The sequence below is a fragment of the Amblyomma americanum genome, chromosome 6 (assembly GCF_052857255.1).
Source record: "Amblyomma americanum isolate KBUSLIRL-KWMA chromosome 6, ASM5285725v1, whole genome shotgun sequence".
Lineage (NCBI taxonomy): Eukaryota > Metazoa > Arthropoda > Arachnida > Ixodida > Ixodidae > Amblyomma > Amblyomma americanum.
The window spans coordinates 112,845,546-112,989,724 of NC_135502.1; the positions used below are offsets into that span (position 1 = coordinate 112,845,546).

At 48.7% G+C, this 144,179-nt stretch overlaps 5 protein-coding genes across 13 annotated transcripts in view; 1 reads left to right on the top strand and 4 right to left on the bottom strand.

Moving 5' to 3' along the window:
- fra (neogenin protein frazzled) overlaps positions 1 to 14,283 on the bottom strand; it is a 503,762-nt gene extending 489,479 nt beyond the window's left edge. For 5 of the 9 annotated variants that reach the window (XM_077627837.1, XM_077627840.1, XM_077627839.1 and 2 more), the window contains exon 1: positions 13,945 to 14,178. In XM_077627837.1, coding sequence (XP_077483963.1) covers positions 13,945 to 14,035 — 91 coding nt within the window. In that variant the 5' untranslated portion in view covers positions 14,036 to 14,178. Of the gene's footprint in view, positions 1 to 13,944 lie in introns of all 9 variants that reach the window. The other 4 variants (XM_077627838.1, XM_077627841.1, XM_077627836.1 and 1 more) reach the window with 3 other exon arrangements.
- LOC144094930 (E3 SUMO-protein ligase PIAS1-like) lies at positions 3,945 to 4,786 on the bottom strand. The gene has a single exon (XM_077628799.1). The coding sequence runs from the start codon at positions 4,762 to 4,764 to the stop codon at positions 4,045 to 4,047; it is 720 nt and encodes a 239-aa protein (XP_077484925.1). The 5' UTR covers positions 4,765 to 4,786; the 3' UTR covers positions 3,945 to 4,044.
- Positions 14,284 to 29,491: 15,208 nt separating the features above from the next.
- On the top strand, positions 29,492 to 30,748 carry LOC144095459 (uncharacterized). The gene has a single exon (XM_077629191.1). The coding sequence runs from the start codon at positions 29,492 to 29,494 to the stop codon at positions 30,746 to 30,748; it is 1,257 nt and encodes a 418-aa protein (XP_077485317.1).
- Positions 30,749 to 44,337: 13,589 nt separating this feature from the next.
- Positions 44,338 to 47,222, bottom strand: LOC144094008 (uncharacterized). Its single transcript, XM_077627843.1, has one exon. The coding sequence runs from the start codon at positions 45,201 to 45,203 to the stop codon at positions 44,607 to 44,609; it is 597 nt and encodes a 198-aa protein (XP_077483969.1). The 5' UTR covers positions 45,204 to 47,222; the 3' UTR covers positions 44,338 to 44,606.
- Positions 47,223 to 47,351: 129 nt separating this feature from the next.
- Rnmt (RNA guanine-7 methyltransferase) lies at positions 47,352 to 83,336 on the bottom strand. Its single transcript, XM_077627842.1, has 10 exons — positions 83,149 to 83,336; positions 82,786 to 82,912; positions 81,148 to 81,279; positions 79,020 to 79,144; positions 66,378 to 66,559; positions 65,622 to 65,789; positions 61,939 to 62,056; positions 60,789 to 60,911; positions 53,393 to 53,426; positions 47,352 to 49,994 (listed from the first exon to the last, which is right to left on the bottom strand). The coding sequence occupies exons 1-10, from the start codon at positions 83,188 to 83,190 to the stop codon at positions 49,960 to 49,962; spliced, it is 1,086 nt and encodes a 361-aa protein (XP_077483968.1). The 5' UTR covers positions 83,191 to 83,336; the 3' UTR covers positions 47,352 to 49,959.
- Positions 83,337 to 144,179: the final 60,843 nt, after the last annotated feature.

Sequence of the window (144,179 nt, forward strand, 5' to 3'; positions counted from 1 at the left end):
CTATTCAGTCACTCGAGCGACTCGCTCAACAAAATCCGCCTTGTGGGTCCCACTTACAGTGTGCACGACCCTCCCACGGTTTTCGTGTGCAGGGTAAAGGTAAACGGGTGAACTTTACCAACATCATGCAGTGGCAGCAGGATGTTCTCCTCGCGGGGAATTCAGATGACGCAAGCCATCCTTTTAGAACGGCCCTTAGACAGACTTAACTGAAACACGTTCCAGGCCACGGCGGCAGCGTTTCGATAGCGGCAGAACGCAAAAGGCTGTTGTGCGAGAGAGAGAGAGAGCGCTAAAGGAGCTCAGTAGGTCACATTGATCCGGAGCCCTCCAGTATGGCGTCCCTCATAGACAGCACATGCGTCGCTTCAGGACACCAACCCCATTTTTTTTTTTTTTTACTGAGCGTTCTCGACTGGCCCTCCTGTTCACGCACTACCAAAACACGATTTCCAACCCCCGCGTAAACCACTGAATGCCACAAGAGCGGTACTCTAAGCGGAGGTGCCCCTGACAAGCTGCAGATCATTATCGGCGAGGCATCTCCCAGCATGGTCAGGGCGAAAGTTGTACACGGAACAAACGAGGCTGCCTGCTTCCCCTCCGGCTCGCTCTGCCCATCCCATCCTTCGCCGCCGCCAGCAACCCCTGTCAGCCCGAGGGAGGTTCGGTGGCTTCGCGAAGGCAGAAAAATACGCCGCCGCTGCTGCGATGCAAAAAGCAAAGTTGGCGCGGGAGCAACAGGGAAGATGACCCCGCTGCTGATGGCTTCCCCGAAGAAAGCGCCGGCTATGTCCGCCGCCTCGGCGGTGCAACGCCCCTCCTCGGGGTTTCAGCGCTGCAAGGGGAACTGCGGGCAGCGTCGCGGTGCGGGCAAGGGCATGGCACAGGAGGAGGGGAGGGGAGGATGGAACAGTGAGTTGAGGTGATCGCAGGGGAGGTGTGCGGCTGTGCTACGAACTGAAACACCACCGGTTCAAGAGAGGGGCGAAACAGCCTTCCCGTCTCACCGTTCGCCGCCGCCATTTTCCTGCCGGGCCCCGCCGACCCGCCGGTAACAGGAGACGGCTCTGAAGCACCACTTCTCAACCCACCGCGGAGGGAACGGACTCCCCGAAAGCTGACCTCCCGCCTCCCATCGGTGGTGAACCGGCGGCGGAGAAAGCCGGCGCGCCACTTCGCCCCCTCCCCTTTCCCCTGTTATTATTTGTTCTTCTTTGCCTCCCACCACCGGTGTTGTCTCGTACCCTCCCTGCCCTGTCTGTTTTCATCAATCGCTAGCAGCAGGGCTGTCGGCCATCCAGCCGGTCAGGGCGGGCGGCCGCTCTTCCGTCGGCGCCGCCTGTCGCCCCCCTCTCGAACTACGGCTCGGCCGCGCGTGAAAGCTCGCACACGGCAGGGACGACAGCCTGTCAATGTCCGCAGGACCCTGTCCCCGCCGATTGCCTGCAGCGCCGGGAAGGCCGTTGAGAGAGAGAGGCGATCCGGAGACACCGGTCTGGACGGAGCTTCAAGTTTGCCGCGGAGCTCGTCCGACTATAAATAGTTACAGCATATCGCTGACTTGTTTACGTTAGCGTTTAGCGGGGTGGGCTTTGGATTAATCGGCCTGGCTGCTTAGCGCGGTAAACGGCAAATATGGTAACTGTTATATCTGCAGAGCAGGGGCCGACACGGGTTTATTTAGAGAACATGGGAATGCTGCCCGTTTCCTGGAATTGCCGTGCTGGCACACAAGAGCAACACAAATTAAGAGCACATTTCTTCGTCGTCCACAGGCGCCAAAGACGCCACCTGGCGGGATAAAGCAGTAAAGATAAGCTATAATTCTCTAACGCCAATGAGGCCTCTAGGCGAGCCCGAAACGGTGCTGCGTGACAAAACGCGACGTATGTGTGACCATATATCCTCGACATGCATAATTGAAGACAAACGTTTTAAAGCGTCAGCTGTCGCTAGCTCTTAACCCGATATTATGGCGCCATTGCCGTCTACACTGCAAGCAGCACAGATCACTAATTTGCCCTGCTCATTGGTCAGTACACAGCAATGTCACATGTGACGTCACTACAAGTCGTATGTTCGTCAAGGCAACGGGGCAACACTCCAGCTACTTCGCCCAAAATAACCAGCACTTTCTGAAATTCCTCAATTCTCTTGCGCCAATTAACGCAGCGTGACGGTCTCCACCCGCCTTGAGGATTTTTTTTTCTTCAACGAGGCGGACTGCGGCACACAGGTGACAGATGCCCAGGAAAGACCAACAGCTCACTGACAAACTGCACACCTGCACAAATCAAAGTGCTCGGTGTACAAGGGAACCTCGTCCTTAGGTGCAGAAAGGACGCGTTGGTTGTTCCTGCGGGTGCCGCGCCGATTTTTACGACAGGGAAAAGCGTCATCGCTTCCACTGAGGGTGGACGCAGAGATCTGCGTTTAGCCTTCAGAGAGCCGCATTAAACCTATAACTCACTGTATAGCATGCGTAGAGACGGCAGCTGAACTTTCTAAAGCGTTTGAACAAGTACGGAATCGCAGTTTCAGCCAACAAGTCCACAACCGTCGCAAAGAGAACGTAATATATTCACAGTAGTGTGGACAAGTTATTTCGAAATTGAACGCACTGTACACAAAAAGGCAAGGGTTAGAGCGAAAAAAAAAAACGCGCAGTCTTCCTGTTACGTCTTCGAAAGCTCAAGTCGGATACAACTGGGGAACGCAACGCCAAATACCCCTCAAGGAGTCCTTCTGTGTGTACCTTCTTTTACTCAGTCGTTTGTTCGCACTGTTGAATCATCATGAATTGTTACAAACTAGCCCAATATGCAGTTCTCGAGTCCTTCCAGCCAATTGCGCGCGTTGACCGGTTCTCATGACGTCGCGGTTAATTCCTTAGCGCAACAGGCGAATGACATGTGCTTCCGTGAAATGGGAATAACCGCGACGTCAGGACAATCAGTCGACGACATTGTCTGAAGCGCCATCCTTTGATGGTATTGCGGCGTTCTTTAGTTGTATCCGGCTATCCTCGATAATTCATCTTTGTAAAAACAGCGCAAATGAAGACAGTGGGAAAACAGGGGGACTAACACCGCTCCTGAAGGACATCTTTAATACCACCACCTGCTATTAGGTGATTAATTATGCGCGCTTCATTCAATATTCCCGCTTAAACAGCACTGCGACAAACGTGCTTCATCTCGCCCCTCCTATCTTGCTCCCACGGCACACCAATTTCCTTGGAGCTTTCACTAACAAGACCGACAAACAGACAACTCAGGCATGAAGTGGAATAAGTACTTCGAGCTGCGTCAAGTCCAGTGTACTCGAGTGTTTGCAATGTTCTCGCCTTGGAAAGTCAACGCATACACGCCACGGATATGCCCTTTAGTAACTGTTTCCCGAATCATCGAGGCGGTTCTATTCATACGAGGAACGACAGTTCTGCGCACAAGATGCACGCTCAGGTCCCACAAGCGCTGCACGGAACTGGGTAAACGTGTACCGGGCATCCCCTTTGAAGTCGGCCGAGTGGCGCAGGCGCGCAGGGATTCTTCCGAGACTGGTTTCGTCGGCACTGCTCTTCGCCGCGTCCACCTTGTGTGGCGAGGTTTGCATAAGAACGCAGACGGCGCGGTGCTCGACGAGCTAGCACGCTCTTCGCCGTTCGCCGAGCTAAGAACAAACCAAGGTGCGCGACAGACCGGCGGAACTCGCATATACATAAAAATATGGCAGACGCACATTTAAAAGCTGTTAAGACCGTCGTGCCAGACTCCACAAGGTGCCTGCAGCACAGTTCCATTAAATGAAAGCGAAAGTGAGAAGACGATAACAGCGGGACGGCGACTGTGTTGCCATTTTTTTCGCCATCGCCATTGCGATCATAGTTTAGTCTCTGCCTCCTATCACGTTATGAATCAAGTTATCGAAATAGCATGTCCTCAGGCCCTTGGATGATGGCTTCTGCTGCATATATGGCACAGGAGGCATGTCCAAGACCAACGCAATGTGGTGAGCCGTTGCAGTTGGCAGGACAGTTCTTCAGCGCCTCAACAAGACGGTGCCACTGTCCTCGTCGTCGTCGAGTTCTGCCAGGTCGATGACCTCAATCCGAGACCACTTACGGAGTCTCTCGCATAGCTCGCTTGACGTAGACGTCGGAGGGGTTGAGCTCCGACAGGCGGGAAGCTCTGAGGAGGAACTGGCACCTTTAACGGGCACCATCTCTTCCTTGGGCGCCAGGGAGGACCAGGAGCCGTCTTCGTGGAAGAGAACCATAATGCAGTCACTAGGTGTCATCGCGAGGATCTCCGTGAACAGCTTGTCGACCACCAGAGATGGAAAGGGGGCCAGCCGTCCGCACAAGGGGAACGTCCAGGACAGCGTCTTCTCGTTCATTCTCAGGTAGTGGGTCGCGTCGAAGCACTCCAAGCGGCTGCAGTCCGTCCCTCGACACAGGACACCCATTCCCGTCCTTCCCTGCGGGCATGCGAGGGTCATGCGAAAGCTCGATATCACAACGTCCGAGTACGGTTGGCACCACAGCTTCTGCTTGACCATCGTTCTGGTCTCGTCTGCATTCTGATCGCCTCTCTGCTCCCGTCGGCGCAGAAGCGCCGCTGTTGTCTGCTTCCTCATCGGGAACACAGCTGCCGCATACGGCTGAGTCGACATAGTAGTCAGCCACCTCACCCACACTCGGTTGCACACTGCCGCGGAAAGGATGCACATTGCCACTATGTTGATGGGCAAACACAACATCCCGCTATTCGTGCCTATAGCCTCCGCGTAGGAATGGGAAGTGGCAGCGGACAGCTCCTGCCATTGACATGCACGCACAGGGCTTCGGGAAACAGGACCGAAGGTGCACCTGCACACTCGGCGCCGACTCTGGGTTGCCCAACTCCTTTGAAGCGCTGATTTCGTGCACCTGCTGGGCCTGGGAGATCTGATCTTCTATCTTTTTCTCCCGTTGGACGCGAGAGAAACGGCCCCGTGAACTTCGGCCAGCACGTCGTAGAAGGGCAGCGCTCTGAAGCGCACGTATAGGTGGTCCCGGCTGCCCCCTCGGAATCCATCGGAGGTCGGGCCGGCTGGCAGCAGCCGCGTCGCTATTGTCCTCGTCTTCGCATGTTAACGGCTGCGCCCGTGCAGCTTCTGCGTGGCGACACTTGTATATCCTTCCCACCGCGAACTGCCAACGAGGAGCGCCGTCACAACGAAGACGCCACCCGCTGCACAGTAAATAATTCAATGGAAAGAGGGCAGAGGAGCTACGTCGGTCATAAAGATTGCGGAGGGTGCAGTCGGGATTTGAACCCGCGGCCATGGGCGCAGCGGCAGCCGAATGCCACAAGCATTGAGCCACCGCGGCGGGTTGACACAGTGCTCAGAGCATGTCGCCGAAGGACGAGGGGAAAGCGCCGAAAAGACGGATGCCAGAGACGAGCGGCCACTGCGCCAGGGAGGATTCATCGGTAATTTGTCGAATTGATGAATTAGTTGATTAGTGACATAATTAAATAACCAATTTCGTTATATTCAATCAAGTCACTAAAATGATGTGTAATTTATTATCTGACCAGATTAATTAGTTCGATTGGTAAATTACTTCCCGCATTCATTGACAATTTGTCAAATTGATGAATTACATAATTACTCAATTGGTTAAATAAGCCAGAAATTAACTAATTGATCCGTACTTTGGGGTGCTTTACTAGACGCTCTAGCAACCGGACCTACGTCTTCGAATGTGTTAGAACCGAAGTTGGAGCGAAAGCACGACTTATAAACGTCAAAGGAATAAAGAAACAAACACGCAGCAACTATCATCGGCAGCAGTAAGAGAAATGCTTTCGCAATACTGCACCTAGGCAGACTTAGGCGCACCCCTGGAATGTTTTTAAATGCCTTGCCCTCCTCCTGTCACCACGTGCGCTGAAGTAGTCGAAACCGTACCAGTTTCCTACCCTTGGTTGCATGCGCTAGAGAGAGTTTAACCCCACTCATCCCCCAGGTGCCCATTCTCTGGCCAGCCCACAGCGTCCACAGTGTGCGGTATCCGCCACCAGGGTGGGATAGTAGCAATCACACGTGGCCGCTTCGGCTCCGCGCCGGACCGCGCAAAACGCGAGCGTCAACGGAATGCGTGGCGGGAAAAGCGAGCAAGACGGAGTGCAAACACCCGCGTGCCTTCCCTCCCTTCCATCGTTTTTTTTTCCTCTCTCTCTCTCCGCCTACTTTCTAACTTGGTCCGGCCGAGCCCTCCCTGCCCTGCAGAAGCACCGCGCAACACTTCGTTCCGCAGTGGCGAAAAAAGTAATAAAGCAAAACAACGCTGAGACGAGGTGAGTGGAGGCAAAGACGTCGAAAGCAAACCAGGGCCCCGCAGCGGAGACTGCTGCACCGGAGCCGCAAGCAGAATAAGGCCCGCGGCACAACGAGGCGGCGCCAGTGCCCTCCGCAGTCGTCGGCCCAACAGCAAACAGCACGCCGCCGTGGCCGGGCAGACAAATCGAATGCGCCGAGCAGAGAGAAAGGGCCGCCATGCGCCGCATCTCCTCGGCCGCGCACAGTGGTCCGAGCAGCCGAGAGAATGACGAGTTACTGCGCGCGTAACCAGGCCACTCCACTGCTCTGCTTTGCTTGCACGGGGAAAAAAAAAAGGGGGGGGGGGAGTGCAAAGCAAAGGAAGGAAGGCGCTTTCATGAAACGGATTTATGTGTATCAACTACAAACGGTCCATGCCCTGGTATGCGAAGAGGGAATTAAAGAACGGCACCATGGGCCGGGCACACAGATTTTGTCCTCTGATTTAGTAGCCGAGCCGGAGGTACATTATGTATACGGTATCGAAACTGCTCGGCACACACCAGAAGAAAAGTGGTATAGGGTTTTAACGTATACTTAAACCGAATAGAGGCGCGAAAGCATGTGTTCAGCCTGGCTGGCTAATGGTATCGATTTGTTGCGTCGTCGGCACGCCTGGCAGCGATATTAGTTCCATGGTAGTATTAGATGATGAAGACGACTACGTGCAATGCACAGCGCAAGAGCGTGTTACAGTTTAACACGACGCGTGGTCGGCTCAATGGATGGGATATTGCTCTCGTGCAGTGGCCAGCGAAGCTGATCTCTTCGCGCCACCGCTGGCTGGAAACCCATTAGTGGCAATATTTATTCATTTATTTATTTACTGTTCTTCCAACATAACCCTCAAGGTCAAGCTCCACACAAACTCGGCGAGCCAGTTAGACCTCGTGAAGTGGCGCTTTCTCACACAAGTACACGTCCCTCAAATAGCACGCCTTGCGCGCTCTCCGACACCTGCACGAACGGACCGAGTCTCTCAATATGTACACCTGCTTCTACCAGAAGGTATATGACAAGGTTGGTTCTTGACTTTATGGCAGCTTTTTCGTGGCTCGTGCAAGATTCTTCCTGCGCTTCGCCTTCCTGCGCCAGGGCGAGGGTGTTACCAGTGCGCTCATCACAGTTCCCGAGTTGGGAGGGGGCATCTGCTAGGTGGATCCATTTTACTCCTTAAGCAAATTTACCCTACGGGCAAAAATTGGGACAAAGTGCAAAACCCGCCCCTAGGTGTCTCAGGGGTGGCGTTTTTCACGGCGGTAAACTGATCGAGGAGCTTGACAGGGAACAGCGCGGCGAGAGCCACTCGCCTGATGGCGAATTCACCTTCGTTCGCACGCTTTGCGTTGTGCTGACAAGAAAAGTTACAGAGGCGCGCCAAGCGCCTCGTCCCGTTTCACGCGAACCAGAAAGTTCTCACAGCAAACAGCCGTGTTCGAGATTATAGATCTCGATAAACTCTTCTTGCTATTAGATTTGCACACTGCTGTCCTCATCAACCAGAAGGAGAAGACGGATCTGCTACACGGCGATACCGGCCACACGGCCACAAACATCTCCGGGTTCTCCAAATGAAAAGCGCCGCACGCTCCCTGCTCTTCCGCGACACGCAGGAATTAGGGTTCACCGCACCGTCAATCTCCAGCGGGCAGGCAGACGCTTCCAGCAGCGGTACACACATGGATGAGCGCGTCTCCATCTCGGGCTGACTCTCTGCGGCCAGTTTAGAGAGAGCCATAAGGCCGCCGAGACGGGCTGAAATGGATCGTGTTTACTTACTTGCTCGCCTCGGCCGCTGCCGCCCATTAGGGCCCACTGCTGCTATACAAGGGTGTTTCCCCCCCTCGCCTTTACGGTCGCGGCGTCTTTCGCGTCCACCCAAGTTCCGAGCTGTGCGGCTCGCATACTGATCAGGGGTGATACCCCGGCGCAACACCGAAGCCGCGCGGCGTGTATCAGCGCTCGTGTGCGTGCCTCCCGTACACAGGAGTAGCATGCAGAGGCCGTGGCTCGGGCGTTGAAAAGAAACCGGAATCCGGAACAGCGCTGCTGTTGCGGCCGGCTCTGCATGCTGATTCGCGCGAAACTGAAACACGGCGCGAGAGACTGTTCGCCCATAAATCATGCGCCGGCAGGGCGCGCGCGCGTTAAGCGAAACGCGGCTAACGCTTGGAACGACCGTCCGGCCAGCCAGCTCAGGCGGAAAGCCGTTCGCTTTTCGAATGCCCCGAACACTCTACGCTGTGAACGCTCCCAGGCAAAGGAACCTTGCGAGGGCACGGCCAGCACAGGCAAGCGCTTCCCAAGCCGAGTTCGTTGAACGCAACTCCGAACCGAGCAGCAGCGCGACTTCTCGGGATGTCCCCACCAGTCCACAAAGGGCCCATGTCTCAACTCATCTCGCAAGCGGTGACTCTCTCCACTACAGTCAATGTGGCTGTTGTACTGTAATGCTAAACATGTAGCTTTTACGAATTGTCAAACAGGTTTAGTATGCCTTTGCGAGTAGCAAGGAAAGCCCGCGATTATTCCTATAACCAGAAAGGATTAAAAGGGGTAGAGGGGTTAGTCCTCTGGGGAATAACTGCACGCGCTGCCGCAACAATTAGTCCTTCAAGGAGCAACCATTGCTCCCTTAGAAACAAAAGGCAAAACGATCACCACTCCTCACGGGCTAACCGGTCGTCGCGAGAACTAAGCCCTGTTGGTCAAATGTTTAGGGGAATGCCCCAAGGTGGAGTACATTTGTAACAAGATATGAGGCTGCGCTTGTGTTGATGCCGGTGAGTAATTACTCCCTTATTTTCAGTGCTGTTATAGCTAAACAGTACCGTTCTGCCCATTTTTCGCTTAGTGCCGATCAGACAGTCCGGCCTTGTCCCTACTTCTGTGCGTCAGTCATTACCCTGCCTTACCGAGCACTGGGTCAGATATTAGACAACAGGAAAAGGAACCTGCCAGCTTGGAGCATCCCGTGATTGAGGGCCGCACGAGCCCAATCAAGATAGCGAACGGGCAGAGAACGAGGTTATATGATGGCCAGCCAGAAGAGAACTGTTCAATAATAAAGGCACATCGGCTATTTGTCCGTGAATGATACCCCTCGTGGACAAATCGCAAGAAACTGCGCTGCTGCCGTAGTGCCAGGGGCCAATTCCGCATGCAACCACCAAGCTATATAGAAATGACTTTTTTTTTTTTCATTTTCAACCCGCTTCCACAAAGCATTGCAGCAGTACACAGGCAACTGACTGCCGCTACTCTCCTCAAGTCCAATTCTTCGTGCATAGAAGCAGGTGTTTAATTTTGGCAACAGCATCGCTAGCACTATACGGCTGATGCGCCTTTGTGGAATATAGCCGTCCTCTGCGAAAGTGCGGCTTGAACTCCGAAAACCCATTCAAGCACCAGCGTAGAGCTTAGGCCTTCGGAGCATGATGCTAGCTCCCAAAGCGCGTATCGGCCACACTCCCTACACTTTGTCACTTTTTTATATTATTATTTTCAGCTGGCTTTCAGATCCGATGCACACAGGCAACTCATTTCTCGAATTCATTACCGGAATCGCCGCGCCACCAGCACAAAATAAGCAGAACGACTCCAAAATTGTGCCCATACAGGGGCCTAACATTTTTCACGCTGACTCCGAAGCGTGCTAGCCGTTAATATGCTTCTGCACAGCGCCACTATACATACAACTGCTGATGTTCAGATAACAGCACCGCGCAGAGCCGAATATTTTAGATATGACTTCGTACTTTAAAGTACGGTGAATCTCATCCCATATCTTTTTTTCTTTGTTTCCCCTCCCTACCCTTCCTGACAATGCACTCTATCTTCGAAATTCCTCAGCGGCAGCGTACCTCCCAACCGCGGCAGTATGGATGCGTGGCGCGCTTTCCCCCGGCTCCGCGGATGGTTGCGCACCAGGGATCGCCGGCCTAATTGGCGCCAGGAAAAGGCTCTGCTGCAGGTCTCGGGTGACAGAGGCCAGACATTCCCACGCTCCTTCATTTCCGCGCTCGTTTTAAACGCGCGCGCTCCCTCTTTCGTCGGAAGAGAGAGGCTGGGACACGTCGCCCAACACACGGCACGGGGACCGATGAGAGCACTCCAGACTGCACCCTGCCATCGTTGCACACCGAAGGACGCGAGCGCACGCATACATGTTCGCGTGCTTACATAAGCCGCCACATTTGTGTATACAGTGTGCTGAAAGCTCTGCAGGGACGATGTCGCTTGTGTATATGGCGGCCGCGAGGCGGGTGAGGGACGATCAAGAAATGTTGCAGTGAAGAAGGCGACCCTCTGTCGCGTATAGTAATGGGGCTTTGTGGCACAGACAACTGCTGTAGCGGGGGAAGGAGTCGTAAAAAAGCGACAGGAGCCACCGTATCTTTACTGGCGTCTCGCTTAAGAAACGAAGCGATATCGTATTAAACCAGTCAGCTATAGCTATAGCCGTGCCACGTTCGCGCATGCTTCCCGGCGTTTTTCGTTTGCTGCCTTGCAAGACAATCACGGAGCCCTTGGTTCGACCGCTGCTGCCGTGAGGAAGACACTTTGTGTAGCTGGAGGGACGGTTGATCCGAAGAAAAACAAATTGGTTTTGAGGGAAGGAAATGGCGCAATAACTTTTTCACCTATCTCGGCGGACACCGCAAACCGCGCCGTAAGGGACGGGATAAAGGATGGGCTGAGAGAAGAAATGAAGAGGTGCCGCAGTGCAGGGCTCCGGAATAATTTCGACCACCTGGGGATCTTTAACGTGCACTGACATCGCACAGCACACGGGCGCCTTTTGCTTCCCACCTCCAACGAAACGTGGCCGCCGCGGTCGGGTTCGAACCCGGATACTCCGGATCAGTGCCGAGCGCCCTAACCACTGAGCCACCGCGGCCGGGTCAAGGTTGGATTTCGCATCGGGAGCGAACAAGGCAATGGGCCGAGAGGCCCGCCTACCAACAGTTCTCACGCGACAAGCTTAGGACAAAAACATTCTTAATGGTCATTGGAGATACAAGCCTGGCCCACAATTGGACTCCAGCCAAGGCCGGTACCGAAGCCTGGCTGCAGCCGGAAGTTTTTCACCGTGCCAGCATCCAGGGGGCAGTCAGTGTGGGTACACGCGCCGATCAAACGGGCTCCCGACGATGCGTCCGAGGGAGCGGCGGTAATTAACAACGCGGGCTGGCACATGATCTTGTGCGCGACGACCGGAAGAGAGAATGATGACGCGCCGGCACACCACGCGGACGGACGCAGTAGCGGCGGCCCTTTTGTGCTCCTGTTCGCTTATCGGAAGTCATCCTACACACAGCTCCGCCGGCCGCCAGGACCCGGGGCCTGGCGGCGTCCGAGCGCCGTCGCGAACCGCCGCCTCGGGATGATCGATCACGAGCCAAATGCACCGCGAGCAGCCCAGGGCGAAGCAAAAACAGGCCGGCCGGCGCAGAAGCGAAAGTGGCAACGGTGCGACGCCGAGATGAAGGGTGCATGTACGCCGCCCCTCGGAAGTCGCACTGGCAGTAATAGATAGGGGACCTGCGTGAAGTCCCCCTCTTTCCCTGGCTCTTCTGCCGTGCTGTCTACTTCTCGCTTCTCTGGCCTCGCGTCTCCGGAGTAAGCTGTTCTGTCGACAGCAGCCATAGCAACCAGTGTGCCCCCCATTTGAACACGAAAAAAAAAAAATGCTTATAACGCAGCGGGCAAAGGCAGCAAAAATAACGTTATATAAAAGAAATGCCGGCGATCGAAAAAAAGGACAGAACCGCATGACTTCATTTTTCAATTTGCTTACCGAATATGCAACTGCGGCTCAAGTTCAAAAAAGAACCCTAGGAAGAGATGTGGGGAAGCAAACCACGAAAGGAGTGCAGTCCAGTTAAGCGAAGAAACCCCAGTTAAGCGAAGAAACCCGCAGACAAAATTTATTTAACCGTTTGCAATTTCGACAACAAGTCCAAATTAGTTTGCATGTGTATAGAGCAAACGATGAGACAAAACCGAGACATCTACTCAAGCTATCGAGAAGGCGAATACTCTACTCAGACATGACTTACAACAAAAATAACGTATTTCTCTCTGTTTCATAATTACTATAAGTAAGAAGAAAGCCCTCGCTGAAGCTGTATTACGCTATCCGTCATGCGATACTTAACTAGCAGCGTGTGAGGCTATAATAAATATAAAATGAAAAATGTGCGGCGCTCACATTAAATGCCCACAGCACTCACAAAGTCGCTAATGGAATAAACTAGCATCACCTACGCGGAAAACGCATGCTGTAAAATACTTAGGAATCAATGCGCGCAAAAGAGGGCATATGAAAAAAAGTGGGCAAAGCATCTCCATCGCAGTTGGGACACTTTTTTTTTTCTCCTTTTTTTCAGTTTTCGATTATGGAATCTACAGCAGCTGGCCACGGCCACGGTATCCTTTAAGGAGGCATGAATGACACAAATAAATCCAACAGATTCTACTTCGCAAAGTTCAGAAAGTTTTAAATTTCTGAACGTTCCAGGATGCTTTAAGAAAATGTCTACCGCGACAGCAGCGTGTGCGTTCATGTTTTCAAAACAAATGCTAACATAGCGCATTTTTTCAGCAAGACTGATGCAATGAGACTGCGATGAAGCTGGCTTTACTTATACCTACATTCCAAAACTTCATGTAGTCACTGTTAGGGCGTCGAAATCATGCGCTCGTCGCGTTGCAGCCACTCCGTGCTGCCAACCATGATGACAGCATGCCGGACGCTTTTCGATGCAACTAATATAACCACACATACTCTCAATCATAATACGGGAACAAGCGCATCTGCTATGTCAGCACACTGATAAAAGATCCTTGAGTATAAGCACTAGACGGAGAAAACATTCCAGCCATAATTATAAACAACTGCTGCTCATAAAATCCGAAAGAAAAAAAATGCAAAGCAAGCGCTTTTCAGTAAGTACTCAGCGCGTGTGCCTACGACACTTGTTTTGAAACTAATACTACACATGTAAAAGAGCATCCCTGTGTCCATCTCCCGACAAGTTCTTCAACCGGCATGTCTGCACGCGGAGCGCTCCCGCCAAGCGATAGACACGTTTCATTGCGGTCAAGAAAACTCCGGAAGTAACCGCTTTATCATGGCATAAAAGTACTGCCAATCGCCTGAGGTACGCGCACGAGCTACGCCACTCGGGAACAATACCAACGCACGCTTTCTCTCTCCGGAGGAGAGATGCTTCTCCGGATGAGTCAGTCGAGGTGATGCGGAACAAATGCAGCGATGTGCATCTAACGGCGCTGCGAAGAGGGATTTCGCCGAGGTGCTTAACGATTGTCACCGTGTCTGCAGACCCAACTGTGAACGCAGAGGAACGCCAACAGCAACGAAATCCGCCGACAGACGACGGCGACTAAGCCTATTTCAAGAACAGGGACGAGCAGGGAAGTGCCGCTCGAGAAGCGGAGCGGAGTCGCGCGATCGCTTGTTTACATCGTCCGCTTGGATTTAACGGGCATACACTTCACAGACTTGGCAAGAGTTGTGAGATAGTTTCGCAGTGTCCAAGAACTGACCTTTAACGGTGCTGAAGACGCCGATGAGCACGTAGCACACGGAGAGCACGAGCCATCGTAAACCACGTTGCTTTCGATGCTGCCGAGCCATCGTGTTATGCCCCGCACAGGATCAAATCCGAGAAAACGCTCATAGGAGATCCTGACTCTTCTCCGAGCCGCGAAGTCTGCGAAGCGAATGCTGCCGCCGCACACTGTCAGGCGATGATCCACTGCGGCCGCATCACATCGCCGCTGAGCAAGGCGTGCGTTTGACAAGCCGAACACCACAGACCCAAACAACTCTCCCGAGCACTCTCCCCGGCCGAATATGGTGGGTCCATGTTGAATTTTTACAGCGCTGTTATGGCAACCGAGTTGGGGACGCCTTCGCGCTCACCGACCAATCGCGAAAAGAGAAGAACACGCTGCGCCTCCGGCGTCCGGTACCAACACTAAGCGAAGCTTTCGGTTTCGGAATGGCGAGGTTCTTGTTTCGATTCGTCGTTCGCGTAGTTCTTCACTGTGCGCGTCAATTTCCTGCACGCTTTACGTAAATTAAAACCTTACTGTGGGAAATGCTCTTGTCACTGTTGTAAAATAAAAAGATGTGTGTCCCCACACTGCTGATCTCTCACATACATTCACGCTTTTTATCACGGAGGAAGGAAATAACATGTTTTCAATTCCTCTATGCTTTTTGCGATGCTTGGATGAACTCTAAGGATAGAGACCTTTCTCACGAAAAATCGAGCTTTCATAGGCTACTGAAAGACCAAAAACCAACTACACGTATCACCATCACTGGCCTATGTCGCAAATAAACTTTATGTGTAGTGTGCGTCGACATTACGTCGACAGCGATTTTTTGCACGGATCCCAGCAGCTATTTCACGCCGCCATTCACTTCAAAATGGCGGCAACCAGTGGTTTTCTCGGCGTGTATGTCACAAGTTTGAATCGTGTGAGGAAAATTTTCAAATTTAATTTTCCCACCCATAAACGTTTAGTGTGTGTGTGTGTGTGTGTGTGTGTGTGTGTGTGTGTGTGTGTGTGTGTGTGTGTGTGTGTGTGTGTGTGTGTGTGTGTGTGTGTGTGTGTGTGTGTGTGTGTGTGTGTGTGTGTGTGTGTGTGTGTGTGTGTGTGTGTGTGTGTGTGTGTGTGTGTGTGTGTGTGTGTGTGTGTGTGTGTGTGTGTGTGTGTGTGTGTGTGTGTGTGCGTGCGTGTGCGTGTGCGTGTGTGTGTGTGTGTGTGTGTGTGTGTGTGTGTGTGTGTGTGTGTGCACGTGCGTGTGTGTGTGTGTGTGTGCGCACGTGCGTGTGTGTGTGTGTGTGCACGTGCGTGTGTGTGTGTGTGTGTGCACGTGCGTGTGTGTGTGTGTGCACGTGCGTGTGTGTGTGTGCACGTGCGTGTGTGTGTGTGTGTGTGTGCACGTGCGTGTGTGTGTGTGTGTGTGTGTGTGTGCACGTGCGTGTGCGTGTGTGTGTGTGTGTGTGCACGTGCGTGTGTGTGTGCGTGTGTGTGTGTGTGCGCGCAGCTGCACTTATTCAGGTATTATGTGAACAATACTCCTCCGCAAGCAACATGTAATCAATTGTATAATATTTATGCACCCCGGAAAGTTTTGTTTCAGTCAGGTTAGGGTCTTAGATGATCTAATTGAAGCACTGTTGGCTGCGTAAATTACGAAAATGTGTACATGCTTTTGTACTGTCTGTTTGAATCACTGCATGCTGTTCTATAAATCGCTGCTATAAAGCTTTTAATGTACAAGGTCATTACAACATTACATAATTCTTTGATGTTTGTATCAAACAAAAATGATATTTTAATCTTGCCTACATGACCCGCCGCGGTGGCTCTGCGGAGGAGGAGGAGGAGGAGGAGGAGGAGGAGGAGGAGGAGGAGGAGGAGGAGGAGGAGGAGGAGGAGGAGGTATACTTTATTAATGAAGAGGTCTTAGGCGCGGGTTGGGGTGACGCTCCCCTCCCCGCGGTGGGCTCCTCTTCTAGGCCGGACGCCAGGCCGAACGACATCTCTTCGGCCCGCCCCGTGACTTGGAGTTGAACCTCCAGGTCCTAGCTGAGCAACGCGGCCTCCCACTGCGATTGGGTAGAGAGCTGCAGACTGTTCGACGGCTTGTCTTGATTACATGAGTATAAGATGTGCGGTGTGTCTGCCTTATGGTGTCCACAGAGAGAACAGACGGGGCGCTGAACTTCTCTGGGAACCATACAGAGCACATGTACGGATTAAAGAAAGTGTCCGTTTGGAGCTGCCGCCAGCTGACTTGTGTTTTACTTAGAGATCTATGTGGTTCTGGGAAGATTTTTCTTTCTTTCTTGAACTGGGTAGTAATTTCATTGTAGGTCGTCACTCGCTCCCTGGCCGATCTGAGCTCGGGGTAGCGCACCTCCCGGTTAACTACGAATCCTCGGGCATACTGGTGCGCTCCCTCGTCTCCAGGATGACCCGAATGGGCGGGGACCCAGATCAATGTGATCTGACGGGTATAGGAGATTTTTTGTAATATTTTGATGGCTGCGTAGTGGGCCCGTCCTTTGGCAAAATTTCGAATTGCGGTTTTAAAGTCGCTGATGATGCATTTGGCAGTGGTGGAGGTAATGGCTAAAGCTATGGCAGCTTCTTCGGCCTCCTCCGGAAATTTTGTTTTATCGACTGTCGCCGATACGAGGGGAGAACCTCGATGATCGACAACTGCCAGGGAAAAGGCGTCCCTGCCCGCATGTTCTGCCACGTGCACATGCGCCGTGTCTTTCTGAACTGAAAATCTTTCGTGAAGTTTTTCTGCCCTAGCCTTCCTTCTGTCCGTATTATAGTGTGGATGCATGTTTTTGGGCAGAGGATGGAGTATTAAGTGTTCGTGCACGTGTCTTGGAATTGGCAAGGTGTGTGCACGGATTCCTTCATATTGTATTCCTGCCTTCTTTAGGATGAAACGTACCATTTCAGTGCCTAACAGTCTTTCGTATTGTGCGGTGAGGTGTGCTTTCATAATTTCATTTAAGGTGTTATGAATTCCTAACTGTAGTAGTTTTTCATTTGGAGTATGACGGGGGAGGTTGAGCGCAATTTTGTAGGATTGTCTAACCAGAGCATGCAGGTCGTCTCTTTCTCTGACTGTGAGGGTGACGTATGGTGTAGAGTAGATGACTGCTAAGAACGAAGGCTTGGATTAGTTTCCTGGTCTCGGCTTCTTTAACTCCTCCTCGCATATTCGCGATGCGTCTGATGAGGAGGGAGATTTGGTTGACGGCTTTCTTAATTAGTGTGTCGTTTCTTTTTTTTTTCGGGGGGAGGGGGGGTTGACTGTATCAGCATTCCCAACATTCTTATTTAGTGTTTTCACATCTGGGATGGCTGCCCATTCCGCGTAGATTTTGATCTGAGGCACTTTATTCTTTCTTTGACGCTTTGGGTGTAGGATGAGGACTTCGAATTTTTTTTTTTTTTGGGGGGGGGGAACACGCAAGTCCCGCGGCTTGTGCCTCCTCTACTACTACATCTGCCGCTTGTTGAAGCGTATCTTGTATCGTGCCGATACTCCCTTTGGTGGTCCATAGGGTGATATCGTCCGCGTACAAAGAGTGTTCTAGGTCTGAAATTTTGGCGAGGTCGTGTGCCATTTTGATGAGGGTTATATTGAATAAGAATGAGGACAGGACAGATCCTTGCGCCTTGCGGCGTTCCTTTGTCTCCTAAACTGAGGGTGTCGGATTTTATTGTGCCTATTTGAATTTTAGCCGTTCTATCAGAGAGAAAGTCCTTGATGTAGTTAAACGTTCTTTCGCCTACATTCAATGGCGAAAGAGAATCTAGTATTGCTCTGTGTTTGACGTTATCAAATGCTTTGGTTAAATCTAAAGCAAGAATTGCCCTTGTGCTCCTTTCTTGCTCCTGAGATAGAACTTCGTTTGCTAGTCTGAGCATCGTATCCTGTGTTGATAAATGTACATGTGGTCTAAAGCCGACCATAGTGTTTGGATATAAATTCTCTCTGTGCATGTGGGACTGCAATCTGTCTAGTATGACATGCTCTATCAGCTTTCCTATGCAAGCAGTAAGCGAAATAGGTCTGAGGTTTTCGAGCGCGAAATTTTGCCCGGTTTTGGGATGAATTTAACGGTGGCATGTTACCAAGACGCTGGGAGTTTTTCCCACCCACCAACATTCGTTTGCAAAGTCCGTGAGGGCTGTGATAGAAGCGTCGTCTAGCTTTCTGAGTGTCTTATTGTTAATGCCGTCCTCTCCTGGAGCGGATGTCGTGAGTATCTTAAGGAGGGCTGCTCTGATTTCCGCCATTGTTATGTCAGCGTCCAGGATGGGGTTAGGTTGTCATTTATAATCGGGGAGGGGGACTTCGTCTCTCGGGTTGTGCAGAAGTACTGCTGTAGCGTGTTTATAATATCTTGATCCGTGCCTGGGTCTATGTTTAAAATTTTGGTGATTTTCTTTTGAGTCGTAGATTTGTTCTATTCCGGATCAAGTAGATGCCGCAGAAGATTGCACGTCTCTCTCGTGCCCACATTGCCATTTACATTTTCGCAGATATGGTGTAACTGCTGTCTAGCGAGTTCTGCGCAGTGGTGGTGAATTTCTTCCGTGAGTGTGACTATCCTGTTTCTAAGCTTTTTCTTGTATTTTTGCTTAAGTCATCTTTTTTCTAGGCTTTGCTTTGCCTCCCACACGTGTGTAAGTCGGCTGTCAATCGTATTTACGCCTAGATCATGTACTAGTTCCTTAGTGGCCTTTCCCACATCCTAAATAGGAGGTTTTTTTTAAAGCGAAATTTATTGCCCCAGGGAATCAATGATGGGTGAAGATGTGATGAATGATGTAGTAGAGATTAAATGAATGGAAAAAGGTTAGCTGATTTGATGAAGTCCAGTAGAAAACGATGGTACGGTCCCTACATCCAGGCAATGTATGAAGCAGGGTTGCTTGGTGAAAGACCTGCTACCATCAGGTGCCGGATCCTTGTAGGCTTGAGAGCTGGGCAGTCCCACAGTAAGTGATGAATGTCGGCCTCAATGTCCTCATGTTTACATATCGGACACCCTGGGCGAGGAAGCAATTCTCGGTACTGAGGCCACTTCCGAGTGATGGCTGGTGTGAGGGCAACCCCGGCCCGGATCCTCCTAAGCGCAACCTCCTCTGCACGGGTAAGATCGCGGGGGAGGGTTACCGCACACGGAGTGATGACAGCACTTGTGCGGCGCCGGAGGAGTTCCTTTCTTGATGAAAGGAGGGCAAAATTGTCCAAATGAAGGAGCCGAGGCGGTGATGAGTTTGTATTCGCAAGGCGGGTCGCTAAATCTGCCTGGCTTTGATAGGTCAGCAGTTCCCGTGGGACCCACTCAATGCGTACTGGCTGCGGGATGCGTGCGGCGAGCCGGTGGATGTCCTGACATATCGTGGGACAGCGGCTAACACGTCGTAGCAACCGGACAACTTGAAGGGCGTCAGTGCGGATGACAACGCGGGCCGCAGGGAGCATAGTTGTGGCGGCCACGGTGCCGAGTGCTCCTTGAACTGCAAAAACCTCAGCCCAAAAGGGCCCACACATATACGAAATATAATTGCAAAGCCGACAGGGATGGTCCCAGCGGCGCAGAGTATATGGCAGTATAAAGTATATGGCTTCTATCTTGAGTTGCTTGACTGCGACGTAGCGTAGTGCGATTGCCTGCATGGGCGTCGATATGGTGAACACATTTTTTGCAGAATTTGTTCTAGATTGGTCTTTATCAGCCTCGGTCGCGGTGATGCTGCTCGCTGTTGCGATCGCGTGCCTGATGGACTTCTCGGTGTAGCGCGCGAAGTCTACGCCACCCGTTGGCCTGTAGATGATTTTATAGTTCTCCTCCGGGAGTCGGAGAAGCGGTTTCTTAGGATGCAGGGGAGGGAGAGGTTTCGCCTGCGGCTTCTCGGCCGGTTTATTTGGCTTCTGAGCTGTTACTGATTCAGCTTTGGGGTTCTTGTTACGCCGCGCGCTAGACCTGGCGTTCGGGCACCGGAGCGCTATAGGCGCCGGAGCGACGCTGGCTTTAGACAGTCAGAGGTCGGTCGCCCGAGCTGCGATTTGCTTAAAAGATGTCTTGAAAGATGCCTTATACACTCACGCTTCTTGTCCGTGTGTCGGAGTCGACGTATCCTCGTTTTTTCTCTTGCAGCAGGTGCTCGAACGCGGAGCCCATACGAAGCACATGAGCGTCCACAAGATTCGAAATATCGCGGTCTGGCTCATTGGTTAGGGCGCTCGGCTACTGATCCTGAGTTCCCGGGTTCGAACCCGACCGCGGCGGCTGCGTTATTAAGGAGGAAAAACGCTAAGGCGCCCGTGTGCTGTGCGTTGTCAGTGCACGTTAAAGATCCCCAGGTGGTCGAAATTATTCCGGAGCCCTCCCCTACGGCCCCTCTTCCTTTCTTCTTTCACTCCCCCCTTTATCTCTTCCCTTACGGCGCGGTTCAGTTGTCCGCCGATATATGAGACGGATGCTGCGCCATTTCCTTTCCCCCAAAACCAATTATTATTATTATAATCCTGCCTATATTTTAAACACTATTATAGTTGCAGGTAGATCGATTCAACTGTTTAAAAATATGGTTGCAGTTCAGCTCAGCTAAGCGTGGTTTAGCGAAATCGTCCCGACGACGTAGACGGCTACGGTCGACTCGCTCCGTCTATAATAGCGAGAACTGAAATAAGAACGCTGTGAAAGCAGCACCGGCTGCTTTTTCAAGCAAACGGCGAGTCACGTGGCCACAGCTGCCAAGGCAGCGGTCGGCACGGGGGCGGCGCGCGGTTGCAGCTGCGGCGAGTGACGTGGTATGTCATGTGGCTGCCGCACCTCAACCGCTCCTCGTCCTCCACTTCAAGATCGAATTTCGGCGCCGATGACCTTGGATTCAGTAGGCCAGTAAAGATTTCCCTTGAAAAATCGGCTGTAGATTTCGTACCAAAATTTCCACTAAAATTTAGGCCTTCCACACTTCTTAGTGCAATGCATGTGATGCATATCCTAATTCTGGCTCTACAGTGTTCTATATTTGAACCAGAAGAGAAATAAAAAAAGAGGCACAAAAAGAATAATATAACCAACCCCTATTATATAGCCTTCATTGATTACGAGAAAGCATTTGGCTCAGTGAAAACCTCAGCAGCCATGCAGGCATTCCGGAATCAGGGTGTAGAGGAGCCTTATTAGAAAATACTGTAAGATATCTATAGCAACTGCATAGCTACCATAGCCCTCCATGAAGTCAGCAGTAAAACTCCAATAAGGAACTAGAAAGGGAACAGCAGTTGACAATTGGCAGCGAGGTGCTGGAAGTGGTAAAGCAATACGTCTACTTAGGGCAGGTAGTGACCGCTGATCCCGACCATTAGAGGGAACTAGAAGAATAAGAATGGGGTGGAGCGCATATGGCAGCTTCTCTCGGGTCATGAATGGCAGCTTACCAAGATCCCTCAAGAGAAAAGTATACAACAGCTGTATCTCACCGGTACTCACCTACGGGGCAGAAACGTGGAGGCTAACTAAAAGGGTTCAGCTCGAGTTAAGGACAACGCAGCGAGCTATGGAAAGAAAAATGATAGGTGTAACTTTAAGAGACCGGAAGCGGGCGGAGTGGGTAAGGGAACAAACGCGAGTTAATGACATCTATATTGCCACAGTACCAATGAATCCAGTGGCGCCATACTGCGGCCGAACTGTTTTAGATAGGACTGTTTTAGATAGGACTATTTTAGATAGCTCCTCGCTGTCTTGCACGCCCAGCACGTTTAATTAAAACCTGGTTTGAGTGCTTCGACCGTTTATCAGTGACATATTTGGTGGAGCCGCTGGGTAACGGTCCATGTACGCTGACCTCGAGGACACTCTTGACGTCAGTTCCCAACGCGTGGCTACAACACTAGTCCACAAGGCGAGCCGCCGCCTGCGAGGCCTACAACTAGAGTTCGGTCAACTCGCAAGATCAGCAAGGGCCATGACGTCCGCTACGGCTAGCCAGACAAGTCAGCTTTCCGGGAATGCCCCGCCGTTCGTCCTTCACACACCTCGGTCGCCCCCATCATTCCACGGTGAGAGGTTTGAAGACGTCGAAGACTGGTTGGCCAGCTTTGATCGTGTGGCGGGTTTCAACGAGCGGGACGGCGAGCGCAAATTGCGGAACGTGTACTTCGCACTACAGGACTCGGCCAAGACGTGGTATGAGAACCACGAAGCTTCCTTCACTAACTGGGAGATCTTTCGCCGAGAGCTCTTAGCCACGATCAACACCAGCGAACGAAAGGAGAAGGCTGAAATTGCCTTGCAATCGAGGTCGCAGCAGCCGTACGAGAGCGTCGCCAAGTGCATCGAGGACATGACGCGGCTCTTCAACCGCGCCGACCCTGCTATGCCCGAGGACAAGGAGGTAAGCCACCTAATGCGCGGCGTCAAAGAGCAATTGTTTGCCGGACTGGTACGTGACCCGCCAAGAACGGTGGCCGACTTTGCCAAAGAGGCAACAAGCATGGAGCGTTCTCTGCAAGAACGGGGCGCGCACTACGGCCGTCAGGCTAGTGTAGCAGCCGCTCACCACTGCACGCCCTCGTCGCTACCCACTGAGGAGCCTCGAAAGCTTGTGAGGAGTCTGGTGCGCGAAGAACTCGAGAAACTTCGCTTCGAAGCTCCACAGGCCGGCGTCGCTGCCATACCGGACGTAACCCGAGATGAAGTCCGGCGAGCTTTTCAGTCGCCACCAGCTCCGCAGCCAGCGCCCTATGTGATGACATACAGTCAAGCACTACAAAGTCGTCCTGGGCCAGTGAGACAAGCCTCTTCCCCCGTCACTCCTGTGCCTTCACCGCGGTACCCAACTGCAGCTGTACCCGTCGAAACGCAGGAGCCCCTGTCCACCATGAGCAAAGCGCGCGTTTGGCGTACGCCAAACAATATACGCCGCTCTGCTACCACTGCGGGGAGCCCGGCCACATCCTCCGCCACTGCCCCTACCGCAGAATGGGCTTAAGGGGGTTTCCACCTGACGCATCTCGACCACGCTACGGGGAACGGCCGCGGGACATCGAGCAGTATCTGTCCGATAACGTGCAGCCAACGACCTCGCGGCGACGCCAGTCCCGGTCGCCATCCCCACGGCGGTTTTCTTCGCCAAGCCGCCCGTCTTTTTCTAGCCAGTTCAGAGGCGCGTCCCCACATCGGAAAAACTGAAGACGGCGTCCCCCGGGGGTAGGGCCGCCGCTATTGGATCAAGTCAAGAGCCTCCACCCGACGATTCGCGTCTACAATCCGACCGACGACGACCTCACCCGACGACCTCAACAACAACGACGTGCTGCGACCGACTGGTGTCTGCCGAAATCCCTGTAATGGCTTATAATCGCGATGTGACCGCACTTGTGGATACCGGCGCTGATTTTTCTGTAATGAGCAGCCGGTTAGCCACGGACCTCAAAAAGGTTCTGACCCCTTGGCCTGGACCACAGATCCGCACCGCCGCCGGCCATGTGGTTACGCCAATTGGCGTCTGCACGTCACGAATCCAGATCCGCAGTGCTACTTTCCCTGGTTGCTTTGCTGTGCTGCCTGAGTGCTCCAAAGACCTGATACTTGGTTTGGATTTCCTTCGGGAGTACGGTGCTGTCATCAACCTTCAGGAGCTTGTCTTGTCATTTTCCACTCAACCCCCTGTTGACGGCGATCCCGAGCCACGCGGGACTAACGCGTCTTTGACGACCACGTATTAATCCCGTCGAGAGCTAGCATGTTTGTTACCGTAGATTGCGACAACATCACTGGAACTCGTGGCATTCCTGAAACCAACATGTCGCAGCTCCTTGGTCGGCAAGTCTGTGTTGCTCGCGGAATTGTTGAGCTGAACAATGGCCGAACCGAGCTCTTGGTAACCAGTTCTGGCTGTGAACCTCAGTGTTTGCCCGGCAGAACAGTTATTGCGTATTTCGAAGAACTCGGCGACTTCGTGGGACAGCACGCTTTGTCCGAAGCCTCGGCATCAGTGGAGGCACCGACCACTCCCATAAAAACAGACGTGAAGCCGAACCTCCCGTCTAATTAGAAACGATACCTCGAAAGCGTTATCCAGTCTTTCTGTGACTGATTCGCCCCGACCTCTAAGGTTAGGCAAACACCGCTCACAAAGCACCGGATTATAGTCGACGCCAACCAGCGGCCGTTATGTCAGCCGCCTTACCGGATCTCTTCAAAGCAGCGTGATGCCATTCGCCGCCAAGTTCAAGAAATGCTCCAGGACGACGTGATACAGCCATCGACGAGCCCGTGGGCGTCGCCTGTTGTTCTAGTAGCAAAGAAAGATGGAACCCTACGGTTCTGCGTTGATTACCTACGTTTAAACCGAGTCACAAAAAAAGATGTTTATCGTCTGCCGCGCACTGATGACTCCCTGGATCGGCTGCGCTACGCCAAGTACTTCTAATCGCTAGATTTACGCAGCGGCTATTGGAAAATCGAGGTGGACGAACGCGACCGGGAAAAGACAGCCTTTATTACACCGGACGGTCTGTACGAATTCCGGGTGCTCCCTTTCGGCCTGTGCTCGGCTCCTGCAACCTTCCAGCGGATGATGGATACCGTTCTTGCCGATCTGAAATGACAGTCCTGTATCGTGTACTTGGATGACGTTGTCATCTTTTCTGATACGCTCGAAGAGCACCTGAGACGCCTGCGCGCTGTGTTCGAAGCAATTCGGTCGGCCGGTCTTTCCCTGAAGCCCGAAAAGTGTCACTTCGCTTTCGAAGAGTTGAAGTTTCTGGGCCACATCGTGAGTGCTAAAGGGGTTAGCCCCGACGCCGATAAGACAGCCGCCGTGTCTGACTTTCCTGTGCCCACCGATAAGCGAAGCGTACGCCGCTTTCTGGGTCTCTGTGCCTATTATCGGCGTTTTGTGCAGAACTTCTCCCAGATCGCTGAACCCCTTATCCGCCTCACGAAAGATTCCGAACCGTTTTTCTGGGGCCTGGAGCAACAGGTCTTTGAAGACCACCGAACTAGTCTCCAAAGTACGCCCATGCTTGGACACTTCGACGAGTCGGCCGCCACTGGACTGCACCAGACGCCAGCAACATCGGCCTCGGTGCGGTCCTTGTGCAGTGGCAGGATGGTCTCGAACGCGTAATCGCATACGCGATCCGCACCTTGTCATGATCTGAGGCAAACTATTCCACCACCGAAAAAGAAGGCCTGGCCGTTGTGTGGGCAGTGACCAAATTCCGCCCGTACTTATATGGCCGCCCCTTCAGGGTCGTCAGCGACCACTACTCGCTCTGTTGGCTGGCGAACCTCAAAGATCCCTCGAGACGGCTTGCACGCTGGAGCCTTCGACTTCAGGAATTCGATGTCACCATCGTCTATAAGTCTGGTAGGAAGCACAGTGATGCCGACTGTTTGTCTCGTGCTCCTATCGAGGACCCCCGAGCTGACCCCGACGACGATTCAGTTTTTCTTGGCGCCATCTCCACGTCCGTTCTGATTCAACACCAAAGAGACGACAGTGAGCTACGGTCCCTCATTGAGTATCTCGAAGGAAGCGCTCAGTCTCCCCCACTAACCTTCTCACGCGGACTGTCGTCGTTCTGTTTACGCGACGGCAACCTGTATAAGAAAAGTTACCGCCCGACAGAGGCTGTGTATCTGCTCGTCGTTCCTACGGCTCTTCGCGACGAAGTCCTGCAGACGTGCCATGATGACCCATCTTCTGGTCACCTTCGTTTTTGTTGAACTTTGGCACGAATACGGCAAAAGTACTACTGGCCCAGGTTTGCTGCAGTTGTGAAGCATTGCGTAAGAACTTGCCGCGAGTGCCAGCGTCGCAAGACACCGCCGAGTAAGCCAGCCGGCCTACTGCAGCCTATTGATCCGCCTCACGTCCCCTTCCATCAAGTCGGCATGGACTTACTCGGCCCATTTCCGGAGTGTTCACTGGGTAACCGCTACATTGTGGTCGCCACCGACTACCTCAGCCGATACTGTGAATCTAAATCTCTTCCCCGTGGTACCACTGACGAAACTGCGAACTTTTTTATCCAAAACATTGTGCTTCGTCACGGTGCACCCACCATCGTTTTAACTGACAGGGGAACAGCGTTCACCTCGGCCCTTACGCAGGAGGTTATGCGCCTGAGCGGCACCAGTCACCGCAAGACAACCGCTTACCACCCTCAAACTAACGGCCTCACCGAACGGCTCAACAAGACAAGACGATCGCCGACATGATTTCCATGCATGTCGATGCGGACCACCGGAACTGGGACGCCATACTCCCTTACGTCACATTTGCCTATAATACTGCAGTCCAGGAAACGACACGCTTCACTCCTCTTCGTTTAGTACATGGTCGCGAAGCCACAACCATGCTGGATGCAGTGCTGCTTCCAGCTAGCACTACCTGCTCTGTTATGGGTGCTGCCCAATTCGTTCGTTACGCTGAGGCCGCCCGCCAACTAGCTAGAGAGCGCATCCGGCACCAGCAAGTTCTCGACGCTCGGCACTATAACCTCCGCCACCGAAATGTGCGGTACCAGCCCGGCGAACAAGTTTGGGTGCGGAGCCCAATCCGCATGCGTGGGCGCTCCGAAAAGCTTCTACGGCGATTTTTTGGCCCCTACGAGGTGCTCCGCCAAGTCAGTGAGGTGATCATGAAGTTCTCCCCCGGGGAACAGTTCGCTCCTCTAGTCGGCCGACCCCCGAAGTCGTCCATGTCGCACGGATGAAGCCGTACCACGCCCGCTAGCTCTTCAGGCGTGTCTACACCAGCCGCCGGAACATTCTCCGTCCCTTGCCTTCCTGCTTCTCATTGTTGCGGCACCGAGTCGTTGCCCTTCAGAGAGGGGGAGTAATGCCACAGTACCAATGAATCCAGTGGCGCCATACTGCGGCCGAACTGTTTTAGATAGGACTTGCCGTCCCTTGCGCACTCTAGGGGCTAGGGTTTTTTATCTTCTTCCTCGCTCGAGCTCCTCGCTGTCTTGCACGCCCAGCACGTTTAATTAAAACCTGGTTTGAGTGCTTCGACCGTTTATCAGTGACAATATAGTCGAAATCAAGAGGAAGAAATATGCCTGGGCAGGGCATGTAATACGAAGGCAAGATAACCGCTGGTCCTTAAGGGTAACCGAGTGGATTCCGAGAGAAGGCAAGCGGAGCAGGGGACGGCAGAAAGTTAGATGGGCGGACGAGATTTGAAAAGTTTGCGGGCATACGGTGGGCGCAGCTGGCAGAGGACAGGGTCAATTGGAGAGACCTGGGAGAGGCCTTTGCCCTGCAGTGGGCGTAGTCAGGCTGATGATGATGATGATGAAAAATACTAATACTTAATTGCACGCACATCACTACCAGAAGGACTTGTTTTTCATGGAACCTCGTATACGAATACTTAAAGGGCCTGTTGTGATCGGAGGCCCCGACAGCGGGAACAGACGAGCCCGGCAGGCGCCATCGAACTATGTTTGACCAAAGGTGCTGTCGTCCTGAGAAGAGGATTAGGAACGGCTCCTGGCGACGGTGAGCTGTGACGAAAGGCCTCTCATCCCTTCGTCCGGAGTATGGAATGCGGCATTGCTCTCGAACTGCGCCCTCACGTGGACCGGCAGAATGACCCGAACAAAGGCGCCGGACCTGCCTCGCTCGCTTGCACTTGCGCGGCCAGACAAAGCGGGGGCGGACACGGCTGATTCATCTTACCCTCTGGAATGCCCGGGGCCGTCAGGACGCATCTTTCCACGGAGGGGATTACCGCCTACAAAGCCAACGACCTTATGCACATTGTCAACCCGTCGGAAACCACATTCCAGGACGCCTCTTTCCCACGGAGGAGATCACCGCCTGCTAAGCCAACGACCTTATGCACCCGGCCAACCGGTCGGAAACAGCATTCCAGGACCTCAAGGCGCCAGGATTCCTTATCGCCTGTGCACGTGTTTGTGGGGGCGGAGCGGTCATGGGGTTAGGGAAGAGACTATGAAGAATGTGTCTGCCCATTGGACGCTTGATCAGCCACCGGTTTCCCTAGCTAGGTGCCTAGGGAATATCCGTTGTATTTAAGCCGCGATTTAGCTAGTTTCACGGCACTTCATCTCTGACTTTTGGTCTCCCTGCTTCTCTTGTTAATATGTAAATAAACCTTCAAGTTTACCAACCCTCCTGAAGGCTTCCCTCCGTCGTCTGCAGAGTTCATCGTCATGCGGTGAAGACCTCGGTCCCGATACCCAAGCATATCAGGCCTCAGAAAGCGGCTCTCAATAAAGTTGCGCTATGTCTGGGATGTTAAATGACGCTGCTTCACAAATATCCTCAAGAAAGACTTTTTTAAACGAGTTTTGTGGAAGCTGAGTTATATGCAGCCAACATTTCAACTTCCGCGTCTTCGCGCCTTTCGCTCTCTTTTCATCACTTTTCGCACGCCGAAACGTCGGCGCGCCTCCGTCGGCCCGACCCACTTATCCCCTCCCCTACCTACGCCGACTACAGGCGCACGCGGAGTGGCCGCGGCCATGGTAGCAGCGTGACGTCTGAAGGAATTTGGCGCGGCGAACCAATGATAACCCCCGGCTCCTGTCGTCACTTGCACGACATGAGGCCGTATGCCAGGTTTCGCGCGAAAGCTCGGCACCGGGCGTCGTCGCGAGATGCGAAAGCGGGAATTTTTTAAAATGTATTATAAATTTCGCGCTCGCTTTTGAGTTCTCGTACGCAGCACCAATTCTCGGTGGCTTGTACTCTACATAATGCAACCATTTTAAAGCCAAGCTCGAACACCCTTTTGTGTGGCCCTTTAAATATGCTATATGCAAAAACGCAGCTGTTCAGAGGTACTTTAAAGGGCCTCTTAAACGCCTTCTGAGGAGAGTACATAAACTCGCTCAATCACTGAATTGTGTGTTGATGAACACTTGAGCCAAATTATACTCATACACGCAGCTGAGAGCCCACAACCACGCGCGAAAGTTGTCGAGCCCTTTCCGGGGACTTTATCAGCTCGCGTCCTCCCTCGTCGCTCACACCTGCTACTAGTTCAGAGATGGCTACTGGTTACATTCTTTCAGACGTCAGGCAGCTACAATGGCCGCGGTCAGTAAGTCGCTTAGCTCCGGCGGGTCAGGAAGCTCCGCCCACGGAAGTGAGGCCCGTGGAGGAGCGCCGACCTTTCGGCATGCTGAAAGTGACGAGAGGAGAGGGGAAGGAGCGAAGAATATGAAATTCTAACTTTGGCTACAAGTAACTCATCTTCCACAAAGTGCATTAGAAAATTATTTCTGAAGGATATTCCTGAAGCGGCGTCCTTAAACTTCCCAACCTTATTGAGGGCCCCTTTCAGAGCCATTTTAATATCACAGTGAACAGCAAAATCAAGCCCAAATTAAAATGAGAAATTTAGAATACCCTAAAAGTTGCATTTTGCGTACATAAAGAGGTAGGACTTTTTACAGATTTTCTAGACATTCACTGCAGCGGTACGTAGTCTAGTCATTCTACTTCCGGCCACCGAGCGTGACGGACGCAGGATCATGAGCTCCGGCGGAGTGGCGACAGCGGCCCTTGCTAGCCGCGGAAACAGGATCGAGGGAAACGACGATACGGACTATCAGGTGATCTTGCCACAGCTGCCTACCGGACGTGTGGTTTTAAACACACTTTTTCTGCACGGCGATGTTCGTGTTAGGCCCTTTCGGGTCGAGGATTTTCGTGATGCGCTGGCCCAGGCTGGTACGCTCCCTGACGTGGTGGCTTTGGGGGCGTACCAAATCCACGACGTTTGGGCTGTGACTTTCAAGACCGCTGAAGGAGCCAAGAGGCTACTCGCCTTCAAGGAACTCAAAGTGAAAGGACGGCGATGTCTTATCCTCGATCCGGAAGACCAACAAGTCAAGCTACGGCTCCACTGGATGCTGGAAGGCGTGGCCGACGAAGACATCCGGACGGCTTTTGCTGCGTTCGGGAAGGTAACCGATGTTACACGGGAACGGTGGCGCGTCCAAGGCGTCCACGACAAGGGATCTACAACACGAACTGTGCTCCTAAAACTGAAACCTGGTTTTAAGGTCGACGATCTGCCTCACCAGATACGTGTCGCCGGGGAGTTGGCCCTTGTTGTGGCGCCGGGGCGACCGATGCAGTGCTTGCGCTGTCATGGCACGGGCCACGTTCGGCGAGAGTGTAAAGTGCCCCGGTGTTCGAAATGCAGGCGTTACGGCCACGCCGACAGCGACTGCGTCCGCACATACGCAGTGGCAACCGGGCTGGCAATGGGAGTCGACACGACGGAGCACATTATGGACGTCGCCGAGGCAGAAGAGGCGGCAAAGGGAACCGACGTGACGACGAAACCGGCGCTGACGACGCAGTCTTCGGGGCACCCGAGCGGCGACAGAAACACGGCCAGCGGCGGTGGGAAGGAACCGGGGACGGTAATTCCTGCTGGGACAAATGAAGGGTCATCCAGCGACGGGGCCAGTCATCCGGCTAAAAATGTCGACCAACCACCGACCAGCGAGGAACAGATGGACCAGAGCGGCGCCCGTGTGACGACCGTCGCCGCCCCAGCCAAGCGACCTCACGACCCGACCGACAACGAAGGGGACGAGCCCGCAGATGGCGGCGTTGAGCAGCCGCCAGCGAAAACAGGCCAGTCCAGGCGACCAACACTCAGGCCAACGCCCAACCTTGCGGCAGGCAAGCGGGTCGCCGAGAAGGCGCCTCCACTGCCTCCGCAACAAAACCAGGCATCCGCTCCTGACGGCTCCGGTGGTGGCAACGGCGTCTAGCTTCGTGCTAGACGTGAAAGGTGAGCACGGTGCTCTCGGCGTCTTCACACGTTTTTAAATATGGCTTCTGCAACCTCCTTGACTTTTGCAACGCTCAATGTCAGAGGTTTTGCCGCTAAGAGGAAGCAGAGCCAAGTGCACCGCATTTTAACAGATCATAATATCGATCTGCTTGCTATTCAGGAAACGAAAGTGGAAGGGGAACAAGACACCGAGAGCATCGTGCAACGTTTTACGTCAAGATTCTATGCGGTCGTGAGCCATGCCGTCGGCACATCTGCCGGATGCATTGTGTTTATAAAAAAGCTGCCTAGCCTCGAGGTGCAGGCGTACACATCGTGCCCTTCGGGTCGTTGCGTAGTAGTGGATTTTGCTTTCGCCTGCTCTGAATGGCGACTAATTTGCGTTTACGCACCTAACGTGGGCGAGGATAGGGTAGCTTTTTTTTTTAGAGCATTCAGCGTTTCTTACGCACAGAAAAACACCTGATATTGTTGGGAGATTTTAATTGTGTCTTGAGTGCGGCTGACAAAACCAGCACGCGCGCTCCCACCGCGATGAAAGCACCGAACTTCTCCGTCGCTTGATCGATAAGTTTGCATTGGAGGACGTGACTGAATGTGTGGTATACAAGCGCGGTATGAGGTTCACGCACTTCCAACGAGGTAGCCATGCCCGCCTTGATAGAATATATGTATCGGTCGACCTGTCGCCAAAGTGTCACAGCTACGATGTTGTTCCTGCAACTTTCTCCGACCACTGCTTGGTGAAATGCAGTATAGGCGCGGTAAAACGTAAAAACTCTTTCCAGTGGGACCTCTGGAAATTCAACAATGAGCTTCTGAAAGACGAAATTTTCACCGGGTTTGCAGCACAGGAAATTAGTAAAATAACCGTTAATGGCAATCGGTCAGCTGGAGTAGAATGGGAAAGTTGCAAACAGCAGATAAAAGTGTATGCAATAGAAAGGGCCAGCTGCATACGTTTTCAAGAAAGGTTAAGCGAGGCACATTTGAAGTCCTTACTGGACAATTTATTAGCTCGGGAATGCAAGACACCGGGTGTTTTCAGTGAAGACGTCCGAAAAACCAAACAAAAACTAGAAACGATAGAGGAAGAGCGATATCGCGGCGCACTTGTGCGCGCTAGAGCTGAGCAATTCGCCGCGAGCGAAACACCCACAAAACGGGCTTTAGGAATGGAAAGGGCGCACGCTCGGCGAAACCATGTCGCGGAAATTCACTGGGGCGGTGCCACTGCATCAGACGATGACAGCATTGCAAAGGCTTTTTTTGATTACTATCAAGCGCTTTTCGCTTCGAGGCATGTTGACATGGGCAGATTTAAGGAGATATTTTAAGGGGCCATGCCACGTATTGATGACGCAGACAGAATAAGATTAGAGCTGCCAATTAGCGAACAAGAAGTGGAACAGGCTATTGATAAATTAAACTCAGGAAAGTCGCCGGGGCTCGACGTCCTGAGCGCGGCTTTTTATAAAGCTTTCAAGAAGGAACTAGCACCGCTCCTCTCAGTGGTATTTAATGAAGCGTATGTGTTGCATGCTCTGCCTGCATCATATGCATCCTCGCATACTGTGCTCATACCAAAAACCGATCAAACAGAAAAACTCAGACATGTAACATCGTACAGGCCCATAGCCCTCACAAATGTCGACTACAAAATTTATATGAAGTTTCTTGCAGGCAGGCTACAGACCGTAATGCATAAAATAGTCGGACCTCACCAAACGTGCGGGATCAAGGGGCGTTCCATTGTTGAGAATATTCACAAGGCTAGGTGCGTGCTTGAGTGTTGTGACGCAATATATGCTCGGGTCGCAGTTCTTCAGATTGACCTTGAGAAGGCGTTTGACTGTGTGGCGCACGAATTTATGCTTTGTATTCTGCATGACATTAACGTTGGTTCTGTTATCAGAGAGGGTGTGGCTATGGCTTACCGTAACTGCACTACGAGGTTAATAGTAAACAAGACCTTGGGGGCCCCCATTAGTGTGCAGAGATCGGTACGCCAGGGCTGTCCCCTCAGCCCCCTGCTGTTTTGTATTTATATAGAAACCCTCTGCCTAAACATTATAGGAAACGAGGCTATTCATGGTTTTCGTGTACAGGAATCAGAAGTGAAGCTCTTGGCATACGCAGATGACGTTGCTGTTTTCTGCGTTAACCAAGATAGCATAAGCAGGACAATCGAAGCAGTAAAGGGTTTCAGTGAGGTCACCGGAAGTGTGGTGAGTTGGGGCAAGTGCCTGGGATTCTGGCACGGAGAATGGCCGTCAACTCCAGCTGTTTTCGCCACCGTTTCTTGGGTGACAGCACCCGTGAAATACCTAGGTGTTCCACTCGAATTTTACAGGGACACTGAGCCTTTTTGGAAAACACAGGTTGAAGAAACGCGTGAGAAAGCTGAAAAATGGAAAAGTGCTAATTTGTCCGTATTTGCAAGAGCAACTGTGTGCAATTTGTATTTGATAAGCAAGCTCTGGTACGTGATGCAAGTACTCCACTGCTCACGGTTAAATGTGCAAAAGCTGCACCGTATTTTTGCTGTCTTTATTATGGGCCTCAAAATGGGAGAGGTGCAGCCGGACAAATTTGTTCAGGAGCGTCAAGGTAGGGGGACTTGGTCTGGGGCACTTGTTCATACGGCAGATAGTTAACAGATTTTTGTTTCTCCGAGACGTTAAAGATACCTTTCTACGTACCGTGTGCCAAGTCAGGCTCGGGCGTGCTGTGCCAGATTTAATTGTTGGAACGGAGACTATGACTGGAGGTATTTTTGGTTTTCTTAAAGAGGTTGCGTTTAGCGTCAGGTTTTTGACGGCGAGATTTTCAAAAAATTATTTAAGTGGTGTTCAGCGGAAAACATTGTACAAGGATGTATGTGACGTGTTATTGCCGGAACCAATGTACAGGGCAATATGCTCCGGAGGCCCAGGCAGCGATGTCCTGAAACGGGTGAAAAAAATGCAGGTACCACCGGGAACAAAAAATTTCTTCAAGCTTCACACCGGGACTCTGTCTGTAAAATCTTTCCAAGAAAAAAAGGGGTTTTACCTACCTTGGGGATCCCACTGCCTTATATGTAAACAACCAGAAACAATCGACCACGTTTTCTTGCACTGTTGGGAAGGGGTATATTTTTGGGACGTCCTTCAAAGGACCATCAGAAAAGAATTACCATTGGATCCGTATGGAATCCGATTCCTGCCTACAGCAAAAGAAGAAGGCATGCCGTTGGATTTAGTAATGCTCGCGGGCCTCCATAGCATATGGCGCTCCCGAATGGCAGGCTTTCATTGTGACCCGGATGCGCGACCTGCGCGATTGTATTTCCGTGAGACAATGCACAAGTTCATCGATGTGCTGAAAACACAAGCATCTCCCCCTGAGTGGTTTTCAAAGCTCGAACCTTTGACGGAACTCAGGGAATTTTAAACTGACAAGGCCTGGCCCTCTGGGGGCTGTAGGCTACCTTTTTGTAGTTTGGGTGTATACCCGTGTATGCTTTTTGTTGCATTCTGTCGAAGCCCGGCAATAAATTAAAAAAAAAAGGTACGTAGCCTAGTCGTTAGAGCATCCGCCTTGCATGCGGCAGGTGCAGGGTTCTATCCCCAGTGCCGCCGGGTACCCACCGGTGATACAATGGGTACAAGCTCTCCCCTGCCGGATGCTCGGCTTCTTTAGGGTGAAATTCTTGGGAAATGGGTCTTTGACCCCACCTTGTGCCATGGCGCTGTTTGGCCACAGATGCCCTTGCGCCATAAAAATTCGTCACCATCATTACAGACATTCATGCCAGAAATGCTGCTTGCCACCCGCCGCGGTGGCTCAGTGGGTAGGGCATTCGGATACTGATCCGGAGTACCCGGGCTCGAACCCGACCGCGGCGGCCGCGTTTCGATCGAGGCGAAACGCTAAGGCGCCCGTGTGCTGTGCGATATCAGTGCACGTTAAAGATTCCCAGGTGGTCGAAATTATTCCGGAGCCCTCCACTACGGCACCTCTTTCTTCCTTCTCCCTCCTTTATCCCTTCCCTTACGGCGCGGTTCAGGTGTCTGCCGAGATGTGAGACAGATACTGCGCAAATTCTTTTTCCCCAAAACCAGTTTTCATTTTTATTTGCCAAATGCTGTATATAGAATATCATCAGTTCCCTTCATTTTCATTCTGCACCAACAAGCTCAATGCATATTCTGCAATGGTGAAGCGAAAAATAACTTTCAAAGCCAAATATCGTGCCGGTTTCCTGACAGTGTGTGAACGCACGTAATTGACACAGCAAGCACCTGCGCGGCGATGAAGTCAACCGATGAATCGTACACGAAACTGAGTCACAGAAAGAGTGTACCAGATGACGCCATACATTTCCACATGAGACCCTCGTGGGCATTTTTGAACCACATCCGTGGCCTCGTGATAGAGCACCTGCAGGCCTCGACTTCGGGAGGTGGTGGGTTCGACTCTCTCCGCCGGCCGGTTACCCACCGGTTTCCTCAAAATGGGTACAAGCTATGCCCCGGCCTGGTGCTCAGCTTGCTAGGGTTGCATGGCTTGGCGAAGGAGCCCAGCTGCGCCTTCAAGTCCCGTCACCGTGGGCTTGGAAAAAGGGCCACAAATGGGCTTCTATACCGCTCGAGGCGGATTTAGGGTTGCTTGACGGCGGAACTTATCTCTGATCCGCTAAGGCAACGGTTTGGTCGAAGAACCTTTTCCCAAGCATCTCACCCCTAGAAGAACCGAGCACCAGGCAGGGGGAAATCTTGTACCCATTAAAAAACAGGTGGGTACCTGGTTCAAATGGAGTGTCGATAAGAGGTATGCGTCCCAACGGAGCTTTCCCTACTTTGCCTCTCAGGCACGTCCTTTAGCAGGTGTCGCACGGCCTGACATACCTCTTAATTTCCTCCTGCACTCCTGGCCAGTAGAATTATTCCAGAACTCGATCTGTAGTCTTCTTATAATGCCCTGTGCCGCCAATGGACATTCACTGCCTATATCTCGTCGTCGAGAGTAGATTAAGCATGAAATGCACTGAAGGGAAGGCGTATTGTAAAGGACGGCTCATAGACACTATTAGCCAAGTGAGTCTTGGGGCTTCATATCGGCCACTTTTATTTACTTCAGCTTTTCTTCACGAGCCACAGCGCGCCCGCCTTTGCGGCATTTTATGCGCCGCGACCCGCACTATACCAGCGCTCGCCACGTGCCGAAGAGGTACGGTGCCATGGAGCACGTGAAACACAAAACGCTGCAAGATTTGCCGGCGTCTACCACGTACCACTTCGAAAAAAAATTGGCAGTGGCTTAGCTCGGCTATGCGAGGATATACGTAGCGAGAGGTACGTTTCCCTGGCTGAGTTTGTTTTGGACACTGCATGTTTAGCAATGAGAGACAATGGGCTCCATCTCGGCGGATATGCGCCGTCTATTACGCTCGGCAGTCTGGCATCTCCGTTTGGCAAGCCGCTCCTCTCTCTGTTCGGGCAGCTCCGCTGCACTCTTCGCCTTCTTACGCTCATTCTCTCTTTGTTGAGTAGCCAAGCGCCAGGCGGCTGCGCTCTACTTTTCTGCAGCCATGTCAAACGTTGTGATACAGCCGCCCATTACATCTCCGCCTTTTATACGCAATGCTGCGCATGCGACGCGCGGTTCGGGTGATAGAGCGGCGTGCGGTGAGGCGGCGACAAAGCGCGCGGCGCACCTGTGGGGTCTCTCTGGTTACCATGGCATCGGCGCATGCGTACAACTGCTCATCAGCGTTACGTCGCGTGCGGCTCCGACGGTGGAGCGGGCGCGCGGTGATGGTGAAGCGCACGCTGCACCTGTTGCTCCTCTCTGGTTGCCATGGTAACGGCGCATGCGCACAACTCGCCTCTCCAGACCCCAGCGAAATGCTCGACTGGTAGCCAAGTATAGCTCTCGCTACAAAAATTAGAGCTGGCTAATTACTGGCTCGGTCGATGGCGCCCCGGGACCTGTACGTGTTCTAGGGTTCGAGTGCATCACATAACGACGGCAGCTCATGCGGTGCCGTCGCCCAGCTTATAAAGTGCCAGAGAAGGACTGCGCTTGTGCCTCTCGGGCGAAATTCGCGCCGCGCGGTTGCTTCGCCCACCACGGAACCATACGCTGTTGTTGACAATGAGGGGCTCTATTGTTGACGCATGCGCCGGTGTCAGCGCAGCATGTAGCAACAGCCGGAGGTTCGCGTCCGCATTCTCCATTCTGGCGCCAAGCTGGGTTCCCAGCGGCGCGCCGACAACGGGAGCTAAAATCATTTCATGCATAAATGGCATACCACCAAATCGTGCGTCTACGTTTGAAGCTACTAGCAGTGACGTTATTATGCGTACTTAAAAATGTAGAGCTCTACGCGCGCATTTGAGCTAGAAGTTGTAATTTGAGGTTATCGGCTTTAGGCCCTCCTCCTGGCAGCGACGGCCATTTTGAAGCAGCCTGAGTGACTTCATACACTGGGCAGCGTCAGTTGCTAAAAAAGTGAGTGCGCACACACCGCCGGCGCGGTGCAGAGTGGGCGCCTACTTGAGCCCGGCCATGGGACATCAGCCGCGTTTACATGAATGCGACTGTAGCGCATCGCATTTGCTAGAGTATCTCGCGGAGCAGATGCCCCTCTTTTTATACGTACCGCATCAAGTCTGGCGGCACAGCTGACCCTTCGCTCATTGCATGCGGCAGAGGAGTCCAGTCACCTCTATCTTGAGCGAAGTCTGCTTTGTTATCCGGCGGGGGGTTATTGTGTAGCTCCGACAGGGAGGAGGGACGCCTCCAAACCTGTGCTCATTCACTGCTGAAGTCGACATGCCATTCTAGATCGATCCCCGTCTGGCACATTATCGCCCTTTACATGAATGCGATGTTCTAAAAAGTTGATGTGATGCGCTGCTGTCTCATTCATGAAAACGCGACTATTGTGGTGAAGTCGCCAAGACCAGGCAAAAGCTACACAGATGAGGAAGGAAGGGCACAGGCCTTTATTTGTTGCCGTCCCCCTCCAACTTCCCCCTTCGCCCCACCGCACTCCAAGCACGAACTCAACAGTCCCTGCCGCTAGCCAGCCAGCACGTGACTGCCAGTTTATATCGTCATGATCCGCGAGTATGCCAGTGTTGCCTGACCTCCAAACAGTTCAGGATAACTTTTAAAAATTCAATTACAAATTATTTGCTGCACCAAATGAGCTCATATTTTATCTGGTTGTTCTGAGATGAATAGTGAACGACATGCAATAAACAGCTTGAGTCTGAAAAATGGTGTCATGACCCCTCTAAACACACACTTGCTAATTCTCAAGAAGGAGCCTTTTATTGCTTTAGTATCCTCCAATTACATTGCATTCTGTGGATTCACGAGAAGCAGCAGGATTCAATAAACTAAATTATAAGTGCACTATTAGCAGTGTCATTATTGTTATAAATTTCTGTTCACAAATAGTGTCTAAACATCAACTTAGAAACGTTGGCAAGGTGCTTGTACCCAACATTGGTGCTATGCACACCCATAAATGTTATTATGATGTAAACATCATAATATACGTACCTCAGGCAGCATTACAATAAAATCACATTTTGTTGCTCAGTGTTGAGTGGCAGTTTTCACTTACAGGCAGTGTTGAGGCAACATTGTATGTTACCTGGGTATCAACGTTGGGTATTATTAAGCTCATGTCCCTTGCATGTTTCCCAGATGCACTAAAAGCTCCCTTTTCAATTACCTCCTGCCCTTCCTTTACACACTGTAACACACAGTTCCTTTCAAAATAACACCAAAACATTTTATGTGTGCAGGACAAAGTAGTACCGTCAAAGCATGGGGCGACAATTTGTCTGAAGGTCAAAAGCAGGTCTAAATATGGGCACTGCACCAGTGCCTGTGCAGATGTTTTTTATTTTTGTGCAAAGTGTCATCGTTGACATATAGGTAAGGGTCAGGATTTTCGGTTTTTGTATTCTGAAAATTCGGAGGACTTTTTCTAGTGTTAACTTCAGAATGCAATTTTTGTTTTCTTTTCTTTTCAGCCAGTACTTTGTTGTTGAAAATGTTTATTGATCAAAATGAGTGAATAGTATTTCCCATGGAAGCATTACTGTTTTTTTTTCTCTATGATATTTATATGTCAACCATGTGCAATAATGATTATCTTGGCTAGTTTGTTAGTAACAGCAGTTAACACATAAGATGCCCAAATGGTCAGGTTTAGAGTAGTGGTTGCAGTATAAATGTATATCACCATAAAAACAAAGATTACAAGATATGTGATTAGGCCATAAGACAGAAACATAAAATTGAAGGTTACTTATAAACATTTGTTGCGCATAAGCATAAATAAACAAGAAAAAGTAAAGAAGCGAAAGGGACAGGAGAGCAACACAGATGTACTACTCAACTGCCTCACTTATACAAGTGGAAGCAGGCCTTACTATCTAATTCATTGAGGATGAAATAGCGAGCTTGCAAACAGGGTGAACAATAAAAGAAGACATGTTAGAGACGAGTGCTGTATTCTTCCTTTGTCGCTCGTCTTGTTTTCACTCTTCTCCATTCATAATGAATAGTTCTTTCTTTATTGACACTGTCAGCCCTGTTGAAGAGACATTACAGAAGTGGAAACCACAAAAAAAGGAAAAACAAGCAATGCCAACAGATCGAATAACGCTAATGCACAAACCATACAAACAACTGATCACACTGGATAACAGATGTATGCGGTTATATGTATGAATTAACAGTGATTACACAGGACCGCAGCAATGTATGCAATCCATGCAGCACACTATGGCACACACAGACACACAAAAAAACAATGCGAAACTCAAGCGCTCTTAAGGATATTTTAAGGATAATGCTATACACGGACAGACAAGTTTAAAGCTCAAATTGGTTAGTACACTGCACTCCCGGAATATATAACACCATCTAAATTATTCAATAAAGCATTGAGGCAATCAGACTTATCTAGTGAATGGGGAAGAATGTTCCATTCCTTTACAGTTCTAGGAAACTTAAATGCATCGTTACTGGTTACTGGAGGCGGAATACACATGCTATGGCGGTCCCTAGAGGTTTCATTAGTAAGAATATCAAAATAGTTGGCCCTGTTGATTTTTATTTCATTGTTTACAATAAACAGAAATTTCAGCCTGCCATACTTGGTCCTTATTTTTAAATTGGGAAGGTTTGAAAGCTGACATAACTTTGGAGGGGAGTGAATTCGACCATATTTGTCGGATTACCAACTTCTCCATTACTAACTTGTCCAGCTTTCCATCCTATTTTCTATCTAGCAGCCTTCATGCAAGAGTGATATCACACTGTTGATACAAGTGTTCATTCCTTCAGTCATGGAAAAAACTGTGAAGTTTAGCAGCAAACTGTTCATTATAACAAAGTTTCCGAATTGGAAAGAAAGAAAAGTGACCGTGGCCACTATTCAAACGTAGGTGAGGGTTTCTAATCACGGCTGTCTGCTAGATGACGGCAGAAAATGAAGTGCCGCTGAACTGTCATGGAAGCCAAAACGTGGCACTTTTTCATGGCCCTTTTGAATGGTTTTGAGCTGGCAGTGGCTTGTCATGGTTACAAATGTTGTCAGTGTCGTATATATGTGGCATGGGAAAACTCCTTAAGCAAGTACACTCTCTGATAAGGTGATAACATTCTGAGAGTAGACGGCACTATGCTAGTAGAGGACGCTTAACAAGCAATGTATTGGTCTACAGCAGCCATATGCCTAATGTAAGGAGCAATGGTTCTGCTCTGCTTAATCCAATGATCCCATTGTCTCAGTATGTGCCGGAAGTGATCAATAACAAATGTACAAATTTAAAATGATAAAAGCAGCCAGCCCGTCACTAGAACTGCTCCAAATGTGATTTTCTTCAAGCATATTTATCCACTCTGGTGTACAAACCTAACTTTCCCACACCTTTCATTTGCTGTACTGGTTTACCAAAGGAATGATGAACTCATTTGTGACACTGTCAGCATGTTGAACAGCCATCAAGCATTTTATTCTTCTGTACAGACCTAATTAGCTAGCAGCTAACATTACATAGTAACCTGCTGCAGCGACTTAGTGGCTTTGGCGTTCAGCACTTCAGCCGAAGGTGACGCCAAGTCCCAGCCATAGTGGTCACATTTTGATACAGGTGAAATGTGAAAATACCCATGTGCTGTGCAATCTCAGTGCACATTAAACAACCCCTGGCAGTCGAAATTAATCCAAGTCCTCCGCTAGGGCATCTCTCGTAATCTACGTGCAGCTGCGAGATGTTAATAACCCCCTATGAATACACTACGGTGGCTCCGTGGTTTTGGAGCTCGGCTGCGGACCCTAAAAATGCAGGCTTGGTCCCGGCTGCGGCAGTCCGATCACGATGGAGGTGAAATTCTAGACGTACTGTGCAATGTCGGAGCACGTTAAAGAATCCCAGGTGGTCAAAATTTCCGGAGTCCTTCACTATGGCGCCCCTCATAGCCCGAGTTGCTTTGGATCGTTAAACCCCCATAAACAAATCATTATGATAAATCCAGGCGCTCAAAAACAACGACACAGAGGAGACACAGCACACCTGGATTTATCATAATGAACGTACACCAACTAGCTCAGCTTTCTGCCCTGTCCCATAAACCAAACCATACCATACTAACACCACACAGTACCAACAAGCCCTTGTCTTCCAACTGCATCTTTATTAGCGCAACTCCAACATGCATTTGAGGAAATTTTCCATCACAGTTGTATGAAATGCACCTTTGACCCATTTAAAAGCATTCTGCCTTGACACTACAGCATATGAAAACCGACCAACTCAGTGGAATAGATGAGACCATGGCTATGAGATATCTCAACAAATGTTTTCTAATCAGTGTTTAAGCATGCTTATAAACACCCACAGATGATTACAAAAATTTATAAATGTTCATATCACAGTCAAGAAGAGGCTGTAGGCCAGCGAAGTTATCTATGCAGTTTTTTTTTTCATTTGAATTTATTGGATACATATTGGATAAGTACATAAATTCGGTATTCGGTTTGTACTATTCATTACGCATCCTGTACAGGTTGCATGGGATCACTCACTTATAACGTTCCCCAATTTGGGCACTGAATGAAACAGTGGCGCTGACTCTTTTGTTAGGTTACTTTCTCCCACTTTAGGCAAAAGCTATATTTGTAAATGGCAAAAATCCTGTGTGCGCCTTCAATGTGAAAAGCTCTGTTTGTATGACTTATTAGTCAGATGCAGTAGACTAATTTATTTACTTAATTTATTTTACCCTCATGGTACATAGTACATTTAGAGCGGAGGGCAAGAAGGCTTAACAGATTGTTGTTGCATGAATATAAGTGGAGCAATTTAGATGACTTAATTTGTAGTAAAAAAACTAGAATAGTACATGCTATAAAATAAATGTTAATCCAAAACTGCATTAGACAAAATTATAGCCTTTGTAAGTGCAATTAAACAAACATGATCCAATAAACATTCATGGTATGCAGAAACTAGTACCAAACAAGTGTTGATGCGGAGGAAATGCAATACCATCCACCTTTTCGACTCTGCGTATTATATAGTAATAAGAGACACATTAAATGATGTTTTGAAACCAATTTATAATGCTGTGTATTGTGCATTCCTGATTTCTTTAGGTGATTTTGACCATGTCAGAACTCCACTAACCATTGAATTTCAGTAAACATCCAGTAACCACTGGTTCTATTCTGATTCTATTCTACGATTTACATTTCGACTCCATTCTCATTTTTGCTCTGTCAATCTTAGTCCAGCCTACAAATGGAGGGTGGAATTCTTTCTCTCCACCTGCCCCTGCCAACCATGGCAGGTGCAGGCTTCACATTGACACAGATGCCAGCAACGCCAGATAGTTTTCACATTCATGGCACTCCTAATGCTATCACATTGCATTAAATGTGTCTCCAGTGTCTAAACCTCAGTGTCTCGGGACACACTCGGTTCCTTCTTCAGGGGCCACTGAATGGTCAGCACAGAGCACTGAGCAGACTTTGCTTTCCCTCAAACGTAATGTGACAAAGGCCATTCATGAAGACAGAAGGTAGAGTTACCAGGAACCTGCACAGTTCTTAGGAACTCTACACTTTGCCTATGTGAATGGCCTTCATCACGCGACCTCATGCTCATTGCTGACCGTTCAGTAGCCAATGAAGAAGGGTCGAGTTTGTCCTGAAACACGATTTTTTTTTAAATCCTTGGTTGGTGCCAGTCTCCTTTTACATCACATCTTAACTAGACGGACATCTGTCGGATGTTCATGCTCAAATCCATGGTAAGTGCATGCGCAGCTAAATGGCAAACTCTACTGCCTGTGCAGCATCTTAGTGGCACTGCATCACTACAACTCAGACATTTGGATCAATTCAGAAGATTTATGAGGTTTACAGTTGATTTGGTAAACATTCAAAACATGACCCAAGATGACAGATCCCCTCTTTCTGTGTTGGCATACTGCAAGAATATACAAAAGCTATGCATATCTCTCCACTGAACAGTGAAGCAAAATTTGCGAGGAATACACAGCCCTCCACAATGTCATATGGACAATGTCCGTAAAATAAGTGTTATTGGTTGTCATTTCTAATCTCAGCAGAAAACTACACAAAAAAAAAGCTAGGACTGCATCCTATTGGCTTGCAAAGCACCACCAGTTGCAAAACATAATTCACACTGAACCTCACAACAGTTATTTTAAACAGTTGACATCAGCCTATCGTTGGACTGATACAGCACAATAAAATTCGTTCACATACTCAGATGACAAGGGATTGCCCGAAGTTGACGCATAGCTGCTTTGATGCAGAACTATTGCCTATGTTTTGATGTCAGCCTGGTCCAGATAAAAAATTTAAACGTCAATTAATAATGCACAGTGAGCATAATCAAAGCATTTTACTCGCTAACTCAATTGCTGATTGCCTTGCCAATCAGGCAACAGTGATTGGATTGTCTAAGAATTATAAGTTTCCTATTTCTGCTTATGTTAAAAAGGAACCAAACATACTCTAGCTTGCCTTGGTTTTAAGGCATTCATTTGGTGACTGCACCCGAATCAAGGCTTGCCGTGCTGTCCTGGTACAGCAAGTGAAAAATGATCATTCTAGCAGAAATTACTACAAAGAAATGGAGAGGACATGCAGTGCAGGGAACAGTACGACTGGTCTCTTAAAAGTGACAATCAGAAACAGCATAAAATGAGGCGAATTAGTGAGGCTAAGAAATCTGCAGACAGAGGGTAGTGGAAGTTGCTGCAGGACAGGGTAAAGTGATGACCACTGAGAAAAGCCTCTACCCTGCAATGGACTTGACCAATTTACAAGTTCTTGGCACCTGAACAACCTCAGTGCTGGCACGCTAGACTAGGAGTGATAATGTGATCATAAATGTGGCATTTTATAAAGGCGTTTTCTTTCCATAGCTCAGCATGTATTGTGCAAGCTGCTTGTTGCAAATGACATATTGCTTCACTGGTGAACTGGCAGAGCAGTAGAAAGGCACTACAGCAACCTTGACGGGGCAAAAGCATATGCAATTTATTTTACTTTTTAAAGAAATTGCAGCACAGGCTACATAGATACACAAGTGAAAATACTAGCACAAGAGGGTCTAAAGGTCGTTCGATATGCAACACAACGCTTTCAAAGTATTCGCCTGTGACAATATAGTAATCGAAGTAAAGTAATCACCTGTGACAGAATAGTAATCACCTGTGACAGCATGCAAAGTGGCGAGTATTTACAGCGCTGCATGTTCTGGCAAGGACGAATCAAGAATGTCCTATACCTCGAACAAACTATCCGTTGTATCCTTTCTCTCAGTTCCACCCTGTTCTGAACAATGGCGCACAGCATACGTGATGGCTGCAGCGGCACGCTTGCAGCGTTCGGAGTTTTTGACAAGAGAGTCGTAGCGGCGTCGTCTGGCAATAGGCAGCTCATCGGTATCATCGCCGACGATAGCAGGCGGGGCGGGACCCGCATCCATTTCTAGCAGCTCGTTCCAGCGCTTGCGCTCTGTCACTAACGCCTTCAACTGCGTGTGGTGGCGTGCGGCGACGTCAGTAGGCACCTCGTCGTCGATGGGCGTCGAACCAGCTGTTACGTTTAGAAGCACGGTGAGAACGTCACGGCCTTCCTGTTCGTCGAACGCTGCCAGTCCTCGAAGGAGCAATTTCCGATACAGTTCTTCGGGAGCCTCTACCTCGTCGCGGACCATGGAGAGGGCGCGCTTGAAGCAGAGCCGAAGGAGGATGCGCAGCCGTTCTTCACCCGGAATGCCGCTGGGCACATCCTTGATGAGGTCATTTTGGGACGGCAGCAAGGAGTAACTTCGACTGCTCCGTCGCCGGGACCTTGGTCTTGAACTTTCTTCCATGCTGCTTGCAAAAACGCCAAATGCCGACACGAGGCAAATCTGCGTCACGGACAGCTGCCCACTTGGCCTACCGGTACTGGTAAAGAGCTTTTCGCGCGCTTATTTACTGTGACCCCTGGCTAGACTTTGGCTAGACTTTGTGTGCTTAAATAATGATGATAACAATGATGATTTTGTTATGTCGTGGTTTTTAGACTGTTTACAGCGGACAAGCATCGTAACAAAATGCCCAGACAGAACAGAATGAATAAAAAAAACTGCACGCAATTTTCTGTACGGCTTTGTAAACATCACCATGGTATGCATGCACGCATGAATAGATGCACGACTGCTTTCCCCGCGCTGCTATTCGCGGAGCGGCAATCACATAGTCCCGCTGACATCAAATCACGGAGGACTCCATGCGTCAAATGTTCCAGTTCTTGTTGGTTCATACCAATGCTTTAAAAAAAAACAAAAAAAAAAGCGCATACTCAACGAACGTATGAGTGGCACGAGCCGGGGGAGCCAGCCGCTCCCACCTTGAGCGCAGTCTGCTTCGTCTGTGGTTACAGTATTCTAGTTCACTGTACCCAGGCGGAAATTTCGTAAGTAGGACCACCTGAAGCGGAGTTACTGGACAAGGACCTTTGGCAAGAGGGACCATTTGGCAAATTGGGACCACTTGATGAAGCGGAACAAGTTGACAAAAGGGGCCTTTTGGAATTTCCGGTTAAAAAGCTATTGGATATTTCAACTCGCTCTAATAGGGTTTTAAAAATGGTTCCAATCGCGCCTTTAATTAACTTACATATTAAGATGCAAGAAGAAAACTGATCTGTGAGGATAGCAAGGCAAAGCTCGCATCTGGTGCCAGCATTTTCTCAGGAGAATTGAAACTGTTAAGAAATGCAAAACGCTCTCGAGGAAATCAACACTGCACACAAGCATACATCTCATAGAAAAACACATATTACTATAAACACTAATAACATGCCATAATAACATTAGCTCATCTATACATCCACAGAACACACTTAATACGTACCTCACTTGAGAGACAGCTTGACGTTCCTTTTCCACGGTGGCACAGGACCCGCCACAATGGTGAAGTTGACAAGCCAGTGTTCGATGCGCCTTTTCCCCTTCCCACCTGCTGGGAATCGGCGTGCCATTGCTTTCCCACGACAGCATCAACCTAGTCACAGTGGCGACATTGACGCAACAGTGTTCGAGGATTGCCCTTTCCATCGATCGAGCTGCGACAGAGCACCAGCTACCACCAGTGTCTACAACTGCTCACTAGTTTGATTGGACATTGTTCTCCGGACTTTATTTACCAGTCAGGGATCTAGGGAATGCAAAGGGTATTTAACAGGCTACTGGTTTGTTACTGAGACACTCCTATCTTGACTGTAAATATGTAAAATAAACCTACAGTACAGTTTCCTTCTTAACGGAGTCTGACGCAACCCTTCGGAGCCAGGACCTTCAGTGCTGAACGAGTCAGACAACCCAAGGGCTCTTCACCAACACTGGTGGCAGCGGTGAGATTGAAGCGCAATCCCCAGCAGCCCCCACCGGGAGGAGGGGTGCCTCTATACTGCCTTCTCGCGGCGAGAAGCGGCTTTTTCGCGGAGCTTGAAACAAAATGGCGTATCTTTGCGCAACTCATGTATAGGCCGCCATGATGGGCGCGCGTCACCTGGAAGAGGGGGTTAATAGACAGTAAATGCCCTAGAAGTTAGGACGATAATGGTGATGAAAACATTGTAATTGGAGCTAAAATTGGTGGTCGGTCCCCCTATTCCATTAGTACATCAGATCTTGCTGCCGTTCTAGCCCTTTTGGTGAACTCCTCCTGAAATTTTGGGTCTGAGCTGGACAGTATTTCCTCTTACCACTCAATTGTCAGTTCCTTTACCCTTTCTATATCTGTGTTGTCCTAGCAAGCCCATACTGCCCATACTGGCCCTGCCGCGTTTGTGTATATTGTTCTTCTGTTGTTCTCCTATGTCTTGATGCTAGGAAGGAAAAAGAAGCACGGTAACAGTGGCGCAAAGAAAGATTACAAAACACTGTGGCAAGATGAAAGGCATATGCATCCCTGCGGTAGTTTTGTTGAAAATTCATGGCAACTGCTGCAAATTATTAAACAAAATCGGTACCTTTAATGGGCTTTTAGTCATTTCCTTGCAACTATATTTCCTTCCTTTCGTCTATGAGCCCAACACTCGAACATTAATTCAGTACCAAGGCTGTTATTTAATTGTATTTCTCGTGGCCGCACAAAATTACTGCCACATGCACCAAGCGTATTTTGACGTTGCCTGCATGGGTAGATTCAGACATATTTTAGCCCTTTCAAGTCTGCATCCAGGTGCAGGTAGAGATAATACCGTACTAGTAGTCCAACCTGCTATGGTGTTTTCTTTTCGGAGAAGACTATGCTATTTTTAGCCAGAAATGGGATATGTCAGCCGTACTGGCGCTCAAATCCAGGAAAACTACGTGGTCCAGTGGCACGCCTTCCTTGTCCATCCTCAGCTCTGAAGCATAAAGACCGCGTGTGCACAAAGTATGTTACCTCAACAACATCTCCGTCCACTTTGCCCAACGTCGGGGGTACACAGTGATACCTGCTGCAAATATTAGCATGCCTTGCCTTCACTGATACATAATAATTGCTTCAACACACTGTACAAGTTGTACATGCACAGTGCACTATTTGAACTTCCAACTGAATCTACAGGTGTGCAACTGCTTCATGAGAAATTCATAGAATTAACGATGAGGGACACGGCTGTCCTGGAGGGCTTTGGATTGATTTAGACCACCTGGAGTTCTTTAATGAGTGCCGACACTGCATAGCACACATTAAAGAACCCCAGGTGATCGAAACTAATCCAGACACCTTCAGCACGGCGTCCCTCATAGCCCATATGTTCCTTAGGGACATTAAACGCTATCATTCATTCTGAAAGCAGTGCTTGTAGTTCTTCCCCCATTGATGTTCCACACGGAATATTGTCTGTGACAGGATGTTCAGCCTGTGGAACTCCATGAAAAATCCACAGCATGGGGCAAAATAAACGGCAAGTGAAGGCATTCATAATTGCCAAGGTCACAGGCTAGATGGACACTGGTTTACCACCAGGGCTGTATTCACTCACTGCAAAGCAATGCATCCACACATGGTGCTATTGGCAGCAAAAGTTTACTGGATGCAGGCATGTGGCAAAAAATTGATTTTGGCGCAGTCATGTAAGCCACTCTGCAGAAATGCTTAAAGTTATGAGGGGGCATACATGCTCCATCTGATGGCAATGGCTGGAGACTGTGGTGTGAGGGAGTGCTACAATAAATTATTTTCCAAAAGCACGCGTCCTATCAACTTTTGCTGCTGATAGTACAAGTGGTGCAAGGTGACCAATCAAAAGCAGTTTTGAAGAGGCACATGTTAAATACTGCGTGCAAGTGCTGCACAAATGCCTTCCCACTGATTACCCATAGAAGTTCCTGTACGTATGCTGAGGGTATCTTCGATTCTTACAAACCCATTGGCAAAAATAAACAGTGAAAAAAGGAGGTGATAAATGCAGCGCAGTACTAGGGTTAGGACAAAGAGCCCTTTGTACGAGGAATGTAGTCAAATTAGGACCATGAGTTGGGCTAGTTAGTGTTTTTTGCCTCCTTCCTTTGTCCATTTTCTATGCTGGATTTTCTTTTATCAATGTACCCTTACCAACCAGACAAACTCCACCTGGATAATCCATCTACCTACCTAGGTGGTCAATCATTCAGTGCAATGATGTTCCATGTAGCAAATTCCCTCACTAAGTCCCGAATTCTAGCTCTTTTCCTCTGCAGCAGTAAATAAAAGCAGCAATTTTGGAAAACAAAAACAAAAAAAAAACGATATTTTATTCTAAAGATTCCCTGAAAACCTACGACGGTTCCCTTTTGGCAAAATTTTACTCCCTAAATTCCTTGAATGAATCACTGATGGTAGCATATGCTATTTGTGGCCATGTATTTTAGTGTACCAGGTGGTCTTCAATGTATTGTAATCCAGGCCAACCTGGACCTGTACAATCATCAAAGCTAGCTCTGCACTGCGGATGTAAAAGTGTGCTTGCGGATGCGAAATTTCATCAACGGAAATCCAACATGGAAACCCTAGAATGTATTTCTCTAAAAACAAAAGTGCAGAGGGTTTTTTCCACACGCATGAACTCATAGGTTACAGAACATGCACATCTACACTGCTCTTGCTCAGAATGCACACCTACTGGCCACACTGGCCCCATGCTTTGAAAAGCTCTTGTTCACTGGAAATGTGACAAAGTTGTGCTTGTAGTGAAAACCATTTTATTTTGCAATAGGTCACAAAAAAAAAATATGTTCCCAGGATCTAGGGCTGGCACATTACTATGAGCACCAAGTTTGCCAGCGTTAATACCCCCCCCCCCCCCCCCCCCCCCCCACAAAAAAAAAAAAAAAATTAAGAGGGAGGGAAGGGATGAGAGGTGGCTCGAACAAGGTGTCTGACATTATATTAGTGCACATGGGGTGAAGTAAAATAAGGTTACACCACAAAACTTCAGACCCTTACACAGAACTCTGTGCACTCTCACACTGCAGCTTGACCAATCGAAAATTTGGCAAATGGCAAACCAATAAATCAAATTGTTTCGATTCGTGTTCTTGCAGTTTCGGGTGCCTGTGATGTGATGATTCACTCATTAGCTGACAGCAGGGCACGTCTTCTGAGTGTTCAAGCTTTTTGAAATGCAAATACAACATATATACCTGAAAACAGAAGTAAAAAAAGAACTTTGTAGATACACACTAGCACTTCCAAAAACACGCTCTGAACGGAGTGTGTCCAAACTGTGATGAGGTGATATGTATGTTGAAACCATCACATTGTGAACCACACATTAATACAATGATGGTAGCATTTGAACACCATTATCAACATAACAATTAGACAGTGAGACCTGCTAGCACATAATGGCTTTTACACTAGAGCAGAAAGCTGAACTTACTGCTTTTATGACTTAGAAAGAGTGAAGCCATGCAGGCACTGGTCAGGCATAAAGATCAGTGCCTGACACTCATTACACATTACAACAGCAGAATTACACATAACCAGGCATTTTGACTTAGCTTCAAGAGACAAGTTCATATCCAGTATTATAAGGAATTTAAAGCTTTCATGCACATCACATTCTCATGCAACTAAAAAAACTGATGGGTGCTTCCCAGTGGCCAAATGTCCACAAAAACTGTTACACGGTGCTCCGTTCATTGAATGAGATAGTCAGATGCATGCATTGCTGTGCAACACAGCATAGTGTAATGGGCAATGAAACTCGTTAAAGACTGCTGTGATAATATAGACTGCTGAGCCGGGCCAGGCAGTCAAAGGTACGAAAAACGGTGTGACAAAATGTTAACGAAAACACCACTGCTGATGAAAAGTGTTACAGCGTTACACAGCAGTAAAATACCATAGACTGCTTCCGCATGGGACTTTTGAGTTGCCAACTATGCCATTCTTTACTGTGAATCACGTAATGTATTTACATTCTGCTCTTGTTACTTCTCATAGGCCAGAAATGACATGCTGTACAAGGCCATCTTTTAATCACTTTAGAGGCTGTATGACAGAGACCAAAGCAATGCGTCAATGCCCAGTAAGAATGTAAACGCCATAACAATTAAATCTGCTAAAAGAAAATAGTATAGGCTGATAGTGGTGAAATGTAGTGGCAGCAAGTATAAGTGGCAAACGCCATATGCTACAGCACTGGTGACTGATTATGCAGCCATTTTGCAGTTGAACTCGAAAGAAACAATGTCTATGAGACCTATAGCTTCTGGCATGAAAAACAAACTCATAAGAATCAACTAAACCTGAATGAAAAAGACTAATACCCCTGTCACACGGGCACTTCCGATCCTCATTGAGTCAATGCTCATCGAACTCAATGCAGATCGACGGTTGTCACACGGCCACTTTCAAGCGCAATCGAGCTCGATCCTGCTTGACTTGATGCCGATTCCTCATGAGTGCTTGAGGTTCCAAGCACAATCGAAAACACTCTCGCTCTCATGAAGCTATAAAAATAAACACAAGTTAACAAAACCAAACCACAATTGTCGTTGTAATTGATTAAAATGTAATACAAAACATTTTTCAGGTACTATGCCTGCCTATATGCAAACATTTGAAAATACTCTACACCACGCTCCAAGCTTCGCTGTCAGTGTAAACAAAGATGCCGTCCTCCTGCTCGTCGGCGCGGAAACTGTGGGGCGAGCGCGAGACAGCCGCTCTCATCAGCTGCTGGCAGGACCGCCTAAATAATTTGTGGCGCCAGAAGAGAAACGCCGCAGTCTATGCAGAAATCGCGGAGGCGTTGCGGGCCCTCGGGTTGCATCGCACAGCAGCAGAGGTGCGCCACAAAAACCTGGCGCAGATACGCAATGTACCGATTTGGCTACGGATTTGGCTGCCGCTGCCCCTGACTGCACAGTGTTGCCGGACATCGCCATGTTATGGCTGTCGGCGGAACATTTCACGGCGCCACCTAACACACATGAGGGAAACATCTCAATGAGCATTGAAAATGCCCGTGTAGCACCGGATGTTTCGAGCGTGCTCGAAAATCTCGATGCAGATCGAGCTCAATGAGGATCGAAAGTGCCCGTGTGACAGGGGTATAACAAGGCCCCAGGGGCTATCGCTCCCACTTTGCTGTGGAGTCTCTTGCGAGCGAGTACTGCTATTCTGCTGCAGACAATGTGAAGAAAGGAACACTAGTGACAGAAAAAAAAAAAAGAAAAATGAAATGATGACAACAACATGTACGCTTCTGCCATGCAAGCTGAAGACAGTGCTGGTTGATGGAAGCTAATTTTGTCACTGGGTGAGTGAAATGCGCTTTTCTTCAATTCTTCAATCTTGCCAACTGCATGCCTATGAAAGGAATAACTTTTGCTCTTACATACCGATTTCCACAATACATTAAGCGCTGGTTATGGCTACATATGACAGACCGCTTGTTGCACAAAAATTGATAGCACAAAGCGGTGCACAGCCCTTTTAAGGCAATGCACATACAGTAGCCAATCGATTTTTCAGGCTTCGCTGAGGAACCGTCGCACACCTCATAGGAACGAGTACATTTCCACGACCGATATTTCGGACTTTGTGGGGTCTAAAAGTTCGATTTTTCGGCCTAAAACAGGCGGCAACAATACTGTGATGTTTCTCAACCAAAATTTCGCTATTTCGACCTATTATTGACGCATGGGCTTCGCAGTCACAACCTACTCGTTCTCCGGCGCTATGGAAGGCACCATCTCGGATTTAAACGGAATAGGAGGGCGTGTGTTGACGGAGCGAATCGGACAGACTGGCTTGGATAGGCTTGGCTATCTGTTCTCCACCTTTGCCATTTGAGATAATGGGACACTTTCTGTTGCCATCCAGATGGCCCACAAAGAGTGCACGGTTGCATTGAAAATGGTGCAACGGGACAGCGGGACAGCTGCAGTGTCCACCGCAGCTTGGACGATGCCACCCACGGTGCAGGGAAGAAAACGCGGTAGAGGGGGTGCAGTGCATTCAAAGGTGCTGGCTTCCACTCGCGTCTTCCCGTGCGTTACCTCTCAGTCTTTGCGAGCGTTGTTGCCCCATGCAAACTGCTTGTTCTTGCTTCATGCGGCGGGTGCATTCGTTTGCGGCATGACTTGCGGCCACATCGCACTGTCTGGTATCGTGACATGAGAGGGCGCGGAGATGATGAATACATGACTATGGCTCATGTACAATCTAATATTATCGCTTGTAGGCGGAACAAGGGGAGCGGCAATTTTCACGATTTTGAAAGCCGGTTTTTCGCGCAAAAGTTATTTGTTTGAAGCTCATAAATTTTTTGGACTGTTCGATTATTCGGACCATTTTCAGGGTCCCGCCAAGACTGAAAAATCAATTGGAGACTGTATTTCATGCCCTGCTGCCCAAACACTTTTGTAAAGTGCAGCACACATGTCAAAATTAGGCTTAATAATAAATTAAGCAGTTTCTCTGACAAACACTACAGCAGTATTTGTGTACATGTGGAAAAAAGGATGTAACTGGAGTCTATTGGGATGACTACGAATTTGGAGACCAAGGAAAAAAAAAAAACACATACTCAGGGCTTCCCATTCTGCTTGAGACAATGTCCCCTGAAAAACAGGAAAAAATAAGTTAGAAGTGACCCTTCGAAGCAGGACACATGCAGTGCGAACCACCTTTATTCTATGCTATAAGAGCTCACGTTAGAAATGGAAGCATAACATGAAGTTTAACACTGTTTTCAAGCTGCTATTCAGCATACCTTCAAGCTCAGTGGCCTAACAAAGGTTGATTAAGTTCTAGCAGTTTTATCCTGGCAGCAGACTAATCTTTTCTTTGCTTCTAGTCCACCAGAACTTGGCTTGTAGCTTATTTTCCCAAACTCATGCAGCCTATTACAAGGAAGTTGCGATCAGCAAAGCAATACTATTTGTTTTAAAATTGTACTTGCTGATCACCTCTGAAAACACACGAGATAAAAGATGTAGTTTTACAGCTTAATACGTGATCATATAATTCTGGTTTTCTATAGTCCTACAACAGTAGCACACTAGTTACAAACAGTCGCTGCATGGGCAAATGGTTGACGGTACTACAGTACATTCATACAAAACAGTTTTGAAAAAGAAGTGCACTTTACAGCCATTAAATGTTTTATGAATTTATTTTCTCAATGACAGCAGTTCATGCAGAAATACCCTCATCCAGATGTTTTCATAGGCAGCACACTATGAGTGTTGGAACACACTGCAGCTTAAACAAACCAGGTTTAAAAAAAAACGTGGGAGAAGGGGATGTCAAAGATGTTTGAGTAAGGGACACAAGGGACCTTCATTGGCTGCATTCGTTAACAAGACTTCCATGTAACTGGTACTGTGGACTGAAGTACCTGACAAACCTATCAGCTGTATCACTGTGCACGATGGCCCGCATGAAGAAACCTCATGAATTTGCCAGTAATGCCAAGCAAAGAAATAATTCACATAATGGAGCCTTCCTTGCTCTAGTGAACATGGCTAACACCCCAAACTTTCTGTAGTGAAAAACTTAAAATTCCACAAATTGAGAACAAATAATCTGCAATACTCCATGAGAAGGCTCCCGAGCATTAAAGTATGTGCCCTTTCATGCAGCAGTGCCCGCCATGAAACCGCACCTGTCACTGTCGCTTCATCCTGCACAGTTCTGTGCCCATTCGCCTAGTATTTTTTCCCGTCCCTGCATCTCATGGTTTTTTCACTACCCTTCCTTCTTTCTCAACGGCCCTCGCAACCTTCTCTCCACATTTGTAGCAACTCTTTTTAGCCAGAGCATGCCACATGCTTCGCCTCAATCACCAGGGTTGTAGAAAAGTTGGCTTTTCCTCGCACATCATAAGCGTAGTGAGTGAGCTTGCTCTGGATATTTCAAAGAACAGCAAAAAAAAGAATTCGCACTATATTCTCAGTTCGGTTCCAAACATGAAGTGAGGTGCTTTCTGAAGCAATTATTAAAAAAAAAAACTCGCATTATATTTGTGCAAATATGGCAATACTGTTGTCGACAGGGGGCCAGTACTGTGGCTCATCGTGTAGAAACATGTGGGCACGTGGCTGCCGAGGCTGCAGCTCTTGATGCGCAGCTTGCTTGAGTGGATCAGGTAACAAGAATGTCAAGGCATCAGCAGAACTTACGCTTGTTACCAGTTTCTACGTCTCAAGAAAATTCGGGCAATAAAATTAATCACATTCCTATCATTCTATTATTTCTACTGGTGTTCATGAACACAATATCAAAGAAAAAAAAGAGAGAGTGAGCTTGTGACTGCTAGTGCGCAACTCCACGATTTTTCGCAGAATCGCTGGCTACGGGCCTCAAACATCGCTAGAACTGTGTGTATCATACCCGATCATAAAAAGGGCTTCTGAGCCAGCCCCGGGAGGGGCTTTTGCAAAACCCAAAAAGCTGGCGACTTAGCGTAATAAAATATTACAGGAATTACTTAACTGCATAAAAACCACAGGCCTCATTTGCGGCTATTATAAAAAGCCTACACAGAGGAGATGCCTAACAGAAAAAAAATTGGCAGTGGCTTAGCTCGGCTATGCCAGGATATACGTAGAGAGAGGTACATTTCTCTGGCTGAGCTTGTTGTGGTCACTGTATGTTCAGCAATGAAAGACATTGGGTTCCATCTCGGCAGCTATGTGCCATCTATTACGCTCGGCAGTCTGGCATCACCGTTTGACAAGCCGTTCCTCTCCTTGTTCGGGCGACTCCGCTGCTCTCTTCGCCTTCTTACGCTCATTCGCTCTTTGTTGAGTAGCCAAGCGCCAGGCGACAACCTCAGGGTCGGAAGAGTTAATCTTCTCTTGTCTTGTCTATACCGCTGTCTAGCAGCGGCTGGACTCTCCTTCTCTGTAGCCATGTCAAACGTTGTGATACAGCTGCCCATTTACATCTCAGTCTTTTATACGCACTGCTGTGCATGCGACGCGCGGTTCGGGTGATAGAGCGGTGTGCGGCGAGGCGGCGACGAAGTGTGCGGCGCACCTGTGGGGTCTCTCTGGTTACCATGCTATCGGAGCATGCACACAACTGCTCATCTGTGTAACGTCACGTGTGGCTCTGACGGTGGAGTGGGCGCGCACAACTGGCCTCTCCCGGCCACTGCGAAATGCTCGACTGGTAGCCCAGTGTAGCTCTTGCTACAAAAATTACATGCCATATACAGTAAAAGCTCGTTGATTCGAACTCAAAGGGGACTGGAATATTGTTCTAAATAAGCGAAGTTCGAATTAACGAAGTTCTAATTATTGCTAGAATGAGTGGTCATTGCACCCCATCGCGCAGGCAGAATCCGAAAAAAGGCACATCTAGACCCGTTGTCGTGAGCTAGGCGCTACTGCACGTTTTCGGCGGGCGATTCTGAGAATTAAATTCATGCGGTTCTATTGGCAAATGAAATAAATTGATCGGCCAGTTATGCGCCCGAAACAAGTACTGGAATGCATTCGCGCGAGTAGCGAGCTTTAGTGCTGGAATATAGAACGCTACTTATGCTCCAAAACATGTTTATTTACGGGGAAGGGTTGTCAAAATTAGAAGTAATCAGTGGTGTGCATTCGCTTGCATTTTTTCTGCCAAGACTCCATCAGCATCATCTGCAGCTTGCCCAAGAGCTATAGCGCAACGTCAGAGTTCCGAGTGGCAGAGAAGTAGCATGCTGCATTTACGGGGAAGGGTTGTCAAAATTAGACGTAATCAGTGCTGTGCATTCGCTTGCATTTCTTCTGCCAAGACTCCATCAGCATCATCTGCAGCTTGCCCAAGAGCTACAGCGCAACCTCCAAGTTCCGAGTGGCAGAAAAGTAGCGTGCTGCATTTACGGGGAAGGGTTGTCAAAATTAGAAGTAATCAGTGGTGTGCATTCGCTTGCATTTCTTCTGCCAGGACTCCAACAGCATCATCTGCAGCTTGCCCAAGAGCTACAGCGCAACATCCAAGTTCCGAGTGGCAGAAAAGTAGCGTGCTGCATTCACGGGGAAGGGTTGTCAAAATTAGAAGTAATCAGTGGTGTGCATTCGCTTGCATTTCTTCTGCCAAGACTCCATCAGCATCATCTGCAGCTTGCCCAAGATCTACAGCGCAACGTCAGAGTTCCGAGTGGCAGAGAAGTAGCATGCTGCATTTACGGGGAAGGGTTGTCAAAATTAGAAGTAATCAGTGGTGTGCATTCGCTTGCATTTCTTCTGCCAAGACTCCATCAGCATCATCTGCAGCTTGCCCAAGAGCTACAGCGCAACATCCAAGTTCCGAGTGGCAGAAAAGTAGCGTGCTGCATTTACGGGGAAGGGTTGTCAAAATTAGAAGTAATCAGTGGTGTGCATTCGCTTGCATTTCTTCTGCCAAGACTCCATCAGCATCACCTGCAGCTTGCCCAAGAGCTACAGCGCAACATCCAAGTTCCGAGTGGCAGAAAAGTAGTGTGCTGCATTTACGAGGAAGGGTTGTCAAAATTAGAAGTAATCAGTGGTGTGCATTCGCTTGCATTTCTTCTGCCAAGACTCCATCAGCATCATCTGCAGCTTGCCCAAGAGCTACAGCGCAACATCCAAGTTCCGAGTGGCAGAAAAGTAGCGTGCTGCATTTACGGGGAAGGGTTGTCAAAATTAGAAGTAATCAGTGGTGTGCATTCGCTTGCATTTCTTCTGCCAAGACTCCATCAGCATCACCTGCAGCTTGCCCAAGAGCTACAGCGCAACATCCAAGTTCCGAGTGGCAGAAAAGTAGTGTGCTGCATTTACGAGGAAGGGTTGTCAAAATTAGAAGTAATCAGTGGTGTGCATTCGCTTGCATTTCTTCTGCCAAGACTCCATCAGCATCATCTGCAGCTTGCCCAAGAGCTACAGCGCAACGTCAGAGTTCCGAGTGGCAGAGAAGTAGCGTGCTGCATTTACGGGGAAGGGTTGTCAAAATTAGAAGTAATCAGTGGTGTGCATTCGCTTGCATTTCTTCTGCCAAGACTCCATCAGCATCATCTGCAGCTTGCCCAAGAGCTACAGCGCAACCTCCAAGTTCCGAGTGGCAGAAAAGTAGCGTGCTGCATTTACGGGGAAGGGTTGTCAAAATTAGAAGTAATCAGTGGTGTGCATTCGCTTGCATTTCTTCTGCCAGGACTCCAGCAGCATCATCTGCAGCTTGCCCAAGAGCTACAGCGCAACATCCAAGTTCCGAGTGGCAGAAAAGTAGCGTGCTGCATTTACGGGGAAGGGTTGTCAAAATTAGAAGTAATCAGTGGTGTGCATTCGCTTGCATTTCTTCTGCCAAGACTCCATCAGCATCATATGCAGCTTGCCCAAGAGCTACAGCGCAACGTCAGAGTTCCGAGTGGCAGAGAAGTAGCATGCTGCATTTACGGGGAAGGGTTGTCAAAATTAGACGTAATCAGTGGTGTGCATTCGCTTGCATTTCTTCCGCCAAGACTCCATCAGCATCATCTGCAGCTTGCCCAAGAGCTACAGCGCAACATCCAAGTTCCGAGTGGCAGAAAAGTAGCGTGCTGCATTTACGGGGAAGGGTTGTCAAAATTAGAAGTAATCAGTGGTGTGCATTCGCTTGCATTTCTTCTGCCTGGACTCCATCAGCATCATCTGCAGCTTGCCCAAGAGCTACAGCGCAACATCCAAGTTCCGAGTGGCAGAAAAGTAGCGTGCTGCATTTACGGGGAAGGGTTGTCAAAATTAGAAGTAATCAGTGGTGTGCATTCGCTTGCATTTCTTCTGCCAAGACTCCATCAGCATCATCTGCAGCTTGCCCAAGAGCTACAGCGCAACATCCAAGTTCCGAGTGGCAGAAAAGTAGCGTCCTGCATTTAAGAGGAAGGGTTGTCAAAATTAGAAGTAATCAGTGGTGTGCATTCGCTTGCATTTCTTCTGCCAAGACTCCATCAGCATCATCTGCAGCTTGCCCAAGAGCTTTCAGCGCAACATCCAAGTTCCGAGTGGCAGAGAAGTAGCGTGCTGCACATCGAGCGCCGACGCTACTTCACATGCACTTGGCGGTGGCACAGGCTCGTCACCGCAGTCGGACTTATCACTGTCGGGTGTGCTCACCGCATGTGAGCCCTGTGTCGTCTGCTGACAGCATGTAGTCTCAATTATATCGGCACCACTCAAGGGCTCCAACGTCTCCACACTGCAGTCCACGTAGCTCGCGGCACCAACAAAACGCATCACGGTGGCGCCCGAATTGCCACCCAGAGACCCAGCGACCAGGGCACAATGAAAATCTGGAACGGCTTGCGCCAAAACATTGGGCGAGTGCTCCAGCAACAAAAACCTGCTTCAGCATGCACTGGAGCGGGGGCTCCGGCAGCCTCGTGTGCTCGGCTTTTTCAATATCTATTATTTTACACCTCTAGTAAATTCGCAGCGCGCTGTACTCGCTGTGAAGTGCACAAAAGATACTCAGAGGATTTGTGAATGCGGTGCGTCGGACAGCGGAGTGCTGCGTGTGCCAGACAAGTTTTGCCCGTGTGTGTGTGCGAAGGGTGTGTGTGAGGCAACGGCGACAAAGAGCGTGGCGAGCACGAGGAGTGGAGAGCTGACGTGTCAGAAAACCGAGGTGTGAAGGGAGACAGCGCAGCGGAGGTGGTGTCATTCAAGCGTGGAGGTGGCAGTCGTCAGATGTTGGGTCCGTGCTGCCATGGACCTCCCTTGGATCACTGACGCAAGCCTCCTGCATTCTTTGCAAGTGTGGAAGTGGCAGCCGATGGACTGAGGGTCCCTGTTGCCGAAAGGCACTCTTGGATAGCCTGCTTTAAGCCTCCGGCGTTTCGTGACGCCGTCGACGGGACCTGGCTATGTTTTTCCTGCGGCTGCCAAGTTCTTCGGGCTGTTGACGGGAGACCAGAGGCATCTCCCTGTGTTCCTCTCCGCTCCTACTACCACCTGGCTCCCTTCCGCCACTTCCTTCTGGCGACGCGTCGCACTACATCCACCCGCATTCGCCCTGTTTGCAAGTCATCCCCGCTTCACCTGGGACGCTCAAGTACCTGGTGAACTCTTTCCTTTTACTCTGTAGTGTTGTACGCTTATTCAGTGTGTGTTTTTCTTGTTGGTGTGTATGTTTCTTACTGGCCCCCTTTCCATTAAATTATAAATATGGCTTCGTTTTGCTTGATCTCTTTGTTCTCTTGTTTGAACCTGCACGCGATAGTGATCCCCTTCGGAAAGTGGGGGACGCACTACCAATTCGCGACACTCGCTATGGGTCAACTTCTATCTAGAGGAATGGTGTCAACCAGGGGCTCCTAGTTCAAATTAACTATAGCGGATGCCAACTTGTTCGAATTATCAGGAGTTCCTCCATTGAAATACACAGGGCTGTGTCGGGACCCGGGAGACAGTTCGAATTAACCAAGTTCGAATTAACGACCTTTTACTGTACACGAGAAAAGGAGAAGGTTGCTTGTCATGTGCACCCCAAATTATAAAGTGGGACAGCACCATGCACACCAACAGTCAAATATTTATGGAACACTGTATTAGCAAAAAGCATTAATTTTCCCGCAGTCTTTGCAAGCTGCATAGAATTGATATAACGCATTTACAGCATAATGAACACATTTTTTTGTTAAAACATTTGGCACTTATCTGTGAGGTGTGTCTATTATGCAAAGTAATATTTAAGTGGTAGCTGAATCAAATTTTCTCATACTTGAATAACAAATGAGAGGGGTGAGCTTATTTTGTAGGGTGCATCCATTATGTGAACAAATATGGTATGTAACTTAATTCTGTCGGTGTAAATTACAGAGTGCGTTATTAAATTTCAAGCAATGCGTGCCAGACGTGAAGAAATTAAATCTGCCAGTGTTGTGTTCCATAAACTTGTGACAGCAGGTGTACTTGAGTCATAGTGTCCTGCCACCAAATGAATGGAAAACAGAATATATTCCAAACTGCAACGCAGCTCTTTAACATTCTTACCACTTGCATCCTCCTGTGAGAATCTTGCTCCTGGGCCCTGAGCTTCTCCAGCTGCTCTGCGGCATGCCTGTAATCATCTGGATCTCTGCCTTGGGTCCTCTGGCCACCGAATGGTGGATATGCCTGTCAAGAAAAACACAGTCTCAGCTCCAAGCTAGAGAGAAATATCTTTTTACAGCAATTTTTTTACTGATAAGTACCAAGGAAAGAAGGCAAAGGCGTGGACAACACTTTGCACTGCCTTTGTCAAAAGGAGATAGCTCAAGAGGTCTGCTTCTAAGCCCTGCAGTGGGGCTTTTAAGTGGATGTCCTAACTTCTGCAGGGGCGACTACCATTATTCCGTTCACTTTCAAGGGACCTGGAATACTGGCGACGCATCAAGGGTCGCACAACCTAGCCCGCAAACACCTTGGGCTCTATAGTTTTGATAAAGGCTGTACATGGTTCTTTGTATAGGTGCCTTTGAAGGGACACCAAGACGCCAAAGACTTAAGCTGATCTGTATCAACAGATTACCGCACTCTAAGGAAAAAGCAGGCTGTGTTCACTGAAAACAAAGCTTTTATAATCAAGGAAAAGACCATGAAAATGAAATATACAAGCATTTCTGTCCTACACCTTTTTTTCCCAATAAACTGTGGTGACATCAACGTATTTTTTTTTTGATGCAGATCTCTGAGCCTAGGATACACCATCATTCACTTCGAGTGAGTAATCACGGAATCCTCATTCATTATTGATATTACAAGTTTGAATTCACAGGTGGGAGAAAAAAAAAGATCAATTTTTAAACCCAATTTTCTTAGCAATAGTGCATCTTCTGCTGCTGAATAAACACCAACACAGCCACCAAAAGTCATACAATCAAATAATCAAATTCTGCACGCATGGATTTAGGTGCCCAGGGAAGTCAATGAGTGCACCAAGGATCCCAGGATTTTGTAGAACCTGATTTGTATATCCCTGGTCTAGCATACCAAGAAAGCAAGGGGATAAGAGCATGACCAGCAAGGATGACATGGTCAGTAGGAGCCGTGCTGTCCTCCTTCCTTACACTGCCGTCCCTCTGCGCTCAGAGTATGCTACAGCAGTAGGCATAGACATCTGTCTACGCTTAATAGAAAAAAGGAGCAGAAAGCGCCAGCCTACCTCCAATGCCTGCATTTTGCGGAGGAGAACTTTGCCCTCAGGGTCATCCTTGAATTGGTCAAAAAAATCTTCAAACCGTTTCTTATACACCAGTTTCAGACCGAACTCCTTCGCCATCCTGATGAGAGAACAAATAAAGACAAAACAATGCAGTGACTCATGCGCCCACATATATTTACGTTTACAGATGGCTGAATTTCTTTCCAAATCAGAGAAAGTATATAAACATTCTGCTTGTAAGAACACAAGACTCATGTCCCATTTACCCTTTGCCAACAGAGAAGTTGAGCATATTCTGAGGTCGTTGTGGTCAGAAACGATGACACAAATTCCGGGCATGGAAAACAAACATCACTGTTGTGTACAAAATATAATGTAACAGTTATTTGGTCCATACCCGTAAAACAGCACAAAACAGGCTTGATGTAAAAAAGCACCTCTCCTCTGCCACCCTCAGCTTTACTGCAGCACTTACTTGAACCTCCTTGTACATCCCCTGAGAAAGAAACATAACTATTCTCCTCATTAAAATTGTCTTTAGTCACTGAGCTCACACATGTTGATGACACAAAGCGAGTGCGTTGAAGGTCTGGTGATGGCACTGAAGCTGACCGGCTGAAATTGTGCTTCCTTCCAGGGGCAAAAAAAAATAATCAAAATTACAGAAGCATGCTGGAACAGGCAAGGGATTCATAGGAAGCAATGCTGTGGCACTCCAGTAACTACAGCAGTTGCAAGTCGAAGTGAAGGCCAAAGTAAACAAACAAATAAAACATCTTGTGTAACCTGGATTTTGAAATGAGGCATTGTTTTTTAAATAATAATATTAGGAGAGCAACTACGGCAACACTAACCCATCTTTCATAGAAAAAAAAAAGTGCAATGCCTTTGGTTGAAACGTGCCCCAATTTTTCATGCTTCAATAAAGGAATGAATCTTCTCACTTGGAACGGCCAGCCTTTACTGCAAACACTCTAATGTCATGATGAAGTAAATGGCGCCGCCACCTCACTAGATTTTCCCCATCTGCCTGGCAGAATCGTCATCCCTCACCATTACTGTCGGAAGCCTACTTGCAACTCTTAACAGCCCAAATCATTTCTTTCTCGGTGCCACCCATGGCATTTTAAATCCTGCACTTCTTGAAGGCCTTGTTGACCATGGCAGACAGGATTGTGCACCACTCATCCTTCACCCATCCTGCAAAGTCCTTCAGCAAGGCACGTTTGATCTCATTGCTTGCAGTGAATGTTTAACAAGCAACCCTGCGCAGAGCGCCCGGAACCTGTCTTTCACCGGCTTGTTGAGGCAGACATCCAGTGGCTGCAGCTACGATGCAATATCCCCAGATTATGGGGTTTTAACGTCTGAAAGCGACTCGGGCTATGAGGGATGCTGCAGTGGAGGGCTCCGGATAATTTCGACCATCTGAGGTCCATTAACGTGCACTGACATCGTATGGTAAACGGGCCTCTAGCATTTCGATGGATGAGAAATGCTACATCGCCTCCATTTCGCTTCCATCGAAATGTGACCGCCGTGGCTGGGATCAATCGCCGCGGTCAGGATCAAACCTGCATCTTTTGGAACAACAGCCGAGCACCATAACCACCAAGCCCCGCGGTGGCCTCATATCCTCAGGTATCGTGACAAGGTCCATGTTGTAAGTGGTGAACTTGTTCTGCACGTGCTCGTCAAGGTGGCACCTGAACTCATTAAGAACAAGCACTGCACATAGAACTAAGCTTGGTCTTCTTTACCACATGCTGTTAATCCAGTCCAAAAAGGGGCCTGTGTCCATCTACCCTTTCTTACTGGTACTCACAAAACGCTGGGGAACACTACGCTTTTGGGAGCATCTTGCATCTGAAAACTGGGAAAGGAGGCAGTTTTGCCAGCCCGCAATGCAGCACAGCATTATGGTGATTCGTCTTCCCTTGGCTGTGGATAAAATGCACACTTGTTTTTGGGCCCCTTCATTTCAACTGTGGTGATGGCAGGCATGTCGAAGTGAAGCGGCATTTGGTAGCATTTCCAATTTGCCCAAGCTGGTAGGTGTGCTTATGGTGCAGGCTCGGGACGTAACGCTGGAAAGTGTGAAGCTTTTCTTCAAATTCTGCTGGATATTTCTGCCAAATGTCTCTACACCCCAGGAGTAAAAATCCATGCCTTTTCATAAAGTTGTAATGTAGCACCTACTGGCTTTGAAGTTGGGCCTTTCTGCCTCTCCAGCTGCATAGCCCTAACTTTCAAGACTTGTAGTCAAAGGCCTGTGGTCTGCTCTCTGCTGCTGCACAGAGTCGGCAGGTTCTTCTATTTTTGGAAACCGGCCTGATGAAACCCTTCAGAGTCAACCTGCTGGTGAAAATCCAGTCTCTTTGCTTCCGCGAACCATGGACAAAATTTTCAGGAACACCAAATGCATGTGCTGCAGCCTGGCTAACGCTTTCCACCGCACACAAGGTCAGCATTTTTTAAAAATCTGGCAGCGTCACTACCAACACTTCTATGTTGGCTCTAGTCCAGGTCAGGGCCCCGATAAAGGGACATTTCAGATGCTCGCGAGGCCTATTGGTATCCACTACAGCTCTAGGCGATATTAACGGGCAAGAAATATTAAGCCAACATTCTGCGATGTTGATAACAATCCGGTCCTGCTGATGTAATTTCATTTTCGTACCCAATTCTAACACATGTTGTTTCTAGGTGATTTTTTCCGGAAAAAAGGTGTTTGTTAGTGCTGAGCAAATACAGTATCTCTGAAGAATCTGTATTAATCTAATCCTAGAAACAATTCGAGAAATATCATGTTTATCAACAGACAGCTCCTCACTAAAATTAAACCTATGATTCAAGCACCTAATTTCCAGAACACGCCAAATGTAATCAAGCTGTTTGAGAGCTAATGGTAAATGGAGAGGGCCAGTACAGCGGAACCTTGATGATAGGAATGCGGTTGATATGAATTCTTTAACATTCTCTGGCCACAGTGCATTGTGTACAATGGGCAGAATTTTGGGTGATCCAAACAATACACCGCACTACTGGGGGTGACACAAATGGGTGAGCTGCAACTGCAGCATTGAGCACGTAGTGTGCCCGCACAACGCTGATGTGCTGTCGCCAGCTGCGTGGTGCACACTACGAGCAGTAAAGGGCGGTGTGCAGCCCATTCATCGTCAGTCATGGGCTAAGCACAGCTAGCGATGAACAGCGGCACACAGCCTTATATAAATTCTATCGGTTGTGATCTAAATGAAATGCACTTCCTATGCTTCTGCAGATAGATTTTGTTCATTTTTGGCGATACAAATATTTCTCGAGACTCCATGAGATGCGTATCATCGAGATTCTGCAGTAATTATTTATGAGCCACTACCAGTTTTTATTGAAAGGCATGGCAAAATAAGAAAAGCAATTTCAAACGTAAGCTTAAAATTTAAGCACGACGTTTGAAAAACAGGCTGAGCACACCTGTGAAAAACAGTGTAGTTCCTTGTTCTGCATAGCATCTCAGTATTGATATAAATAAACTAGGATAAGAATGCAGTGTTCACAGTACACCATAACCACAGGTGAGAGAAAAAGAAACCTAAAAAAGACAAAGAAGAAGAGGAAAGTGGAAGGGTGGGCGAGATGCGTTTGTTGGTTTAGGGCTGTTCTGCCAAAAATGTGGCACTCACTCTTCAAGGACGTCAAAGTTGACAAGAAACTCTGGACAATCAACCACCTCTTCCAAGTGAAAGTCGTACTGTGCTCCAAACAGCGGGAAATGGTCTTTGGGGCCCTGGAACTCGATGTGGAATACATCGTTGCCAAACTTGAGGCCTGGTGCTTCACGTACACGGCGTCTGCAATGAGAGAGGGAAAGTAAATGACTGTAAAATTGATTGACTAATACAACAAAAGGAGCAGGAAATCAGCCAACAAAGCTGTTAGATAGGAACGCCCAAAGCATTACGACTTTCTGGCCATCTAATAAGAACAACTGACACAATGAATCTTCTTTCAACATACATTTATGCCTCACAATATTCACTTTGTGGCATGGAGGCTGATGACGAGATCACAAAAGATGTAGAAAACAGCTCCCTAAATTTTTATGGCAACGCTGCAGATGTAAAGCTTAAATGGCAGCTCTGGAAAATTTCCTAACATTTGAAGTTGGTGACCACATCAAATTTCTAACTCTCTGTCTTAGCTGCATTAACTAGTTTTTCAAAGTAATGAGGAAAACAATTATAAAATGACAGAAAACAGAAACCAGGACTGGGTTTTGACCTACACAAGATGTTGCAAATGGCCAACAAATGATGCCAGCAAGAGTATCAAGAAAAGATCCCAAGTGCACCCTTAACAGCACTGCTAAAAGCAGTTCATCAGAAATGAAAAAAAAAGGAGGGAGAGAAGGAAAAGATGGGCCAGGGATGCAGACCTACACAAGATCATTGGCATCGGGGGTGGTGCCAATGAAGTAGCCACCGGGAGCCAGGCATTCGGCAGCATTGCGCAACATGCACTGTGCCTGCGGCAGACTCTCAAAGCTGTAGTGGAATGTGAACTGGCAGCTCACTAAGTCCAGGGTTATGTTCTCGTGCTTGTACCGGTCCTTCAGCCGCACCTGCAAAAGGGTTCTCGTCGTTGGCACACACACTGGCACTGATGCCCCAGGGGAGCATTCCATGCAAAGATTTATGTCATGTTAAATAACGCAAGGCTCATCTTGTCTGTTCCCATGTATCAGAACATCAATGTCAAAAACAACACTATCATCTACATGTCAGCTGTTCCCTCTCCAATGCTCTTCTCACCACACCACTAATGCAGCACTCTCTCGAGCATTCTTCAAATATGCCTAGTAATGAAAACACAATCCATCGCTTAATTTAGATTACATATGACTGGATAAAGATGCACACGTGTCCTGAAAGTGCTGGTTCAGTTTCTCTGCAGGCAAACATACAGCAAAAACTGCAGAAACATGCTGGCTGCAGACACCTTTTCTGTCAGGAGGAGGAGGAGGATAAGACTTCTACTGTCGGCATAGAGTTAGAGTGAAGTACTATGTCACCACAGATAGAATCCTTCGTCCAGGATCTCATTGGAGGCTGTAGTAGCATTGGTCCATGCAAATCAGGTTCCGCTGATCCTTAAGGCAAAAAAAGCATGCCAGCACCTTCTCCCATTCTCTTTAGTGGGTTGGCTAATTCTAGGCATTGCATCATTTTGCTTACATTCCCATACCATGTGGTATGTGTTGGAGATCTCTTCGTAGAATGGGCACTTGCTGCTGTGTATCATAGGGTGCATTTTGCAGAGGAGACTAAGAATGAGGAAGGAGTTAATCTGACGTCTCCACAGGGCAGTCTTCTTTTCCTAGGTAATGAATTTATACGGCTTAGGGTATCTATGCCTAATATTTCTATAAGACGTAGCAATTTCCTTGATTGTGTGGGAGGAGTGACTACACTACCTCATTTTCTTCTGGTTCTCGGTTGAATAAACCTTGAAAAAATCCATGTGCAAAGCTGCTGCTGGGTAAAGATGAATGGCCAGGTGGCCAAGTGATTTTCTCTCCAAATGATTTTCTCTCTTTCAAATCTTTTCCTGCCAGCAGCAGGATCTTGATGCCTATAGCCAAGATTCTTCCTCTGGTGAAGTTTCTGCATATGTTTTGAGAATCAGAGGTAACGACTAAGTTATTTCACTTCTCCTGCATGACCACTCACAAGAAATAAGGCAATGACAGATTCTTCTGCAATTTCAGAATGTATTTTTCACATGGTTACACAGACTATAGGGTCCTTCGTTTAATCAATTGAGACTGCAGTCATGGCTTTGGTATTCTAAACTTGAAATTTTGCCAGAAATTCATGTAGAAGAGGTGCAAATTATTTAGTGAGAGGATGGCAACTGTGAGGTACATTTTCAGAAGTTTCAGTAACTTTTTTAAGTCGCTCACGGCGATTCTGGAGGCTGCAAGAAACCAAGCGCCACACGCCAGTTTGGTTGGCTTTCCCGCACAGCAGGTGAAATGCTAGCTAGGGTGGCTTCATTGTATTACAGCAGTGTCGCTTGAAAAATGGGACACCAGAATGAAAGCTGTCGCCACTTTCACCATCTCCACGACAGTCGATGTGAGCACAGTGTGACTACTGGAAGGCTATAACCAACTGTGGCACCGGTTCCAGGGCACTATCTATGGGTGCAAGAGGCGCAAATTGGTGCTGACCGCTGTTCATGCCGCTATATCTTCAGTGGTGCTGTTTGGAAACACAAGATAAAGCATCAACCATGGGCGTGAATGCTTGCCGCACAACCACCTATAATGCGTGTAGTTAGAAAAAGCCTGCCGCCTGCCATCAGAGCAGGCACAGCTCAGCGCTCGGCAGATAGATATAGCCCTTTTACGGCCAACCGCTTCGATATACTGTAATCCCTCATTACAACGAAATCGCTTTACTCGAAATATCGCTTTATTCGAAATTTCTTCCGGTCCCGACCCAAACGCATGCATTTTAAGCCGCATTACTCGAAGCGCACGAAGGGCTTGACCCGCTTAGAGCGAAGTGGCGAGCGGAGGCATCGCCACCGTCGAGCGGGAGACTCTTTGCGCATGCAGTGTCGAATTAATGCCGCCGACGAAATAGCCTCATGCAGGCACAGAACAGGCCACAAAAGTACAAAACTTAGGACCGATGACCTGCCTAGTAACGAGTACCAAGCGAGTGCCGAGTGCCCCTAGCTGTTTACAGCAGAACGAACAGCAGCTGTCAAATTCCATGGTGCAGCGCGCCCGAATCGGTCACAGTCGCAACGCTGGTGTCCCTTGTGATAGAATCCACATGAAAATAGAGTTTTTATGACGAAAACTCTTGGATGCCGAAAACTGGCCAAAAGACCGTGGGCAGACTTGCGCCGTAGCACCCCGTGGGGTGCGCTTGATGAGCAAAATTTTACCGCCCTAAAGAGCATTTCTGGTGCAGAAACGTGCCAAAAAGCACAAAAGAAGTGTCTCTCCGATTATAAGTCCATTCACACTTGCGAGCCGAGCTTTCGGCAACAACGCCGACCGCAGACGCGCCGGCAACGAACTGAGCTGCTCCCTGGCTGCTGTAGTCGTCGCTAAGCCTAATTGTTTCACATCGGCCAACGCAGACAAGAGCTCTCTAAAGCGCGTGAACAACGTCATTCCCGAGAGTTTTCACATCAAACGAGAAGGCGACTTGCAGTTTGCACTTGCAAGTGTGAACAACGGTGTTGTCGACCTGCTGCCTTGACGCAAGCGACTGCTGGCCGCATGCCCTTTGCTATGTTCGATGCGAGGAGCTACGTTAGCAAATCGGGAAGACGACTCTGGGGAAGCCGGTCTAGAAATTTGCTCGCCGCTGGCCGTAATTGGCCTGCACCACAATAAAATACCACCCCTAGCTTCGTTGCACTTTTGACGGTGCAAATCGACCGATAACTTGCCGAAAAATCCGAGCGTCGCCAGCAGCGAGTCAGGCTGTCAACATGGTGGGTCAACGCAACCACGGTGTTTCCCCGGCGATTTTCTCGAGCCGGTCATGCTTGATTCGTGCTATCCAACAAGATAAACGGTCTAAATGCGTGGTAGGGTAAATTAATTTTGTTCCTAGACATTTGTCAACGACGCTGCGCGAACACCGCCACTTGAACCGTACAATTAGCACATATGTCGTCAACAACTGTGCGCCGAAAAACTCTCGTCTTTAAAACATCACAGCTACACACCTCAGGAAAAAACTGCCCAGTAATCATGCAAAGCCCCTACTGCAAAACCATTCAGTTTTCACGATCGCACTGCATGCCCACAATGAGCGGCTAATCATTTTTTGCGCACTATAAACACAACCTCAGAACCAAGCCATGGCATTTGCAGTGCTTTCCAGCGCGATACTCTACAAGTCTTCCGTGACCCCCCATAAAAGCGGCCACTGCCCACGCGATTCGAAATACCCTGAAGGTTGAATGCATGGGCGGCGACCTCGGCCTCGTGCAATGCTTGGTCAGATTAGAGCACGGGTGGCACATGATCCTGGTAAGAACTTGAAACAGCCAAAGCTCAATGCCTTTTTTGCACCTGAATAATGTTTTGCTTCACTGAATACACTGTATTTTGACTTCCATGCAGTTGCAGCGCAATTAAAGCTCAGCTGGTTTAGATTTTCTCGGGTGGTCGCTTATATCGAATTACCGCTTACAATGAATTTTTTCGCCGTCCCGCTGACTTCGTCATAACGAGAAATTACTGCATTAAGTTAGAACTACATGTGTTCACCAACCATATTTTGGAACACTTTGGTATAGACAATAATTCATAATATCCCCATTTGTTATATCCAGGTTTGACTGTATTACCCTAGAGTCACTAAATAAAGACTTAAGAGTACCGGCACTCTTTTCTCCTATTGTTCTGTGCCGCCGCCACGATCATTGGTCAGTTTGCATCACGTGATATTTGTTTACACTGCGACGGTTCATGGGGGCTGCCGTTTTGTGGCTTATGCGTTTTCAGTCGGGCAACTGTGGTAGTCCTAGTGCTCCGACGCTGCGAGTGCTGCCGGTGACCGACTCAGTGACCAGGGATTCCGCGCATCGCAGCAGTTCAGCTCCGCACGATGAAAGCATAAACTGAAGGCAACAGCTGTACCGTTTGCATCTGAGCGGCTCCATGCCGTACGGCTACGATCCCCGCCGCAGCGCAGGGTGGCTAAGAGCGTTGTTTACAAAATGGCCAGGCCAAAGTTAGCGGCGAGGTCGCCGAAGCGGCAATCTGGCAACAATGATAAACAACAAAATGGCCTCCCCTGCTTACCGCCGTGCTGCAGTGACCGTACTCTAAATCTTTATTTAGTGACTCTATATTACCCTATAAAGGCATGTAAGGGCCGCACCCGTGTACGGGCCACCCCCAGTTTTCCAGAAGAAAATATTAAAGAAAAAACGATCGGTGTAAGGGCCGCGCCCAAACTTTCCACCTGGGAACAGCCTTTGAAATGTACTGTAAAAACCTGCGTATGATATGAACCCGAATATAATATGAGGTGAAGTTTTAAGACATGAAATGGAAAAAAAAAGTTTTACCTGCGTGTAATAAGAGTTACGAAAGCTCAGAGAAGACATTTATTCAAATCGCATCCCGCACTTCAGTTCAATCACTTTCCTCTTCACCAGCGCTTTCTTTGGACATTTTTTTGTCCGGCAAATCATCCCAAATGTACTCATCGTCCGTGCCATCAAGGGCGTCCGAGATGCCGCACTTCTTAAAAGAACGACACACAAGATCTTCTGGGATGGCCACCCACGCGTCTACGATCCATTTGCACAGCGTGGCTGGAGAAGCCCGCTTCAGCCGCACGGTTGGCGTCACTGCAGGCTCACCTGAGCGCATCCACTCTGCGTAGCACCGCTTGACTGCGTCCTTGAATGGTTTGTTTACACAAACATCAAGGGGCTGTAGTTTAAGCATCATCCCACCTGGAATCAGAATGAGTTCAGTGCCACAGTCGCATAGCAGACCCTTGACCGAGCCGGCCAAACGGAAACAAAACGAATGCAGCACAAGGATAGATGGCAGAGACAGCAGTGAACCAGGTCGCCTGCAGCACACGGACTTTACCCAGTCCAAGACTAGATCTTCATTCATCCACCCTTTCTCATGACATCTCAGGATGGATGACATTTTTCGGCATTGTTTTACTCTTGAAGACCACGAAAGGGGGGAGCTTTCGGCCATTTGCTGTCCACTTTAACGTGACTAACTCGAGTCTTCTTGTTGCCAGTGGCCTGGACGCTAACTTGTCTAGACCCCTTCTCGTGCACTTTAAGGGGTGATGGCATGTCCAGGTAAACCGGCGTCTGATCGGCATTGGCTATTCGGCTCAAAAGAAAGTTTTGGACTTGTGCAAGGAAATAAGATGGCGCTGAAAACTCGCAAGCCGCTCTTTGAATGCTTCAGGCAGCTTCTGTGAAATTGAGGTCCGCTGGCGTAGTGAAAAGCCAGCACGGCACATGTAGCGATGGATCCAGTGCTTGCTTGCTTTGAAGGCAGATCGCGGTATTCCTTTTTCTTTTGCAAACTCTCTAGCTTTTGCCTGCATAAGCTCCACGCTCGTAGCAAAATGCGCGGCTTGCTGTTGCCGTATGAACTCCATCAGGCCAAGTTCATTTTCTGGGAATGCGCCATTATTTGGGATGCGCAAGCTTCGTCGCGTTCTGCTGCCTGCGAAAAAGGCTTATTTCTGTCGTCGCCATCCACGAATGCTTCCCTCGACGACACCAAACTGCCTTCCGGCTGCACTGTTGCCGATGTTCTCCGCAGCTAAAATCACTTTTCGCTTGGAAGCATCCGAGTGCTGTTTTCTAGACCCTGACATCTTGCTCCCAAAAAAAGATCAACTTCATGAAGCGTGGTTTAGATGTGAGCACGTGTGTTGTCAACAGGCACACGGCACACCACAGCCCCCGGCACACCCAAAGGATCAACAACAAAGAAACGACATCGTGACGCCGTTTGTCGAGAGTAACGAATCCAAGCCGTAGCCACACCGAAATAACGAAACCAAAACTTCGAGCAACTTCGTAAATTTTTGTTCGGATCCGCAAATAGTTTGAGGCGGAAATTTAGGACGCTTATTATGGGAAAAAAACCTCGTTTTATACGCGGGTTTTTACGGTACATGCTGTGGCCTCCGCGATCAGCTCCGGCTGCGAGCAACGGTGCGCTTCATCACTGAGGCCACAAACGCGCCGCAGCCGTGCACGCGCACAGGAGCTTCCAGGTGCCACCCGTGAATGGCGCCCGAGGTAGCAAGTCATCATCATCATCAACTTTTTCCTCCGCCACGAGCTCCAGCTATCCATATCGGCATCGGTATCACCAGCTCCAGTCACTCCAGCTTTTTGTGGCTGTCAAAGGCATGGCAGTGTGTTAGTTCACCGTAGTTGTGGCTTTCGTGTGCTGCCGCCGAGTGTTGCAATTATAGCACGATGGCCAAGCACTTTAATAGCTACACAGCTGGGAGTTTGCTCTCGAACACGGCAAGTGTGCGGTGGGCAGGAAATCCGACGTGGCCAAGAAGTGCGTCCGACAATGGCCCAACCAAAAGGATCATTGAGGAACACAAGCTGCAAAAAGCGCGCTTTCCGAGGCAAGCCGTGCAAGTTTCCCGAAATGAAAGAAGAGCTGCTTTGCTATGTGATGGAAGTGCGGAACAACGGCTAAAAATTGACAACGGACATGCTGCGCAACTTCTTGTCGGATAAAAGCATGCACCAGAGCGCTGCATGTGCTCGGAGTGAGAAGACTTCGCGATTGACGATTGAACATAGAATAAATGCTGCTCATTCCCTGAATGGAGTGTTTCTACGTGAAAAAAAATTCAAACAGCGCGTGAATGGGCCGCACCATGAAAATTGGCCCTCGAATCTGGGAAAAAAAGTGCGGCCCTTACATGTGTTTATACGGTAGCATATTTTGCTGCATCTGTAAATAGGAGTGCTGGATCCTGTCCATAGATTCGATGTAGTGCCTTAGCCCTCGCAGTGTGCTAATTTGCATAAAAAACCCAGATGCATGTTTTTTCGGAGTGGTGCTTCATTGAAGAGCTACTTGCTTAAGCATGTTTCTCTACTGCATGTAAGGACACTCAAGAGCACGCACAAGTTTCACGAAAAACTGCCACGTTCTGGCTATCACGACAATCGAGTGGCAGTTCCATTGTTGGGAACAGGCAGACTTCCCGCCCATTCGCTTAAACTAGAGTAACAACCCAGCAGTAACATACAGAACGCACCCTTTAGAAATCAATTTCTGCTTTCGTTTTTGTCTAACAGTTCTATCATGTACCTTCCGTTACTTTTTTTACAGGTGGTAACAATTACTTCTGAATGCAAAGCTGCAGGTGCTTACCAGTACACAGTTGAATCCCGGCACAACGAATGCCGCTTCAACGAAATTTTCACCACAACGAAGTATTTTTCATTCCCCGCGAAATCCCCAGAGGAGTTAATGTATTAAAGGGACACTGAGGAGAAATTGAAGTTGGCTTGTATCGATAGAATAGCAGCTCCTGATCACAAGAACGCCACTCTTACTGAAAACAAAGCTCTTGTAATGTAGAAAATAGCAAGAGCCGAAATACAGGTGTCGCCGCCACAGGCCAATCTCGCAAGTACAAGCGTGATGACTTTTTAGGACAAGAGGCGCCACCTTGGAGGAATTTTCCTTACTTCATGGAAGCCACAGATCTCTGAGGCTGGCAAAGGAAGATTGCGCACCGCACCGCTAGCCGTTAGAAATCACGGAGTCTGCGTTTACGTCACGTATCACGTCACTCCGTTCTGAGATGCCATAAGAGTTGCCGTGGCGTCATAAGAGTTCCCTGAGTTTGAATCAGAGCGGCGGGAAAAATTTTTTCATCTTCGAATCCAAATTTCTTTGAAATAAATGCATCTTTCGCGCCCGGACAAGCGGCAATAAAGCCATGAAATGCCGAACTATCAGATTTTGCTAACAAAAAAAAAAATGATAGAGTTCTCCTCAGTGTCCCTTTAAAATTCCCTCGAAAACGAATTACATTGTGAGCACGCATTCGCTTCTATGAATTTTTCGCGAGCCTTCACCGGTCAGTGGCCCGCCTTTCTTCAAAAGTTGGGTGCTGTACGAGATTATTCCCTGCTAAAGCAGTGGCTTGGAGCAGCTAAATAATGCACGGAATGTATGTTTATTGCATTTTCATGTATTCTGTATTAAAAATTTGGTTGGGAGTCATTTATTCGTCATAGCAAAGCAGCAAGAGGACTTGTTGGCGCCATGCGAAGGCCGCCGGCCGTACGAGGGCCAAAGACGAATCCAAATCCAGTCGCCAGCCTCCCCTCCTCACCTTCTCAGCAGCCCTTGCTGCCATTTTCTTGTGTGTCGGTGTGTGTTGATCGTCGATCTCTCGATGCAGTCTGATCTCGTCGAACACCTCTGCCACGAAGAAGCGAAAGTTTATTTCGCTAGAAGAAAAGGATAGAATTATCGCCGAAGCGGAAAGTGGGAAGAAGAAGGCAATTATTGCCGCAGATTTTGGCATCGCGCCGAGTTCGCTTTCAACGATTTTTAAGAATAAGGACAGCATTAGGAAGGCACTTTCATCGGGCACTTCAGCAGCACAAGAAAGTGATGCAACCAACGTAAGAGCTCAACAAGGCTGTCTATGCTTGGTTCGTTGATACGCGAGCAACAAACATGCCCCTGAGCGGTAAAATTGTACAGCAGAAGGCACTAAATTATGCTTGCTTGCTAGGGCTGAACGACTTTAAGGCAAGCATAGGATGGCTGAATCGCTTTAAAGAAAGACATAACATTGTTGGCAAGGTTTTGTGCGGTGAATCGGCATCTGCGGACGTTGACGGCGGACAACATGACTGACATAATGTGCAGTTATGCTCTGTCTGATATTTATAACGCAGACGTGATGGGCCTCTTCTATGTGGTGCTGCCAGTGAAGACGCTTGATTTTAAAGGGAAGCGTTGCCACAGAGGCAAACATAGCAAGAAACGAGTGACTGTGCTGCTGTGCACAAATGTAGATGGGTCTGACAAATGCCCCCCGTTAGTTATTGGCAAAAGTGCAAAACCGTGCTGCTTCAAGGGGAACAAGAGCCTACCTGTCAAGTACGTGGCAAACAGTCGGTCGTGGATGACCCATGCCATTTTTGCTGACTGGGTGGTGGCACTTGACCGCGACATGAGCAGACAAAATCGAAAGGCTTGTTTGCTCTTGGACAATTGTTCAGTGCACCGCATTGACGACGTCAAGCTGTCAAGTGTGGAGCTGAAGTTCTTCCCGCCAAACTGTACCTCAGTCATTCAACCCCTGGACCAAGGCATCATCCGGAGCATGAAGTCTTCCTACCGGGAGAGGTTGATCCAGCGGCTTCTCCTGAACACCGACACTGGTAGGGAGACGAAAGTCGATCTTTTCATGCCTTTAGAAATGATGGCTGCGGCATGGAGAGCAACACGGTGCAGCGTGATCTGCAACTGCTTCAAGCAGTTGACAGCAAGGCGACCAGCACGACTACAGCCGCGGAAAGTGTAGCATCGTCATCGACTCCGGAGATTGACGTTACTTGGAAATCGCTCCAGGAAACTGGAAACGTTCCTGCTGACATTGCGCTGGACAATTTCCTCGTCGCTGATGCGGACGCGATTGTCCATGAGGAACGAAGCGAAGTGTTCGTGAGCCGGAAGAGCCGTGCGATCATGAAGACGACTCCGCTCAAGATTTACCTGCCCCAGCAGCCTCATTGCAGGTACTCGATGCCTTCGACATTATTAGAAAATTCATTGGCACACACGATGAAGACGTTGCGATGTCGCTGTTAACAGAGTGCGAGAGTCACGTGACGCCGCTGCTGGCAGTGAAATGCAAGCAGGCTAAGCTCACTGATTTCTGGCAATAAAACTATGTTTTGCTGGAGTTTTGCTGGCTTGCATTTCTGGTTAATTTCTCGCCAGCGAAATTTCGCGACAACGAAATTTCTTGCGCGGCTCGTCGATTTCATTGTAGTGGGATTCAATTGTAATTAACTACCATTTGTCCACTAATTACTCGTAAGTCAATTTCTCTGGCTTACAAGAAGGCCACGATGAGTTTTCAGTGACTTTTCAGTGTACAGAAGTGCCACATTATACCGCATATTATCGTGTATCAGCCACCCTCTTGTATAGCCCACACCCCTTACTTTCAGCTGAAAAAAAAAAAAAAAACTAAAATGCGCCAAAAACGTGCCTAGTCCCATAAAGTGCTACAAGATGGCGCAAGTTAGTTTTTCCCACACCGCATCCATTATCATCACTGTTATGCAACACGACGTTTGCGCGGCTTTCTGTTTCTGGTTTTCACGGTGCCTTGCCCAGTGCCATTTGTTCTTTGTTATCCAGTGCTTCGTTCGGAAGTGTCTGGACAGCTTGCGGAATCTGTTGTGTTGCATGCGACATCATGTGGCAGGCTGCGTGCTTTTCAACGCGAGCAAAAAGCAATGGGCAAGCTCAGACGGTCCTACACTGCAGGCTTCAAACTTCAAGTGGCAAAATACGCTGGGGGACACGTTAAATGGGAGGCCGGGTGCAAGTTTGGTGGCGACGAAAAGTGTGTTCACTGCTGGTGTATGCAAATGCAAGACCTCGCCGAGACTAAACGAACCAGGAAGGCTTTCTGTGGGAAACAGAGAAGTGCAAGTTCCCAAAACTTGAAGAGGACCTTGCCGAATATGTTCGCACAACTAGGAGCAATGGCTTCGCGATTTCTACGGAAATGATCTGCATGAAAGCAATCGCTATCGCTCAGCACATTAACATTTGACCTGCGGACTTCAAAGCCAGTCGAGGGTGGCTTCAACGTTTTATGAAACAGAACCAACTCTCCCTCCGCCGTCGAACGACGTTGTGCCAGAAGCTGCCAGCCGAATACGAGGACCAAATACGGAAGTTTCATCACTTTGTCAATGCACTTCGGAGGAGCATGAGTACGACCTCTCACAGATAGGCAGCGCTGATCAGACCGCTGTCTGGTTCGATGCCCCTGAAAATTGCATGCTGGAAGCCAAAGGGGCAAGAAGTGTCTCCGTGCGCACTACTGGTGGCGAACGGCAAAGGTGCACAGTTATGATTTGCATCAGCGCTGACGGAAGGAAGCTTCCACCCTATGTTGTCTTTAAGAGAAAGACTCTGCCAAGAGAAGAGTTCCCCCAGGGTATCATAGTATGGGTGCAAGAAAAAGGTTGAATGTCCGATGAATTGGTCATAGACTGCCTGAAAACAGCGCGGAAGAACCGACCAGGAGGCCTACTATGCCGCAAAGCCCTTCTTGTGCTCGACAGTTTTAGAGGGTGCCTCGCTTAACAGACTGAGTGAAGACTCGGCTGGCAGACTGCCAAACGGACTTAGCCGTAATTCCTGATGGCCTGACAAGTGTGCTGCAGCCGCTTGATCTTTGTGTTATCCGGCCATTCAAGACAGAATTTTGGTGGTGCTACATCGAGTGGATAGCTGCAGGCAACCACGGAACAACTCCGACAGGGCGGCTGAAGCAAGTGTCCTCCCAGTGAGTGTGCGCTTGGATTCTGCATGCGTGGCGTTCGTTGTCAGCAGACACCATCTCAAAGAGTTTTAGAGTCACGCTGCTGTAAAATGCCACGGACGGCCCAGAGGATGACCAGCTTTGGGAGCATGCCAATGAGGCGAGCTCATCAGACAGCGGTGAGAGTGCCAATGAGCTGAGCTCGTCTGACAGCGATTAGCGTGAAGGCGGCAATGAATGGTGAAATTAAATGTTTGTATCTGTTGCCAGCTTTTTAATTATCTGACACAGTATTTGCAGTGGCCCCACACTGTGTTAATGTGAATTTAATGAAAAAAAAAAGTGCGGCTTATACAAGAGTATATAACGGCATATCGTTGAAAAAAAAAAAGTAACTGGTCCATAGGAAATAATATTCCCCCTCCCCCTAAACAACGAAATCGAAAACTGCACTCCGAAATAAACTCCAAGAAACGTCTGCGAAATTTTAAAAAATAAGAACCGAAAAGTCCAAACCCTATTCATAGGCGATGTTGCCTTCTATTTGCTATTCTCTGCAAACATGGCTGGTGGTTCTGGCCCGATTTTGATGTAAAGTTTTGTAACTGGCAGAGTAACAAAACTGGCACAGCTTGCTCATTGAAGTGAAGGTTCCGCGCTTTCTGGGAGCCTAGCAAGAAATGACAGTTTGAGTGTATCCATCTGCGTCACTATGCTGTTGATATTGGCAGGTTCAGCATGGTGGGTCTGGCGATCTTTTCAACATTAATAGCAATTTAAGCTATCTTTTACACCTCAGCTGCAACAGATAATGCATGCTGGCAGTATCGTATTTACACATGTACTATAATGCGAGGAGGGAGTCCGAGACCTCACAAAAACTAGAAAAAACAATTATTACGCAATCAAGGTTCAAGCCCTGCAACTACAGCTGAGGGCTCATAAAAAACAAAACTATGTTTCCTATACCATGAAAAAGCTCACCCTGGTGCAATCAGCTTCTATGAATTCAGCTTGAAATATGCGTCCTGCCTCTCGCTGCCTGTGATGTCGCTCCTTCAGCTCCCGGTAACGCTCCTCTGCATGCTTTAGCGACGTCCCTGCTATGTCTGCAAAAATAGAAGTCACAGTGTAACACAGACCAAGGTAGGAAAGTTAATGATACCAGATGAAAATGCAACTCCTTTGGGCGCAGAACAGAATGCAATGCAAAATGTAACACCATATGCCATGCAGTGATGATGCCAAGGGATGATAGCCACACTGAAAATTAGCCTGGCCACACCAAACATAATCCAAGTGCTTCATCAAGACTCTGTTGATAAGGGTGCTCACTGATAATGCAGACACCCATCACTGGTAATAAAGTATGAGAAGTTCTTGATGCTGCATTTCATTCCTTTTATCTTTATCAGGAGAAATGACACAGAGACATCATGCCTACCCAAAATTTTACTTCCCCCCCTCCCAGACCCCATCTTCATACCAGCCCATCTTGGCGCCATCCCCAATGCTATGACAGAGCCTTCATAGCAGTGGGCTGTATTTTGTAATAATTTTTTACACAATTCATTCGCCTTTGCTTTTTTGCCATTGGTCATCACTGGTTTCGACAAAGGAGCGGCCAAATAATATTGCTTGTACAGTCAATCATGATGCTACAAGCAATAAATAACAATGGCAAACGCAGAACAGAATGAGCCTGGCAAAGAATCATTACAAAATATGGCCCCTGTTCTTATATTTTTATCTGCTGGCGAGTGGCAAAGTATGAATGATCCAAAGGGCCAAAGAGGTAGCTTAATAATGCCTACCGTGCTGCAGTTGCCAAATGTTCATTAACAGCACCCCCCCCCCCAAAAAAAAAGACAGTTATACACACAATGTCTTTATCTGTGATGTTAGACGTTTCTGTTAATCCCACAATGCCATGTAAAAATCAAGAACTTCATTTCTTATAATTATATGTGACCTGGCACATGACAATACACACGCAGCTGTACAGGCTTAAAAAAATAAATGAAAATTGGTTTTTGGGGAAACGAAATGGCATAGCATCTGTCTCACATACTGGCCGACACCTCCACTGCACCATAAGGGAAGTGATAAAGGAAGGAATGAAAGAAGAAAGGAAGAAAGAGGTGCGGTAGTGGAGCACAGGTGCACCTTATCGCCTCTATCAAAACGCGGCCGCCGCAGTGCTCTAGACAAATTTCCAGGTCAGGTTCTCTAAAACCCAGTGCTGTTATCATGATGGAAAAAGTAAGAGGCAGAGTAACTCCCAGGCAGTTCATCTGGGTAGCTTAGCCATGCACAAAGCATCAAGCACTGTGGTCACACTGCTTTCAAAGGCAAACATGTCATTGCAGTGATGCCAAACTGTAGCACATATTCTTTACATTACATTACACTGTGTTCCCCCTTTCACATTCAGAGGCATGGGAGAGGAAATGCAGTTTAAAGAAGTGATCTCACCTCTTAAATTTAAAAAAATTACAAAAGGGGATATTCATCTATACAGCAACATTCACCATTTTGCAATGCTGGTGTTGTTTAGTGGGTTGGAATAAAAGTACAAATCATGAAGGTGCCAGGCCTGGCTGTCGGGAAAGGATGTTGTGCTTAGGCTTGTGGTTTCTTCTATAGTCAGATGCAACTCAAGAATGAGGTGGCTGTTCCCAACAAAGGGCCCCCTTCTATCCCTTGCCTTCTATTCCACTGGCTGGGAAGACCCCCATCCTGCCATTCCTTTGTCAGGAAGAGGAAAAGAGAGCTTCTTGATGAAGATCCCCCAGAGTGTGCTTGAATGAGTGCGCATGCCCAGACACTTAACCCAGTGAATTTCTTGGCGAAGCAGCCACACATACCACCCACTGCACCACAATGTGGTGCACAACCAACGTTGATGGCACCGCACAGATATCTTCTACTAATTCTGCAAGTTACATCTTCACCTCCAAGCCATTCCTGCACTTCAGGCACTGTACTGGACAGTGCATCACCACAATTAGTACAAAGGCTCTTGAGCATTGCTTTTCAAACAGCATACATAAACCTCACATTGCTTTCTGTCTCTATCTTTTCTCTTGCTACCACAGAATGAAACTGTTACCTGCACAAATGAGGTACGAGATGTCCCCTTTCTTCCATTTCAGTAGGTCTCCACCTTTGCCAGCACCAAGGTCCAACACATGGAATGGAGAGTCCTCTGGCTTGTCCTCCTTACGCTTGGCAATGTACTCACCTGCGGAAACATCACAGAAAAGTTGCAGATTGGCCGCAATAGCTTCTAAAGTAACGGCCTCTTCATTTAGCCTTATCAATCATTCTGGACTGGCACAGCAGACTAATGCGGTGAGCAACCGCATCATAACACAAGGGTTATTTGCAGTAACTGTGCCTTGAAATAAAAAAAAAAGTTTATTCCAGAGCCTATGAGGGCAACTTCGTGTTAGGGACAACACTGCGTCATGTCATTTGTGACTGCTGCGACTATTAGAATAGTTACAGTAATCATTCTAACAGTCACGGTAATCACACATGCCATAGCGCAATGTTGTTCCTGACAAGAAGTAGTTTCCACCAAAGCAGTGGCACAAGCAGTTTTTTTTTAAGGGTGGGGGGGGGGGGGGGGGGGGGGGGGGGGGAATGCTGAGGAAGCAGTTCATTGATTGGGACATTACAGGGGCATGCAGGATAAGGCACTAGGTCATAATGCTGTGTATAAGTTGGTTTTTCTTTTTGTAAATCATGCTTTTACCATGCTAATTATAATTTCCTAGCCAGCTAACATGTGTCTACTAGGTCAACTTTTTTTTTCTAGAGACAGTTCTTTATATGGGGCTGACCCATAGCAGGGGGGCTTTTGTCTAGCTAGGGGCCCGCCAGATATCCCCCTTTTTCGAAGAACTAGGACACGGAAGTTCGAACACCTTGTAGATAAATTAAGGCAAGAATCTTTAAGATGAAGTTGGCAACACAACGCAGTTCCGCCGGCTTGAGCGCAATGTCCTCAGATATGTTTGCTACAGTTATGAACAGTTGCAAACGTCAGTTTTAGGCATAAAGCGGTACACTATGAACCATAAAGTGGGGCTAAGGTCCCTCAATTTGCTTAAAATGATCTCGTATGCTTATGCTCCACCTAAAAATGCTGATCAGTCATTTAGTAACTGCTACACACAGTTAGCATGGCGCACTTGCGTATAATCAGTAATTGCAAGAATTTTATGCTTTTAAATGAAAAAAAAAAATTGATTGATTTGTGTTGTTAGGCTAAATGCGAATTAGGTGTGCTAGCAATTTGGTTTTCAGTTTGGTTTCGGAGTTCAGAACCAGTGTTCAAGGATGGCAGTTATTCAGATAGCAATAATGAGTCTATATTCATTTTAGTCGTTTTCTCCTTTACATTCACAGATCCCTAGGAGTGCTCATACCACTCTTGGTGCAGCAGTTAAGCGATGCGCCACTGCCCTTCTATGGCAGGCGCTACCATCAGTGGGACTTGGGTTGCTTTAGTCAGTTTGAGCCCCCGGTTGTTCCTCCCAAGCAGCCTCTTGCGGTTAATTGAGCTGCCACCTGACACGGTGGGCAGCGTGCCACAAAACCGGCATCAGTCAAACGGACAGCCAAACACACAATGGGAATATCGCACTACGACTTAACGCGATCGACGAGGCTAGGTGCAGATGAAATTGAAGCAAACACAACCCTGCCGCATTTGCTTGCACTACAAACAAAGTGTGCTCACGAATCAACATGCTCTTGGTCCAGTTGTTGAAGTTTCTCATATGCAGTATTCGGCTGCGATCCCTTTCTTCCAGGCCGCCGTTGCCGAGGCTGTTGTAGTGGTTCTGCACGACCGGTGCCAGTCCCACCTGTAGGCAGCAAGAACAGCAGTGAGAGCGTGTCAAAACAGCAGCAGGCAAGATGCGCACGACCGACCGAGGACGAATCAGCTAACAGCTGCTGCCAACGGACAACACGAACCTGAACTCGTTTTTAACGTCCGTTAATCCCCGTCTGCAAGTGTGCACAGCGTTCGATGCCCACGGTAAAGGAGAAATGTATTCATGCGTCGTTTGACAACAGGTACTCGGGCCAACTTTCTCACCTCTGAAGTCGCGTTCGCAGCTGGCGGGTTCTCCTCGGACATGACTGCTAGAAAACAGAAGCTACACTACACTAAACAGATCACAGAAGCAACAAGCACTTGACACAACTTGTAATGTTAGGGAAAAACGAAGAATTCAGAAATCACACCGCTGCTACCAGTGCGCCGCCATTTTATAAACCACAGTGGACAGTGACAATAGCGTACAAAAAAAAAAACAACCTCAACCGCACAAATAATAAAAAAATTAAAAATATTTTCAATTTATATGATGAAATTTTAAGTTTATAAACCAATATAACAACGTTATTAACAAAGTTAGCGCTCCTTAAAGTTTCGGTTTCGATTTTGCAGCCGTGCACAACAATGCATTGCAATCATACTCAACATTTCTGGACAAAAGCATTTTTGAACTGGAGAAGTTTATGAACGCAATTTTTTATATATCTTGAGATCTCCTCTCGGCAAGCTTGCATTTTTTTTGCTGTTAACTTTTTACTAACGCCAAGGAAAATGCTCTCTTCCAGAAAGGTGTGTTTTAGTTTCGTGTTGAAAATTGCGAGAAATGGCCCAATTCATAGAGCTACTGCTACCAACACTAATTTGATTTGAATTAAAAGCTGTCGTCGCGAATTTTCTTTAAAATATCTCTGCAAGACCTCTAACGTCTGGTAAATCTGCGGCAACCATATTGTGTTGAAGGTATATTGTCTTATAGATGCCTAATGCAGACCATATATCGTTCAGTTAACATTAGTGGATATTATGCGCTAGAGATTAACGGCCGCGAATTTGGCTTGTAACTGAGTGAATATGGTTGCATTTTAGTTAGCACCGTGGCAGTATCTCAGAAAATACCCTGGAATGATGTTCTGTCTTGAGCTTGGTTAGTAAGTAAAAAAATAACGGAGTGCTTAATTATCATGCGATGACAATGCGAAATCATTAGCTGTTCTCATTGATCTAAATTGGTTCTCTCCAGCTACTTACTTGCTCTTCATATTTTCTGATATCATTTGCCATGTATTTCTTTGTTTTTACTTTCGCGACCCTGAAAAATCAATGCAAAACACGGCATTGAAATTGAAGTTAAGCCGTTAAGCGCCGGCAAATCCCGTGCCGGCGCACTTCAAGGAAATGCGGTGAGTGCGCGTGTGTCGGCTGCGTACAGCGTCCAAACTGGACGCAGAAACGAGACAGGGGCAGCGTTGCGACGCTGCGACTACAGACGATCGGTGATAAACTAATGGCAGGGATTCGAGAAGTTCGAACACTGATAATAAGGTATGCCTTCCTGGCCCAGCCAGTGACGTGGCGAGCGCCGCCTGCCCAATCGGCTCTCCACCTTTGCCACTGCTGCCGCACTCAGGCACCGCGCCGACAGAAGTGAATATGGATGCACTCTCTTGCGCATGCGCACTGCGCTGGCTTCGTTGCTGCATCCTTAAAACGTTGTCGAGGATCGGAGACGGGGATGACGACCTACCACATTATCGTCATCTTAACAAGCCTGACTATCCCCACCGCAGGGCAAAAGCTTCACCCGTATCTCCAATTAATCCTGCCCTGTGCTAACTGGGGCCACCTTGGCGGTGGTAGAAAGTTCATACTCCTTCTCCCCGTTCTTAATCTTAACCCACAGGCACAGCCCGCCATCGGAACATGGGAGGAGTGGGAGGCCCTCCTTGCGTCGCAGGACCCGGACAATCAATTTCTCGGTGTGAACCGGGGTGTCAGTGCCATATGGCCTTACGTAGCCTGGACACATGTGCGTAATGTGAGAGCTGTGCGGTGGCCCTGAGACCTAAAAAGGTCCAAACTTGCTTGCTAATAAAGTTTTCCGCCCATTTACCCTTAAACTGGTCATTAATCTGTTTTTAACCTTAACAATAAGAACAAGTTTCCCTAAAAGCTTCAATCACGGATAAAGGAGGGACGGAGAGAAGCACACGGGCGCCTTTCCGATCTTCTCTCAGTCCCTACTTTATGCCATACCTTACGGCGCGGTTCAGGTGTCCGCTGAGATGTGAGACAGATACTGCGTCATTTTCTTTCCCCATCAACAAATTTCCTTTTCATTTTTAGCAATGTGCACCTAACGCAGCTCGTCGTCATTCAGGCTCTCGGCGAGTAACGAATGACCTCCTAAGCTCAGGAAGCGTCTTGATTAGAAGGATCGAACGGCAATTTTGCCCGACTGTATTTTTGGCCGCAATATCGGTAGCTCATTTACAACGAACTTCGGACACAACGAACGCATTACGCGCGACCATCAGTTTCCTTGCAAGTGGGCTCAAATGTATACGCCTATAGGCAACTTCCACCCCTGACAGGTCTCCCGCTCACTTTAGAAGCAATTATCACCTTCACGAGCCCTAACAAAATAAATATCAATTTAAAAGTGCTCTGAAACAACTTCCGAGGAGAGCACATCAACGAGCTCAATTACTGCACTGTGCTGTCATGAAAAATACACTTCTTCACGGAGCAGAGAACCCACAATTACGCGCGAAAGTTGTCGAGCCCTTTCCGGTGACTTTTTCATGCTCGCACCCTCCTCCGTCGCACCGCTCTTGCGTATAGCATTTCAGAGATCAGGCACCTCGGAACAGGGTGGGGTGGGGGTGGAGGGGGCAAAGGGGGCAAAGGGGGCGTGACACCTTGCATCAACATTTGAGCACTGAAAAATAAAAAATATAAAGATATAAAATTTATTATGTAGATGACAATAAATAAATAAATAACAAAATAAGCTAGAAGCCTTGCCCCCAAATAAAAAAAAAGTTCCGGAGTCCCGTCAGAGATGGCTATTGGCTAGATTCTTTCAGACGTCAGGCAACTACAACGGCCGCAGCCAATAAGCCGCGTAGCTCCATCGGGGTCAGGAAGCTCCGCCCCCGGCGCAGACACCAGCTGCGGAGCGCCGGCCTTTCACTGTGCAAAAGGCGACGAAAGGAGAGGAAAAGGCGCGAAGACGATGAAATTCAAATTCTGAGTTGAGGTAACTCAGTTTCTACAAAACGCATTAAAAGATTTCTTGCTCGAGGATACTCCTGATGCGGCGCTCTTTAAAGTGGCTCTGAAAAGGGCTCTCAAAAACGTGCTCAAAAATGGTCAATGGGCACTCCAGAAGTGCGTGCAACGGCAGTGATAGGCTGGTTTACTACACTGGATAACATTTTTGCAGGCTCTGATACAGCGCAAAGAGTGACAGTAACGTAGACGGACATCGCGCAAAAGTAGCCAGTATAGAAACCCAAACGATATCAGCGTTCATGACCTTTCGCGCAGTGATCTTACTGACTTTCGATATATGATGGAAGGTGGAAAAGGGCGAAGAAAGTACGCGATAATCAGACTTTTTTAAGCGAAATTTATTGCCTTAGGGCACCAATGATGGGTGAAGGTGTGATGAAATATGTATCAATGATTAAATGAATGGAAAAATGCTAGCTGATTTGATGAAGTCATGTAGAGAACGATGGTACGGTCCCTGCGTCCAGGCAATGTATGAAGCAGGGTTGCTTGGTGAAAGACCTGCTACCATCAGGTGCCGGATCCTTGTAGGCTTGAGAGCTGGGCAGTCCCACAGTAAGTGATGAATGCCGGCCTCAATGTCCTCGTGTTTACATATCGGACACCCTGGCCGAGGAAACAATTCTCGGTACTGAGGTCACTTCCGAGTGATGGCTGGTATGAGGGCAACCCCGACCCGGATCCTCCTAAGCGCAACCTCCTCTGTACGGGTAAGACCGCGGGGGAGGATTACCGCATACGGAGGGAAGAGAGCACGTGTGCGGTGCCGGAGGAGTTCCTTTCTTGATGAAAGGAGGGTAAAATTGTCCAAATGAAGGAGCCGAGGCAGTGATGAGTTTGGATTCGCAAGGCGGGTCGCTAAATCTGCCTAGCTTTCCTAGATCAGCAGATCCCGTGGGGACCACTCAATACATACTGGCTGCGGGATGCGTGTACGTATTGAGTGGGTCCCAGACTTTCCGCATGAAAAAACGTTAAATCCGATGTCTGCAATGCTTATGTGACCTGCACCACCGTCTTAAATTGGGAATCAGTTCTGCGCTAGTTTCCAACACTTTTCTAACGCGAAGGAAGGAATGAAGGAAAACGTTTATTGAGCTCTAGAGAGTAGGTGAGGAATTTGGCGGAGTCTGATGGTGTCTTCCGTATTCTTAGCAATGGTCGTCTGCCCCTAGTCCAGGGCTCCGCTGGATGCAGCTGCCAGCTGTGCTCGCCGGATCAGCCCAAGTTGGACGTCCTGACGGTCGCTGGAGAGCATTCCTTCCCATTGCTCCGCACTCGGGTTTGGTATTTTTGGTGCCACCTCTATTTTCTGGCAGGCCCACGTTATGTGATAGAGCGTGGGTGTTTCATGGCACCATGGGCATTTGTCTGTGTATTGTGTGGGTTGTATTTTGTTTAGTGTATTTAGATTCGGGTATGAGTCCGTCTGTAGCAGCCTCCAGGCGACGCCGTCTTCCCTGGAGAGAGATTTATGTGGTGGGGGGCACCGTTTCCTGCAGCACTTGTAGTGGTTTAAGATTGCCGAGTAATCTCTAGGGACAGGTTCGGCTTCCTCGAGGTCGCTTGTGGGGGGAGCTCGGTAATAAGTGTACCCTCGAGCTACCCTGTCGACCTCTTCGTTGCCTTCCACTCCCGCGTGTCCCGGCGTCCATACTATCGTATGTTTTATTGGTTCTTATTCTTCTGTGCTTTGTTTGGGTCGGTCCCCAGAGCGGAGTATGCGGAGCGCTCTGTGACCTATTCTGCCTAACATGAAGTTTCGGCATGCCGTTTGAGAGTCGGTTAGTATTGTTAAGGATCGCTTAGTCCGGTAGCCCTCCGCTGCCGCTACAGCGACGGCCACTTCTTCAGCCTCGACTACCGTGCAGTCCCGTAGCGACGCGCTGATGATTTCCCGCATGTCAGAGTTTATCACAGCCGCTACCGCGTTGGAGTTGTTTTGTCCCGTCCTTCTGGGGTATGTGGCTGCGTCCACATACACCTTTGTTGTCTGGCGGGCTAGTGATTTTTGGATGTACTCGGCTCTCGCCTTTCTGCGTTCTTCGTGTAGGTTTGGGTCCATGTTCTTGGGGATGGGGGTCATTCTAATTGTGCCCCCTATGCCGTCCGGGATAGTCGGGGTTCGCTGGATTTCTTGTATTTGTTCGTTGCATCCCAACTTCTGCAGAAGCTCTCTGCCAGACGGAGTCTGCTGTAGTCTCTGCAACTGGGCGACGTGTTGTGCCTCTCTCAGTTCTTCAAAGTTGTTATGAAGTCCTAGTGCTAAAAGCTTCTCTGTGGATGCGCGTTGTGGTAGATGGAGTGCTGTTTTCTATGCTTTGCGTATAATCGCATCAATCTGTTGGATTTCGCCTTTGACTGGGTTGTAGTATGGGAGACTGTAGGTGACTCGGCTGATCACCAGGCTCCTGACCAGCTTTAGCGTGTCTTCTTCTCCCATGCCCGAGCGCGTGATCATGCGGGCAACTTGAAGGGTGGAAGCTTTGAGTAGAGCAAGTGCATGTGTACACCGTTGGTTTGATTGTATCCACATACCCAAGATTCTTATGAGTGTTTTCTCTGGTATGGGTTTTCCCTCCAGGTAGACGTTGAGCCTAAGCTCGTCGCTGTTCGGGACTGTGCAGTTTTGTTTCCGATGATATCACTCTATGGACCACCCATGGCAGTAATGGAGACATAGAGAATACTCTGCAGTCGGCAGCTACCCTCACCCAAACACATGCGCGGAGTATCGGACTCTCATGCTCTCCGGAGAAGTCGGAGCTCCTCATACTCCGCCCCACAACCCGAAACTGCCCCACAGCCCCCATAACCGTGAAACTGGAAAACCGGTACATCCCGGAGGTACACACTCTCCGGGTACTGGGCTTCCACATCCAGAACAACGGGAAAAATACTCTCACCATCCAGAAACTCAAGCAGACGGCGGTGTCGATATCCCACCTAATCCGCAGAGTTTCTGGACACCACCGGGGCATGAAGGAGCATGACCTATGCCGTCTCATTCATGCCTTCGTCCTCAGCCGCTTTCTCTTCACGCTCCCCTACCTGAAACTCCAGGCCACAGAAATCTCCACCCTGGATGCCATGATCCGAACAGCATTTAAGACAGCACTACACCTACCCCTAAATACCTCAACCGAAAAACTCCTCCATCTAGGCCTACACTACACAATAAGTGAGCTTATCGAGGCCCACCGACAGACACAATACATACGTCTCGCGAGAACCACCACCGGCAGACACATCCTACACACCCTCGGCATCAGCATACCAGCCACGGATCACACACAGCTCCCGATCCCCCACCACATTCACCGCGAACTACTTATTAAACCTCTCCCAAAAATATGCACCCCACCTACCACGAACCCCGCCGCAGAGCTCGCGCACGGGCGCTCCACAAACACTATGACATGGAACCGGATGCCGTTTGGGTGGATGCCGCATGCACGGGCGAGGACGCGGTTGCAGCCATCACGAACCCCTCCCTGCAACTGACTGCTACCCTTCACATATCCCACACTGCCACTTCGGAGGAGCCTGAAGAGGTCTTTATCCCTGTAGCCATCACGCGCACGGAGGCCCGGTATATACTATCGGACTCTAAAACTGCCATACTAAATTTCGCCCGCGGGAGAGTTCACGTCCCGGCATTTCGCATATTGAACTCCTTCGCTGCACACCCGCCCCGCCACATGGAGCTCATATGGGTACCTGTCCACTCCGGGAATCCCGGAAACGAGGCTGCCAACGCTTTAGCCCGAGGTTCTCTCAACCGGGCACCGGCGGCCTCCGATCTGGGGTTCTCACGGGAGCGCATGCATTCTTCAGCGAACTGACGCAGGACTGCAAAGCTGAGCGTCGGCTGTACCCACGACCCCATCCCTCCCTCGACAATTATCATCAGACACTTTAGAGGCGGCTCCAAACACGCACCTTACCCTCCCCTTATATACGCTCGCGCTATCACCAAGTCCACACAAACCCCTCCTGTACCCTCTGCCACGTCCCCAAAGCCACTCTAGATCATATCCTTTTCCTCTGCCCTGCGGATCCTCATCCGCGGGGCCTGGAGCACCTTACCACTTGAGAGGCTTTGGAGACCCTACTGCGCTCCGAGGACCCGGCCAAGCAAGCCATCGCCACAGGCCGTTCTGTCAGCGTTATGGGCCTCCGGGACATGAACGTTTGAGTGCAGTGGGGCCGTGCGGGGACCCAAGGACCTGCGCGTCCTAAAATCCCCTGTATGTAATAAAGTTTCCACCACCACCACCTTCCCCCTCCAGACTCTGAGAAGTTCTGATTTTTCGGTGGAGCATGCTAGCCCTCTCGCTTTTACGCAGGTCGTGGCCTCCTGTAGTCTTTCTTCCTTTTCCTTTAGTGATGTCGTCGGCATACATGGCATGGTGTATTCCTTCGACTTCCTTAAGTTGTTTTGCAAGGCTGATCAACGCAACCTTAAAAAGCGTAGGTGAGATGACCGAGCCCTGGGGAGTTCCCTTGTTAGGGGTGTGGAACTTCTTCGAACGGAGTTCTCCCAGCCCTATCGTCGCTGTTCTATCTGAGAGGAAAGCTTTGACGTAACCGAAGACCCTCCTACCGCAGTTCAGGTCGCCCAGGCCTGTCAGGATGGCTTCGTGGCTTACGTTGTCAAAAGCTCCTTTGATATCCAGTGCCATTATTACGTTCTCTCCGTCCCTAGCGACGTTACTTAAAACTCCTTCTTTGATTGGTAGAAGTACGTCTTGGTTCGACAGTTTCGCCCTGTATCTGAACATACTATGGGGATAGAGTTCGTGATCCTCCATGTTTTGTTGTAGCCTTAATGTTACCACTCTCTCGTACAGCTTGCCGAGGCACGATGTGAGGGAGATGGGTCTTAGGTTTTCGATTTGTAGCTTTTTACCTGGTTTTGGAATCATAACCATCTCTGCATGCTTCCAATCCTCGGGAACGGTCTCCGCTGCCCAGTGCTTGTTGAAGAAATCGGTTAATTCTTCGACTAGCTCGTCACTGAGGTTGCGGATGAGTGCGTTGTTGATTTTGTCCGCACCCGCTGCCGTATTCCTAGTTGTGTTTCGAATTGCTGCACGGACTTTTCGTGTGATGGGTCTATCTAGGTTTGGATTTTCTTTCCCCCGATAAGCTCTTGCATAGGTTCTCGGGTTTGTGACCCCGAAGCACATGATGCGCATTTGTCCAGGAGTTCCTCATCGGTTCCTTCGAACTGGTGGATTAATCGGTATATTGCTCTATTGTTTTCTGCTTTATTGCTAACGCGAGATATTTTTTATTCCCGCCTTGGCCTTTCGGTGGCGGCTGGCTGAAAGAGCACTCTGTATATTGTTACGGTGTAGGTAGGCACGAGAAGAGAGCGAAACCCGGTTCTCCGGCCAACCATCGAACACCGTCCTGCTGCCGCTCGTTCTCTCGAACACGCGCTTGCGGCCGCGCTCTGTCCTCGTGCCTCTCCTGCGGCGGCACGGCCTGTTCCCCTTCTTTTCCGTTGCTCGCCGGCTGCAATGGCGGACCAGATCTGTTCTTGACCAGGCACGAAGCTACGCTTGCGTGACCCCCGCTCCTAAGATTTCCCAAGGTGACAGCTCTATCAGGCTGCAGTGGCAACCAAGGGCAACCAAAGCGTCGAGGCTTGGGCCGCTGCGTGCGTAGCTAAAATCTCGATGTCGCTAGGCTCGGCTACCCCATCGGGCCAGCACATCCGATCTCCCCAGCTGAACTTCTCATCACTTCGTCCGAGAGAAACCGGAAGCGGCCCCTGGAGCAGCTTCCCAACAATGTCTGCGAGGAAGCGAAGTATGGCTGCTCAAGGTGAGGGTGCCATAGCTGCCGCACCACGAAGTGACGCCTTCCATTGTTCGTCTTCCAGCGTCATTAGCCAAGGGGGTATCTCGCTGCAGCCTGGAGACCACCGGAATGACTCAGGCGCTCAGGCGCTGTCCAGTTCCATCGTGTTCTCCGGGATTTCCAAGACACCTGGTGCCAACGCAGGAGGTGCTTTGCTTGCATCAAACACTACGAATTCCACTGCACCTAAAGCCGGCCTGGAGGAGTCGGGTACGACCTCCTTTGGAATCTTTCCTCAGCCATCACTGACTACAGGCGTGCATCATTCAGAAGGAAGTCGGCTTGGAAACATGACAGGTGCGTCTGAGAATATCTCGCAAACCTCAAGTACGCATCCCCCCACTCGTCGATCAAAAAATGCAAACGGAGCAAAATGGAAGGACGATGTGAAGGAGAGCCGTGAGACAGCGACTTTTCCCGTGACTCGTGGGCAACGCAAACATCACAAGGCTCTGTCATAATCAGTGGAAGCGAATCGAGGAGACAAAAAAGGCAGCATTACACTCACCTCTTTTTTCCAAGACTGCAGCAAAGCACCAGCAAAATCGCAGACAGCAGCAGGCACCTCCTGCTCATCTGGTTGGCCCAATGACGCCCCCTTCAACTTCGAAGATACAGTGGGCGTTTCCACACGAAGCGGCCTTCAACAGCGACTCAAGGCATTTGCGTCTCGTATGTGTACGAAAGCCGACAGCTCAGAAGCAACGTATTCTTCAAAAAAGAAACTACATGAAACGAAAGCTACAAGGCGAAGCGGATGGCATCACCTCCTCTGGGGAACTTCACTCTGGACTGCTACGCTGGAAAAAATGAAAATAGTCCCGAAGCATCATTTCACATTGCTGCGACGCCGCGGCCAAGAACGAGAGTGCCAAACTCGAGCAAGGAAATACATGTTGAGAGTGGTCCCTCCCAGTCTCATCCTGGTTCTAGTGATGAACCGTCTTCGTCGACAAGAGACATCAAGAGCTCAAACTCGCCTAATCAGAGCCACCACCGACCTTCAGAGACGTGCATGGCTTCGAGAATGGTTACTTCACCAGATTCACTCCTGGGGGATTCAGCACACAGTGTTTCCTTCCACTGCGAGCGTGCCTGTCTTTCGCTCCTCTGGAACAGAAAAGTTCCAGCTTGGAGGGATTTATCCGATACCTAGAACCTTACATCGAAGAGCAGGAAATGAACCTGATATTGTGACAGCAGACGGGACCACCAAGATTAAGATTTGGATGAAGTTGAGGAGCGGCTCTAGCACCCAGGCCTGTAGCGGATGAATGGCAAGAAATTATGAGTGCGGTCGAGTCGCTATCGACTTCATTGTCGGGAGTGAAATTCTGGGGCTGAAAGCTCTGGTTGTCGTGGGTTTGGGAGGCTCAGACGTCATCGCCGACGGAGGGTGTTCGTCGTTTCGTTGGAAAAAGTTACCCGTGCAAATGTTTCCTTTTTTTTAGCTTGTCTGGCCTGGGGGCCTTTGCACTGCCGTAGTGCAGCTGTAGCTTGTCGCTGTAAAACGTGACCTCGACAGCTATGATGATTGGGACAGAAATGTTGGCTTGGTTTAGAGACTAAGTGGTTTGAAGACGGACGCTGAGTGGGTTGAGGACACTAAGTGTATAGCGTATATATATATATGTATAGTATAGTGTATATATGTATAACGGGGATTTCAAATGTGTATAAGGAGCGTCTTAAATGCAGATATTTGACGCCTTCCCGTCGCGGATCCTGAATTTGAATTAACTGATTAGAAGAGGAACCCTCTTTACCCGCAACGCCGGGAACAGTTCGACCGGAAAGAGGCGTCAAATGTAAGTGCTATTATGGTGTCGGTATATCTTACAACAGTGAAATCGCGTCAGGGCAAATAACTGAAGAAAGGAAATTGAAGAATTGATTGCAGAAAAATTGACACCTCTTACTTGCTCTCAATAAAGTCAGTTGTAGGAAAAAATCTCTGATTATTAGGATTAATCCACAGCCCTCCTCTCCGGCTTTCTTTATGCCCCATAGACTTGTAGTGTACAATAACGTGATAAAAACGGAGAGGAAAAAACTCAAAAATTCTAAACACACACACACACACACACACACACACACACACACACACACACACACACACACACACACACACACACACACACACACACACACACACACACACACACACACACACACACACACACACACACACACACACACACACACACACACACACACACACACACACACACACACACTGTGACATTCCTTGTGTGCTACGAGGTACATTCCTTGTGTGTGCATCGAGTTGGGGCTTAAGGCCGCCCCTCTTTTCCAGCTGCATACCTTTGCAGAAAGCAGGACGCCGGCACACGCGGAAACCGAGAGCCCCCGAGTACATACGGGGAACGAAAATTGTCGCTTGACGCACGGACCCCCTCCCCCCCCCCCCTTACGACGTGGGCTATCGCCGGGAAGGCACCCACAGCTTCCCGCCGTGCCTCGTGAACAAAAGCGCATTCCCAGGAGGGCCGTGACGGACACCTGTCATGGCGGACAGGCAAGACTCGCCAAGAATGTGGGAAGACAGGGGCGACCCTTAATCTGGTTTCCCGGAGCGACAGACGAACCCCTTCGTGCTTATTAGCTGTGTCCCGCCGTCGGTAGCCCGGCAGCATCGTGGGCCCTTTCGCCCCCTCCTCTGTTGCTGACGGGCGACGCGGACCGATGGTGGGTGGCGGTATGCATGCATGGGGCAAGGATTAGCTCCGAAGGGAGAGCCTGTGGATACTCTCACTTGAGAGAGAGTTGTGGCGTTTTTGTTTATTTAGTTTGTGTTGTTAACAAGACTCTGGGTTCGAGGCTAAGCCCAACCCAAGGGGTTGTCCCCATCTCGCATGTTATTTTTGATTGGAGAATTGATGCTTTGGGCGGGCCACTGAAAATGACCGCCCTTAGTCCTTTGTTAATCAAGTGCTTAAAAGCGCATGTAAACGGATGCAGTCCAGTCTGAGCTGGGGCTCCATGCTTAGCATGTAATGTGATGCTACTTAGGCACTAACCTGCCCGGTCGATGAGTAAAGTAGTGCAAAGTTTGTTCTTTTGTAAATTCAGTTCTGCTTTTTCCAGTTTAACTCTCTGTATATGTATGTTGTAAAATTATGCTCTGCTGTCATCATCTACAAGCTCGCCTCCTGTTCATCTTCCAAGCCGAACGACACTAGAGGAAGGGTTTGTGAACCATCCTCGAAGAAACGGACGACTATTGAAATTCTACTGCATACACGCTCAGGACGACATCGTTCGCGAAGAGGGCCTTCAGCGCCGAAGCCCGACGGCGTGCAGCTTCTGCCAGCAACCGCTCGAGCCCAACTCCGGAGCCACTCCATCGCCCCCATGAAGTCGTCGGCACGTAAGCTCGGACGCCCAGCCTCTGATGTATAATCTTAATCATGTGTAATTATTGAATATACCTGTTTGTTTAAACTGAGCCATACGGTGTCTCTTTGCCTCTCCGTCCCGTGTGGACCTGCGCATTATGGGGGTCATCACACTGGTGTCAGAAGTGGGGTCTCAAAAGCAAATGTCCTCTGAATGCTGCGACATTCATGACTTCAAAATTGTAATCAAAAGGGAATCACGGGACTGATTGTGGGACTTTTACCCCCATTTGAGAGGCTTGAGGCACCGGAGGGCTTGAAAAAAAAAAAGTCTTTATCTGAGGGAGCTCCCACTCCACAGCCGTCGCTCGGAGCAAGCATGCTGGCATTAGGAAGCGTCATTCCGACGTTTACAGGAGATAAGACAGGGGTTCCAATCTGCGATTTCTTTTCCATGCTAGAAGAGATTGGGAAAATGGGGGGATGGTCCGATGCTCAAATGCTGGGAATGGCGAGGTGTAAGATGGCAGGAGCTGCTCATGATTTTGCATGGCGAGACGAAAAAGTAAAATCCACAAAATCATTTGCGGAATTTAAGAAGCTCGCGTTTGAGCATTTCGACACTGAACCACGTCACGTGCGGGCACAGAGGTTCCGTGACGCCGGACAGATGGTAGGGGAGGACGTGCGAACATTTGCGTCACGGCTTCAGCGCCTAGCACGCGATACGTTAAGCAGGGAGGAGGAAGGAGACCAGCTAAGGAAGAAATACGCGGAGGATCTACTTAAAGAGGAAATGACCGCTTTGTTCGTGGCTGGTCTGCAAGACCCCGTGCGCCGGTTCGTGCTCTCGCGCAAGCCGAGCAATTTCGACCAAGCCGTGGAGGCCGCATTGGATGAGGAACGAAATGAGGCGTTAACGACAGCCGCAGCGAGAGTACGCGTCATAGAGAGAGCGGTGCTCAACCCTGAGGTTGCTCTCTTGACAGAGCGGTTAGATCGCTTAGAACAGCTGCTATCTCAGCAGGTAGAACGCCAGGTTGAAGCGCGCGCTCAACAGCGCCCATTCGCTGGAAACCGGAGACCGCCACAAAGCTACAGGCGCGGTATGCGAGATTTTGAAGAAATCGTATGCTTCGCTTGCCAGGGTCGCGGACACATCGCCAGGTTCTGCCAAAACGTGCGCCGTGGGGAGCCACAAAGAGAAGCAGGCGACACACGCCCTAAGCAAGCCTACAGCGGGGCTCCAGATACCGAGACAAAAAACTAGTTAGTCCTCCCCAGCCTGAGGAGCGTGGGGAGGGAGCAGTGGATGATGAGGTGGTGGTAGTTTGTGTGGCCGACGAGGCATGCCCTGTTGTGCGTTGCAAGTTAAATGGTTGTTGCATGGAATTGTTGATAGATACGGGGTCAAAGGTGACATTGCTTAAGGAGAGCAGTTTTAACACGCTTCGAAGGAAGGGGGACCGCGAGGTGTTGGAAGCGTCTGGTGGTATGGCAACCAAATTTGTAGGCATAACGGGGGATCCTCTTGGCATAAGTGGACTCTACCGGTTACACTTCTCTCTCGGCGGAATTGCATTGGAGCACCCCTGCTACGTATGCCCGGACACGGTGTCTCTGCCAAACGGAGTGTCAGGTATATTAGGGCAGGATTTTTTGAGAAAAGGGAAGGTAGTAGTCTCATTCTCTGAGGAAGAGGTTAATGCGGGCGGCTCAAAAGTTCCGTTTTTGAACAGGAGAGGGGCTGAGATTCGCATTACCGATATTGACACCCGTCAAACAGTGGGATCATTGGAGAAGGTATATTCGCGGGTTGCCGTCCGGCTGGTCGAGGAGGCGGTCGTCCTTCCTTGGTCGGAGCACAATTTGTACGCGTTTGTGCCTTCAGATGTAGAGAGCGGCGCCGTGGGAGTGCTTGAGCCGGTCGACTCTCCCAGAAATGGCCTGAAGGCAGCCGCGTGCCTCGTGACAGTTAATGACGCCCACAGAGTGCCCCTACGGGTGGTTAACTGTAGCCAGCAGCCACTGAGCCTTCCCAAGAACAAAACATTGGCTTTCTTCACCTCTGCGATAGAGCAACGTGAGCCCACCGATACGGTACTCGCAACTGTAGAGCATGCTAGTCCTTCGGCTGCTCCAAAGGTGTCGTTCGATCTTTCTCACGTAAAATCCAGGGAGAGGGAGGCTCTGGCTGGTTTGCTGAACGACTACTCGGAGGTATTCGCCGCGTCCAACCTGGATTTGGGCTGCTGTGGCGTTATAAAGCACAGGATAGAAACCGGCACTTCATCGCCCGTTTACCAGCGTGCGTACAGGATTCCTTACTCCCAACGTGAGGAGATGGAGCGGCAGGTGCAGGACCTGATTGATCGCGGCATTGTCGAACACTCAAAGTCACCCTGGGGAGCACCAGCACTATTGGTGGAAAAGCCAGATGGCTCGTATCGATTGGTAGTGGACTACCGCAAACTAAATGCCGTAACTCGCATCGATCCATACCCCATCCCCAATATACAGGAGACGCTTTCTCAGCTGGGCTCTGCCAGGTACTTCACGGTAGTGGACATGGCGGCGGGATTCTGGCAGATAGCAATGGATCCGGCAGATGCCGAGAAAACGGCATTCAACACGCCCTCAGGGCACTATGAATGGAAAAGAATGCCGATGGGTCTGGCCAACAGCCCTGCTGTCTGGCAGAGAACCGCTGATGTTATCCTGGCAGGTCTTCTGGGGAGGCTGTGCTTCGTGTATATGGATGACATTATCATATACAGTGACAGTTTTGATAACCATTTGCGCGATATTGAGCAGGTTTTGGTGCGACTAGGAGCAGCGGGTCTCAAGCTGAAGCCCTCTAAGTGCCAATTCCTCAAAAACGAGGTGAAATACCTCGGGCACGTTGTTTCAGCTGACGGCGTGCGACCGGACCCTGAGAAACTAAGGTGTGTCTCGGATTTTCCATCCCCGACTAGCGTCCGCCAGGTCCGGCAGTTTCTCGGCCTGATCGGTTACTACCGAAGGCACATACAGGAGTTCGCCAAGCTCGCTAAGCCGCTCACCGCCTTAACAGCCAAAAATGCCGCCTTTCGCTGGGACGAAAACGCGGAGAATGCTTTTGGGGCCCTGAAAAGGTAGCTAATGAGTGCACCGCTGTTGCGCCACCCGGATTTTAGTTTGCCCTTCGTTATGGCCACAGATGCGTCAAAGTTCGCAGTTGGTGCCGTGCTATCTCAGGTTATCGAGGGCAAAGAACATCCCGTTGCTTTTGCTAGCCGACAGCTGAGCCCCACAGAGCAAAAGTACGGAGCTACGGAAAGGGAGTGCCTCGCCGTTGTCTGGGCAGTAAAGCACTTCAGATGCTACCTTTACGGCCGCAAATTCAAGCTAGTCACAGACTGCCATCCTCTGAAATGGGTGATGAGTGTCAGGGACCCTAGCTCGCGACTCGCTAGATGGAATCTACACCTGCAGGAATACTGCTTTGAAGTTGAGCACAAGTCAGGAAAGACACATCTGAATGCTGATGCACTCAGCCGCACAGCTGCCGTGGCAGCTATAGATGAGTTTGTCCCCGTAGTCGACCCCGCCGAATTACGCACAGAGCAGTGCAAAGATCCTGACCTGAAGCGAATAATCGAAAGCTTAGAGGGCGCACCGTCTCACCCCGAACAGCTAGGTTATTTCATTGGCAAAGACGGCACCCTGTGTCGGCGCACGAGGCCAACCAGGAAAGGGAGACCAGAGAAAACCGCTTGGGAGAGAGTCGTCATACCTCGGTCGTGGACAGAAAGGGTTCTTCGCGCGTTTCACGATGCGCCATGCGCCGGTCATTTTGGCGTAGCGAAGACACGCAGGCGTGTGGAGCGTTTGTACTTTTGGAGTGGCATGCGACAGGATGTTAGAGACTACTGTGCGAAGTGTCATTCCTGTCTCGAAAGAAAAACACCCAAGGGACGAAGACCAGCTCCAATTCAGCCGTTCCCTGAGGTTTCGGCTCCCTTCGAGCGGACAGGTATGGACATAATGGGCCCCTTGCCCACGACCACTTCCGGAAACAAGTACATTTTAGTATTTGTCGATCACCTTTCAAAATACGCGGAAGCGGTAGCACTCCCAGATCAGAAGGCAGACACGGTTGCAAGAGCATTTGTCGAACAGATCGTGCTCCGACATGGACCCCCGAGGCAACTCTTGACAGATCGGGGAACGAACTTCGTGTCGCAGCTAATGAGGAGAGTTTGCGAGCTGCTTAAGATCGCTAAGAAGCAGACAACACCGTACCATCCGGCTTGCAACGGCGCGGTGGAGCGACTGAACCAAACCGTGGCCGGGTTCCTGTCGCATTTTGTTTCGCGCGACCAGCGGGACTGGGACTTGTGGCTCCCGTATGCAATGTTTGCCTACAATTCCGCAGCACACGAGAGCACGGGCGAATCGCCATTCTTTCTTCTCTACGGCCGAGACCCGGACCAGCCTAGTGAAGTGCCAGAGGGCCCCCGTCGTGTCCCATACGCTTCACTGGACGACTATAAGGTTGAGCTAGAATCGCGCTTGCAAGTGGCGAGGGACATCGCAAAGGAGTCCTTAAAGAAAGCGGCGAAGCGCAGGAAGGAGGTGCACGATCGCAGTGCTAGAGACGCGCCGTTTGATGTGGGGGACAGCGTGTACATTGAAAACTGCCAAAGGCAGATTGGGCTAGCTCGTAAGTTCCAGACGAAGTGGAGAGGACCGTGCGAGGTTGTCGAGAAGCTTTCTCCGGTAAACTTCAGAGTCCGAGACGTGAACCAGCGTTTGATAAGGATACACGCAAATCGCCTCAAGTCGGCACCGGTTCAGTATTCACGAAATGAGGAAAGGGAAAGCGCGGATTTTGATGGGGACAGAAGTGAAGCGGAGCGCGCAGATAGTTCGCAAGAAACGCCCTCTCCTGCATTTGTTCGGCAGGCGCCCGAGGTGACGGCCGGAATGCCACCGGATTTACTTCATGCATTGCTAGAAGAAGAAGCGCGCGAGGTTGCCGCGCAGATAACGCCAGGAGAGGCTCCTGCCACGAGCCCTCGCGAGTCCCAAAGCAGACAAAGGGGCACAGACTTACTTAGTATGACTCATGAAGGCCGATATCCGCTGCGAAATCGGAAAGCTAAGTCGGACTAATGGCGTAAACAGAGCGGAGTTGTGAACTGGTTAGAATTGTGTAATGCCGCAGCTCATAACATTGCTATGTGCTTATGTGTTAAGTTATCGGAGTTGGTAGTTAAACCTTTCTGTCATTAAGTAACACCTTCACAGGAGAGCATGCGGAGCGCATGCAGAACCTGCCCTACTTCCTTTCGTTATCTATATTTTTGTCTGTGCCGTGATCGTGCTAGAAGTGGGAGCTCCTTTGTAACTGTGGTAAATTTATTTCGTCCAGTTTGGACTAGAAAGGAGAGGCTTGGGTGCTGAGTTTCATGTTTATCTGTAAAAGAAGATCAGTGCTGCCCATGGAGACGCCAGTTATGACAGCGGAGGCATATGGTGTTGTGCAGTGGTGTTGAGTGCAGCGAAAAGTGTTTTGTCGGACGCACTGTGCGAGGCGATTCAGAAAGACAAGGGGAGCTGCAGGGACTCAAATGTTCGGAGAACATTCTTCTGGAGGGTGAGCGAGTGTGACATTCCTTGTGTGCTACGAGGTACATTCCTTGTGTGTGCATCGAGTTGGGGCTTAAGGCCGCCCCTCTTTTCCAGCTGCATACCTTTGCAGAAAGCAGGACGCCGGCACACGCGGAAACCGAGAGCCCCCGAGTACATACGGGGAGCGAAAATTGTCGCTTGACGCACGGACCCCCTCCGCCCCCCCCCCCCCTTACGACGTGGGCTATCGCCGGGAAGGCACCCACAGCTTCCCGCCGTGCCTCGTGAACAAAAGCGCATTCCCAGGAGGGCTGTGACGGACACCTGTCATGGCGGACAGGCAAGACTCGCCAAGAATGTGGGAAGACAGGGGCGACCCTTAATCTGGTTTCCCGGAGCGACAGACGAACCCCTTCATGCTTATTAGCTGTGTCCCGCCGTCGGTAGCCCGGCAGCATCGTGGGCCCTTTCGCCCCCTCCTCTGTTGCTGACGGGCGACGCGGACCGATGGTGGGTGGCGGTATGCATGCATGGGGCAAGGATTAGCTCCGAAGGGAGAGCCTGTGGATACTCTCACTTGAGAGAGAGTTGTGGCGTTTTTGTTTATTTAGTTTGTGTTGTCAACAAGACTCTGGGTTCGAGGCTAAGCCCAACCCAAGGGGTTGTCCCCATCTCGCATGTTATTTTTGATTGGAGAATTGATGCTTTGGGCGGGCCACTGAAAATGACCGCCCTTAGTCCTTTGTTAATCAAGTGCTTAAAAGCGCATGTAAACGGATGCAGTCCAGTCTGAGCTGGGGCTCCATGCTTAGCATGTAATGTGATGCTACTTAGGCACTAACCTGCCCGGTCGATGAGTAAAGTAGTGCAAAGTTTGTTCTTTTGTAAATTCAGTTCTGCTTTTTCCAGTTTAACTCTCTGTATATGTATGTTGTAAAATTATGCTCTGCTGTCATCATCTACAAACTCGCCTCCTGTTCATCTTCCAAGCCGAACGACACTAGAGGAAGGGTTTGTGAACCATCCTCGAAGAAACGGACGACTATTGAAATTCTACTGCATACACGCTCAGGACGACATCGTTCGCGAAGAGGGCCTTCAGCGCCGAAGCCCGACGGCGTGCAGCTTCTGCCAGCAACCGCTCGAGCCCAACTCCGGAGCCACTCCATCGCCCCCATGAAGTCGTCGGCACGTAAGCTCGGACGCCCCAGCCTCTGATGTATAATCTTGATCATGTGTAATTATTGAATATACCTGTTTGTTTAAACTGAGCCATACGGTGTCTCTTTGCCTCTCCGTCCCGTGTGGACCTGCGCATTATGGGGGTCATCACACACACACACACACACACACAGACACACACACACACACACACACACACACACACACACACACACACACACACACACACACACACACACACACACACACACACACACACACACACACACACACGCACACGCACACACACACACACACACACACACACACACACACACACACACACACACACACACACACACACACACACACACACACACACACACACACACACACACATAAATAATAGCACGATGCAGTTTTTCGCAGAAATTCACAGAAAAACCGGCATAGATTTTTTTAATGAAGAAAAATTTAATTGCCATAACAGCTAATTTGTTGCTGGCACGCGGCGCCTAAGAACCGTGAAAGCGCGTTCTGACGATGACATGCAACTTTTCTGATTATAAAATTTTTACGCTGTCAAAAAAAAATAACTTCATTGTCGGGAGTGACATTTTGGGGCTGAACGCTCTGGTTGCCGTGGGTTTGGAATGCTCAGACCTCATCGCCGACGGAAGATGTTCGTCGTTTCGTTGGAAACAAGTTACCCTTGCAAGTTTACTTTTTTTTTAGCTTCGGTGGCTTGGGGACCTTTCTTTGCACGACTGCTATGCAGCTGTAGCTTAGCGCTGCGAAACGCGATCTCAACAGCGATGAGGATGGGGACGGAAGTGTCTGCTTGGTTTAATAACTAAGTGGTTTGAAGACGCTGAGTGGGTTGAAGACACCGAGTGCCTTGAAAAATGTTACTCTGTGGGTCGGCACGAGAAGACGGCGAAACCCGGTTCTTCGGCCAACCGCCTACCACCGTCCTCCTGCCGCGCCTGCGCTTTCTCCTCGTGTCTCTCCTGCGGCGGCGCGGCAAGTTCCCCTTTTAAAGCGAAAGGTTTACTACGTCAGCCAGAGAGCCATTTCAGCTCGTCGTGCACTTCAGCCGTATGCCGTGTGCCGTGGCCGACGAACGACCTTGAGCCGCCGTTGCCTAGCAACGCCGCTGCCGCGCTCCAACAGATGGCGCTGGCGTCGTCGCCGCTGTCGTCGCCGCTCGCTCCACCATTATGTGCTCCGCTGGGGTAAAGGGAGAGGAGGTGTCGCCTCGCGGTGGGTATATATATGCGCTTCGCCTCAGTGTATTGTAGTCGTTATGGAGAGCAAGAAAGAGACGCAACAACGACAGAACGAAGCGAGGAAGAGACAATGCGCTCAAGAGACGCCAGAAGAACACGCCGCACGACTCGAGAAGCGTCGTAACGAAGATGCGGCTAGAAGTCGTGCCACATCCTGGAGTGACTCTTCAACTGCGGAAGAGACCGGTTTGAGTTCTCGAGAGCGTTGGAATGAGACGCTGCGTAGACGACGTGCCGAGGAAACGAAGCTTTCGCAATTCAACTAGGGTTAACGAGAGCTAAACCACAGCCAATTTTATTTACATTACAAAATGTAGGACACTTCGTTTGCGGGTTTTATTATTTCTTTAGGAATTCTGAGTTTTAAATTGGGTTATTCAGCAAAACTTTCATATTTAGAGTTTTTCGGGCTTTTTTTTGCAGTGGTATCTACAGACATAATGGGCCAGATCATGGAGCACCTGAGCGTCAAGAGACCCCGGCACCGCGTCGTCGACAAGCTGCTCGAGCTGGGCCTGGTGTGCAGCCGCCAGGAGCTGCGCAAGAAGCGGGCACGCAAGAAGGACGGCGCCGCCCGCTCGCCTGGAGGCCGTGGCCGCCGAGGCTCGGACGATGGGTCCGGATCTTCGTCCTCGGACGACGAGGGGGACCGCATCTACGGTGAGTGCGCCGAACCCTTCTGAATCGTTCGCGTTTAGACCGGCTCCGCGTTAAACGTGAAAGACCTGTGCGGCTAGGGTTGCTCAGTGTGGCCTAACTGTTTAAGACACCATATTTTGAGGCTACGAAAATCCTCTTATGGGCTTCCTCCGTATGGCAGGTCACCCACGTCCAAGTATTGGACGCAGCAAGCATTTAAAAAAGGGTTAAACGTGGCTTTAACCTATTTATACGATGAAAGCTCTGTTAACCATGGTCTCTACTGTCTCAAATCAAATGTCAAGGTCAGGTACCTAGTGGTCATAGTCTTATGATCGCGTGGTCATACTACCATACCCTAGGCCATGCCACCACGCAGTTAAATTTGGTTTGACCTTGTGAGGCATTGAAGGTCGATGGTCGGTGTCGTGCCCGATGTCTCAAATCAAGATCAATGTGAAAGGTCAAAGTCAGGTTATTAAGGAACATTAGGGAACTTCGCGCCCGCGCGGTAACTGCGGAATTGTGTTGTGCTACCTTGAAGCATTCACTTAGCAAATGCACGGACTGTTCGCTGAACAAGAGGCAGAAAAAAGAAAGTGAGAAGCGGATATCGAAACCAACAACCCGGAACAATCTCGCGGTGCGGCTTCGAGGCATTGTGCCAACGGGATGTGCCGACTGTCGTCTCACTACTCCGCTCTCGGCTACTGGCCATCGACGAAGACGTCTGCAGAGTATCGGCGTAGTGGGACAAAGCTAGATATAGTGTAGAAACCGCGTCAGCAAACACGGTCTATTGACTGGGATAGGCCTTTCCGCTTGGCTTTTCTCAGTATATCGCTGTACTGACAAAGTTTGGCGGCATTTCGAAAGGCGTTGGTATGTGCAGCTTGTGTGCGAGAGCAGGAGGCGCGGCATTGTATGCACCACAACATCAGCAACCAGGGTCGCTGCTCTTCCACGGTTCTGACGTCATAGCACTGCCCGGCGCTCAGAGACCGAAGTCGCTGAGTCTGAATAATGCAATAATAAATTATTTACGGCGCGCATATGAATCCCGGAGCGTGTATCGTGCTTGCTGGAGCAATGCGCAATCCTTGAAACAAAGAGCGTTCAAATCGAAGCCGTGGTGTCCACTCTTCCGCTGTGAGTGAAGTCTCTCCACTGGCCGGCTTCCTTGCACCAGTGAAGAGAGTGTGCAGAAGCGCATCGCTTATACTGGCGATGAGAAAGAGGGAACACATTAGGCATCTTCAGCATCCCGAGTGCCGTGCTACCTCCACCGTCACCGCAGTACCGGGAACCCGCGCGTCGTCAGTGCGTATGTGCAGATCGCCTTGAAGACACCAGATGGCGCCAGGTACCCGGCAGCTGCGCGCATGCCGGCCACAACGGGACCAATCAACGCGTGCGCACTGGTGGTGGGCGGGCCCCCGCGGCTCCTGTTGCAGGAGTCTAGTAACGCATCACTAACTGCAGGCAGAACTGCGCCGGGTTCGCCTCATCACGAGGTGGTGATCTGGGCTAGTGGGTATACGCGCTATCGAACATTTCGCTTCATACTCGTTTCGGCGTGCTAGCGGGTCCAACACAGGTGCTGATTTGTGGACAGATCTCGGCGGTGGTGTTCTTGGGGTGGAAAGGGGGAGGGGGGGGGGGAGTCACATACGCGTGATGCATATCGTGAACTTCTTTGCAGAGGAAATAAGGGTCAGTGGGGGTTTAGAACGAAAAAAAAAATCGGAGGGAGAGGGACACCACCATGCTTCGGAACAGCATATATGAGCAGGCAGTATAACCAAAGAGCCAGCGCGCCACCGACGGGCGCTTTTTCTGGGCTTATTAACACGTTTCCTTTGAGAAAGTACACGTTTCTGTGCTGGCGTACTACGAGAAGACGCGGGTGCAAAGCACAGCGTCCGGCTGCCCTAGAAGCGCAGCACAACGTAAGAAAACTTTTCACGAGAATTGTCGGTTTCAGTTCCAGGTGGCCAATGTTTCCAGAGAACCTTTAACTCTTCCAGTTAGGAAACCTCCATGGAAATGCGGGCATAACCCACAGCCACTTTCAGGAAGCGAGCGGACGGAAGCGCCTGCCTGTCAGCAGGGACAGTGAGCATCTTTAGTGGCACAGAAACTTGTGTCTCCCTTATTATCTTGGTTTAAGCAGCGGTGAACAAGTCATTTGAATGCCGCAAGTGGTGTTACAGTCATCTGATTTTCGAGCTCTGGACTAGTTTGAATGCCAGTTTTCGTAACGTCATCCCTGTCGTCAGTTTCTTAAGATTTGTCACGTTTTCTCTCTGGAGTCCGCTGCGCTATTAGCTGTTGTGGTTGCCGAAGTAATGTTTAATAATAAAGCATGGTGTTTGAGTTATGGCTGCTCGAAATTCCCGTGGGCTGCGCTTTATGGCGACGTGAAGCTCTCTTCAACATGAGACTTGAAGCGTATTATGCTTTTGCTGGCTCAGACTGAAAGCACACTAAACGAGCCCAAAGGGGCACCGTTACCACCCTCTTGCTCTTACATCTCTAAACGGCGTTGCAAAAAAAGCAAAAAAAAAGAGAGGACGGAAGCCGGCCAGTGAACGTCTCATTCAATCTCATTCTCTTCCCTTTTTGATCTCTTTCACTTTTTACCAAGAAACTCAATTTTGGGGACAAAACGCGAATAGCGCGATTAATCAGCGCTCCTAATAATGGCGCCTCGGCGAGTTCCTGAATAAAACGCGCTCGGGAACTGCTAATGGCCGGCCCGTGCGAGACCGACGACAATGGCCGCCGCGAGGGAGCCACGAGTTGGTCTTTTCAGCCTTGGCCCGATCCTGGCCCTGAATAACGTCGCCCCTGCGGCTGGCATGAATGCCGCGGCTCGCTGGGTTTTTTGCCGCTCGCTGTGTATCGCCCGCCGTGACGCACGTATCCTCATCACGTTCCTCATTCTTATATTCCTTTTTTTTAGTTTGGACGTTTTTTTATCATTCTGTTTTTCGGGAAAGCATAGGGCCAAGAAGGAAGCGAAGTATGAAAACGGTGTGTGTTCTGTCGACCGGGAAAAGTGCGCGTGCGGCACTTGGAAGCGAGCGAATAAGTCAGAATTGAGGGCGGCGATTCGAGTAGTTAATTACGCTATTTCATTGTACCGTTGCTGCTTTATTTTGTAACGTTTCGATTAATCCATCGGGCTGCTTGAAGCAGGCTCGGGGGTACGAAAGACATCGATGAGAAGTTAAAAGAAAGAGAGTAATTTTGCTGCATTCAGGATGAAAGTACTGTCGGGAGCATTCGCAAGAGTGGGGTTTAATCGCTTGCACTTGTTCCCCCACTTTTCTCAGGTGAAGAGCCCACTTGGCTTGTTAAAGTGGGCATGAAGTTCTCGGGCTGTGTTTTTTGCACTTTTGTTTCCCCGTGAGAGGCGTGCAGGTGCAGCGATGGCGTAGAGGTAGAACATCCGCCTCGCGTGCAAGAGGACCGGGGTTCAAATCCTGGTGCCGCGCAATTCTCCACCGGGTTAAAAAAAAAAAGTCGGCGTGTCGATGGAATTGCATAACCAGGCCTGGAGTGCGGCCTTATCTCGGTGACCAGAACCGACAACGCACTCTCTCACCAGAGCAGGATTTGGCCACCCTGGTGTAGTACTTGGCCACAACCTTCTATGATCAAACCAATTAACCCTCGGCCCTCAGTCCCCAGCGGCTGCAGAGCAACTGACCACGGCGGCGGTCAGACCTGTGACGCAGCGGAGGGTGCTAAGAATCTCTGGCTCCGGACAGGCCGCCATTGGAATCTGAACCTGGCAACGTTTAACGCTAGAACTTTAGCGAGTGAGGCTAGCCTAGCAGTGCTGTTCGAGGAACTAGCGGGAATTAAATGGGATGTGATAGGGCTTAGCGAAGTTAGGAGGACAGGTGAGGCGTATACAGTACTAAAGAACGGACACATACTGTGCTATCGCGGGTTAGAGGGTAGACGAGAACTAGGTGTGGGTTTTCTAATTAATAAGGATATAGCTGGCAACGTAGAGGAGTTCTACAGTATTAACGAGAGGGTAGCAGCTATAGTAATTAGGCTGAATAGGAGGTACAAGCTGAAAGTGGTGCAGGCCTACGCACCCACATCCAGCCATGATGACCAGACCGTTGAAAGCTTCTATGAGGACGTAGAATCAGCAATGAATAGAGTAAAATCGCAGTACACTGTACTGATGGGCGACTTCAATGCGAAGGTGGGCAAGAAGCAGGCTGACGACCAGGCGGTAGGTGACTATGGGATAGGCTCTAGAAATAGCAGGGGAGAGTTATTAGTCGAATTCGCGGATAGAAATAATTTACGGATCATGAATACCTTCTTCCGCAAACGAGAAAACAGGAAGTGGACCTGGAAGAGCCCCAATGGTGAGATTAAAAATGAAATAGACTTCATACTATGCGCTAAACCTGGCATCATTCAGGATGTGGCCGTCCTCGGAAGGGTGCGTTGCAGCGACCATAGAATGGTAAGGTCTAGAATTAGCCTAGACTTGAAGAGGGAACGGAAGAAGCTAGCGAAGAAGAAGACCATTAACGAGTTAGCCGTAAGAGGGAAAGCACAGGAGTTTAGGATAGCGCTGCAAAACAGATACTCGGCTTTAACTGAGGAAGATGATCTTGATGTTCATTCAATGCACGATAACCTGACATCAATAATTACAGAGTGCGCAGTAGAAGTAGGCGGTAGGACAGTTCGAAAAGATACCAGGAAGCTATCTCAGGTGACGAAAGATCTGATTAAGAAGCGCCAAAACATGAAGGCATCTAACACTACCGATAGAATAGAACTAACGGAGCTATCAAAGTTAATAAATAAGCGCAAGGTAGCCGACATAAGGAAGTTTAATATGGAGAGAATCGAGCATGCTCTAAAAAACGGAGGTAGCCTAAAAACAGTGAAGAGGAAACTAGGCATAGGTAAAAACCAGATGTATGCATTAAGAGACAAGCAGGCCAATGTCATTAGCAATATGGATAAGATAGTTAACGTAGCCGAAGAGTTCTACACAGACCTGTACAGTAGCCAATGTAATCAGAACGCTAATGAGAAAGACAGCAGTGCACAGCAATGCGTCATCCCGCCAGTAACGAAAGATGAAGTAAAGAAAGCCTTAGAAGCAATGAAAAGGGGAAAAGCAGCTGGGGAGGATCAGGTAACAGCAGATCTGTTGAAGGATGGAGGGGACATCGTGCTAGAAAAACTAGCCACCCTGTATACGCAATGCCTTATGACCTCGACTGTACCAGAAGCTTGGAAGAATGCAAACATTATCTTAATTCATAAGAAGGGAGACGCCAAGGACTTGAAAAATTACAGGCCGATCAGCTTACTATCCGTTGCCTACAAAGTATTTACTAAGGTAATCGCTAATAGAGTCAGGGCAACGTTAGACTTTAATCAACCAAATGATCAGGCAGGCTTTCGTAAAGGATATTCTACAATAGATCATATTCACACCATCAATCAGGTGATAGAGAAATGCGCAGAATATAACCAACCTCTATATATAGCTTTCATTGATTACGAGAAAGCATTCGACTCAGTGGAAACCTCAGCAGTCATACAGGCATTGCGTAATCAGGGGGTAGAAGAGCCTTATGTCAAAATACTGGAAGATATATATAGCAACTGCACAGCTACTATAGTCCTCCATAAAGTCAGCAATAAAATTCCAATAAGGAAGGGCGTCAGGCAAGGAGACACGATCTCGCCAATGCTGTTCACCGCATGTTTGCAGGAGGTATTTCGAGGCCTGAATTGGGAACAGTTGGGAATCAGAATAAATGGAGAATACCTAAATAATCTGCGATTTGCTGATGACATTGCCTTGCTGAGTCACTCAGGAGGTGAACTGCAAATCATGATCAATGAGTTAGACAGGCAGAGCAGATCGATGGGTCTAAAAATTAACATGCAGAAAACCAAGGTAATGTTCAACAGCCTAGCAAGGAAACAACAGTTCACAATTGGCAGCGAGAGCCTAGAAATTGTGCCGGAATACGTCTACTTAGGGCAGGTAGTGACAGCTGATCCGGATCATGAGAGGGAGATAACTAGAAGGATAAGAATGGGGTGGAGCGCATATGGCAAATTCTCGCAGATCATGAGTGGCAGTTTACCAATTTCCCTCAAGAGGAAAGTGTACAACAGCATAATCTTACCGGTACTCACCTACGGGGCAGAAACGTGGAGGCTAACGAAAAGAGTTCAGCTTAAGTTAAGGACAACGCAGCGAGCCGTGGAAAGAAAATTGATAGGTGTAACGTTAAGAGATCGGAAGCGGGCAGAGTGGGTGAGGGAACAAACACGGGTTAATGACATCCTAGTCGAAATCAAGAGAAAGAAATGGGCTTGGGCAGGGCATGTAATGCGAAGGCAAGATAACCGCTGGTCTTTAAGGGTAACGGAGTGGGTTCCAAGAGAAAGTAAGCGTAGCAGGGGGCGGCAGAAGGTTAGATGGGCGGATGAGATTAAGAAGTTTGCAGGCAAAGGGTGGATGCAGCTGGCAAAGGATAGGGTTAATTGGAGAGACATGGGAGAGGCCTTTGCCCTGCAGTGGGTGTAGTAGGGCTGATGATGATGATGATGACATTATACTATTCCCGCTCATTTTTTTTTCTGGACACAAAAAGTCCTATTTATTGCTCAATATTTCACAACCTTCATGAAAATGAGAGTTTGCGCAGAAATGAACTGTTGACAAAATTAGATGTTTCTCATTCATGTCAATTGCCTTGTCGCGTTAACTGTTAACCTCCTATGCAGCACTTCGCAGGCAGCCGCAAAAACATTTCTGTATACATTAGACACAGACCATCAGGGACTTTACCTTATATACTGATGTGAGTGAAATGTTCACGTGTGTGTCGAAAATAGAGCCGTGCTCTAGAGTGTAAGACTCCGTTTCATTTGTGTGCCAGCTCCCATGCCTTAACGGTGATCGTCCGACACAGAGGGTAGCAAAGCGTCACAACTCGGAACGAAGCGAGAACCAACAAAAGCATGTTTAAACATTATTGGACAAAGACTGCTTTGCTATTTCCAGGATAGCCATATAGGATAAGTATATTTAAAAGAAGGCGAAAAAACAGAACACAGTACACGGTTCGCCGAGGCATTGCTTTATTCGAATGCACTTTTGGAGGCGGAGGCTCGGAATAGATCGCCGATGCTCATGCACTCTTGTGAGCCGGGCATCAGTCACTGCTGCTGCCTGCAAAAACGAAAAGCACTTTAACCACCTTTAACGTACATAGTTCAGTTCACGTTAGGTTCTATTACTGGTTAGTTTTAGACGTGGTTATCTATGGATAAACGGAAATAACTTTATTGCCCTATTTACGGCTTTCGGTGGCTAACAGAGATCTTCATGTTTTACTGAAGTCTCCGTCGTCTTGAGTGGCCGGTGCCCCTATTACAGAGCACCGCTGAGCCTGGCCACTTTGAGAGCGTGCTGCACCAATCCTTTCTGGACTGCGAGCACGCCGCTGGTGAGCAGACTCTCCCACTGTTCCGCACTGAGTTTTTCTTCTTTGTGGAAAGAGAAGTTATTTCTTCACTCCCATGTGATGTGATATAGTGTTGGGATGCCCCATACCATGGGCATGTGTCTCTGTATTGACTGGGGAACATTTTATGTAGGATGTTCCTGTCTGCAGCCTTCGCCTACCGACCGCTTCATGTTGTGTCAAAGATGGGTGTGGTGGTGGATATATTATCATTTTGCCTCTGTGATGGTTTAGTATTTCGGCGTACGTTGGTTCCACCGTCATAGTGGTATCCGGGTCTATTGACTGTCCCGCTCGGTATGTGAGCTCGCGAGCTAGATTGTCGGCCCTCTGGTTACCCTCTATTCCAGTGTGACCCGGCACCCAGAAAATCTACCTGCCGTCTAGTGTCTGCATGCTTCTTTGGAGTCTGAGTATTATCAAGGATCTGTTTCTACGGTAACCCTCCGCCACTGCTAGAGCTACAGCTTCTTCCTCTCCCTCTGTTACCGTGTGGTGGAATGCTGAGTGCACGCGTGCATATAGAGGACGGAAAACAGCTTGGAAGAAACTTCTCATCAATCAATGCCCAAAAAATTGGCTGGATTATAAGTATGTTGCAGCAACATTTAAGCGCACTGTCGCCCGTGCAAAGGAGGAGTATAATACAAATCATTATGATTTCCTATCCCAATCAGGAAGTAAACGAGCTTTGTTTAATTTCACGAGGCGCCACAAGGTGATTCCTCCGGCTGCCAACATTGAATCCCTCGTTCAGTCCCCTGCTGACATCGCAAAGGCCTTAGAGGATATTGCGTGTGGCCTAGAGCTTCGCTTTACATCTGCTTTACCTTCTCCTACTATATTCACATGCACCTCAAATGATTTCACTGAGGTCTCTATGCCTGAGCTGTCGCAAATTGTTCTGCGCTTATCCCCAGCGGCTCCTGGCCCCGATAAGGTCACTTCATCTATGATCAAAATTTTGTTCAATGAATCTCCTGCAGACCTGTTGGCTCTAATTAACCATTATATTAAAGGTCCTTGGATACCGCATGAGTGGCGTCTTGCTGAAATAGTTCCATTGCTTAAAAAGTAAGGGGAGGGCTTAACTTTAGACAATATACGCCCTATTTCGTTAACATCGAACCTAGTGAAATTGGTGGAAAGGGTCCTTCTCAGCCGTGTCATGTCATTCATTTCAGAGAATGCTGGATTGAATCCATGTCAAATTGGTTTCAGGCTGGGTTGTTCAATTTGGTGTGCTCATACTGACCTTGAGAGTCGTATTAAATTAGCTCGCTATAGCAAAAAGTTTGCTGCGCTTGTCACCATGGATGTCAGTAAAGCATACGACAGCGTGGAGCACTCGATTCTATTACTAAGATTACAGGAACTCAACTTCCCAAGCTATTTTGTAGCCTGGATTGCTGTTTTTTTGGAAAATAGAGAATTTTACTGCTTCGAAAATGGTGTTTCCTCAAGGAGATTTCCACAGAAAAAAGGTGTTCCGCAAGGATCAGTTCTCTCACCTGTTCTTTTTAACATTTTTCTAAGCTCAATTCCATGCATTCAAAATGTGAAAACTTATGTGTACCCCGACGATATTGCATTTTTTGCACCAGCAGGTGACATTCACATTCTTTATCGAGCCCTGCAAAATTACCTCAATGTTCTTGACAACTGGCTAGGAAGAATTCATCTGTCCCTTAATGTGAAGAAATGCGCATTGTTAGTATTTCCAGTTTCTGTTCCTGTAAATATCTGTCTGGTCCATAGAAATAACATAATACCTCAAGTTCAGACGGTGAAGTATCTCGGTGTAATATACGACTCTACTCTCTCCTGGCGGCCACACATTGAGCAAGTTTCTGCAAAAGGAGTTCGGGCCATTGACATCCTGCGCAGGCTTTGTAGTGCTCGGTCAGGCATGAGAAGGCATACGCTTCTGATGATTTATAAAATGTACGTCCGCCCAATTTTGGAGATCGGGTGTGTTTTATTCTCAGGAGCTCCTGCCTATAAACTTCGCCCTCTTGTGCTTTTGGAGCGTGAGGCGTTGTCCGGGGCTTCCAAAATATGTCGCCAATGCTGTTCTGCACCTTGAGGCGCGAATGCCTTCGTTATCAGCTAGGTTTCGCCTTTTAACAGTTCAAACATTTTTAAAATTGTGCGACTCACCTCTTCACGCTTCCAGTATAATATTTCTTAGTCATCCTTCCGCCTTTTTTAGTGCTGCCTGGTCTCGATTTCATACCTCGCAGATATGTTACGTGCAGTCCCTCCTTGATCGCATAAATATTCATTTCACAGATGTCCGCCAAATATATAACAACTCCTCATCTGTCCAGATTGAATTCGATGACATTTTCCCATCGAATGCAAAGCTGCAGCCCTTCCCGCTTCTTCAGGGTCTATTGCAGGACCACCTAAGGTCCTTTCCCTCTCATGTTCTTATTGCTACCGATGCCTCGCAGGATCGCGGAAAGGCAGGTGTGGGAATTTTTTCGCCTTCACTGGATTGGTCTTTATCTCTCCGTCTTCCTGACTTCACTCCAATTTTTCTGGCTGAATTATTAGCAGTAATCTTAGCCTTACGGAAATTAGAATCTACCGTTTCCCAGGTCGTGGTTATGACAGACTCTCTGTCCATTTGCTCTTCCTTATCCTCACTTACTGACTCTCGGCCATTACGCCTCTTTAAGTTCCTGATTCCGCTCCATCTAAATTCGGTAAGGTTGCTTTGGGTATCAGGTCACATGGGCTTTCACTTAAATGAGGTTGCAGATTCCTTAGCAAGAGCCTCTCTCAGCGGCCCAATTGTTGCTGTCCTGCCATCGTGTGCATGTAAAGCTGCGGTGAGGTTTCGCAGCTACACATTATTTCAGGAATTTGCTGCCTCGGCTCTTACATCATCTCCCGAATATCAGCATCTTCTGCATCCTTGGAGTAGGAAAGACTGGCGCTCACGCAGACTAGAGGTCTCTTTCACGCGCTTGCGTTGCCGGGTTACCCATCTAAATTTCTACCTTCACAGATCTGGCCTGGCAGCTTCCCCACTGTGCCCTTTTTGTGCCGAACCTGAGACAATAGATCACTTCCTGCTGTTCTGCCGCCGCTTTTCTCATTTGAGGAAGCGTCTTTTGCAAATTCCATTTCATCAACTGGGCTTGCCTGTGTCTTCCGCGGTTGTTCTTTCCATTGGTGCTTCTTTGCTTGGACGAAGCGACAGGAGTGTGCGCTCTGCTGTGCAAAATTTTCTTCAAGAAACGCAGCTACTCCCATTCTAATTCCTTTTTCCCGCTCTTAGTCAGTACGACATTGCAACATTACAGGCATTGTGTACTGTTATGCACAATAAGCAATTGTCCCGTCTTCGATCTCCAAGTTAACTGGACCCCTTTCCTTCCCTCTTCCAATCTATCAGACTACATACTATTACCACTCCTTTTCCCGTTAACACTTTCCTGTATCCAGTAACTAACCGCCTGTGTCTTGGCCACTCCCCCGTAGTGGGTATGTGCCAGCAACGTCTGAGGCCTTCCTTCCTTCCTTCCTTCCTTCCTTCCTTCCTTCCTTCCTTCCTTCCTTCCTTCCTTCCTTCCTTCCTTCCTTCCTTCCTTCCTTCCTTCCTTCCTTCCTTCCTTCCTTCCTTCCTTCCTTCCTTCCTTCCTTCCTTCCTTCCTTCCTTCCTTCCTTCCTTCCTTCCTTCCTTCCTTCCTTCCTTCCTTCCTTCCTTCCTTCCTTCCTTCCTTCCTTAGGGTTGCGCTGCTTATGAGCTCTCCCATGTGATCCATGGTCATTGCCGCAACTCAATGTTCTTTGGCGTTGTGGTCCCACGGGTATATGGCTGCATCCGTGTATACCACATTGTTTTTAGTGGCCAGGCGTTTTTCTACGCATTCTGCTCGCGCTTGTCTTCTGGCCGCGTGCAGATTCGGGTCCATATTCCTCGGTAGGGGGCTAGCTTTCAGTGTGTGGCGAAAAGAGTCTGGTATGTTAGCCATCCTATCCTCCGTTTCTTTTATGTTTTATAGCCTAATCTTTTAAGGAGCGCCCTGCCGGTGGTTGACTGCTGGGGCCCGTACAGCTGCGCACCCAGTTGTGCCTCCTTGAGCTCTTCAAACGTGTTGTGAATACCTAGCTTGAGTAGCTTGTCGTTCGACGTGTTTCTGGGCAGATGCAACGCCGTCTTGTACGCTTTCCCTTATGAGAATCTCGGCTTGTTCTCTCTTTTGTTGCGTCATGTTGTGGTACGGGAGTGAGTAAGTCACGCTGCTGACCACCAGGCTCGTGACCAGCTGGATCGTGTCCGTTTCCTTCATGCCGCTCCTTCTTTGCGACACTCTCGTGATCATCCTGCTGACTTGCTCCGTCGATTGCTTAAGTTGGCCTAGCGTGTGTCCGCACCGTTTGCTGCATTGGATCCACATGCCGAGGATGCGTATTATGTCCTTCTCTGGTATGAGTTGACCTTCCAGATACACTTCTATCTTTTCCTTGGTTGTGTACTTTCCAATCCTCAGAATTTTCGATTTCTCGGTTGAGCACGCGAGGCCTCTGTCCTTGACGTATTGTTCTACGCATGTTGCCGCCTTCTAAAGCTTTTATTCTTTTTGGCCCAGCGATCCCTGATTTACCAGACCATGATGTCATCCGCATACATGGCGTGCTGGATGCCCTCGATCTCGTTCAGTTTCTGGATTAGCCCGATCATCGCGATGTTAAAGAGAATTGGCGAAATGACCGAGCCCTGCGGTGTACCCTTGTTAGGCGTGTCAAAGGTATCACTCCGCAGGTCTCCAAGTCCTACTGTCGCCGTGCGCTTTGACAAGAATTCCCGCACGCAATCGTGGACTCTCTTGCCGCAGTTGGTCGTGCTTAGCCCTTCCATGATGACTCCGTGGCTGACGTTGTCAAAAGCCCCTTTGGTGTCGATGGCCATGATGATGTTTTCGCCTACTTTGGGGATCTTGTTTAGGATCTCTTCCTTTATCTGTAGCAAGACATCCTGTGTTGACAGGTTCGTCCGGAAGCCAAACATGCTGTGGGGGTACAGCTCGTTGTCTTCTAGGTGCCGCTGTATTCTTTTGGTGACCACTCTCTCGTAAAGTTTGCCGAGACACGAGGTTAGCGAGATGGGCGCAAGTTTTCTATCTGTGGCTTCTTGCCGGGTTTGGGTATCATTACCACTACCGCGTGCTTGCATTCTTTTGGTACCGTGCCCGCTTTCCACTGTGTATTGAGGCAGTCCGTTATCTATCCATTGCTTTTCGAAAACAAGATATATTGAAAAATGCGAAAAACCTGAGCTTTCGGCACATGATATCACTTTATTTTTAATGTCCCTTTTAACTCCTCTGTAGGCTGCGTACAGGGTCAGTGAGACGATCGATGCAGGCTTATTTCCAACCTACAAGCCCGTGCTCTTTCTTTTCCCGAAAGATCATACTAACCTGTAACTTAGGGATTCACCTGATGGCGTTTTCTCCTCATCGGCCTAAAATGCTCTTTTCGCCGCACGTTTTGTTATTACAGACGTATGTCCCCCCTCCTCAACCTTGGTCTTGCGTTGGTCGTGTCACGAAAGCCACCGACTCCGGGGCCTCCTTCCCTCCTGCACAGCTTGACCGTTCGTGCGACTGCACCGCATACAGTCATACGCGGGCGGCCACCACATGACCCACTTGATTTAGCAAAGAGGGTTAGCTCGTTTACTCGACCCATTACATCTTCTTAACATTATGTCGCATGGGAAAGTTTGTAGTACAAAAACATCACGGGTGCACTATTTCTCTTGTCTGTTCATGCACTGGGTGTCAAGGAGCAAGGCTGCCTAACGCTTTTGCTCTCGCACAAAATCATAACGATGAATCGCGCTTCGTCAGCCGGCCGGTTGACCCTCGATGGAGAATTGCGCTCACCACACTTGGCCGGAGAGGATGCATATACCACTGCCATCGCGGTTGCGTCCACGACTGGTGGGACTCACAGGAGGGCGTGAAGGCAGACAGCAATTGAGTTGATGATAGTGGACAGAAAGCCTTTCATGGGACCGCTGATCTCCCTCAGTCCTTCGAGGAACGAGCACAGGATTCTGGTGATTACTCCTCAGGAGCGTGAACGACAGCTGCCTCAGCATGCACTGTAAGGAGACAGCGCTTGAGCGGAACGAATTTTGCTTTTTTTTTCTGCTACAGCTGCTATTCTTATAATACGGTTGCCTTAATAACACATTCTTATTTCGTGGAACTGCCTCCACTTTCACGGCTTTCGCACAAGTCATCCGCTTGATGTAATTGGAAGATTGGCTCTCCACTCACTGCATGGTATTGGTAGCTTTATTCGGTGTCTATACTCGCTAACTGTACTGGGCATATAGCGGTGTCTGATACCTATATACAGTTATAAAAGCTATATGACACAATGTGACAGAGGAAACAGCATCCCTGTGTGCATGGGCAAGAGGTGGCTGAGAGGTTATGATGCACCGCTGCTGATCTGAAAGACGCGGGTTCGATCCCGCCGCGGTGGTTGAATTTCGGTGGAGGCGAAATGGTTGAGGCCGTTGTAATGTGCGGTGTCCTTGCACGTGAAAGAACCCCAGGTGGTTGAAATTTTCAGGAGCCCTCTACTATGGCGTCCCTTATAGCCTGAGTTGCTTTGTATCGTTAAACCCCATAAAAATATAAAACGAAACGGAACCTGTGAGGGGACCCGCTAACGCTGCCTCGTCATAACCCTTAAAGGCAGAGTTTAAATATGCCAGAAGTTTTTGTAAACAAGCTGCTGGAAAAGAACGCGTAGAAGCAGTTGGGAAGAGTAAACTTGACCTTCGCCAGTGGTTCGTCACTGGGAATGTTTCGACGAAAAGGCGCTAAATAACAAGCCGAATGAAAACTTCAAAAGAAGAAGAAAAATGAAGAGCGCGTCATTCTAATAACGGTAATAGGGACCCACCCAGTGGATGCTGACTAGAAAGCCTGCTTAAGCTTAGCATGTAACTTGAGCGGAACATGGCCGTGCATCTGCGTATACAATTTTGCAGTTCCACCTTTTGACACGCAGCTTGCTTGCTGCTGACCTCGTTTCCCACGAGATGACCGTAATCTCGATGTTGAGTTGGAAGGGAGCTGTACACTATTACGTCCACAGAACTTCTCCCTGGAACAGCAATACATTATCATGTTGCTCTGATAGGAACTCCTAAGTGATCTAGGTGGTTGGGAAGTGAGCCGATGTGAAAGGACATTTCCGACTGCATTCGTTACGAAAGCGTTTGTGCAAAAAGTTGCGGGTGCACAATACGAAACGCGAGTGTGCGAAACATAGTGCTTTGCAAGCTCAGCAAGAACTTCGCCCTTGGGGCCTACTTTCATGTATTCGTGCTCTCTGATCCTGGTAAAACCAGACTCAATTCATGAAAAGAAGAGTGTTTACTGATATTAACTTACTGTAATAACTCACACGAAGATATCGACTCCCTGAGGGTAAAAAAAAGACAGAAAAACCTTATCAGAACGACATGCACAGAAGGAGGGGAGAGATTATAGCTCAAATTTTTCATCAGCATTCAATCAATGTCACCCTATTTTCAGCGTCGGCTGAGGCTAACGCATGTGACGTTACCTGAATTTCATAAATATTAGTCATCGTTGCTGCATTTCTCATATTGTTACTTTGGACACCATCACATACACATTATGAACAGTTTCAACTTGACAAAGCCTGTGAGCAGGGCGAAGATTTTCGACTATCAAACGCGGCCTCATCAAGTGAGCAAAATGTTTGTTTGACGGCTCCACGCAGGCAGGGCTCCCGGAAACGGCTTGAGAAGGCAGCGCCGCTAGGCCAGTGAGTAGCCCACCAGCACAGCAAGTTCACCTAGAAAATGCATCCACGACACAGAAATTATGTTAAAAGGGAAATGCGCGATCTATAATCGAGTTGCTCGGCAGAGCAGTTGCTTATCGTAAGCTCTTGGCTCTTCTTTTTATCGTCCAGAATTCTGATCGCCCCTATTCATCTCTAACTAATCAAATTTTGCTCTATTCTGATTGCTTAACAAGTACAGCTTTCTCGGGCAAAGATTTTGAAAATTAGAAAATTGTAAGGCAATGTTATGGAAATATTGAAGGCAATGGTCCATTACTCTGATATGTAGCAAAATATTTCTTTCAAAGTGTTTCCATCGATCGCATCGAACAGTTAGGGCTGCCGTAGAAAACCAATGGGGAACGCTCTTGACGATAGCAAAAACGCGAATAGAAAAAAAATACAAGACTGCCGTCGGTTGACCAGCGGATATTATGAGCTAGTGAAGTCTTGCATTATGTGAAAGAACTGCGTTCATAAACGGTTTCCCGCTCAAAATTATTTTGTCCAGAATTGCTGGGTATGCCTTTTTACATATCCCTATTGTTACTAGAGGTATATGAAGAGTAGCACTCCCCAAAAGATTCTGGAAATTATTTCGAAGTGGAGCATGCTGCTGTATTTCTGCTCCAGTGAAGGATTCGTAGGGAGCAACACGGTCAGGCGTCACTTTTCTTAAAGGTAGCAGAAGTAAAACTGCATTCTCATTTCTCTTGCCTGCCATTTTCCTATCCAGAAAAGCCAGGTTAAAATAAATTCCCGAACTCTGACACCAGAAGCCTCACAAGGTCATCATGTAATACAAATGCACATATTGCGCGGCATGCCGTTCGTTACAATACAACCTGAGCGATAGAGCCTGTCCGTTCTGTACTTACCATTGCAGTCTTCCAGTGCAGCAGATAGTCAAGTCGATGTCGGACACGCACTGCGCAGAGACATGGTTGACAGTCGAGGTCATTTTATTAGCGGCACTAGGCAACACTGGATGGAATATGATGTGCGGAAGTATAGTCTTGGAAAGGAAGATTGTAAAATTTATTCTAAACTCTAGCTTTTTTGAGCAGACAACGCCGCCACTCACGGTTCGCGTATACAAGTTACGGAGCAGAGTAACTATGATCTGTATCAATGAGCGCATTAAATTTTGTGCAAAGGGAGTCCACTAATTGCAATCTACTGTTATCGCGCTGTTCTGGCTTCGCAGGCCACTGGAAGTAGCATGCTCCGTGAGTGGAGCCGCGTTGTTTACAGCGTGATGCCACCGTCAGAGATACACCGCAAAAAAAAAAAAAATCAAGGGCAGCCGCGGGTATTTTTGTTCAGTAAGCGCAATAGAAGAGCAGCATTTTCCTTATTTTCCCGAAGCCGGAGACCCAGAATGAGCTGAGTTTCTGGGGAAGAATTCGTACAACGCATTAAAATACTCGCAGGATTATTACTAAGACCAGACGACGTGGCAGCGGTTGCCTGAACGAAGGTTTCGCTCCCCGAAGGCTGATATTCGTTACAGATTGAACTTAAAGATTAATGACACACTGGAAGAGTGTCCTTTTAGCAAGGGCATCAGTTTTAATGCGCTTGAGTGGCCGGCCACAAAGGGTCGGCTAGAGAGTAAAGGATGCAACTAACAACCTGTTCCCAGAGTAATGGTCTTCCGTGCTGCCTTCTACATATGACTGCGGCACCACCAAAGGAAGGAGCAACGCCAGCACATTCAGTGGACCTGAGGTTATGCGTGGGACAGCCGGCGCTCCGCGCTCAGACCGCACTTTTCTAAGTTGAACTAAGCTCCCTCCCCATGGGGTACTTGCACCGAAAATATTTCTGTTGAGTTTTGACAGTGGGTCAGTGTAGTAGCTTTCCCCAATTGATTTATTTCCGGCTGCGGGTGGCAAAATCCCAGCTGGCCCTGGGCCTCACCTTTGACATCATAATTGGGATCACATTAAGTGCCGCGGGCGAGGCTCAATTTTTTATTCGCTTAAGTGCCACAAACTGCACTTTGTCCCTTTGTCGAGGAGTTGAGGCACCGGCTTTTTGAACACAACTAATCCTCCAGCACTACAAGAAGCGATGGCGAAGCGAAAGTTTCAAGTCTGCTCCCAGGCGTGTGATGAACCTCTTCACAACGAATGGAGGAGAGAGGTACTCGCCCTTCATTCTTGCAGGTTATTACTAATGCCGGTCGTTTTCACCGGAATCCGCAATACACGTCACGCATGTAGATCTCGCAGGCAGCAGTGGCGGCGGAGAAACGTCGATGCTGGAAATCGGCGCATGGAGGGCATGCAGCGCCCTTCGGACCTTTGTCGAACTGGTAAATTAAACTAATTAACGAGACCTGGTCAGTGGGACAAGCGTCAATCACGTAACCCCAAGCCGAGGAGAGGCAAGAGGTACCTGAGGATGTTCAAATGAAGGGCTGGGCTCGGAACACTTGAGTTCACGGTCTGATTTGGGTGATATGGAAAATTGCCTGCCCTCAATTTGAGGAATTAGGGAAAGACAATACCGTAAAAATCCGTACGAGTAGTAGGAGCCGAGTGGTGTGCGGGCATAATCATGTGAGAAAGGACCTCGCCCCTCCAGCGAGTGATGACAAACCACGATACAGCTGCGGCGGCGCGACAGCCAGGTGAGATGCGAAAACAAAACTGAGGCTCCTGCTTGCCGGAGCAACATAAAGATCTCCTATATGCAGGGGAGAGCCCGTCCCCAGTTTAACCTTCGTGCCAAGTTAGTAGTAACTGATGTTTTTCCATCATCATAATCAGCTTGACTGCGCCCATTGCAGGACAAAGGCTTCTCCCCTGTCTCTCGAATTAGCCCTGTCCTTTCCCAACTGCGCCCATCATATGCCCGCGAACTTCCGAATCTCATCCGCCCACCTATCTTTCTGCCGCCCCCTGCTACGCTTGCTTTCTCGCGAAATCCACTCCGTTACCCTTAAGGAATAGCGGTTATCTTGCCTTCGCATTACATGCCCTGCCCAAGCCAATTTCTTCCTCTTGATTTCGACTAGGTTGTCATTAGCCCGCGTTTGTTCTCTCAGCCACTTTGCCCGCTTCCGGTTTCTTAACGTTACACCTATCATTTATCTTTCCATAGCTCGCTGTGTTGTCTTCAAATTGAGCAGAACCCTTTTCGTTAGCTTCCACGTTTCTGCCCCATAGGTCGCTCCCGGTAAGATACAGCTGTTGTATAGTTTTCTCTTGAGGGATATCTGTAAACTGCCATTTATCATCTGAGAGAACCTGCGATATGCGCTCCACCCAATTCTTATCCTTCTAGTTATTTCCCTCTTCTAGTTATTTCCCCAGCGGTGTTGTGTGTGCCTCCTTGTTCTTCTCCTGCGTCTGTTTCGCTGTTTCCACCACCTACTAGCCCAGTTATTTATTCCCTCAAATGATCCGAATCAGCTGTCACTACCTGCCCTAAATAGACGTATTCCTTCACCACTTTCAGCCCCTCGCTGCTAATCGTGAACCGCTGCTCTCTTGCTAGACTGTTGAACATTACTTTCGTTTTCTGCATGTTAATATTTAGACAGACTGTCCTGCTCTGCCTCTTTAGCTCATTGATTCTGATTTGCAGTTCATCTCCTGCATGACTCAGCAAGGCAATGTCATCAGCGAATCGCAGATTTTTTACGTATCTACATTTTCTTTTATCCCTAACTCTTCCAAATATAGGCCTCGGAATAACTCCTGGAAACAGGCGGTGAATAACATTGGCAAGTTCGTGTCTCCTTGCCTGACGCCCTGCCTGATTGGAATTCTATTACTGACTTTATAGAGGACTATGTTAGGTGTGCAATCGTTAAAGATATATTCCAGCGATATTAACATCGCATAAACAAAAACACTTGGCACTGTGGAGTGTCATTTTCTTCATTAACTTTCAGATACACAGGTGAACCTCCATATTTCCCTAAAAAAGGATATGCTTGTGCAGACCGATGCCTGGCAGTCCTCCAGCTCGTATTGTGAAGCTTGCGCCATTACAAGCGCTGCTCCAACCTGCACATCACCCCCTTTCTTCTCCTCCACCTCATTCTTCATCCCGAACAGTCCCCACAATACCAATTGATGGTCTAGCACCATCTCCAATCCCATTCGCTAAATGACAGTGATGCAGTCCCGTAGAATCCTATGCCTCAGACTCTGAAGAAGAGCCAGATGTCCTCCCCTTTGTTGGGTAGGGGCAGGCATGAGTATTACACTGTCTGAGATCCATAATTGTAGTGTGGTGGTGCGCATGTCCTCTCTGCAGCTGGCCAACTTCGCACTGTATGAATATTCATGAAGCAGCTCTTTATCGATTGAAATGCTTCAGAATATTCAGTGGCACAAGCAGCTGCTCGTGCAGCATCAATGAGCAAAAAATCTTGCGAGCTTTGCAAACCTGTGATAACATTACTTACAAGCAAAAATATGCATAGCATGCAAAAATGTGCACTAGAACATACCAGACAGAGTGTCAGTGTGTGCTGCCGTTACTTTTACTGCTCTTTATTCCTGTTCAATTTTACCTTTCAGTTATCTCAGCAGCATCAGACGTGGCAATTTCACAATTGCCAGTCGCTTTATGTTGTTTCAGACATTACTCCAGCACTGAGGAATTCCTTCCACAGGATGAGAGAAAATTCATCGCATTTGAAAGTTGCCTGAAAAAACTACATACATGCCCCAAGTGCTTTGACGCTTGCAAAAGTGTGAGTCGTGTGTCTGCGACTTGGCTACAAATACAGACACTGTGTGCAAACCACCACTCCCTCACATGGACAAGCCAACCCATTGCAAACGGCATTACAGCAAACAACGGGCTGATGGCAGCAGCTACATAGTTCGCTGGAACCAGCCCCACCTCGGACCTTCGGGCGTTGAACTATGTAAACTTGCAGGTGCTCACGCCCCCAACATTTTACAAACTGCCAACGAGGCTACCTGGTTGCTTTCTACCCGATCAGGGTAGTGAACCGGTTATATTCCGGTTAACCTCCCTGCCTTTCCTCTTCTTACTCCTCTCGTTTTAAAAGAGACTACATTCAATCTGTATGTGCTCATGTAATACCTGTTATTCGAGGCACGTGTTCTGCAGGGTCCACTTTCTTCATTTTTTCACTCTCACATCCCTCCCTCCCTTCCCGGAGCACCTCCATCCACCATCAACCTTGTGTGGGTGCCGGCCCACTCCGGCTGCTCAGGAAACGAGAAGGCGGACGAATATGCCTGAAGGCTAACCAACAGGGCCGTCTGCACGAATGAGCCGCTGGCGGAGCCACCCGCCACATACAACGAGGTTACAAACATGTATAGGGAAAACAGATGCCCACACCCAGAGCTTACCAGGGCACAAGCCAAGGCTCTTCGAAGAGCTCAGACAAAATGCCTTGAGCCCATATCGATTGGCCTTAATTACAAAAGGTGAAGTTAATCCTATTTGCCAAATCTGTGACAAAAGCCTTACCACAGATGGTGACCTTGTTTTTGGGGACGCGAGGGAAATCCACCCACCAGAAAGCTCATGCCATATCCCACAGCTGATAGCTGGAAAAAGATCATACGCAGTGAAGACAAACAAGAGCAAGCCAACATGGCAGATTGGATCCTCGAAGTCGCCCCTTCATGGAGGCCACCTGGGGCGATAGTGGGCTCACGACGACAGAAAAGCCAAATAAAGTTTATTTTTCTTCTTCCCAGCAAAGCAAAACCATGAGCCAGTCAAGCTAAACACATGCTTTCGCAAGTCTACTCGGTATAGACTTTAAAACCCGACACTTTTTTTTCTCAGTATTGGTCACTCCTCTCTAATAAGGCCTAGGAAAATGCTTACTTCCAGACGGGTAAGTGTTTTAGTTTTGCATTGCAATTGAAAATTGGCGAGAAACTGTCAAATTTGATTTGAGATAAAAGCTATCATCGCCAGTTTAAAAAAAATATGCCTGAAAGACCTCTAATGCGTGGTAAATCTGGGGCAACCATATGGCTTTGCAGGTATATTGTCTAAGTCTGTAAAATTAAATGCCTAATGCAGACCACATTTCGTTGAGTTACCATTTCTGAATATTGTCCGCTAGAGATTAGCGGTCGCGAATTTCACTTCGAGTTCAGTTCATATGGTTGCACTTTAGTTATAACACCACGGTAGAATGTTAGAAAATACCTTGGAATCATATTTTTACTTGAGTTAGCACCTAATGCGTCGGAGTTTGTTTCAGTAAGTCTCCAGTCGTACGTCAGCTGGTGCAGTGACGTGGAAACACATAAGAGTGACCATATTCCAACGTATGTATGCGTCAAGTGGTACGCACCTACTACTTTGTCTCGCGTGCGATATACAGACTGGCCTGCCTTTAGGACGTCCGTGGAGACTTCCTGTGTGGACCTCACGTCACGATCTAAAACAGAAGACGTGATTACGTCCTCTCTCGGTGAGACCACGCGGTATATATGTGCGCCTACGCCAGGATCTACTATTGACGTGGAGTTCGAAAGATTACGCGCAGTCCGTCGGAGCGCCGAAAGGAAATACAGAAGAGCTAAATCCACGTGTGACCTCGCCCTTTGTCGCCAAGCTCAAAGAAAAATAAAGCGCCATCTCGCGAGATTAGGGAGACAACGTTGGAGGCAGTTCTGTTAATTGCTGGACCATCGCAAGCCGCTGTCGCGTATTTGGCATGTAGCCAGGAGCTTGCCTTCACCCCCACAAGAACGGTATCCTTTCCATGCCTTGTCTATTTACCAACGCCGTAATAATGTACAGGTAGCAGAAGAATTCTGCAAAATGGTTGTGGGCACAACTCCGGTAGCATCAAACAGTTTGGATGCTTTTGTGCCACCTTCACCAGACGACCACTATGACGTGCTATTCACGATGCCTGAACTAGAAGCTGCTCTTTCCTCGTGTAGGCGTGCATCTACACCTGGTCCTGACGGGTTTTCGTACGCGTCTCACTCTTAACTTGGCGTGGAATGCCGAACTGTGCTGCTCAGTTACTACAATGATACATGTCTAACAAAGAATTTACTTGCGCAAAGAACACATGACACAACAAAGTAACACATACGACAAGAAACACGTCGTATGTGTTACTTTGTTGTGTCCTGTGTTCTTTGCGCAAGTACATTCTTTGTTAGAAATGAATCAACTCGCCCAGACAAGAGTGTTAATTCAACGATACATGTGCTTCCGGAATCGTTCCAGAACACTGGAAGATCAGCCGCCTGGTTGCTTTTTTGAAGCCATGGAAAGCCTCTTTATGAGCTTACCTCATACCGGCCAGTTGCACTAGCAAGCTGCGGCGTCTGTAAGGTTATGGAGCGAATGGTGCTGGCGCGGCTCGAATGGCTTATAGAGCAGAATGCTCTCTATCCGGACATGGTGACCGGGTTACATCGGGGGCATTCTTCGATTGACAGTGTAATCGACCTCGTATCGACAGTGGAACGTGAAAAAACGCAGTCGCCGACTCATTGCTGCGGTCTTCTTAAACATCAAAGGAGCCTACGATAAGGTACTTCATGACGCCATCCTTGATGCCCTTGACGACATAGGCGTTGGCGGTGGGACTACTCGTAGATTGTGAGCTACCTTAACGGCCGGTTCGTCTACATATCTACGCCTGATGGAGAGATTACTCGTCATCAGTTTTCCTGATGAGTTCCTCTGGGAGGAGCCCTCAGCCCAACCCTATTTAACGTGGCGTTGATTGGACTGGTGAGTGAACTTCCCCCTCTCATTCACATCAGTGCCTAATGATATCTGCATCTGGGCTTCGGGTTCGACACGTCCGCAGATGCACGCGAGATTACAACGTGCCGTGTCATCTAGTTGAATGTACCCAGCTGAAAAATGTGCTGTGGTCGCATTTACGCGCAAGGCTGTCTGCCGCTACCCGGTAATACTTCAATGGGTTGCAATTCCATGCGTCTCCACCACAGATTTTTGGGCATTACCATTGACCGCGATCTGTCATGGTCGAGGCATATAAATATACTAAAGAAAAGGCACTCTTTTTTTGCCAGCTCCTTCGCTTCGTAGCAGGCATTAGATGGGGCCCAGCGGAGCGCTTCTTGCAAAGACTTTACTATACTCTCGTTATAGGCTACATTCGTTGCAGCCTTCCTGTACTCTCTACAATGAGCATTTCCTGCTTGCGGACATTAGAGAGTGTCCAAGCACTGGCGCTCAAGATATGCCTAGGATTACCGCGTTGTGCCTCGGACAAAGGCACGATTGAGGAACCTCGTGCGTGCCCAATATCGATCTACTTGTCACACGAACCACTTCGTGTATATTATCGCGCGCTTACACGGCACCGCTGTCACCCGCTGACGAAGATTTTTCATGAACGATCGGACAGCAGTTTTTCACGTGCACTGCGCTTCCATCGATCCGAATTGCCATCAGACTATGCCCTGCCGCATCATCCCTTGCAGCCACAATGTGTGATGGCTCAGCCTTCAGTATGACCTGCATGTCCCTGGCATACTAAAGAAATTAGTGTCCGGTTAGCGGACTGAAACAACTTGCTCTTGCCTACATCTGATCAGAATACCAAAACTGTGTGCACAATATACACGGATGGATCTGCGTCACCAAAGGCATCAACAGCAGCTTTCGTAGTCCCGCTCAGTAGACAAGCCACAGATTCCTTTTAGGACACAAATCTACTTCCACCACTGCAGAGCTTGCGGGTCTCCTAGAAGCGATTCGCCACATCTTCGGAGAACCGCCTCAAGTGCGATGCATTTTCACTGACTCTAAATCTGCGCTACAAATTTTGGGACGTTTCCTACGCCACAACGCCTACCAAGCTCTGGCTCCTGATATCACTATACTCCTGTCATCTGCTCAGGAAAAAGTCCATCGTATAGTGTTCCAGTAGACCACTGGACACTGTGGACTCGATGGAAATTAGGCCACCGACGCTGAAACAAGGAGCGCCTTCAGCAGCAGCGTGCGCACGGCTGTGCCGTTCTCTAGACCGGACACCACTTGTCTCTTTTCGGGATCTAGGAGGAGTGTGACGGTTAGATACTGGGCCCCTGCCAGACACTCGACACATCCGCCTTAAACGGCTCGATCCGGCGATGACCTTTTCGGTTTCTCGCGGAATAACACGCCCTTTCCATGCATAATCCATAGGTTAGTTTAAACGTCGCCTTCACGGACAGGTACTTGCACTTAATTGTCAAGTGGACTCCCCGGACTGTACCACGTGTGGTGTGCTAGAGACTGTAGAACATGTTTTAGTGGCGTGCCCAGCATGTGCACAAGAAATACTCATGCTATCATCTGCTTTGAAGTATTTTGACACTAGGCCCCTCTCGGAGGTCCTTCATCCTCGGCTAGACAGAAAACTGTACAGGCAACGTGAGCGCTCTCACGCTTTTTAAACGACACGAGCCTTGTCTCGTGTTGGTAATGGTAGAAAGTGTGCCTTGTTTTTTTTTTGTCCTTTTTTCCATCTTCCTCCTCCCATCATCATCGTCCCCCATCATGACCCTCTTTTTTCTCCTCCTCCCGTTCCCTTTCTGTCTTTCCGTCAATACCCCTCCCCCCCTCTCTCCTGGTTGTTATCTGCTCTTCATATTTTCTTATATAATTTGCCATGCATTCATTTGTTTTTACTTTGGCGACCCTGAAAAAGCAATACCAAATTCGGCATTGAAATTCAAGTTACGCGCTAGCAAATCATGCCCCGGCGTACTTCAAGGATAATCGGCGAGTGCGCGTGTGCCAGTTGGTTAAAGCGTCCAAACTGGAAGCAGAAGTGAGACAGAGGCAGCGTTGACAACGCTGCCTCATTCCTCAGGTATGTTCCCTAAAGTATCTCGGGGTAACTTATGACTCCTCTCTCTCTTGGCGGTCACATATAGATCAGGTTGCTGCGAAAGGATTCGGGCGGTAGGCCTTCTGCGAAGGATGAGTAGCCCTCGCTGCGGTATGCGCAGACATGCTCTGCTGCTGATTTACAAAATGTATGTATGTGTCTATCATCTACGATGACATTTATCCACGTAATGCAAAATTACTGCCTTTCTCATGGTTAAATGGTATGTTGCAGGATTATTTGTCGACCTTCAGCTCACATGTTGCAATTGCGACTGATGGCTCTATGTGTGCAGAAAAGGCAGGTGTAGGTATTTACTCCCAGTCCCTCGACTGGTCTTTATCTCTCCGTCTCCAAGATTTCACTCCTATCTATCTGGCTGAGTTTCTAGCAGTGGTTCTCGCTCTGCGCAAGGTACCAATTTCTTTATCAGCAGTAATAATAATTACAGACTCGTTATCTTTATGCACTTCCCTCTCGGCGTCCACTGAATCGCAGCTCTTTCGGATTCTAAAATTCCTGATCCCTCCACACATCACATCAAATCGATTTCTTTGGGTTCCTGGGCACAGGGGTCTTCTATTAAATGAATCAGCTGATGCTTTAGCGAAGGCAGCCCTGAGTGGACCGATTGTTGACCCGCTTCCAACAACTGCTTACATCACGGCGGCACGCTTTCGACGGTACACTGTAATGAACGAATTGGGCGCATCAGCGCTTACTTCCTTGGACGACTTCCAGCACCTACTGTTCCCATGGAGAAGCTCAGTCTGGCGATCGCGCAATCTTGAAGTTTCCTTCACGAGGCTTCGTTGCCGAGTGCCGCAACTAAATTTTTACCTATACAGGCCTGGTCTGGCGATCTCCCCATTGTGTCCGTATTGTGCGGAGCCGGAAACAATAGAGCACTTTCTTCTTTTTTGCCGTCGCTACTCATCGATTAGGAGGCGACTATTAGAAGTTCCAATACAGGATCTCAGTTTGCGCCTGTCTTCTGCGGTTGTTCTGTCTCTTGGCGCTTCTATGCTTGGCCATACCAATGGGAATGTTTGCTCTGCCGTTCAGAATTATCTACTAGAATCAAAACGTCTACCTTCATGAGCTTTCGTCCTGCCCATCCCATTATCAACTTCTGTATTTCGGTTTTTACAACCACTTATAGTAATCCCTACCCCTTCTTTGCCTAAATTTTAGTTTGTATGACCCCCCTAACCTCCTGCAACCACCTCGGCAACGAAAATTGTGCAATCCAAATTTTGGTAGGTCATCCCATGCTTGCCACATGCAAGTGGTCATTTAAATAGTCACCGTCTGGTTATGGCCAATCCCTCTTGTGGGTATGTGCCATTGTGTGAGGTCAACAACAACAACAACAACAACGCTGCGACTGCAACCGATCGGTGATCAATTAATGGCAGCTGGGATTCTAGAAGTTCTTGTACTGATCATTCTAGTACTGAACTAGTACTGGCACTTGGCAGCAGTGACAGCGCTACGAGCAGGACACTAAGCCATTCTTTCTGCACCTTGCAGTTTTGCCGCTAGCCGGGACTACGCAAGCATCGGTGGGACTACGCAAGCGTCGTTGGACTGCACAAGCATCGTTGGATTGCGACAAACATCGTGCGGGCTTCCCCTTTCCAAACGCTACATCACCTACGTGTGGTTTGCAAGTGGGCCACGTGACTGCCGAAGAAGACATAAAGCCGAAGTATCCCGGTGGTTCTGCACTTGGCAGCAGTGACAGCGCTACGAGAAGGACACTAAGCCATTCTTTCTGCACCTTGCAGGTTAGTAAATATTTGTATTACCGTACGGTTAAGTACGTCTGATATTGCTGTCGCTGCTGCCTAGTGCCTGGTGTTATGGCTAAGGAAATGTTGAAGTTGTTGAATGATTTCAAGGAGGAAATGAAGTCTGAGTGGAAAGCATTTAAAGAATCACTCGAACGGAGCATACGGTGAGAAGAAAGAAACTTGCGTACCGAACTAGATGAAATCAAAACGGGCATGAATTTCATAAGCAGCAGTCTCGATGAAGCCAACTCTCGTCTTAAAACTACTCTTAGTGAAAACAATGATCTGAAAAAAAGAGAATGAAACAATTCGACACAAAATTATTACCCTTGAAAAAGACTTGATTGAGTGTCAGACCAGCCTTGTGAAATCGAAATGTTGAGATAAAAGGTATCACGCAAACACCAAACGAGAACCTGGTCGAAATGCTTCAGAAAATCGGAGACGCTATCGGCGAAAGTATATCGTCCAACGACGTGGACGTTTGTCACAGGGTGCCAACCAAAGAAACCAACTCAACTAACATTATAGTGCAATTAAAGCGCCGCGAAAAACGGGACAAAGTCCTAGAAAAGGCTCGCAAGAAACGGATAACCGAATCTGTGCTTGGCATGACAAATGAGTCGCCTATTTTCGTTAACGAGCACCTCTGCCCTCAAATGAAGCGGCTTCTGGGAAGGACTATCGCACAGAAACACGAGCACGACCGGAAGTTCGTGTGGGTGAGGTATGGTAGCATTTTTGCGCGCCGGACAGAAACTTCGCCTATCATTCCTATCATCAGAGATAGCGACATCAGCAAGATCTGCGTCGATAATTCGCCGTAGACCGAGTATTTCTTAGCCTTTTTATTCAGAGTACCGGTCTGCTTGTGACATGTCTGGAAACTGTGTTTTGCCTGAAGATATAATACAATCGGTCCACAAACAAATAAATGTTTAAGCTTGCTGCATTTAAACGCGCGTTCAGTTCAATCGAAACGAGACGAAATATGCTTACTATTAGAATCATGCAGCTTTGATTTCAATATCATTACGCTGACTGAAACCTGGTACACAAATGACGCAGAGTACCTTATATTTCCCGGCTACGATCATTTCTGTCTAAACCGTCAGCTAAGCAGAGGTGGCGGTATCTCAATTCAAACACTTATACCAGGCTGTGTAGTAGTTGCCGATTATAGTATGATAACAGAAAATTACGAAGTGCTGTGCCTCAAAGAACGCAACAACTTATTCGCAGTTGTGTATCGTCCTCCCTGTGGAAATCTTTCAGCATTTTTTGACTTCACTGGTAGCTTTCTTTCATTTGAAAATGATGCTGGACACAACCTCACAATCGGTGGAGATTTCAACATAGATCTTTTGAAAGACTCAAAGCCTTCCTCAACCTTCACATCTATACTTGAGTCTAATGGTTTCTTTAGTACTGTCACCTCACCCACGCGTATTACTGCGTTAACATTATCATTACTCGACACATTTATTACAAATGTGTCTGTCGAGGATACAGCATCCGGTACGATAAGCTCGGATATCAGCGATCATTTGCCCATATTTTTATCGGTGAAACAGCATATTGTGCTTCTGCCTAGTGAAAACGAAAATTATACGCATCGTCTGGTAACGCCAAGTACGCTAGAAAGTTTCAGAGAAGAAATAGCCGGAACAAACTGGAGCAGAATTATGGCCGTCAGTGAAGCAAATGAGGCATACGAAAGTTTTCTAGCTACGTTAAAAAATAATATATAGTCAGTCTTTCCCTGTTCAAACGCATCGAAAGTATAAGAAATCACGTAAACCGCACTGGATCTCAAGGCACCTTATTAAGCTAATTAAAATAAAAAATAAACTGTATCAGTCCTTCCTGCAAACCCGTGACGCGAGGAAATGGATGGATTTTAAAACCCTTCGAAATAAAATAAACAAGAAGAAACAGAAAGTCAAGAGTGAGTACTATCATCGCATTTTCAATAAGGATAGCATAAAAAGAAGTGACGTCATGTGGCGGAAGTTAAACGAAATGCTAAATAGAAAATCTGGTGGCAGACATATGGACAGTCTGACTATCGATGGCGAAACAATAAATGGGGTAAAACTGGCAGATAGATTCAATTACTTTTTTGTTGAATTAGGGAACAGAAACAATGACTTGGATACTGCTTCAAGCATTCCAGTTGTTCCACAATCAATATTCTTTGCACCCACTTCCATCCATGAAGTCTGTAAAATTTTAATGGCTTCAAAAACAGCCATTGCCAAGATGCGGATGGCATAGAAATTGGGCCAGTGAAATATGTAATAGATTTAATTTCGCCTGTGTTAACACATATTTTCAATGCTGCCCTTTCCACTGGTGTTTTTCCGGAACAGATGCAGATAGCGAAGGTCATTGTTATTCATAAAGGAGGTGATAAAAACAGCCTAACAAACTATCTCCTAATATCTATATTGCCCATATTTTCTAAAGGCCTGGAAAAAATAATTAATGTCTGTATAGACAGTTTTTCGCAAAAACATGACCTAATTACTGACTGTCAGTATGGATTTAGAAAAAAACGCTCTACTGAGATTGCTCTCTTGCTACAAAAAGATATGATCCTAGATAAATTTGAAAAAAGACTCATGATGATAGGTATATTTTTAGATTTCAGCAAGGCTTTTGATTGCGTGAATCATAAACTACTTCTTTGTAAACTCGAGTCCTACGGTTTCCGTAGGACACCATTAAACTTAATTAAGTCTTATTTAAGCAGACGCAGACAGTTTGTCCAAATACATGAAGAGAAATCGAGTAACCGACCGATAAAATCTGGTGTGCCGCAAGGTAGCATCCTTGGCCCGGTACTTTTTCTTTATTATATAAATGATATTGTAGCAATCAGTAAAACCTGTAAGTTCTTTATCTATGCAGACGATTGCACCATATACGTGGAAGGAAAGGATTTGGGAAGCATTTTAAGACATGCAAGCTCTGGGTGTTGTAGCCTTCAAGATTGGTCTGTAAAGAATAACCTAGTACTAAATGAATCTAAAACAAAATGTGTTCTTTTTCGTGCAGCAGGGTCTCAAACAAAAGTGGCTGGAAACATTACTTTAGGCCCCTAATCAATCACAGTCGAAAAACACATTAAAACTTTAGGAGTAATTTTCACAGAAAACATGTCCTGGAATGAACATATTAACGCTATGTGTACAAAAATTCGCAAATCAGTTGGAGTGCTTAACAAAACCCAGCATTCACTTCCTGTCGGCATAAAAAAGCTCATATACGACGTCCCAAAACCTGCATAAATTGAATATTTTACAAAACAAAGCAGTACGAGCCATACAAAATGCACATTTTCTTGAACATACGGAAGGATTTTTTCCGACACTTAAAATACTTAAAGTGGCAGACGTGTATAATAACAAACTACTAAGATGCTATAAAAGTGCAGTCCATGGAAAACTGGACTCATTTTTACCAAATGCCAACCTCAAATGCTCCCACTACGTGTACCCATATAGACGCCAACCCCCATGGCAAATACCATTCTCACGCACAGAGTGCGGTCGGCAATGGGCAAGTTGTACTCTACCTAAACTAATAAACTACTTTGATCAACTAGGTATCGATGTATTTACACTAAATAACCGGCGCCTTACAGAATTATTCTTGTAGGTAATATGCATCACATTTCACAAGACAAAAATGAATGAAATATTCAATTACAAGTGCAATCGTGTTTTTCTGTGTCTCGTATACTGCATGCATCTGCCTTCCAAGATTTACATATTTGAGAACCATGTGCTATTTCGTCACAGTTTTCTGTTCAACATATGTTATCACAAATGATAGATCTTAGTGGTATTTCTGTCTTCGTAACTCTTGATCAGCATCGATTACATGTTTTATTTCTTTTGTTATCAGTGTGTGTGCATGCGCGTTTTTTTTACATGTACTATAGCCTGTCGCTGCTCGAGGGGCGGACAGGGCTTTTGTCAAGCTGCGAAACTTGCAGCTTTTTCTCCGCCGCCCTTTTTCACCACCTATACACTTTGTTGGTGAAATAAATGCTCATTGATTGATTGATTGAACTAAGGTATGCCCTACGCAGAGTAGCATGCCAGTGATATTGAAACGCCGGCTAAATTCTCTGTTTTTTCATTAAAGAGTCTCTCTCTCTCTCTCCGCTGCGGTGGCTCTGTGGTTAGGGCGCTCGGCTACAGATCCGGAGTTCCCGGGTTCGAACCCGACCGTGGCGGCTGCGTTTTTCTGGAGGAAAAAAAACGCTAAGGCCCCTGTGTGCTGTATGATGTCAGTGCACGTTAAAGATCCCCAGGTGGTCGAAATTATTCCGGAGCCCTCCACTACGGCACCTCTCTCTTCCTTTCTTCTTTCACTCCCTCCTTTATTCCTTGCCTTGCGGCGCTGTTCAGGTGTCCACCTATATATGAGACAGATACTGCGCCATTTCTTTTCCCCAAAAAACCAATTATTATTATTATTAATATTATTATTAGTAGTATAGCGTTCGCTCTAACACCGTCGGCGAGGCGCGCGTTGTGACGTCATGTGCCTTCTCGGAGCACCGCCAAGGCGAAATCGCAAGATCGCGGCCAGTAAAGCTTTCGCTTTAAAATTCTTGCTCGAGGATAATAGTGATGCGGCGCTCTATAAAGTGGCTCTCAAAAACGCACTCAAGAATTGTCACTGGGCCCGCCAGGAGTGCGTGCAACGGCAATGATAGGCTGGTTTACTACACTGCATGATATATCTGCAGGTTCTGGTACCACACAAAGACTGACAGTAAGGTAGACGGACATCGCGCAACAGCAGCCAGTATAGAAAGCTAAACGATATCAGCATTCGTGACTTTCCACACAACCATCTTACTGACTTCCAATACATGATGGAAGGTGGAAAAAGGCAAAGTACGCTATAACCAGGCGTTCCGCATGAAAAATCGTTAAATCCGATGTCGGCAAGTAGTAGTAGTAGTAGAAAACATTTATTCCAAAAAGGTAGGATGGAGAGGCGAAAATACAGATTTTGGGTGGATTCCTTATTTCAGGACCCCAATGTCCACCGCAGTTGCTCTTGCTTGGGATATCAGCTTTCGCTGCGTCGCCAAGTCAGAGCTGATCAGGACAGACTCCCACTGTTCCTCGGAGTGATTTTTGTCTAGTTCGGGGGGCTTGGGACCGGAGCAGCCCCATGTTACATGGTATGTAGTTGGAATTCCGCCACACCAGGGGCAGATTCCGTCGTATCTGTCGGGGAAGATGATGTGGTATTTGTGTAGGTTAGGTAAGGTGTTCGTCTGTAGTTGTCGCCATTCCCTCGCCTCTGCCGCCGTTAGCTTGCGGTGTGGTGGGGGATAGACTTTCCTTTGTGTTCGGAGAAGGAGGAGGCACTCGCCGTACGTAGAGGGGAGAGGGGTGAGGTCGAGGAGGTTAGTCGCTCGGTTACTATATCCTCGAGCTAGACTCTACGCGGCCTCGTTTCCCTCGAGCCCCCCGTGCCCAGGAGTCCAAGTGATTTGGTGCATGCATGCGGAATTTTGAACTTGTGGGGTAGTCAGAATGAGAGCGACGGAGTGTGGAAGTCTGCCAGAGAGGAAGAGGCGACACGCGGACTGGGAGTCGGTAATAATTTTTAACTCATTTCCCGTAGCATCGCCGTGTTGGATTGCGAGGGCAATTGCAGCAGTTTCTGCTACTGTGGGAGAGCAGTTTCGTAGGGAGGCGCTGGCGATTTCCTTGAAATTGGTGTCCAAGACGACCGCCACCGCGTTTGTTGAATCGGGGTACATGGCTGCGTCGACGTATACAGCATTTCGTGTTTGTCGATGCGTGCGGCGCAGGTAGTCCACTCGCGCCTTTCGTCGTCCCTTTTGTGAGTCCGAGTGCATGTTCTTCGGCAGTGAAGCTACATACACGCGAGTTCGCAGAGTTGAGGGTAGGTCTCGGTTGTCCTGGACGGCGCGTATGTCAGCCGGGGAACCCACTCTTTCCAAGATTGCGCGTCCAGCTTTGGTGGTGAGGAGGCGTTCATTTTGCGATGCTGGGACGGCTTCTCGAATTTCTTCTATTGTGTTGGTCAGTCCCAGGTCCTCGAGGTGGCAGCTGGCCGTGTACATCGGGAGGCCTAACGCATGTTTGTAGGCGGTACGGATGATGGGGTCTGCTTTGTCTCGCTCATTCCCCAGAGGTGGTAGGAATGGGAGACCGTATGACAGGCGGCTCATAACTAGAGCCTGTATCAGTCGAATTGTATCCTCCTCTCTCATGCCTTTTTGGTTGCGGGTGATGCGCCGAATCATGCGGGAGATCTGGAGGGCAGTTGTCCGGAGACGCTGTAACGTGTAGTTGGCTTTCCTTTCGCTCTGAAGCCAAAGGCCCGGGATGCGGATAAGAGGGACTTCCTTTATTCTCGTGCCTTTGAGGTAAACCTCGATGTCGCCGGAAGATTTGTAGGCATAGCCCTGAATGCGGATAATTTCGGATTTGTCGGGTGCGCAGCGGAGGCCGCAATTTGCTGCTTGTCTTTCTACACAATTGACTGCCTCTTGTAGGGTGTTTTCTTTGTCGGCAAGGGAACCCCAGGTGGACCAGATGGTAATATCATCAGCGTAGATAGTATAGCCGATGCCTTCAATAGCCTCGAGTGCTTTTGCCATGCCGCTATAACCAGGCGTTCCGCATGCAAAAACATTAAATCCGATGTCGGCAATGCTTTTGTGACCTGCACCCCCGTCTTAAATTGGCAGTCAGGGCTAGTTTCCAACAGTTTTCTAACTCGAGAAATTTTTTATTCCAGGCTTGGCCTTATGATGCCGGCTCGTAGAAAGCTCACTCTCTATATTGTGCGGTGCAGGTAGGCACGAGAAGAGAGCGAAACCCGGTTCTCCGGCCAACCATCGAACACCGTCCTGCTGCGGCTTGTTCTCTAGATCACGCGCTTGCGGCCGCGCTCTGTCCTCGTGCCATTCCTGCGGCGGCACAGCCTTTTCCTCTTTTTTTCCGTTGCTCGCCGGCTGCGATGGCGGACCAGCTGTGTTCTTGACCAGGCACGAAGCTACGTTGGCGCGACCCCCGCTTCTAAGATTTCCCAACGTGACAGCTCATGCTGCGAGGCTGCAGTGGCAACTAAGGGCAAGCAACCAAGTGGCAACCAAGGCGTTGAGGCTTCGGCCGCTGCGTGCCTAGCTCAAAGCTCGATGTCGCTAGGCTCGGCTACCCCGTCTGGCCAGCACATCCGCACTCCCGAGCTGAAATTCTCATCACTTGACCCGAGAGAAACTGGGAGTGGCCACTGGAGCAGCTTCCAGACGATGTCTGCGAGGAAGCGAAGTGAGGCTGCTCATGGTGAGGATGCTATAGCTGCCGCACCACGAAGTGACGACTTCCATGGTTCGTCCTCCAGCGTCATTAGCCAAGGGGGTATCTCGCAGCAGCCTGGAGACCACCGGAGTGACTCAAGCGCTCAGGCGCTGGCCAGTTCGACCATGTTCTCCGGGATTTCCAGGACACCTGGTGTCAACGCAGGAGGTGCTTTGCTTGCATCAAACACTACGAATTCCACTGCACCAGAGCCGGCCTGGAGGAGCCGGGCGTGACCTCCGTAAGGATCTCCCCTCAGCCATCACCGACTACACGCATACATCATTCAGAAGGAAGTCCACAGCTTGGAAACATGACAGGTGCGCCTGAGATTATATCGCAAACCTCAAGTACGCATCCCCCCACTCGTCGATGGAAAAACGGAAACGGAGCGAAATGCAAGGACGATGTAAAGGAGAGCCGCGAGACAGCGAGTTTCCCGTGACTCGTGGACAACGCAAACATCACAAGGCTCTGTCATGGTCAGTGGAAGCGAATCGAGGAGATAACAAAAGGCAGTATTATACCCACCTTTTTTTCCCAAGACTACAGCAAAGCCCCAGCAAAATTCTCAGACAGCAATGGGTACCTTCTGCTCATCTATTTGGCCCAGTGACGCCCCCCTCGACTTCAAAGCTACAACGGACGTTTCCGCACGAAGCCGCCTTCAACAGCGACTCACGCATTTGCATGTGTATGTGTAGGAAAGCCGACAGTTCAGAAGCAACATGTCCTTCAAAAAAGAAACAACAAGAAACGAAAGCTACAAGGCGAAGCGGATGGCATCACATCCTCTGGGGAACATCACTTTGGTCAGCTACGCTCAAAGAAAAGAAAATGGTCCTGAAGCATCATTTCACATTGCTGCGACGGCGCGGCCAAGAACGAGAGTGCCAAACTCGAGCAAGGAAATACATGTTGAGAGTGGTCCCTCCCAGTCTCATCCTGGTTCTAGTGATGAGCCGTCTTCGTCGACAAGAGACATCAAGAGCTCGCACTCGCCTAATCCGAGCCACCACCGACCTTCAGAGACGTGCATGGCTTCGAGAATGCGTACTTCACCGGATTAACTCCTGGGGTATTCAGCACACAGTGTTTCCTTCGACTGCGAGTGTGCCTATCCTTCGCCCCTCTCGAGCAGAAAAGTTGCAGCATGGCGGAATTTATCCGATCCCTAGTGCCTTACATCGAAGAGCAGGAAAGGAACCTGACGCTGTGACAGCAGACGGGACCACCAAAAGTAAGATTTGGATGAAGATGAGGAGCGGCTCTAGCACCCAGGCCTGTAGCGGATGGATGGCCAGAAATCCTGAGTGCTTTCGAGTCGTTATCGACTTCATTGTCGCGAGTGACATTCTGGTGCTGAACGCTGTGGTGTTCGTGGGTTTGAAATTATTTCTAGGACGTCATCGCCAATAGAAGGTGTTCCTCGTTTCGTTGGAAACAAGTTACCTTTGCAAATGTTTCCTTCTTTTAGCTTTGCGTAATTGTTTGGGGACTTTCACATATAATTAGTTTGAAATAAAAGTATGAACTAAAGAGGTTTGGAGGAGACGAAGAGGATGACGATAAGCATGGCGTATTAAAAGAATAGAAAAGATGAATAAGAAGTGTTTGGTGAGGTGGGAGGAGTTGATTGGGGGAGAAGGCAAGACGATGACAACACCGACAAGGATGACGTGTACCTACGCCAAGGTTATAAAAGCGCGAAGGAGAGCGTGGCACGTTGGAGAGAGAGAGAGAGAGAGAGAACAGAGAAGCGGAGTTCCCGGCAAGTCAGGAACACCTCGGCTGGAAGAGAGCAACGCCGGCTACTGCTCAGGTGATCGCAAGTTCTAAGGCGTCGCACCGTGGATTTCCTGCCGTTCCTGAGCCCGTTCCGGGAAGTCAGCGAATGACGCAGCCACCTGCTACGACCAAGGCTGGCTCCATCGCTGTTGCCATCCATCCGGGTGGTGCCCACAACGCCAACATCACCAACAGCACCTCCACGGGCACTTAGACCGGGACCTTGTACGACGCCGCCAGCGACGCCGCCAGCGACGCCAGCCTGAGCGCTTCGAACGCCACCTAGACCCCGGTTACTGAACCCACACAATGCAACACCGAACCGTGAGCACGAACCCCGAACGCTAGTAGACTGGGTGTTCCCGGGTAGAGTGTATTGGTAGTCTTTTTGTTTTGTTTGCTAGTTTTTGTGTCACATAGGGTGTATTAAATGGGCGTCGGTGTGGGGACACCTGTCGCCTGGTTCATTTTTTCGACCCGAGTGTTCTCTGGGGATCCGTGACAGGGCCCTTTGCACGACTGATGTGTAGCTGTAGATTATCGCTGCAAAACGTGATCTCTACAGCGATGATGATCGGGACGGAAGTGTCTGCTTGGTTTAGAGACAGAGTGGTTCGAAGACGCTGAGTGAGTTGAAGCCACTAGGTTCCTTGAAAATGCTGCGGTGTGGGTCGGCACGAGAAGACAGCGGAACCCGGTTCTCCGCCCAACCGCCGACCACCGTCCTCCTGCTGCGCCCGCGCTTTCTCCTCGTGCCTCTCTTGCGGCGGCACGGCCTCTTCCTCTATTACAGCGAAAGCTTTACTGGCCGCGAACTTGCGATTTCGCCGTGGCGGTGCTCTGAGTAGGCAAATGACATCACAACACGCGCCTCGCCTCGGGTATTTTTGCCTCTGTCGCTTCCTAGTCACTACTGCTCATGCGCCACTAGTTTGGTTTAGTTTAGGGGGGTTTAACGTCCGAAAGCGCCTCAGGCTAGGAGAGGCGCCGTAGTGAAGGGCTCGAGAATTTCGACCATCTGGGGTTCTTTAACGTGCACTGACATTGCACAGCGCACGGGCCTCTAGAGTTTCGCCTCCATCGAAATTCTACCGCCGTGGTGGGGACCGAACCCGCGTTTTTCGGGTCAGCAGCCGAGCACCAAAACCACTCAGCCACCGCGGCGGTACGCATGCGCCACTATAGTAGGGAGGAGCGACAGGTGTTCCGCTGCTGTGCAGGCCGTGCCTTTCTTCAAAATGCAACTTAATTATTATTTGGTTTTGGGGGAAACGAAATGGCGCAGTATCGGTCTCATATATCGTTGGCACCTGAACCGCGCACTAAGGGAAGGGTAAAGGAGGGAGTGAAAGAAGAAAGGAAGATAGAGGTGCCGTAGTGGAGGGCTCCGGAATAATTTCGACCACCTGGGGATCTTTAACGTGCACTGACATCGCACAGCACACAGGCGCCTTAGTTAATAATAATAATAATAATAATAATAATAATAATAATAATAATAATAATAATAATAATAATAATAATAATAATAATAATAATAATAATAATAATAATTGGTTTGGGGGAAAGGAAATGGCGCAGTATCTCTCTCATATATCGTTGGACACCTGAACCGCGCCGTAAGGGAAGGGATAAAGGAGGGAGTGAAAGAAGAAAGGAAGAAGAGGTGCCGTAGTGGAGGGCTCCGGAATAATTTCGAACACCTGGGGATCTTTAACGTGCACTGACATCGCACAGCACACGGGCGCCTTAGCGTTTTGCCTCCATAAAAACGCAGCCGCCCCGGTCGGGTTCGAATCCGGGAACTGAGGATCAGCAGCCGTGCGCCCTAGCCCCTGAGCCTCCGCATCGGGTCGACCAGCAACCGCGGCCGGAGAACGAGCGTTAAGAAAACTTTGATGCGGTCCTCTTAGAACGAGCACACCTCTAGAACAAGTACAGAATATCTTCTGCAGTAATTTTTCACCCTAAGGGTAAGCAGCTATCTACCGATTACGATCTTCTGTTTAGAGGTACAAGGATTGAGGTCGTCGAAATAATAAAGGTATTGGGCGTTTTCTTTTCCAAGACGTTGCAATGGGATGACCACGTAAACTATATTTTGCAGAAATTATGTTCTATAACAGGTATACTCAGTCGAAATCGTTATGTCTTTCCAATGTCTGCAAAACTAGCCATTTATTATGCCTTATTTTCTTCTTACATGAACTATTCTCATTTAGTCTGGGGCACAACGACCGACAAAAACCTTAGTAGTCTTTTAAGGATGCAAAAAAAGGTTTTACGGATCATTAATAATTTGCCTAAGTTTTACTCAAGTAAATTTATCTTCAGAAATCTTAAGGTCATTCCAATAACTAAAATGTATCATTATAAACTCCTACGCGAATATAAGCTCAGCATCAAGGAAAATCAAAGGCTGTTTTTGGACTTATCGAACTTAGAATTAATAGGCAACGCGGCCTACAATACGAGGACAACAGACCGTTGGAAAGTGCCAAAATGCCGTACGAACTATGGGTTTCAGAGTCTTAGGAATAACCTGCCTCGATTACTAAATGAACATATTAAAGCGGGAACAGATATTTTAGGACTAAATTTCCGGAACCTTTATTAATTTGCATGTCCCTAATACACACCACACATTTCATAAACAAAACACCTTGTACAGATATTTAGCCAGTTTCATTATGACTGCATGTCTTTATTTCCCGACCGTTCCATGAGCTTGTCGCCATACATTTCATAAAAATGCCAAGTTATAATTTTGTTTGTCTCTGTATATTTCTGTATATTTTTTTCTGTACATTTGTTTCTGGATTGTGTTGCTTCGTTGCCGTCAATGCCAGGGGGGGACCAAGATTTTTTTTTTCAAGCCGTAAAGGAACGGCTTTTCTTCTTGGCCCCTTTCACAATGTGTACGTCATGTTGTGAAGAACAAATAAAAATGAATGAAATGAAATGAAAAAAAAGTTGCCCCCCCCCCCCCCCACCCGCGAAGGAAATGTTTGTGTGCCTCCAGCAATACGCGCTAAGGCGCCCGTGTGTTGTGCGATGTCAGTGCACGTTAAAGATCCCCTGGTGGCCGAAATTATTCCGGAGCTGTCCACTGCGGCATATAATTCTTTCTTTCTTCTTTCAATCCTTCCTTTATCCCTTCGCTTACGGCGCGGTTCAGGTGTCCAGCGATATATGAGACAGACACTGCGCCATTTCGTTTCCCCCAAAACCAATTAATTTTATTATTGTTATTATTATTTATTATTACTCCAGCAATACCCATCCCTTGAATACACTGTTTTTTCCATGCACCTCGAGCTGAAGCTCTGAACGCAGATGTCTTGGTATGAAGGCATGCAGCTATTCTGCGTCCGGACAATCGTTAAAGGGGCTTGAAAGAGGCTCTCGGTAATGTTGTGGCATACCTAGGATGTTAAAGCACGATACTTCTAAAATATCCTCCAGAAATAATTCTTTTAATGCATCTTGTGCAAGCTGAGTTATATGTAGCCAAAATTTGAACTTCCGCATTTTCACGCCTTCCTCCTCTCGTCCCCTCTGCACACTGAAATGTCAGCGCTCTTCCGCCAGTTCCACTTATTGGGCCCTTCCACCGGCTGCCGACGCGCGCAGGAGTTCCCCGGGGGACGATCTCGCAGCCGAGGCCGTGGCAGGAGCGTCGCGCCAGGAAGAGCTGTCTCCCCGAACCATTGGCCGCAATATGACGTAACGAGCGCTGCAGGACGCGTTGTGCGTGGATTCGGGTGAGAGCCTGGCCGCTCCCAGGCGAAGAGTGAGTGAGTGAGTGAGTGAGTGAGTGAGTGAGTGAGTGAGTGAGTGAGTGAGTGAGTGAGTGAGTGAGTGAGTGAGTGA

Coding starts and splice junctions, on each gene's coding strand:
- LOC144094930 (XM_077628799.1), bottom strand. CDS start 4,764: ATGTTGTGTTTGCCCATCAACATAGTGGCAATGTGCATCCTTTCCGCG.
- LOC144095459 (XM_077629191.1), top strand. CDS start 29,492: ATGAGCTCCGGCGGAGTGGCGACAGCGGCCCTTGCTAGCCGCGGAAAC.
- LOC144094008 (XM_077627843.1), bottom strand. CDS start 45,203: ATGGAAGAAAGTTCAAGACCAAGGTCCCGGCGACGGAGCAGTCGAAGT.
- Rnmt (XM_077627842.1), bottom strand. CDS start 83,190: ATGTCCGAGGAGAACCCGCCAGCTGCGAACGCGACTTCAGAG. Junction 62,057..65,621: donor AACTTTGACGTCCTTGAAGA/GTGAGTGCCACA, acceptor TTCTCTCATCAG/GATGGCGAAGGAGTTCGGTC. Junction 53,427..60,788: donor CTCACAGGAGGATGCAAGTG/GTAAGAATGTTA, acceptor CCTGTTTTTCAG/GGGACATTGTCTCAAGCAGA.